This window comes from Coturnix japonica, chromosome Z, assembly GCF_001577835.2.
Source record: "Coturnix japonica isolate 7356 chromosome Z, Coturnix japonica 2.1, whole genome shotgun sequence".
Classification (NCBI taxonomy): Eukaryota; Metazoa; Chordata; class Aves; order Galliformes; family Phasianidae; genus Coturnix; species Coturnix japonica.
Window position 1 is genome coordinate 46,727,826 of NC_029547.1, and position 135,481 is coordinate 46,863,306.

The 135,481-nt window shown below is 42.3% G+C and overlaps 2 protein-coding genes and 1 long non-coding RNA gene across 5 annotated transcripts; 2 read left to right on the forward strand and 1 right to left on the reverse strand.

Moving 5' to 3' along the window:
* Positions 1-256: 256 nt before the first annotated feature.
* LOC116652556 lies at positions 257-3,859 on the reverse strand. The gene is made up of 2 exons (XR_004305708.1): positions 2,895-3,859; positions 257-2,369 (listed from the first exon to the last, which is right to left on the reverse strand). It is a non-coding gene; the product is annotated as an uncharacterized LOC116652556 (long non-coding RNA).
* Positions 3,860-30,995: 27,136 nt separating this feature from the next.
* Positions 30,996-50,639, forward strand: SLC49A3 (solute carrier family 49 member 3). Of its 2 annotated transcripts, none has more exons than XM_032441310.1 (10): positions 30,996-31,104; positions 39,238-39,396; positions 40,314-40,533; positions 43,606-43,682; positions 43,799-43,936; positions 44,473-44,589; positions 45,370-45,522; positions 46,574-46,731; positions 47,454-47,566; positions 48,603-50,639. In XM_032441310.1, exons 2-10 carry the CDS (start codon positions 39,301-39,303, stop codon positions 48,755-48,757), a joined length of 1,227 nt encoding a protein of 408 aa, XP_032297201.1. In that variant the 5' UTR covers positions 30,996-31,104; positions 39,238-39,300; the 3' UTR covers positions 48,758-50,639. The 2 variants fall into 2 exon arrangements, with proteins under 2 accessions (XP_032297201.1, XP_015705008.1); XM_015849522.2 differs by lacking the exon at positions 30,996-31,104 and adding an exon at positions 34,453-35,031.
* Positions 50,640-58,076: 7,437 nt separating this feature from the next.
* LOC107306401 (neuronal acetylcholine receptor subunit alpha-7-like) lies at positions 58,077-119,971 on the forward strand. 2 transcript variants are annotated; one of them, XM_015849523.2, is made up of 10 exons: positions 58,077-58,578; positions 73,639-73,778; positions 91,709-91,753; positions 93,133-93,242; positions 95,818-95,897; positions 98,365-98,532; positions 100,786-100,980; positions 102,172-102,258; positions 115,022-115,131; positions 118,910-119,971. In XM_015849523.2, the coding sequence occupies exons 1-10, from the start codon at positions 58,500-58,502 to the stop codon at positions 119,429-119,431; spliced, it is 1,536 nt and encodes a 511-aa protein (XP_015705009.1). In that variant the 5' UTR covers positions 58,077-58,499; the 3' UTR covers positions 119,432-119,971. The 2 variants fall into 2 exon arrangements, with proteins under 2 accessions (XP_015705009.1, XP_032297200.1); XM_032441309.1 differs by lacking the exons at positions 58,077-58,578; positions 73,639-73,778; positions 91,709-91,753; positions 95,818-95,897 and having other exon boundaries at positions 93,132-93,242.
* The last annotated feature ends 15,510 nt before the right edge of the window (positions 119,972-135,481 follow it).

Consider the following 135,481-nt stretch of genomic DNA (forward strand, 5'->3'; position numbering starts at 1 on the left):
CTTCCTCCCCCAGCTATGTGCTGACAGCAAAGGAGGACGAGGTAGGACTGTGAAAGGGCATGTGATCACCAGAGGATATGATGTACAATATCTGCACCACGTAAGCTTCATTAGGCACACAGATTTCTTTCTTTGGCATAACTTTTCCAGAGACTTGCCTCAACAGGCCTTTCTTTCTTTTCAGGACATTTCTTCACAAGACATGTAAACTCTGTCATCCAAAACCTGGAAAGAAAAACCTCTAACTTCAATGTGGTGTTAGAAAGTGGCATTCCTTTATTCCTCACAGTATGTACCAGGTGACTTGACAAGCAAGCATGCTCTCAGAGTTCAGGTTCTACATTTAAACAGTTAAGAAATACATACACAGTACGTTGGCATACATATTCACTCTTTTTCAAAGTCTCTTAGGTATGTGCTAATGTCCCTTTGGGCATGCTCAGTGGTATTTAGGGTGGTCAAGTGCCCACCTACTTCTTCCCCTTTTTTCACCATCAGCTTCATCACCGAACCCTTTGACACTTTCATTCACTTTTCCCCACTGTGGAAGATTTCAGTTGCTTATCAGGCCATAGTGGATCCACTTTTTAAAAACAGTGTATGTAGAACCTGAGGAAAATGTCCTTGCATGTTTTGAGGCAAAAGATAAAAGTATTCTATTGTGACTCCAGTACTTCTCATGAGGCAAAATCATTGAGGCAGAAGATAAAAGTATTCTATTATGTTCCCAGTGCAAAACTGTTGAGGAAAATCAAGACTGTTCACCCACTAAAGCTGAAAGTTTTAGAGCTCTCACTTAGGGATTTCTTTTCCTAAACTAGGAATTTAAAATATATCTTGGTTCCTAAACTAATATACTAATCCCTATTGCTAAGCAAAACAACCTATGTCAACACCTTGCCTTTCTTGAGGAAAGCACCTTTAACAAGATCTGCTTTCACCATATTGATGCTGTACTCTAACTGATGTACAAACCCAGAGATTCTGTTTGTTAAACAGATCCAACCTGGGACCCATGCTGTCCCAGAAACATGACAGTAAACAAGATCTACCATACGAATCTTGTGCTGGGGAGCTATAAATCAGAGGGAACTTGAAAGTTTGCTTCTCCACAAATTCAGACATTATCTGAATTATTATTTAATTAATATCTTGTTATAAATTTAATTTAAATGCAATCCATACCTGTTTGTTACTCTGTAACTGTTATGTAACCTCTTTCAGGAGTAGAGCAGTAAGATGCTTCTGTTTCTTTAAATAATCTTCTAACTTTATGGTTTTTTTTAGAGAGTTGAACCTTTTTCCCTGTTGTCGCTGCTGTAGAATTGGCAAGGCATGTTGTCACAGCCTCTAGCTGAATAGTTTTATCCCTGTTCTGATCTGCAGCATTTTTGATGATGGAAGGATACCATAAGGCACCAAGGGATTTAAACCCAAGAGACATGTATTTAACTATACTGTCAGCCATTCCAACACACCTGAGCTCTGCAGTCCTCTCCATTGTTTGGCTTTTAAATTCCTCCATCTCCAATTGCAGAACAGGTCCTGATTTTCTCTTAATTGCCAAATTCAAATAAATCAGTTTCATTAAGCCAAGTGCACTCCACTGCAGAAGACAAACTGATTCAGTATTCATTTGGAAAGGATTAAATACATGATTTAAACTAACCACTCAACAGAGTTGTAGGTTTGCAGGTATTCCCGCTGGTTAAGTGAGAGATTAAGACTAATGGCAGAGAATTTCAGCAACCATTAATAAGCAACTAGAAGCTTCTGGTAATGTATTCTTCCTCACCAAAATACCTCAGAACCTCTCAAAAGTGAGCATTAGATTGAAGAATGGAATTGAAGAAGAGATCTATTGATTTAGAATTCATGTTTGTTACCACTAACAAATTACATGCACGCAGCTCATTTCCCTTCAGAGGTTTATTTTTTAAACACAAATGATTTTGGCTATACTTTTACTGTCAAATGATGAGGTTGAAAAACTGAAAAACAAACAAATACACATCAAACACAGTTCCTAGGAGTTCTGCATTTGAACTGTTCCCTCTCAGAATGTGTAGCTTCTCCAGTAAGAGAAAGGCCATCTGCAACCGACTGCATAGTGCAGGGCATTGTAGTGACCCTCCAACTCTCACCTTTAATTATTGCATTAAAACCAGGGAGGAAGCTACCTCATGACTGGTTCAGTTCAGAAGAGGGAATTGCATTTTTAATGGTCATCAGTTATCATTTGGCCACTAACATCCTAGTTCACACATACACAGAACACTGGTAAGGTTCTTCATTGCCTTCACATGCATAAACCATAGCACCACCACATTAATTCCAGCAGTTCAGTTTCAGATGCACTCGCAGACAACCTGTACAAAATCAAAAGCAAAAAAGCAGTTGTAGAAAGAAGTAAATACTAGGAAGAGGAGCAGGCTATAAAGGAATGTGAACATTTGGGAAAAGGTCTCAAAAATCTTCAGAAGTGATCCTAACTGCATGTGCTGCTCATGAATTCGCGGGAGTGAGAGTCCCTTAAACAGAAAGTCTACAGACTATTAGAATGTAGTACGCGATGCCCTTTCCCTTGGGGATTTATTTCTTTGAATTTAAATTGAACCTCTGATATGATCTTGAGATGCAAAATTCAATGAAACTTGAAACTCTGGGATTGCACCAGGAAAGCCAATACACAGATCGAAGTGAACCTGGCAAGGCATGCAAAGAATAAAAAGAAGGGATTCTACAGGTACTTTGGTCAGAAGAGACAGGCTAAGGAGAGTGTACTCCTTCTGATAAATGAGAAGGGAGAACTGGCTACAACAGACATGGAGAAGGCTGAGGTATTCAATGCGTTTTTTTCCCTCAGTTTTCAGTGACAGTCAGGCTTTACGTACCTCTCACATCCCTGAACCTCTAGGAAGGGGCTGGTGGAGCAAAATTCCTTCTACAAAGAGCAACTTCTCTGCATGAGAATGATGTGGAGCTGTTGGAGTGGGTCCAAAGTACAGCCATAAAGATGATCACAGGCCTGGAACTCCTCTCCTTGAAGAAAGTCTGAGGGATCTGGGCTTGTTCAGCCTGGGGAAGAAAACACTGCAGGAAAACATTATTACAGCATTTCTGTACTTTAAGGGAGCTAATAAAGAAGACAGATTGACTTTGTACATGGGTAGATAGTAGCAGGACAAGTGACAATGTTTTTGAACTAAAACAGGAGACATTTAAATTAGATATTAAAAGAAAATTCTCTGCTCAGAGGGTGGTGAAAAACTATGCTGAGAAATGCTGTGAATGCCCCATTCCTGGAGGTGTTCGTGGTCAGGTTGTATGGGGTCCTGGGCAGCCTGATCTGGTGGGAGGCAGCCCTGTTGATTACAAGAAGTTGGAACTGGATGGTTTTAAAGGTCCCTTACAACCTAAGCCATTCTATGATTTTATGATTCTGTGAAACTTGACAGAATAATATCTATTCACTTTCATTGTCCAAAGCACCCTTTGCACAAGTACTTTTTGGCTCACCTCTCTTCAGGTTCCTGACTTCTTTTTCCAAGAGGTTACTTCAAGACCAATGCATAAAACTAACAGTCCTGGAAACCATGCTAAACAAGTGGATGCATCTCTGCACTGGCTGTGTATTCACCCTGCTGAAATTCATGTTTCTTTACATTGTCCCATACATAGCTTCAACCATCTACATTTGTTGTAAGTCACAGTATTGGATACAGGCCAGTGTGCAATTCATGATCAAAGTGCTACTCCAACTATTTTTCTGCATATGATCAATTTTCTCCATGGTTTCTCCAAGCCAAAATATTTTGGACATTGGCTAAAATTGCTGAGCAAAACCAACCTAACACAGAGCTCCACTGATTTCCATTTTTCATTCCATCATTATTATTATTATTATTATTATTATTTTATTTTTTTGTCATGGATAAAATCTGCTTATCAGCAGACAGATCATATTTTTAAAATTACCCAGGAAAAGAATAATGTTTATCTGTCTTCAATTCAAATATGTTTCTTGCATATATTTTTAAGATTTTTTTTTTTTTTCACTGTAGACTTATTGGGATAGATATGTGATAAAATATTCCTCTACACAAAGCATACCATGTAAATTGCATGTTTATAATAAAACTACTTAGAGTTTTATATTTAATTATTTATCTTAGTCAGGTGTAGTTATCAGTCACCTCTTATTTACTTATGACTAGCATTTCTATGGATCTTGCCTGAAATCTCAGGCATCAGTTCTAAAAGAATTGTCCACTGAGGATAGAGTGACAAGAGACACACTCGGGTATCTCTTTAGGATACTCATTTGACTCAACAGAGTATCAGGGATCTTGGAGATCAAGGAGAGTGCAAGCAGGCATGCAGTGTATTATATGTTTCAGTAGAGTTATGTACAGCATGTGCTCAAACAGCACTGCAGCTGGAATGCACTACCATTAGTGGAGGACAAAGCAGTACATAACTCCTAATATTCCAACATCTGGAAATGTCCCAAATGATTAAATACATTCCTTCTTTGGATAACAAAGATCATTCAGTTAAAGAAGACAAGAAAAAGGGAGGGGGGAGGGAGAACAAGTCTACAAAGGTCACCCATGTGGAAATGTTAATCCTGTCTATGTGAATTTCAGGCTGGAGCTGCCCTCAGTAGCCTTGATAAGCTCCTGGAGCTAGCTGTGAAGCAAACGAGTGTCTGGGCTACGTGAAGCATGAGAAACAGGTACTGAACTGTGGTGGAGCTCTGATGCAGTGGGGTTGACAGCAGGGTAATATGGGACCCAAAGACAGGACCCTCTAAAGCCTACAATTTCTGTTAAGCAACATTTTATTTTGTGGTTAGACACCGTGTTGTACTCATGCAAAAAGTAAACCTCATTTCACAGTCTGTGAGTCAGTAATACAGGTTTTCCACATCGTTGGTTCTATTGATCAAATGTCGTACTTGAAGAAAGAAATGTGAGGAAGGGCTTAGAAATATAGGAAATATGACCTAAGATAGGAGAATGGAATTACTCTGCATGAGGGAGACGTGAAAAAGTAGCTGAAAGTTTGAGGTACTTCAGTAAATATGTTTCCAGTGTCCAGCTATGAAGATGCAGAGAAGGTGTGTAGAATTGTGGATGGCCAAGAAGAGTATGTCCATAAATCCAGCTGATTAGCTGTGGAAGGCTACATGTGAAAAACAAACAAAAAAAAGCAAACAAGCCAAACAAACAAAAAAACAAACCCATGCAACAAACAAAAGAGCAGACAACCAACCAAGAGATAAATAAACAACCCAAAACCTGAAGGCTTACATGTAGTTTGACTTATTTTTACTTCTGTGAATCTACTTTCCAGCATATCCTCTAAAATAGTCCTGACTCAAAAGAGCCATCATCAAGACTTCACCTTGAGTGAACTTTGTATACTAGCCAGTTACTTCTGTGTAGATTTCAAATACAGGAACTGTTTAGCAGTTGTAGCACACACTTCTGGGATTAAAGTATTTTCAGTGAACAATGCAAACTAGTTAGCTCCCAGACATTTCGTAGTAAACCACAGAGATAATCTTTAGCAGCTCCCATTCAAGTTCTTCATCTCTTCCTGAAGATGAAGCAGCTGTGTTTGATTTTTACATTCTGATTTGTTTTTTGCAAATGTATAATTTTAGCTTTCATATTTAGTGTGATAGGTCTCACTGGAATTTCCCATGGTCTATGGTGAATCACTGCACTGAAGAGGGAACAGATTATACAGCCCCACTCTAATTCTACAGTTTTCTCTCTATCATCCGATCATCTTATTTCAGTTGTACCTCCTTACTATATTCTTGACCTGATGGATGGTACTCCATTTCTGAATTTCAAGTCAAACTGGTTTCCGATTTTTTAATAACGTCTTTTAATGCACAATTTTCAAATGAAAACATCCAGTTTTCTCTTGTTACATTGGCACCTGCAGGCATGGAAAGCTATGTCCTGAAGTGGACCAGATTAGATAGGCTGGACTGTTAATTCCCCCAGTGGCAAAAGGTATTCAAGAATACAGTGAATGAAGACCTGACTTGTGAAAGGACATGGGGGATTCAATCTAGACAATTGATCTGTCTCCCTCACAAGGATAAGTCTCAGCCTTTTTTTGGAGGGGTATCTGCACCTCTTATGTTACCTCTGAATTATCACCAAGCTCCACAGGATCATTATAAGACACTCAGTTTTGGGCAGAAGTTCCCAGAACTGGAACAGGTTCAGACATTTATAACTGAAGGAGAAACAAGATGTCTTAAGCCAGTTTTGTATTGACCTGGACTTGTCAAGACCTATATCTGCTTCTAGGATTTTCTTTTTTCCAATTTAACCTCAGGTTAACTAACATGCCCCAGTGAAAAATAACTCTACCTTCTCCCAGTGAAGACAGGGAATTACAATTTGTTGCAAGGCAATTTGTTTTTGGTTGATATTGGTGGTCACACACACTACAGAAAACTAAAGCACTCTTCCTGCCTCTGCGGTGTTTACCATGGAATAGTTTGTACTTTATTACTTCACGTAGGAAGGAGATGGAGACCAAATGAAAGAAGATATGCATAGTGGTGCGTATAAGCCACCCCTAAAGGAGCTATGTATTTGGGATAGGTCTTGAAGCAGCTATTTATGCAGGAGAGCCATCCAAGGGTAGTTTTAGACGTCTGGAACCAAGGCACATCTCTTGTAGATATTCACTTAGGGTATTTGGTCTGTACTTCTCTTTCTTACCATAGAACCTAGTCATAAGTCTTCGCCTGGTTCCTCCACCTCCCTATCATCTGCTACTTCGTGGCAGATGGAAACAGCATTTTTCACTTTTTCTTTAAGAGAAATATTAACTGAAAACACAGGGACAAGTGGGAGGTAACTAAAGACAAAATTCAGTCATCCCGTGAACATATTTGCAACATATGGTACTGCAGAATCTGAGCCTTCTCCATATATTTATTGTCTAGAGGGACTTAACAAAGAAGGCAGGGAGAAAGAGGAAACCTTCACCCCCAGCACAAGCGGGGTGTTTTGTTTTGTGTTCAGAGATGATTAACTTTTTAATATTAATATTGTCTGCTTGCTGAGTCAAGCAGAGTCCAGCTGCCATGTATGTAGCAGAAAGAGGATAGTCTCTCCTGAGGAAAGAAACAGCACATCAGCAACTGAGGAACACCCAAAGTGAAACCTCAGTGTTTCCACAAATCTCTTGTGTCACTCTGTCTATACTGCTTCCTTCTTTCCTTGGCATCCCAGACAGATTAGGAGGAGGAATTCAACTTGTCTGAGGGAACCACACTGACCTGGTCAAAGTTTTCCAAGTTTATCTGAGGTATTAGTGAACTAGCATGAGGGAAAAGGCTGTAAACCATCAGGGCACAGCAGGACATACAGTGTAAATTGGGAACTTCTCAACAAGGATGGAGATAGCAGGATCCTAGGTGCTTATGTATAATACTCAAATGAATGGAATATCTTACCTCTAGCACACCATATTTATACTAGGCCACACTTTGAAGGTGCTTCAACTTTTATGAATCAGCAGAGATTTAAAAAATGATGGCCACAGTGTCTGACGTTCCTTCAAATTTTGGAAGGTTGATGGAACAGTAAAGCAGGAGTCAGGATTTCAGCAGTGCCTTCAAGACATTGCATTGAGTAACTGTCCTCCCTAAGAGGAAGAATGGTTGGCAAGAGCATCAGAAAATACTTTCTTCTGAATCCGGACAAGAGGTAGAAATAACACCAGCTTAACATTTGACTGACCTGAAAATGGATTCCAATTTTCTCGTAAGTCACAAAATGTTTCTTCCTATGAATAACAGGAAAAAGCAGAAAACAGCTGACCACCACAGGGAAATACCGCATATTGATATTCTTATCTGTCACCTAGTCTACCAAGAAAACTAAACAACTGATGGATGAAAAGAGCATAAAATGAGTTGCTTTCAAAACTATCAAATACACTTCAGGTACTGTAGTCTGATTTTCAAGCTTGTATCATTTTAGCTCCCTTTTATACTTGCTGAACTCTACTTAGTAGTATTACTTCAGACATTTAAGAACATAATAAGAAATAACAGTTCTGTCTGTATCTAGGAGACAAGGATGGCTCAAGGTCATGCATAACCACAAAAATAAATAATTAAAATAAAATAAAATAAAATAAAATAAAATAAAACTATTGTTCTCCTAACAAAGAGCTCTAAATGTACTAAACATAGGTACCCAGTCACAACTAGTGGGAGCAGTACATATTTCCCACCCACTGAACAGCTTTCTAGTTTAGGTTACTACAGATAGAAATTGAAGGCCAGAACTAAATAGGCATCCTACTCAGCCACCCCAGCTAAGGGACAAATGACCTCTGCTGGAGCAGCATGGCATACAGCTGGAAGGCAGGGATGGCCACCATTGCACCTGCATACACCCATAGCCAGACTACCATGTGTTTGATGCCACTTGCAGAACCTTGCCCTAGGCAGAGCCATCTGCACTGTCTGCTTGTTGGTGTCAGTCCTGCAGAGATACTACTCAAGGCAACAAAAATAATTGCAGGTTTTATGTTTAAATTATTGAGCACATTTAAATTATTGAATATATTTTCTGCCTGCAGTACAGTGTAGTTCCCACCTAAGTCGTGGACATCAGGTCCACACTACCAGGCAGTGTTATAAAACAGGCAAGCATCCTGTTAAGTAATGCATGCCTTGAAAACAATGTTACACTATCCTTCCTCAAAGTTATTTCAAACATTTGTCATCTCCTTTCATCTTGGCTCTTTTTTTTCCTCATGCTTAAGTTTTGCTTTGGAGTAGGCTTGTAGTCCACTCTATATTTTCACTGATACATATACAGTGTCCTAAAACCATGGAAAGCTGGGTTTACTGAATACTTCTGTTGAAGCCAGAGCCTCTGTAAGCTGCACTTGCCACCGCACCCACATGTACTGCATCCAAAATTTATGCTTCTCAAGGACATTTCAGCCTCAGACTCAAAACACAGATGTGCAGAGTCAGCACTTGCTTGTCTTCCTGAATGCAGCATGACCTACCAACACACCAATAGTGGAAAATGCCCTGCGGGTATGGGTACAGCAGTAGAAGAGAGCCAAGTGGCAGCAAAGAGGCTCATCTGGGCTGCTGCTCTGTGGGAAGCCATCACTGACAAAGAAGAAAACATTGATGTCAAAGTCAGTCATGTAGGTGATCACATGCCCAAGAATTGCACCACTGAAGTACATCAAAATATTGAGCAGGAAGACCAGACTGCAAAAATAGAAATTGCTCAAGTAGACCTGGCCTGGGAATGTAGGGGTGAGATGTCTGTGTGTCAGTGGGGCCGCAAAACTTCAAGACATCTAGGGAGAGATACAAAATACAGACAGACTCATGATTGAGGTGCTGACCTGGTAATTCAGACCATTGTAAAGGTCACCCATGAATGCGAAATGTGCTACAAGCGAGCAAAAAATCACTACAATCAATCACTACAATAAACATACCAGGGCAAGTGCTACATACTATACTCATTATGGTGGAAGCAGCTACATGGTGGCTGGAAGCACAGCCAGTATACCATGCCACCGCTTGAAATGCCATCTTGAACCTTGAAAAGCAAGTTTTGTGGCATTGTGGCACCTCAGCAAGAGTTGCACTGACTGAATGTTTGATATTCCCTATCATCAAGAAGTCTTCGGAAATGTTTGGAGGTATAATAATCTATGTTGAGGGGCATTGGGTACTGGGTCATTGGATTGCGCCAATATCAGGAGAGACTTCTTTACAGAAAGTTGGTTAAGCACTGGAATAGGCTCCCCAGGGAGGTGGTTGAGTCACCATCCCTGGATTTGTTTAAAAACTGTTTGGATGTGGTACTCAGGGACATGATTTAGTGGAGGGTTGTTAGAGTTAGAGTAGTATGGTTAGATTGTGGTTGGACTTGATGATCTTTAAGTTCTTTTCCAACCTGAGCAATTCTATGATTCCATGATTCTAAAGCAGCCACTAGACTAGTTAACTCCAGAGCAACTACTAGACATCCTGATCATGCCCAAAGCCACAACACACTGTGGGAGGAAGGTATACAGGGAAGTGGCTGAGGAAGGCAGAGTGAGTTGCTTTTCTCTTGGGAAAAAAGCAATCCTTTTATCCTGTTAATGGCATTGTTTTTGCTTAAAGACTCTTGTGCACTTGGTGGGTGATGCAGAAGGATGGGGAGATCTGTTGAGTGTCTCAAGGAGATTTAACCTTTGGTAAAACTAATCTATAATCTAAGTTGTATGTTGTAGGAAGACACTGCAGACCAATTGTGAGTCAACTCCATAGGGAACTGGATGACTGCAGCCAATATTCAAGCTAAGCTAAGCTAGCATCCAGCAGTCCAGTGTGCTGCTTCTCCTTATCTGACCACCGCCACAAGAGGCGCCTAAGAAAGTGACAGTTTTTATGGACATTTTGGGAAATGGGTGTAGCCCATGAAACAGGCAGACAATATCTATGTATTTGTCAAGGGGAAGGGTGCAGTGGTGATGAGAATGTATAAATCTGTTACATTGGACATTATGATGATCAAAGGATATAAATATACTAAAGGAAGTGTGACACAAGTCTTTCACAGACTGAAGTAGAAAGATGGTTTGAAATTATATGGAATAAGGTGAAAATTGTACAGGGTCCAACTGGGCTGGAGCCACCCTCCTTGTGTCAGCCCATGCAACGCTGTACTTGTGCTTGAGGCGAGAGCAGTACTGTTACTGAGCAGTGCTGAGGCTACAGCCAGGCAGCATGGCACAGCATTGCCAATGGCTTCCCAGCAGTCTCCAAGGGCCAGCAGGCCAGAGTGAACAAGAGGTCAGGAGGGGACAATGACAGAAAACTTAACTGGCCAGGAAATCCCATGTCATGTGATGTTAAGCTCAATAAAAGCTGGAGGAATGAAGGAGACTATCATTATGAAGGTATCTGTCTTCCAGAGCAGTCATTACATGTATGAGGCCCTGTCTCCCAGGAGGTGGCTAGGCTTGCTGACGGGAAGAAGAAAATAATTCCTTTCTCCTTTTGCTTCTTTGTGGTGGGTTTTGAGCATTTTTGGGGGGAGGCAAGGGGGAGAGGGATGGGGGGCAAGTTTCATTCATTAAGCTGCTCCTACTTTAAGTCATCAATAATTTCCTCCATCTCACTCCCTGCCCTCCATTACCACTATACACACATATATTAAATCCAACATATATGCTCCTCAAGGCTTCTTCAGCCTCAGAAGCAGCTGTGGAAAGTCAGTACTTGCTAGTCATCTTGAATGCAAGCATGAATGTCAGCAGACATGTTATGTTTCTGGCAAGCAGTTATATAAGTTATCTGCTTTAACAAGATATGCTTTTTAAATATTCTTACTCAGAACAGAAGCTGAAGTTTTTCAGACTCATTGTCTTTCAAGGACATCTATTTCAATGCATGCAGTTCAGTTTGAAAGAACATGTCTATTTTTGTGAGGTTTTGTGCTCCAAGTCACCGCCAGATCAGGCTTTGCAGTTTTTCAGATAGATAAGAATTTGAAGAGAAAAGGCTTGCCTGTGGAAACTGTATGGTGGGCTTCCTTCAGAAATGGCTGGGGCATTAACCACAGAACAACAAGGATGAGACAAATTTGTAAGTTTTCAACTCTGAGTGAGACTTCAAACAATGCAGAAGAACACAAAACACTTCCCCAGATGAAGGGCTGAATAGAGCTATAGAACCATAGAATCATTAACGTTTGAAAACACCTCCAGGATAAATTTGTTCATCCATCCACCTACCACCAATATTTCCCCACTAAATCATGTCCCTTAGTATATCTAAATGTTTCTTGAACACCTCCAGGGACAGTGACTCAACCACCTCCCCAGGCAGCCCATTCTGGCACCTGATCACACTTTCAGAAAATAAATTTTTCCTAACATCCATCCTGAATCTTCCATGGATATTGTGTTGAGGGGAGCTATCAGTAATCAGTGAACGGTTGTACTGGATGATCTTTTAGGTCTTTTCCAACCTTGGTGATTCTATGATTCTCTGGTGCAACTTGAGGCCATTCCTTCTCATCCTATCACTAGTTACCTGGGAGAAGAGGCCGACATCCATCTTGCTATGACCTCTCTTCAGGCAATTTTAGAGGGTAGTAAGGTCTCCTCTGAGTCTCTTCCAGACTGTACAATTGCAGTTCCCTTGGCCACTCCTAGTAAGAACCGTGCTCCAGACCCCTCACCAGCTTTGTTGCTCATAGTTGCAAGGCTGACTTGCAAAAGGTGTTTTAGTTAATGCACATGTCTCCGAATCTTCAAGCTAATAAAGAAATTTAGCTCCAACCATCAAGTGCATACCCTAGGCTACTTGGACAAGCTGCCACAACCACAAGACTTCCTGCTTCATTGACTATTTATCAATGACTGTGCAAACAAGCATCGGTATTTCCACTGATAGCTGTGAGGAGCCTCACTACAGAAATAACGAATCTGTAAGATCACAGAAAAATAGACCTAACCAGAACCAATGGGGAAGTATGAAGTTGTGATATACTAAACCAAACAGAAGGTTGAGAGGGAATAGAAACCATGTCCTAAAATAAGTTCTGGTATACTGACAGGCTCAGCTGACAATACCTTATCTCAAATGACAGGTTTGAATACTGGAGATCTGAAAATTTACGTGTAAATTACTGCTTAAGAACAGACATTCAGCCTGCTTAATAAAGTGGAACATAGCCATACAGCCAACAGGTTGGTTGCAGCTCCTCCTGCAATGACCTCAGTGTCTGCAAGGCCATTTCTCTTCCATTTGTCACCCCCTATCTCCCAGCTGCTGTTCCACAGTAGTTTTAACCTTTTTTTGAATATGTAACCACAGAGGTGCCAGAAGCATTACTGGGGGGCTCAGCTTTGGCTCCCAGCGGGTCCCTTTTGGAGCCTGTGGAACTGGCAGTATCTGAAGGGGGAACACCACTGGTCTTTTCACACACTAGCAGCCCCCAGCTACCAAAACCTTGTCATGTTTACCCAGGTGAAGAACTCTACAGGTTGGATCTGAGATTCTTCTTGGGAAAATAAGCATTTGTTAACTAGAAGGAATTTAAGAGGAACAATCATGCACAAAGGAATGGGCTGTTCAGAAGTGAAGGGAGGCTGGGAGATGTGCACCTTGGGATCCATGAGACAAACTAAGTAGGCAAATGAAAAGATGAAGGCACTGGGGATAAAAAGAAGAAGAAAAAGAAAACACAAAAACAACAACAAACAAACAAAACAACCCTCCCCCACCCAAATTAATACTTATTGAGAGAAGAATACTGCAGAGAAAAATTGCTGAAGAGCTAGTGCAATCTGTTTTGAAAGTAGGAAGGGAGGGAGGGAAAAGAGGAAGGAAGAGGGAAGGTGGAGGAGACATCTTAAAAGGTTTGTATTTGTCTTTTAAGATTTACAGAAAATGTAGTACCTATACAAAAAAGCTTTTTTTTCCCCATGTATCACTTCTAGGTATCTGTATAGCAAGCATACTGCTTCCTTGTACTCATTTTGACAGTATTTATTGGGTAATAACACAGTGGTTGGTCTCTCCTCCTTTAGGCTTGATCCAAGAAGAGTACATGGCAAAGGCACAAGGCTGCTACTTTGCCTGTGGGATTTGGGTTATGTTTCCAAACCGACCCTAGTGCACTGCTTCCTCTTGTGCCTTCCATGCAGGAGCTGCACTAAGGCTCAATCAATGTTGTAAATTTACATCCAACTCTGAAAGGGCATTTTGGCAGGTAGACTTTCTTCTACAAGCCAGACACTGTAAATCCCAAGGATTTCTGGGTTGAGCAATTTCAAGATTTCTTTCCAACAGTTTTGTGTAATGAGCCTCCAGGCTGGGGCCCACAGGTAGCCTTTACCCAGATTTGTGTGAAAAGACCTCTAGTACTTTCAGGCTAATGAGTAAGATAACTTTTCAAAAGTAGTTTATATTGGAGAATCCTAAAACTTGTATGTTAATTTCCTCTTCTTATGTCTCCTTCACTCCTGTCCTGTTCAGTAACAGAGCCCCATGATGCAGGAGAAGTAAGTGAAGTGTCTTAGTGGAAAAAAAACTTACTTCCCTGGAGATGTGAAACTTGTTTCTAAAAGCAATCCTGCTGTGGCCACACGCAGGAGAGGAACCACCCTCTCAGTATTGTGCACTCTCTGGCCAGTCCTAGGAGCAAAAGAGCAGTGAAGCCCTGGCTCTCATGCCCTGGCTCCAGGTTTGCTGACTGCAGCTCCACCTCTCATGAGCGCTGCAGTAGGATGGTATCTCCTTGGCCCCAGTATGGTGGTATCTCCTTGACCAAGCCACCTGCTGCCACAGACTTTGTGATGACTGGAGGCTGAGGCCACTACTTTATTGTGGAATATTTTGGAGACTTGAGAAGCATTGAAAAGATTTTGGGAAGGGAGGGAATGAACAAGGACTGTTTACATAAGCTGTGTTTCTCAGGAAACACAGATCAAAACAAGAAGGCTACAGCTTAATGTAAGCTATACAATTTCTTTAGATCAGGCATTCCCATAAAGGAGCACATCTGAATCATGGCTTGGTGGCACATGTAGCAGTCATCCACTGATTAACAATCCCCTCCCAGGGGTTAATGAGTCAGCCAGATCACCCACGCTATGAAAACTACTGATAAAATTTAGAAGGCGTGTCATTTTCCTTGACAAAAAGGCAGTGCTGATTAGTGAATCTTAGTCTGCTGAGGTCCCCATTCGTGGGCAGGAACGTATTTATCCCTTCTGTGAACTCTGAAGATGATGTTATTCACCAGTGACTAATGGGCTAGAGTGTTTTGAAGCTGTGCAGCACAGGAAGTATTGCATGCACACTCTCTGAAAGTCAGGCATCAATCAGGCTGTGGTTTCTTAAGTCAATACCTTTAGCCTCTTTTGAAATATTTTGATCTTTAATTGATATTTATTTGTTTATTCAGTTTATTTGTAATGAGAAGCAAAACTAAGATAACAACCTCCTTTCATCTTTAAACTCCCATTTTAGTTTCCGTGAAGCTTTTTTTGGGCTTGTGTGAATGAGTACTTTGTTTTTCTGAGAATGTAGAACGCTTAGGCCATTTGAACAAAACTGGAAGTTATTCTGCAATACCAATAATTATATTCACCTGCTTAGAAAAGCTAGATTCTAAGCAGAACGTTTTTGTGCCTTCTTCAAACTTCATATGCTGGCTTATTAACACTATCTTAATCTTTCTGGGGAGCTACTCCGTACCACTTACCTTGCAAGGGGAAGAAGGGGGCTAACACCCTGGTGGTAAAGGACTTAAGGTCAGCACTTAACAAGGCTAACAGGGATGATACTGTTTCTGTAGGTAGCACTCTGCGACATCAGGTTCAGCCACCACTGTCAACCAGGTTTGCAACTCCAAAGTTTTTTATCTAGATCTATGGTAAATACATTCACGTGATATTCCCACTACAAATAAAGAGAGAGTTAAACTTTTACCTCCATGCTAACAAAGTGAGCAGTCTACTCAGTGGGGTGTTGAGGACAATGTTGGGACTGTACAAGAACTGTACTACAGATAGACAGCTGTTCTGGCCCCTTCACTTTGAAATGGTCCTCCAAGAGATCCTTTGAGGAGGACCATTCCCTTTGGCAGCACTTGGGAGAGGGCAGAACTGGTCCCAGTGAGGGGTGAGATCTGCAAATAGAATTCTGATGAGTAATGCAGGTTTGAACTGGATCCACTGCAGAAGGTAAATCTCTAACAGTTAATCTCTGTCCATTTATTTAAACACTGGTCAATTCAGATATATGTTGCATGCTATAATACACAGTTCCCATCTAAGTGCTTTCAGCATTTGCAGACTAAGCAGCCATATGAAAATTAAATTAAAAAAAAAAAAAAAGGCCTTTTTGGCCAATAATACCAGCAGCTCAATTACCACAGTATCTAAAATGCAGTTATAAAAACATTGTAATAAAAGAAAAAAGTCTGCAGCGTCTGGGAGACCTACAGCTCAGTTAAGTGGCCTCAGAAGCAATTAGCCCTAGATCTAACATCAGGTATACACTGAAAATGCTGTGTCTCTACTAAAGACAAAACAGATTCTACTTTTATTTCTGCTACAAGCAAGACAAAATCTGAGGCATATCTTGATTTGAAATTATGTATAGTCTTGGAATAGTGCAGCATGCAGGAGTCACTATACACTGAAGAGGAGATCCTTAGAAACAGCTCTGCCAGAAACAGCATGGAAGTGCAGAATTTACTTCCATCTGACCTGCTGTGATTCATTTTGGATCCCTGCACTGCCACTGGCACCTGTGCAAGCAGAAAACACATTTTGACTTCTCTTCCCAACTGTCCTTCCCTCATTAAAATTCTTCCTTCCCAGCCTCCCTAGAGGTGCTAAGAAGTCTACCGGCACTATGGGTTTCCCAAGGTACTCATCTATCCATAGTCAGAAGACACCAGCCTGGGACAGAACCCAGCCCAGATCTGGCATGTCACAGCGCTTCCCAGTGTTCTCTTCCTCCCACACACACCATGAGTCTCCAGAGAGTGGGTTTAAACACTGACAGGGCTCTTGTTCATAGCCACTCCTCCAGTATGTAATAGCCCTGACAGCATGGCTCCATCTGTGCCACGTTTCCAAAAGCACGGGGGTGGATTTGCAGCCTGCAGAATTATTTTCTAAGACTTCTGCAGACCTCTGTGGCCCTGACTGGGCAGAAGTCTGAGTGTTGATCCTCCTTTCTCCCTGCCCACCGCCTGAGTTAGCCTCAGAATCAGGGACCAAACTGCAAACATGGGACGAACCAGAATGCAGTCTCCTACGAAGCAATGACTGTGATTAATACAGTGTGATCATGCCAAGACGTGTGGGTTAGCTTGCTGCAGTTCAGATTTAAAAAGAAAATTGAGAAAAGCTTTCTTATTATGAGAAATGCATGAAAGACTCATAGTGACAGGGTATTTCTATGGTGACCAGTACAGCTCTGTATTTAGACTGCAACAATAAGAGAGGTTAATGGTGGAGTCTTGGCTCTTGAAGCAACCAGATCTACGGGACGCTGAATGCACTTTAGAAGGAACAAGATTATTTCATACAGATTAAACAAAAAAGAAGAAGTGTATATTACAGACTGAAAAACTGTTCCAGACGTGTACAAATTCAGATGTAAGAGCTCTTAGAATCTCAAGTACAACCCTGCAATGACATTGATTTTTTGGTATTTCTAGTGTAAGAGGCAGAAAACAAGAGGAAACAATAGACACACTTGTGAATCTGGATACCAGAGGAATACAAAGGCTGTATTTTCAGCTTCTCAAATAGAAAACATCACTGTTTTGTTTTTGTTTTTTTTTTTTTTCTTTCTTTCCCCCCAGCACATTGAGATCTTGTTACACTGAAGACACATATCTGGATTTAAATTGTATACTGTTTCCTACTTCCCAGGGCAACCTGTTTCAATGCTTAACCACCCTCTCCATGAAGAACTTCTTCATAATACCCAATCTAAACTTTCTCTATGACAGCTTGAGATCATTTCCTCATGTCCTATCACTTGTCACCTGGGAAAAGAGACCAATATCCCCCTTGTTGCAACACCCTTTCAGTTACTTTGAGGCCAAGGTCTCGATTTCTAGTCCTTTCACCAGCTTGCTTTCTCCACCCCCTTGCTCCCCTAACCAATATCTATGAAGCTCTGCAGATGGAAAGAAAAAATGGTATGAGTAGTTGCTGAAAAATGCAAAAGACCCATGTTAAGAAGGTCCAACTGAAAACCTGAGTCTCAGCCACTGTCATTAAAAAAATCAAAGAGCCTTAATAATTGGAGACTTTACTGAGGGCCATCTGGTGCCCATATAATATCTCTAGAGAAGTCTGCTGCCTTCTGGGACCCACATTCAGGATATCAGGAAGAAGAAACCAGGAATGATAAAGCCAGAGAACTACAACTCACTTATGGTTTTTCAAGCTGTGTCACACAAGACTGTGCCTAGTAAACTTAAAAATACCAAGAAAGACTTTACATTCCCTTGGAGTATGCTGAAAGGATCAACATGGAAGGGACATAGTGTTCTACTCAATCCTCCTGGCTGGAGACTGAGATCTGCTCAGAAGGGGGAAAACCAGCCAGCTGAATGAATGGCTGCATGGATGATGTCACACCCAGGGCTTTGGGTTCTATGATCTAGGACACACCTTTGATAAACTGGGAATGTTGACATGGGATGGGATGCAACTGACCAGAAGGGGCAAGAATATACTAGGCAGCAAGCTGGTAGGGCTCATCACCAGGGCTTTAAACTAGATTTGATGGGGGAAGAGGATGTACTGCTGAGTAACAGAGAACAGTCAAGGAATCCTGTCATTTTAAGAATCAACAGGGTAAAACATTAGAGGCAGGGCTCCTCTAAAAAGGTAATATGGCCAATAGTCCCGCTGAAGTGTCTCCACACAAATGCACACAGCGTGGGAAATAGGTAGGAGTTGGAAATTGTGGTGCAAGTGAAAAAGTGTAACCTTAATGCTACCACAAAAACATGGTGGGATGATTCACATAACTGGAATACCATGTTTGAGGGCTATGAGCTTTTTAGAAGGGACAGGCTAAGGTACGAGAGTGTCATGTCTTGCCCTTAAAGGGGAGGGGGGGGGGGGGGGGGGGCTGTCCAGGTTTGCAGATACCCCTGGTTAGATTAAGGTAAAATGGTACACTGAGTTCCGCACACAATCATTACTTTTAATGTGAGACTAAATACTACAATCATCCCCAGAATGCTGGCACAATAATACTTAGCTACCTTAAACTCACCTGGCTCAACTATACAACCTTAAGGAATCAAAATAAGTCTCACAACTACTCAACAACTTTATGACTTAACAACTAGATAAGACATAGAGCTTTTAAGAAGCCAAGATAGGCTTTGTAATTACAAGAGACTAAGAGGAAACTGAGGAATACAGAGAAACAGTGAGTCAGAAAAATGAACAGGAAGATTATCACCTGTCTACTTCAAAGGCCTGTTTTGAGTAGTTCCAGTGTCAGCCCACATAACTGGAGAAGGGATGAAGGGTTAAGTGTGCTCAGCTAGAGGTAATAGTCTCAAATGGGTAAACAGCAGTGATGACCAACAAGAAAAAGACAAAGATGATTCCAGGTTCCCTGTCAGGAAATCTTTAATGCCTGTTAGGTTTATAGTACACTGTGCTAAGGTCATAGACAAGTGAGTCTGCAAAAACAAGTTTGTCAAAAACAAATTTGTAGAAAAAATTTTCATGTGGGAAGGGTAGGCCAGTTTGACAGCAAAGCAGGACTAACCTGTTAAAGGATGGGAAATTGTACTTGCTGATATCAGCCTTCGACTGGTTGTCATGGTGATGGCCTTGCACTGCAAGTGTTTGAGACATACCAAGCACACCCCAGAAAGTGCTTTTTGTTGGTCCTCTACAGAGGGAGTAGGGGAGTAGCGCTCTATGTTAAAAAGTGAATAAACTGAAGAGGTGTTTGTGAGAAACAGTCATGAACAGGTTTAAAGCTTGTGAGTCAAAGTTAGGGAGCAATAAAGGGCACCCTGTTGTCAGGGTCTACTACAGGCTGCCTGATCAAGAAGACCCTGTTGATGAGGCCTTCATGCTTCAGCTTCAAGAGGCATTGAACTCACAGGCTCCCTAATGGGGGATTTCAATCACCCAGACTTCTGCTGGGATAACAGCACTATGAGTTGAAAGCAGTCCAAGAGACCACTGGAGTACACTGGGGATAAATTCCTGGCCCAGGTATTGGACAGACCCACCAGAGTTACTGGAACTGGTACTCACCACTGCAAAGGAAATCATTAAAGAGGTTAAGATTGCAGGCAGCCTGCACTATAGAGATCATCCCCTGGTTGAGTTCACGAACTCAAGGAATACACACCTGGTAAAGAGCAGAGTCAGGACCCTGGACTTCAGGAGAGCAAACTTCAGATGGTTTAAGGAATCGCAGGAGATCCCCTGGGAAACTGTCTTTAGGGACACAGAAATGGAACAGAGCTGGCAGCACTTTAAGGACACCTTTCTGAGAGCACAAGAGCTCTCCATCACCCAGATTAAGAAGTCAGGCAGAAGAGGCAGGAAACTGGCATGGCTCAGCAAGGACTGCCTGTCAGACTGAGGGGAAAAAACAAAAGTATAATCATTGGAAGCAGGGATGAGTGGCCTTGAAGAATATAGGGGTGCTGTCCAGATGTGCAGGGATGTGATCAAGAAAGCCAAGGTGGAATTAAACTTGGTAAGGGAGATGAAGAACAACAAGAAGGGTCTCTTTAGATATACTGGGCAGAAAAGACAGGAAAAGGAGAGTGTATTCCCTCCAATAAATTGAAAAAGAGAGCTGGTCTCCTTGGACATGGAAAAGGCTGAGGTACTTAATGAGTTCTTTGCCTTGGTCTTCATTGCCAGTCAGGCTTCCTGTGCCTCTTGTGTCCCTGAACTTCTAAGCAGGGAGTGTAAGAGCAAAATCCCTCCCAGCGTAAGAACAGAGTGAAGCTGACTGTGTACATTTTTATGGGGCCTGATGATATGCATCACAGGGTTCTGAGTGAACTGGCTTATGTGATTGCCAAGCTGCTCTCCCCTGCATTTGAAAAATTGTGGCTGTCAGGTGAAGGCAAAAAGAATAAGAAAACAATCACTTTGATTTTTAAAAAAGGCAGAAAGGAAGATCTGGGGAACTACAACCTGGTAAGCCTCACATCTATTCCCAGGAAGGTCATGGAGCAGATACTCCTGGAAGCTATGGTAAGGCAAATGTGAGAACAGGAGGTGATCCAAAATCTGCTAGCACAGCTTCACCAAGGGAAGGTCCTGCCTAACCAGTCTGAGGGCCTTCTGTGTTGAGGTGACAGCATCAGTGGACAAAGGAAGGACAACTGATGTCATCTTATTGTCTTCGGAGAACTTATCTCTACACTGCAGAGAGATCTATTTGAAGGCTTGACTATTAGATGGATAAAGAATTGATTTGCTATATGTAGCCAGAGGGTTGTTGTAAGTGGCTCAAAAAGTGGCACACAAGAACAATGAGGTTTGACAAGGCAAAGTGCAAAGGTGCTGCACTTAGGTTGAGGTGATCCCAGATATGTGTACAGATCTGGAGAAGAACTCACTGAGAGCAGCCCTGTGGAGAAGGACTGTGGAGTCCTGGTGGATGAAAAGCTGAACTTGAGCCAACAGTGCATACTTAAAGCCCAGAAGGCCAACAGTATCCTGGATTACATCAAAAGAGGAGCAGCCAGCAGGGGAAGGCAAGTGATTTTCCTCCTCTGCCCTCATGGGGCTCCATCTGGAGAACTGTGTTCAAGGCTGTGGCCCACAGTACAGGAAGGATGCAGAGCAGTTCGTGCTGGTCCAGAGAAGGGCAATGAACATGATCAAATGGCTGGAGCACCTCTCCTGTGAAGAAAGGCTAAGGGATCTGATAGTTGTCTGATAGTAATAAGGCAAGTGGGAATGGTTTTAAATCAAAAGAGGGGAAATTTAGATTAGATGTTAGTGAAAAATTCTTTACTCAGGGTGTGGTGATGTGTCAGAACAGGTCACCTGGAAAAGCTGCTGATGCCCCATCCCTGGAGGTGCCCAAGGATAGGTTGTACAGAGCCCTGTGCAGGCTGATGTGGTAAGTGGCAGTCCTGCCCATGACAGAGAGTTGGAACTAGATGATCTTTAAGATACCTTCCAACCTTATTCCAACTGGCTATTTTATAACTCTGTGATTGTATCATCACTGGTGCCTGGCCACCAACAGGATAACACATTAAATGTCTCTTCCTAACTTCTGAAATCAGGATAAATCTAATTTGAAAAAGAATGAACAATACAACTATACTTGGTAGACCTGAGGCCAGGGTGATTTTCTCAAGTGCCTTGCAATAAATAATCTTTTTCCTTTATCTCCTCCAAGATGAAGATCTTCAATGGTTCCCTTTTCCTAGGTCAAATATCCTCCCAGGAAAGAAGAGACTCTTCTGGTTTCTGGTGGGTGCCTTTGATGCTGTCGCAGTGCACCTCTGGCTCCATCCTTACTGTTTTCCCACTTCAAGAATGCTGAACTCATTTTGTATGCACAGTGTTATAGCACCTTACTCATTTCTGTCACATCTGTGACCTTCTTCCATGGAGTCAATACCTTTCCTGCTCTGGGGACCTCGAAGTGGATGTAGGACCCCATGTGTGTTTGGGCTTGGTGATGCTAATGCAAGGGAAAAAATCCCTGGCATAAGAAAGAGGTGGCACTGAAACAAATTTGGGTAACTAAGGCTATCAAACTTATTCAAAATAGTGGCTTTGGTTCTTCTGTGCATTTAACAAGGAATTTTTGGGTCAGAAATTGGGACACACATGATATGGATTTTGCCATAAGGAGACAGTAAATTAGGAATGACATAATAGTTCTTCAACACTGCACCAGCTCTGCAGGGGAGGGCAGTATTATAATTGTCCTTAAGGGATGCTGGAGTAATGTGTTCTTTTCTGCTGCCTCTTACCTAAAGGTCGATTTGATTTTCCTTGGCCCTGTAACAGGGAAAAAAGCGGCCACTGAGAATATGAGTAATGCAATTCTTTGTTAGTGTTTCTGCAGGTTTAAGCTTGTGTCATCCATTTTGTATCACAAGACCCCTGAACTAATTGCACTAATTCATTTTGTTCTTCATTACTGGCAGATGCTGCTGAGTAAAACAAGGATCCAGAGTCTTGCATAATGAAATGAATGTTGTTCTGCTGCCTGTCTGCCCAGGACAGAAGGTTTTCTTGTCTAACAGAAAAAACTGAAAGGCTGCCTAACACTGCCACCTTGGGATGCCTGCACACACCATCCAAATCCTTAAACTTTCACATTTTTGTAGGTACATTTTAGAAAGAACACGTACATGTACAATACACTGAGAGCTATTGATTTCCTTTCAAACAAATTATTTTCAGGACTATAAATGCTTTAAAACTTTAAAAAACTTCAAAACTTTTCTCTCAAAAACACGGCTTATTTTAGGCTCCCCAAATAAGCTACTTGATTTGGAGCTCGATTTCAAAGACATCAACTGAAACTGTGTTTCATCAGTTCAAGTGAGGTTTAAAATCTGAAGAACTGAAATCAACCACTTTAGCCAAGTAAATACTGTAGGTCAAACTCAGCTCTACCACAGTTACTTCAGATAGGAGATTTTTGCAAATAACCCTGGAGGAGGAGGACACAGGACCAGTCATTTGAGTGTCAAGAGCTTATTGTTCACGAGCTACAGCATCATCTTCCTTATGTCAGGGAGTTAAGAAACTGCCTACACTTGCTGTTTGCAATTGTTTAACGCTGGCCTGGGAGCCACTAAGGGCTTGTAACTGTGGGCAGTTTGCAGACTGTGGATAATGCAAGCTGTTAATTCCAGTCCACCTTCGCATCATGAGCTGCTGTCAACAGTACCCTGAGGTGAGGCAGTCTTCTTGCCAGCCAGTAGGGCACAGCAGGGCTGACAGGACTCTCCTCCATCCTCCTACCAGGCTTAATGAGATCCCAGCAGCGGAGCTTCTCCTGCCAGGCTGATGCCACTCACTAGGAGTTTGTACAAAGAAAGCTTAAGAGAAAATGAAAACGGTGAGGCACATAGTGCAGTACCAGGGGCACAGCAGAACTGCTCCACTGAAGCTAAGCCACCGTGGGTTTCATGTCTTGCTTTGGGTGGTTCAAGACTGAATGCTTAGTAGACCAGGAAACATAGGCCTCATGAGATGGGATAGAAATGGCTGTCAGGTGACAATGACTGCTTCCAAGGGAGCTAGTGCTGAAGATAAGGGTAGTTTTACACTGTCATGAAGTAAGAAAAAAATGCCTGATGCTGAAAAAGCTGTTATTGAGAAACATGCTGCCTACTGACATTGTATATAGTAGGAAACCCCCTGTACAGATGAAGCCTTCAGCTGGCATCAATAAAAAGTGGCTTCAATAAAAAATGCATGGCCTCACTATCAGTGCAGTTTTGGGAGCCACAGCACAAAAAGAACATTGAGAGAGAGCACAAAAAGAACTATTAGAGAGTGTCCAGAGGAGGGCTACAAAGACAGTGATGGGTCAGAAGGGGATGATATATGAATGGTTTTATCATCTGAATGAAAATCTGATTGGGAAGCCAGCCTATAAAGCACTCTCTTTCAGCTGGTGTCTGAGGAGAACTTTGTGTCATTCATTATGGTGACAGCTCTACAGCAGAGGAGCAAATGGACAGCCAAGAGGAAAACGTGCATATGCTTTTCTTCATGAAGGTTTAACACAGCTCCAACGAACTGCGACATAATGCAGCAGAACCAATGCTGAAGCTTGTAGAAAGCACCAAAGAATCAATCACACATATTGTACATATTCTGGATTAAACTTTCTGCTAAAATTAAGCTGGATCCAATAACCAAAGCCAAAGCCAGTGGTGCCTTTTAATGTGATGCAGCCCTGTAGAAAGCTTTTCTCCTCATTGCTAGGGACCAGAGGGCAAGATGTGTGAGGAGTGGCTGTGGTCCCTTGGTGTGCTCAAAGCAGAGCAGAGGAGCTGAGAGGACTCTCAGATATAGGGTTTGGATTTTAAGTGGTGCTGTCTGCGGCCAGGAGCTCACTCAAAATATCCTCCCATTCCCACCCACATCAAACCAACAGTGGAACTACCAGGAGGAAAAACTGGCTGCACAGTGGAGGCAGACCATTCAGCTTGTCTCAGAAGATAGTGAATCAAGTCTCAGCTCATTTTTGGAACCTTTCAGGATACTGTTCGTATGAAAAAATACATTCCTGCTCTGACGTTATTTCATGGAACAATTTTACAAACCATGTGCAGAAATAATCTGAACATGGCTGATGGTCTCTAACATTTTTGTAACAGAAACATCTTGTTGTCCTCTATTCAGATGTTGTACAAAAGGATGCTTAGAAAAATATTGGCTTAATCAGTCATTCTTGCTGCGCATAAATTGAACAAACATAATTCAGCTGCTGAGTCAGATTAAATAGAAGGAAGAGGTGAAATTCCTGAACGCTGTGATTTAGGGATGTGCATAGGGCAACAATACTCCCATCTTACCATTAAGTCAAGCTTTATGCTAAGCACAAATCTGGTTATAAAGACCCATAGGGGAAAATATTCTGGGCAGTTCAGAAACTGTGTCATGAACAGGGACTGGGATTTCCACTTCCTCCCTGCTGAAGTCCAGGTCTCTCTGTGATGAGATCTGCTTCTCATGGCACTGAATGACTGCATCTGCACATGAATGTTAATCCTTCACTAATAAGACTTCTCCAAAAAATGCAGCAGTGAATTTCCAGTCTTCTGGAAAAAGACTGATATTAACTGAGGGAATCCTAAAAGCTTGAAGGTCGGGGTGCAGTGATAAACTTCACATTTTATTTCTTTTAAACAAGCTACTAATGGGGTAACCCTGAAAAAAAACCAACAAACAAACCAAAACAAAACAAAATACAACAAAGCAGAGCAGGCATTAGCTTTTCTTGATTGGTGAATGCTTAGGGTCAGACAAATGAGCCAAAAGCTGATTCCCATTGTATTACTGTTGCCCCACTTGAAAGAGAATTTTATGTAACATGTTTTCATTCCAGATGTGCTATTGTCTGAAAATTGCTCTTTCCCCAGTTTGCCCAGGACAGAGCAGTTTCATAACAGGCATTTTTCCATTTACACTTTCTGCTTGCTGGCTTGCCAGGCCCCAAAATTACTTCACTAAAAGCTCTTTCTGAAAGGACTGGGTAGAGATAGGGTACTTTCTTGTAGAAGAGATACTGTTTTGAACTGTGCCTTGGCCTTCGGTCTTTTAATTCAAGTCAAACCTGTCAGCACGCCCTGCAGAGTGGTGGCAGCAGCAGATCTGAGGAGACTTTTTCCCTACTTCTGAAGCAGCAACCCGACAGCAGGCTGCTCTTAGACACCGTGACTTCCAGGGTCTGTACAAAGAGACAGAAAATGCTCCAAGCAGGGGGCAGGCAGCTTCTCATTAGAACCTCTAGCTCTTAGTCAAAACCAAGGCACCTATATCAGGTGTTTTTATCCTGGAGGCTGGGCAGATTCAACCAAGTATGTTCTCCAGACTTTTTTAACGTCTGGGACATAGCAGCAACATACAACAAATATGTTAAAATAGTGTTTCTTTACACACTGGCACTATTAAAAAAACACGCAAAATTGCACGCAAATGTATTTTAGACTGTTAGTTCGTCTTTAGGATGTGTGGCTTATCAGTGAAATTAGCTAAGCTGTGGTATTTTTTGGTTTAGCTTGCAGTTACGCAACATCATAATATGTACTTCCATTTGTTTTTTCATTACTGACTTCAAAATAATTACTCTGGATTAGCCACTGAATGTTATCAAGCTGTTTACTGATAACTATTCTACCTAGTTTTGTGTTTTCCTAATTAGTTAACATGCTGTCATCTAGTTTGTCAAATTAGACCTAGATTTAAAAAAACAAAACAAAACAAAAAGGGAATGAACTTTGTCCTAAATAAGTGCTTGAAAAGCTCTACAAGAACTTCACTGATTGTTTAGCTATGAAGTCTTTTATCTGTGTGAACACAGATGTGGAACTTAAAGTTAGGAAAGTAAAATGGACTTTGTACTACTGCTTTTCAGGTTACTAACTTTGCTGTATGATAGGAAGAAAACAAACAAGAAAATTAGCTAAGTCTGAACACATAAATGTCTTTGATTTTAAGAATTATATCAGCAAATCTTGTGTATGATAGCTCCCCTTTGGAAAATGAAATTATGAGAGAAAGATTGCATAGCTAAGTTGGAGAGAAAGAAATAGTGCTTTCTGCTTTTTCAAAAGTGTTTGAAATGCGGAGGGAAACCTCATTATTTGAGAGCCTTTGCTTTCACACTACCAAATGCAGATTGAAGCAGTTATAGCAGGGTTCGAGGCAGAAAAACTTACCTGTTTGTGTTAGAAAACAGGTAACAGAAGCCAAGGTCTTAATCTCAGCCCCAGAACTTACAAACTTCTCCAGTGTCAGAACTGATAAGCATAGAGCAGTGGACTACAGGGAAAGCTTATGAACACACCATGGTGATGTGCAGGGTCCAGGGAGACCATGGACCACTGGTAGATATCAGTACTTTGTACATCACGGTAGATATGATCTCTGTCCTAATTGGTGACAAGTGAAAAAGGAACTAGTTAAAGGGAAAGTACATTTTAAGATACAGCCTTCTCCCACTTGATTTTTCTGACTTCGGTGCTGAACCTAAAGCTGATCTTGAGTAACTCAATTTCTTATCTCATGTCAAGTGTTCAGTAACTCAACAGAGCAAATAGTTGTATTATGGAGCTGATACTGGCTGTCTCTGGAGAAAAAGCCCTAGAGATCAGGTTGATTTACTGTCAGCAGCCAGACACATCTTCCACAGTTGCGGCCTGGTGGCTCAGGAGGAAGCAGGAGCTTCTGTTGTGATTCATGGCACTTCAGATGTGATAAAGATAAGGGCATGGTCCTTTCCCCAGTAGTGTTACTCATTCCTGAATGTATTGGTGGAAAATAAGCAACCTAGCTCTTAAGAAATGAATGCACAAACTCATCCATTTACATTAAAAATATGGGTTTTTACTGGCAACCTTTCAGTCAGCCAGAGAGTCTACCTAAAAATACAGTTGATGGCCTGCTCTGTGTACAAATACACAGCTGGATTTTAAAGCATTCATGCAATATAATTTTACTATACAGTTTTTTGTATAGTTCTTTCTTTGTATGAGTAAAGAGTCAGCACCATATATTGCAACATCAGCCTGGATGACTGGATGCATTGGCTTTGCTATTGCAATTTGCATTTGTTTTACACGCAATCAATTCTACATGAATAATCTTTACCAGCCTGTGTCCTTTGAATGTTGTCCATGATCATTTTATGAAAAATCCCTGATGGTGTTCCATAACAGCGTAACATACCTCCTCAGCAACTGTAAAGGCAAGAATAACACTTAAATGAGTTACATTTCTGCCTTGGCAGTTTCAGGTCTATCACTTAGAAAGTTTGCAATGTGTATGCTCTATCAGGCTAAGTCAGATGATGATTCCCTTTTCCTATCCTTAAGCCACAGAATATAAAAAAGTCATAATTTATATATATGCCAATTACTCCCTATGAGTATTCAAAATTATCTGCAGCCACTCTGATTTTAAAAACATGTAGTATTAAAAATATCCATGCTAGTGTCTGTGACAGCAAGGAACAGAAAACAAGTCAACTGCTGCATGGTCTACTTCTGATGTAAGTAGCTCTACTGGATCAAGAGTAACCAGTGACTCTGCAGGGGTGTAAAAGGAATTCCACATAATAAACCCTGGAGGTCTCTATAAAATCATACTGCCTTTAGAACTATGCGTTAAAATAATTAAGCATTGAAATGAGAACTGAGTTTTTGTGCAAGGTGGGAAGCAAGTGCATAGTTCAGCAGGAGAATAGGAAAAATAAATAAATAAACAAATAAAATAAAAATAAAAATAAAAATTAAAATTAAAAAGTACTTTGTGAAATACAATCCCAGTCTAACAGATTTGAAGTAAGACCTAGACTATTCCCCACATACCTTCTGAGCAATATTGTGATCCAGTACAAGAGCCAAGAATGATTAAAACTGAAAAACGCACCAAGAAAAAAGGCATTAACCTGGAGCTTCTGGGTAGTTGCCAAAAGAGACAATACCTGAGCTCCTGCTACCTGCTCTTTGCACAGTACTGGTGGTCTGTCTTCCCAGGTGCCAAGTTTTAGAAAATTCATAGCAGAATGGAATAGAATAGTTCATTTGGAAGGGACCGACAGTGATATGAAGTCCAACTGCCTGACCACTTCAGGGCTAACCAAAAGTTGAAGCATATTAATGAGGACATTATCCAAATGCCTCTTGAACACTGACAGGCATGGAGCATCAACCACCTCTCTAGGAAGCCTATTCCAGTGTCTGACCACCCTCATGGTAAATAAATGTTTCCCAATGTGCCATTTCCATTCTGCCACCGGCTCCCAGCAGCAGAGCCTGGCTCCCTTTTCTCATTGCACTGTAGGGAGCAGTAAGGTCAGCCCTCAGCCTCCTCTTCTCCAGGGTCGAGGAGAGCAGTGCCCCCAGCATTTCTCACAGGACATCATGCCTTCAGCCCAGTCACCAGCTTTGCTACCCACCTCTGCGTGTGTTCAAGGACCTAAACACCTTTTCATATTGTTGAGCCCAGAACTCACACAATATTCAAGATGAGGCCGCATCAGTGCTAAATATAGCAGGAGAATCACCTCTTTTGACCAGCTGGCTATGCTGTGTTTGATGTACCTCAATATCCAGTTGGCCCCTTGGCTGCCCAGATACAGCACTGGCTCATGCTGAGCTGCTGTCACCAGCACTCCCAGGTGCCTTCCTGCTGAGCTGCTCTCCAGCCACTTGTCCCATCTGTGCCTGTGTCTGGCATTGCTCTGTCCCAGGTGCAGAACTCAGCATTTTCCTTTGCTGAACTTCATGCTATTGCCAGTTGCCCAATGCTCCAGTGTATCTAGATCCCTCAGCAAGGCCTTACATTATAAAGGCATCATTAAAAGACATCAGAGTAATTGGGATTTACAGCCTTCCATTCACCATGACTGAAGATGGCCAGCAGATATAAAAGTCATCAGGAAATAATGCTGGCATTTAGCACCCTAAGATCTCTGTCCCAAATGCTCTGCTTGGCCCCTTCTTTGCACAAAACTGGATCTCCTGGAGCACTCAAGCTTCTGTGAGTGGCCACTCAAGTTACTCATACAGATCACAGACCGTTCCCTTGGCAAAGAGTGGGACCTTCTAGTGCAGTACTAAGGAAACTGTTCTTTCCCAAATGCATACCAGCTCTCATTTCCAATACTGTCAGGGATATGCATAATAAGTATACTGATCCATTTCTCTACCTTCTGGTCTGGCTTAGGACCCATCTTGTTCTTTTCTGTTTAACAACAATTTCTTGTCAACAGCTATTTCACAAACTTAAGAAGAACTGAAACTACTCTTAAACAGGGCACTTATTTTTTTGAGGCTTTCAGACGCCACTTCCTGCCTGCAGTACCTAATAAAGTCTTGAATTGCACAAAATAACATTGCAAGATGACAGTAAATTAAACCTGCATGCCTGCATCTGCTGCAGGGTGTGTATGTGAACATGCTGAGTGTCCTGTTCTCTGACACAGGGGCTGAGAACCAATGTGCTGGGGATCTCAGGCCAGCAGAGTCAGAGACAAAGCAAAGAGGAAAGAAGTGTGCTACAAATCCTTCTCACTGACTGCTCTGAGATCTGCTACTGGAGCCTCAGTTGCCCTGCATATTATGTTTGGTCTCTCTATCCCTACAGTGGGATAAAGCAGAAAGAATACATCTTTGAATTTGACTACTGGAAAGGAAAAATTGTTCTAAGAACCTGTCTGCAGTCATTGACTGCATCATGCACGGTGATATCTTCTTTGGTGTTTCAAGCAGTGTTTGGGTAGGGAATTCCATCTGTCAGGGAAAGCATCCAGCTGAAAGAGTATGAAACAAAGAGTGCATCCAGTCACATGGCAAATATCACAAGGGAGAAATCGTAGTTATCACAAATAATAATAATAATAATAATTAAAAAAAAAAAAAAAAAGCCTTCAAGACCCCTGCAAAGTGCACTAAAACAGCTGAACGCATGGAAGCGAGGCACAGATCATCCAACCACTGCTAGTTTTCTCTTGCAGAAACAAGGAAAAGGGAAGAGGAAGAACAGAACTAGGAACTTCAATGCACAGTGAACACCCCCTTCTGGTTATGTGAACAATGATCTGTTGCAATGTGAATGTGTCGGCCTCCTCTGCCAGGCACGGGCGGCACATCGGTGGGGACTAGGGCACAGGGACCATCGCCAGCACTGGGGAACACGTTGTCTGCAGCCCTTCGGGAAGGGGCCCGGCTCAGAGGTGTCTCTGGAAACGTGCGTGCTCCCGAGGGGGAAACTTCTAATGGCGTTGGCAGGAAAAGCTCAGTTCCATCCACAGACTAATTTCTTGAAAAGGTAATGTGAGAAATCCTTTTAAAGACAAAGAACAAAGACAAGGCTGTATCACTAAGACTAACTCTCAAAATTGCCTTTTGCTTCAAGATGAAACACTTTGTTGGATTTTGCGCTGACTTTACTTGAAATGATTTACTTTAACTACTGTGAGAGCTAATGATTCTAAATTTGTTTCATCTACTGATGTTTGCAAAGACAAGAAATTGGTTGTTTTCCATAGGAAAAACAAAATGATAAAATACAATTTATCTCCTTGAAGCCTTCATCCTAAAAGGCACTAATAGAGCTGACAGAGCACAAACAATTTTTATGTCGTCATAACAATAATTTATTCACTTCTCTTATGTGAATGGTTCTCCTTCAGTACCTATCTGATTTGACTCTTCTGTTTTCCCAAGCCAAGCAGGCACCTAATCTGTCTGGAGGAAAGCATCTGTTTCAGCAGTCAGCAAACATACCCATGTAGTGACTCCTGCATTCCAGCTTTCTTTCCATACCTGCCAGTCATATGGAACTTGCATATATAATAGTTTCTTGCAGTCTAAAAAATCACTCTCTCTGGTTTACTACATGTGTTTGGCAAGCACCCTGGTTTTTGTTTTGCTTTGCTTGTTTTTTTGTTTGTTTTATTTTGTTTTAATATATCTGCTTATATGTGATCTACTCCTAAAGCTGGCACTGTGATGGTATTGAAATGGAGATTTCACTAGTTTCTTCAAAGGCACCTCTCCTGGCGTGCACTGTGGAAACAAGTAGAATGCCTCCAGGTATGCACAATGAGTCTTTGGAGTCTTCTCTGTCATGAATTGCACAAATACAGACTGGTGACAGAAGGATTAGCATTAAAAGGTCTCGACTGGCCAAAATCCAAAATTCCATGCTTATTTAAAATCAGGCCTGGATACAGAACTGTAATGACAAAAGCACTAGTCACTGTGTTTTTTGTGGAGCTAAATACATACGTATGTATATATGTATATATAGTCTCGCTATTTTAAATAGTAAACAAAATGTATAAAAGCTGCTGGAGCAATCCTGATCTCCTCTCCCACGCAGCATACACTTTGCTCTTAATGAGTCTGCGTGGTCTTTAATTATACTTGCAGGTACCAGTTTCATCCCTATTTCTCAGAGAGTAAGGAATGTGATTCAAGACAGAGAAGAATACATTAGCACTCTAGCACGTAAAACCTGTGGTGTCAGCAGAAATTAGATATCTGTGCAGCAAGGGGATATTACAAATACTCATTGCAAATGAGTAAGATTGCAAATTACGCATTACTATTCAAGTCAAAAATGCACCTGTAAAATATCTGCCTTAGTCCTATAGCTGAGGACATTTTATTCCCATCTCCTTCAACTCAAAGAATGGGAAGAAGCATCTTTTCACTCTACGACTTTTTAAAGCAGGGAAGAGGTCTCAAGTCTAAGACAAGGGCAAGAACAGGTCATCCCAGTACTCAGGAAAAGAAAGGAGACCACCTAGGCTAAGAATGTAATCATAGCTGAATTACTATGGAAAAACAAGACAAAACACAGGAGGTGTGAGCAGGGTTGGATGCTATAAAAGGGAAATGTAGAAATGTTGCCTGGGCATTTAGGGATGGCATCAAGAAAACCAAAGCTAGAGCATAGATTTGCACATGAAGAGTAGTAAGAAAAGTTTCTGCTGGTAAATTAGTGTTAAAATGTTGAACAGGGAGAATGCAGGGCTGTTAATGAACAGCTGGGTGATTTAGTGAAAGTGAGCACAAACAAACGAGGAAATCAGCGTCTCCTTCACACTAATCTTCAAGGTCTTTCAAGCAAAGAACAGCAGATGTCATTTACTATGAGTTTAGCAACACTTTCAATGCTGTGTCCCAGAACACTAATGTATTCAAACTAGGATGTATCCAAGACTTTGTAGTCTGAATAGAGAGTTGGATGGGTTGGACTGGGCCAGAGAGTTATGCATTAATTGGTCGTCCTGTATTGGAAGGCTGTACCATGCCATCTGTCCTAGGAAATTTCCTGTTTAGCACATTTATGAGTGACCTGGAGGATGCAAAGGAGTACTGCTTGTCAAGTTTGTAGGTGACACCAAAGTGGGGGTAACAGTCAATATATCTGTGCTACATACTTGGGCTTCTATTTCAGAGGGACATTGACCATCTGCAGAAGTAGCCAAGGAAATCTCACAAAAATGAATGCAAAGATGCAAAGCCCTGAGCAGGAAGAGCCTGTTGCAGTTTTACAGGTTAACTGGGGAGAATCTCCGCTGTAAATATATAGGATAACCTTGGTAAAGACTCCTCCTGAGATGCTTGGTAGACATAAGGCTGAAGCATGCCCTAGAAGCAGAAAAGGCCAACAGCACCTTGGGCTGTACGAACAAGAACACAGGCAGCAGGTTGAAGGAAGGGACTGTTCTGTTCTACTTAACAAGTCATGCGTAGAGTACTGTGTTCAGTTTCAGATTTCCCAACAAAAGAAACATCAATAATCTCAAGCAAGCTCAGCAGGGCCACAGAGATGGCCAGACTCTGTATCAGCTGCTTGAAGAGGAGGGGCTGAGGGAATGCGGTTTATTCAGCCTGGAGAAGACCTTGGGGTATGTAACCAGCCTTCCTGTATCCACTGGGAGAATCATTGCAATGCACTTGGTCTGCTTTCAGCTTTATGTGAAAGGAGGAAAGGGAAATGAACAAGTTGAAAAGAGAGTAGTTCAGACTACATAAAGAGAAACTTCTTCCTCTTGAGGACAGCCCAGCAGTAGAATGGGTTGCCCTAAGAGGTTGTGTTCACTCCGCCCGTGCAAGTTTTCAAGACCAGGCTGAGCCCTGAGCAACCTGGTCTGACCTCATGGCTGACTGTTTCAACAGGAGGTTGGACCAGGCACCTCCCGAGGTCTTTTCCAAGCTGAATTACCCCATAATTTGTGAGTGATCAGTACTGCAAAACTGCTTTGGATGCACAATCCTCTCCCAGTCTCTGTCATAAATCATTCCACACCCATTTTATAACCACAGTAAAGAGCTTTTAACTACTTGGTTGTTGATAAACCCTTTTCTCACATAGCAACTGTCAAAAAAGTTGGTGTTTTTTTTTTTTGTTTTGTTTTCCCTAGCAGACTGCTCAGTGCACATACTGTCCAGTATGTCCAGTGGATGTCACATACGCTCCCACATCTGAGACCAAAGAAGCTTCAGTACAAGTGTCTTAAAAATAAGAAACCGCTTAGCTGAGACATGCCTGTGACAACTGGCTCAGCCTGCCTCATCCCTGAGAACAAAAACCAGGATAGCAAAGGGGTACTGGACGTGCTGGGCTGGGGGGAAGAGAGGGTGGCACTGGGAAGACAGAGGCTGATGGAGATAGACCAGGCAGAAGCTGAGCACCAACAAGGAATAAGGAGGTGCATGACAGGTGAGGCGTACAAAAAGAGGGCCAAGCCGTGATCCCCGTGGCTACGAGACACCATTGTACCTCACACTCTGCAAGCATCCCCCCTATCCGAGTTCTTGCTCCCAGCTCAGCCCAGCAGGGAAGTTGCTGCCAGCACACACCAAAGGCGCATTGCTCGCCATACATTCGGCACTGGGCGCCGCCGCCGCTGCTTCCATCAGATCAAGGGCGAGAAGGGAACGCGCATACAACCGCACCGCCGCCCAAACGCCGCCGGTCTCTCTCCGGCGCCACGCCCGCTCCGCCGCCCGGGGAGCCGTGCCAAAGGCCCGGGAACGCCCCGGGAGGCGCGGAGCAAGGCGGGGCCGAGCCGGGCCGAGCAGAGCCCAGCAAAGCCGAGCCAAGCGTGTCCCAGCTGCGATGGAGGGGGACGAGGCGGCGGGCCTGCTGGCGGAGCACGGCCAGTGCCGGCTCAAGACGTACCGGCGGCGGTGGTTCCTGCTGGCCGTGGTGTGCCTGCTGAACTGCTCCAACGCCATGGTGAGCGGGGCTGGGCGGGACGAGCCCCCTCGGGAGCGGGGGAGGCCTTTCTGACCGGCGGGATCTGCGGCAGAACGGCGTGAGGGGGTGGAGGGCAACGCGCGTGTGAACCCGAGGAAGCACCGCGGTGAAGCCAGGCTGGGATGGAGAGCAGGTGGAAGTACTGAGGAGACTTTGGGGGCCCGCTGGGAGGCTCAGAGGGCACCGAGCCTGTGAAGGACGGCTTCAGGCTAAAGGAGTGTGCTGCTGAAACTTCCCGTGGGTACAGGAGCACGAGTTGGCTGGGCTTTCGTGCTAATCTGGGCCAGTAGGCTTATACACTCAGAAGAAGGAGCGAGTGGATCTCCTGCTGGGGTTTGTTGCAAATACAGAGTGGTAAAGAGGTGATTTTGCACTAAGGACAGCTAAGGACAGCAGAGCCATGAGGGGTCTGGAACATAAGTCTTATGGGGAGCAGATGTGGGAACTGGGATTGTTCAGTCTAGAGAAAAGGCAGCTCAGGGGAGACCCCATCTCCCTCTGCAACTGCCTGAAAGGAGGTTGTGGTGAGGTGGGGTTCAGCCTCACAGGTAACAGCAATAGGACGAAAGGGAATGGCCTCGGGTTGCGCCTGTGGAGGTTCGGGTTGGACAGGAGGAAACATTTCTCCTCAGAAATGTGGTGAGGCAATGGCATGGGCTGGGGGGGAGTCACTGTCCCTGGAGGTGTTCAGGAATCATATGGATGTGGCACTGAGGGACATGGCCAGTAGGGGTAGGCTGACAGCTGAGCCTGAAGATCCTAGAGGTCCCTTCCAACATTAAACAGAATGGCACAGGAACTTCTAAATGCCCACAGATACATAATTCTGAAAGACCTAAAGAAGGGACACTAGATCACACCTATTTGTTGAGCAGATTAAATAGTTATCAAAGTAAATATTGCAGTTTCCCCATACCAAGTTGCATGCCCAAATATTCACTCACCAATTCATTGAGGGCACTGTTGATAGTTATCAGGCAGTGTAGATTTATGTGCTTGTGGATTATTATACCATGAGCATGTGCTGTCTGGCAGCCAAGGTTTGGCACATTCAGTGATGGGAAGGAAGAGTGTGTCTTCCATGATGCAGAAGTGCTGTGGTGGAGAAATGAAAACATACGGTGAGAATCTGGTTGTATACTGAAACACCAAAAAGCTTAGGTACCCTCTTAAGACAAAATCTATGTATCCTCTAAGGAAGAGGAGGTGCAAAAATGGGTCCTGCAGAAAAGCACTGTGAAGGTCTGTTGTTTGCTTGCAGTTAGGTTAGCGCAGCACAAGAGCGTCATGTAACAGGAAAGCGCCACTGTTAGTCCAGATGCCTGGATGTCCTGGCTAGGAGTGAGAGTGACAGCATAGGGAAAGGATGCTGTACAAAGCTGCTACAGGCCCTTCTGGAAGACCTGGACTTTGCAAATGGTTAATAGTGAAACACGAGAGATACTTGAAATGGTCTTTCAGATGCACCTGCAAGTGAACCCATGTCTTGGGTCATGCTGCTGGAAGGAGGGTACTGTCTGTCTGCTCTGACTTGTGCCAGCCTCCTGATTGTCTGCAGCCTTATTTTACCACAGTAGTAACTTGGTCCAGAACTTCCCCACTTCAAAAACTGTGTACTTAATACCCTATGGTATTTACTCTGCACTTCTCTGGAATTTCCAAGTATGCTGACATAGAAAGTTGTAACCAAACGATTTCTGAGGCAGATGTTTCTCATAAATGTTGCAGGTGAAAATCACATCAAAACAGAGGGAGGGGTTGAAAGGCCATGAAATCAACTTGTTTGGTTTCTGTTTAAAAGTTCCAGATGGAAAGATTAGCTTACCAGTTCTGTGGCATGAAAACTGCCATGCAAGTTGAGTTGTGTCCATACTTCCTGCTCAGGTGCTGCGTACAGTACTTTGTGGTGGGTATTCCTGTGTTGGTGTGTCTGCAAAATGCAAATGGTGAGCACATCCAACTTCTGAGCTCTCATTTGGAGAGAACAGGTCACCTCATGGGGTGGACTGAGCTTCTGTGATGACACCCTGTGTTCTGCTCTTGCTCATGCACACACACAGCTTTCCTTTTTATTGGCCTCTGGTGTCAGTGAAAGTGACAGACAGCAGGTAGCTCTGAGAGAGGAGGATTACTGTAGCTGACACAAGGACAATGTAGGAGCAATTTGTGTACAGGAAAACATGTTCAGTCATGCCACAAGGACAGGCAGAGAAATAAATGTTTCTTTGTTCATTCTGTTTTAAAATTCTGATTGAGTGAAGCCAGGCCTGACCACGTGATGATGAAATAGAAACTACTTCTGCTCTACATCATCACGTGAAGTTCACTGTGAGAGAGGGTAGCAGGGTAGATGAGGTATAAGGAAGGCTTTTACACCAAACAGTAGTTATCTCTTCCTTGAATCTCTGTTTCTGACATGGGCTTAAGAGCCTCTGTCTTTCAATGCTCTGTGAAGTGAGCGCTGTCTTCTTGGAGGTTGATTCTCATTTCCCTAAATACTGCTGTTCTGGAAACTGCTAGCTGAAAATGTAGTGTAAGAAATCCTTGCATCACTTAAAAGAAGTCCTTCAGTAGGCATCATCTATTTCATGCAGTTTCTGCCTGAAGTCCTGGGCTGTGTGGTACTTCTGACCGCATCTGGGCTAAGCATAGGTGATTGCTCCCCAGGTGCCTCATGCCAACACTTTTGAGTAAGAGGTGACACTTTTATGCTTGTGGTTGCTTTCCATATTTGTTTTGTTAGACTGATACTGTGGTTTTGAGTGCATGGGTGTTTAATCTAAAGCTTTACTGTTTACTAATACTCAGGAAATGCTGATTGCTGAGGCTAAAACCTCCTTTCTCTTTGCTTCCTTAATGCAGAGTTCAAAGGCTGGAAAACTGCTTTGCAGAAGGAACTTCTTGCCTTCGTGCTGGGGGCAGACAAATGCACATCAGAATGAGTCTGGGAGTGCTTCCTGCCTTGTTCTGTGCTTGTCAGCTTGAGTAAGGCAGAGAAGAAAGGAGGGAGCAACAGGCAGAGCTGGCTCACACGTGGCTGGCTTGCTCCTGACTCGCTCTCCTGGAGGACTTCTACCACCACTTGGGGCACTTGGAGAGGAAGGAGAGCCACACAAGTGTGCTGCATGGCTATGGGCACGTGTTCCTCACCCATACCTGTTCCAGCAGGGCCCTTGTAGATACACATGCACATACAGCTGCTGCTTTCTAGCTCTGTCTTCTCATGGGCTGTAAGAGGCTGAAACTGATATCCAGCCTGTCAGGAGGTCTTTCCTCTGTCCTTCCTTCCTGGCTGCTGCATCAGCATGGGTGGAATCAGCTGAGGCCAGAGGCTGTTTGCTTCAAGTCTTTTGTGTCCACTTTGATGATCTGTTAGCTCAAAGAGGAGGAATCTGGTGTATGGCTTTGGAGCAGGAGTACTGTGTGTCTCAGGCAGACATGCAATGTCACTTTCACAGCACACACTGCTGTGTTCTGGTGCATGGGAAAGCATGCTGAGACTGGGGAGCTGCTGCAGGCAGTGACTGCCTGATGATTGCTGAGCTGTCTGTTGTGAAAGAGAAGGTCTCCCTTCTTGTGAGCCATCCCTGTGTTTCCTCCTTTTCAGACTGTACAGAAAAGGTGTTACAGGGGTGTTGCCACACTGTGCACAGCTATACAGTCTGCATGACAGTGAAGAACACTCCATATGGCAGCTGGTGCTAGCTGATGTTGTCATTAACATGGCAAAATGCTTGCACCTTACTTGGTTACACGTGCTTTCCACTCTGCAAATCTTTTTTAGCTTTTTACATCTGAAATCTTGATTTGTTGGTGTGTGTGGGGGTAGACATTGGCTATCGGCTTGCATTTCATGAAAACCAACATTTTTCTACTGTATCTGGCAAGGCTGTTTATGTGATGCATTAACACATTCACAGCATTCCTTGAGCTCTCGCAGTACCAGGGTTGTATTTATTTGTGCTCCTCATGCTGCTACCAGTGCAGGCAGGGAGGCAGTGGCATGCAGCCCACCAGTAATGTCCTGCAGAAGTGGGAGGGAGGACAGATCCTGGACTCCTTTGGAAAAGGTTGAAGGAAACTGAATTGTTAGCCTCTTACCAATGTAATGAGATTGCAGGGATGCTAAAAATCTATTCTGGTAATGATAGTCATGCTTACTCATTTTTGCTCTTTGTTCTGCAGCTATGGCTGACATTTGCTCCAGTGGCTGACCAGACTGCTGCCTACTTTCACATTTCCCTGGAGATGGTCAACTGGCTCTCAATATTGTACCTGCTCATCTCAATCCCCTTTGGTCTGGTGGCAACGTGGGTTCTTGACAGTGTGGGGCTCAGATGTGCTGTGAGTTATCCTGAGGGCTCTTCACCCAGAGGTGGTGGAGAACCCACTCTGTGGGTTTAGCTGCACAAAGCACCAGCATATACATTGTGAATCTTTTGCCAAGTGCAGCAGAGGATGGCTGTGTTGAAAGCTCAGTTCTAGTTCAGCAATAGCTGTCACCACCTTGGAAGGAGGGAACAGTAGGAAAAGTCATCGTGAATGTTGTACTTCTTTCCTTTTTCTGCTTGGGATTTTTTTGTTTTAACTAGCTGACAGGGACAGGCAGCATGATTCAACTATGTAAAGAACTTAGTGAGATCAGGAGTTTACAAGGGAGTTGTGTTAACACAGCTATTGTGCTTGTAGGGCCAGTTTAAGGAATGCAGGGCCAGGTGCAAGCAAGCTAGTGGGGAAAAAAAAAACAACTTCTGCCAGCTCAGTGTGCTGTGTGCAAAGCCAGCTTGGGATCTCAGCACAGTCTTCCCAAAAGCTGTGAGGTTTGAGATCAGGCACTGAAACAAGCAGTAAGGGAACAGAACACAATAAGGACTTCTGTGCCGAAAAACTCATTTCCACGGTCTTTGGGTCATTGCAGCAAGATATGTGGGTGATGGCAAAAACCTGAAAACAGAGTGAAAATAGTGAACTTTGGATTTCTACTAAATTCCACAACAGTGTCTGTTGTCTTGCCTAAGCTGCATGAAAGCTTAGGCAGAGCTGTTCCTTAAGGAGTCTGGTAAATAGGTTATCTTTGGATCAGGAACATCCTGCAGTGATCCAGAGGGGTGGGGACAGTCTGCAGGCAGCTTTCTGTGCAGCAGTTATTAACAGCCCAGTATCTCCCAGAATTCATCTGCTACTTTGTTTATGCTATGCTGTTGCATTAAGTTTTGTCCTTCAGGCTACAACGCACAACCCATGGCTGTTTCTGCTTGCAGGTGATTCTGAGTGCGTGGCTGAATATGATGGGTAGCATCATCCGGATGTTCAGCGTCCTGAAGTTCATGAGCTTGGGCTCCCAGAATTACTGGTACCTGTTTGTTGGGCAGTGCCTCTGTGCATTGGCTCAGCCTCTTGTCATCTTTTCACCAACTAAGTTGGCAGCTTTATGGTTTCCGGATCACCAGAGAGCAACAGCGAATATGATCTCATCCATGTGTAAGTGATAACTACACAATAACTTTGTTACCTTCCAGAACCTGCTGGCATCTGTACTGCTTTCAGGGACAGCCAGCTGAGGGAAGCCTTCTCTACTACAGCTGTTAGGCCTTGCAAACACGGCTCTGACCAAAGGCGTCATACCTTCAAGGCACCTCACAGGACAGGCAGGCATTCTCATGCCACCAAGCAGGAAATGGGCCTCAGACATGTCCAAGTGCAGAGTTTAAAAGCATCCTTTCCCTCTGCCATAACAAGATGACCATCTTTGCTGAGGACAGCCCTTAGCATTACTAAATTTCAAGTCTCTGCAGTGGCTTTACCTGTGCAACTTGTTGAGCGCATGCTTGTGGTCACAGTAATCAAATTCTGTAATTAGATAGAGGTGAGGCTGCAGGAGCAATTTTGTTCACCTGTTCTTCCAGTAGCAAGGCCGAGCATTTGTTCCCATTATATGTACATGCGTACACATGTAAAATATACTTGGCTGGCCATGCAAACACACTAAATATGCTAAGTGCAGCAGCACTACGCACACAGAAATTACTTCTCACTTGTAAAGTCCCTAAGCAAAAGTTTCTGAAAGCTGGGAAACTGGAAGTACCAGATCTGCTTTCTCCGACCTCATCCATTTCCTGGTTCCTTTATCTGTTGCTAGAGTTAGGATACTGCACTTAAAAGACCTGTTTCCTCCTTCTGTGTGACATTTTCCCTGGCTTCTCCCCTCCTTGAGACGTGCCCAAAAACTGGGCTGACGTGCTTGTTCCAGCTTCATTACCTGGAGGTATGAGGAAGATCCCACACTGCCACAGAGTTGTGTCAGAAGGGATAAGCCAGGGGTAAAGGCCAGTTTAGAAGGACACCTACACAGCTTTCCCAGTACTGTTGGTAAACCTAGACCATGAATATTTATTTAGAAATATGGGTATTTGTAATGTCAGAACAAGGCAGTTATTTTGCCTCACCCTCCCTAGAGTAGGGGAAACAGTGTTGAACATCTTCTTTCCCAGGACTGAGATAGATCTTTACCTTCCCTTCTGGAGGAGGAGCTCTGCTGTGTGTTGTGATACCAGTACTACCAGAGTTCGGAAGGTGCTGGTGGACACCACTGGGCACTGCAGTCCTTTGCTTTGGGGATGGAGGATCACAGCATCTAGAAATTTGATTATTTCAAGTGAGGGAGCATCCAGAGCAGCTAAATAGTATACCATTGATGTAGTGATCTCAGACCTTACAGGAATGAGTGGACTTATCTGTGGGAATTAATAAAACTGAAGAGCTAGGCATAGTAGATACTTAAGATTTGAATCTGTTCAGTCTGTGTCTTGCTGAGATATCAGTGTGAGGACTAAATGGGCTGTGATAATTATCTGTTGCGACGCCTGCATATTGCTGTCTAGCAGGCTTCCATTAGTGGTGTCTGGTTATACCCATTATTGCCTGCTGTATAAAATTGGGATTTCATTTTTAAAAACAGTTTAAATATTGCCGAGAAGGAGCATCTGCCACAGCCTGTTCATTTACTTCAGTGGTTAATTACCTCACTGGCAAATGCTTACATGTTACTACTTTACTGGTAGTACCTGTAAGCAGGATTTGCTGTTTCTGTGTGCAGGTAGAAACAGATCCTCCACACAGGATCCAGCTGAGTAACTGAGATCACTATTACACATTGGTGCTCTTCAGTATTTACCATACTCAGTCCTCTTATTAATCCCACACACTTACTCATGTAGAAGCAGTGCAGGGCTCAGAATGGATCCCTGTGAACACCATGAGAAATTCTCCTGTTCGTGTTTTACCCACATACAAAAGTTTTAATCCATCTCCTTGGGAAATGTTTTTTTAACTATTTCCATTTAAAGTTATATTTTACCTGGATGACAACAACAAATACTTTCCAAATACAGAGCAGAAATGCTGCGATTGTTGTGTCCTACAGCAATATTAATGATGCTTTGGCAGAACTGCCTTTGTTCTATACAAAATATTGGTGTAATTCAGTGGTTGAGCTCTGGGATGTCCCACACATGATTAATACTCTCCTACTGAGGACTTGTGGAAGGTGTGTGCTGGGTACATGCTGTGCGCTTACTGGACAGTCTTCACAAAATGTAATATGAGGCTGTTCTGACTGGTTCCCTAGCAGTACGGATTCTCATTATTTTAAAGGGGACATTTAGCTGATTTTTTTGTTTGTTTGTTTGTTTTTGCACGCTAAATGTTCATACATCTACAGTGCTACTAGATCCTGGCATGTTTGTTGCTTCTGAGAATGAAACTGACAAACACATCCAGTGCACATGGCAGAAGGTGGCCAGGCGGTTCTTGGTACCTGCCACTTTTTGATGTGCACAGGGTTCTTGAGGGAGAAGGGTGAGGTAAACCAGCTGTGGCTCAGCTCCTACTCGTGAACTGCAAGAGCAGTTGGATGCTGGTTTTCTACTTACTGTGAAAAACTGATGTTTTAAGGCTGGCTGGCTGTTAAAATGGCTGATTATACTGCAGGAATGTGTAGATGAATAAGGAAACTCTGGTGCCAGTGAAGCACTGGCACTGAACTTGAAAGAAGACTGAGGAAGTGATGCACAAAGGCATCACGTTGCATTCAAAAGTGTCCCAACTAATGCTAGGGTACGTTCCTTCCTAGATCCAGGCTCAGGTGGGATTCTGAGGTTGTTTACATTTCTCCTGTATTTGTTGCTGCTGCTATATGACATCAGGACAGATTACGTGTAGTGGTTTGTCTTCATGAAGTCACTTCTTATTAGCATTTACTGGAACAGCCTTGTGAGGGTGCAGACACCATAATTTGTATATGAAAATCAATTTCCAGCTTTAAGTCTTTTAGGAAAATGGATATAAGTGGATTGCCTGATGATGAGGGAACAAATGTGACAACAGCGAGACCACACAGTTAACTTCTCTCACATGTTCATCTCCCGGTTTCTCCATTGGTCTGTCTGTACTTGTTGCTTTTCTGGTCACTGCTACTCTGGTGCTCAGTGGTAGTAGAGATTAATAAATTAATATGACTGCTTTCATGAAAAACATATTTTTATTTTATTCCAGCCAATCCCTTGGGTATTCTTATAGCAAACGTTCTGTCACCTGCACTAGTTCCTGAAGGAAGGCACATCCCACTGATGGTAAATGAAAACTGGTTTTATCAGCCACTGGGGCTGGTTGGGGTCCAGCTGGCTTATGTGTTTGGAATGGTGGAGCTGGAAAGATACTTAACGTTGCTTTGCTTTGTGTTGTGTAGCTAGGTGTTTACGCTATCCCTGCCGTAACAGCCTGTCTTCTGGCCACCGTGGGGATTCGTGAGAAGGTTCCTCCAACACCTCCTTCAGCCAGTGCTACTAACTCCACTTCTCAGCCTTTCTTCACGGGACTCAAAATGGTAAGTGCTGTAGCACAGAGAGGAACCCAACAGAGAGATGATGAAATGAGGGATGCAGCTTTGCCAAGCAGGGATGTGTTGAAAAATCTGCTGAGAAAGCAGGCTCTGGATTTCGGTCCACCAAGTCTGTCATGGAAGGTTCTCTTCAACAGGGAGTGAATTCTGCTCACAGCAAAGCTGTGAGGGATGCTGTCTGACCATTCAGCTATGGGCTGTTTGCTCTTTAGCTAGTACAAACAAGAACACCGGTCTCCTCCAAGAGCACTGCACAGTCTAAGCTTTCTGAGGGGGTAGCAGATGTGGTAACAGATGGAGAAGAATCTGGGCACTGAAGAGATTCCTCCTTTTACGTGGCTTCTGTTTTTCACTTGGCTGCTGGCCGAACTCACAAGGAGTTCCATACTCCTGTGACGCTCACAGGTTTGCCCTCAGCATTTCTAACTAAGAGGTCAGAGCATCTGACCCTTAAGTCTGTTGTCACAGCCTGGCCTTTTTTCCTTCTCCATTTGTTTAAGCACGTTACCTTCTTTTTCTAGCTCCTGAGAAACAAGCCATACATCATCCTGACAGTGTGCTTTGGAGGAGGAATTGGGATGTTCACCTGCTTTTCAGCTCTGCTAGAACAAATCCTCTGTGAAAAAGGTTACTCAAATGTGAGTTTTCTCCCTTCCTCCCCACTGACCACGTCTTCTGTGATCCTAGCAATTTCCTTGTTAAGCAAATCAGAACAAAATGAAGACAACTGAATATGCTGCACTGTCTCATATCTTATTTGCATGTACTCTTTAATGTATGTTAAGCAGTATATTAATGCCCAGCACAGTCAGTCTTTCAGTGTAATGGATGATCTATGTTTTTATTACTGCCTCTGTCCAGGCTCCTCTTTGCAATTTAAAAACCTTTTTTCCCCAAACACTATTTAGGGGAAGTTGCTCTAGAACACAGATGTTCTCCATTATTCTCAGGGTGCTGGCCAGGTGCAGCTTTCACAGCTGTGCACAGGGTTTGCACAGCTGGTTCCTCCTGCTGTCTCCCTGCAATAGCAAGGGGCTGCACCAGTTCCTGTGTTTCCCCTTTGGCATACAGTACTTCAGTCCTGCTGCTTGTATCCCCGTGGAGTCCTCTTAAAACACTCTTAACTCCAGCTATTAGATGTCTACATGTTGACCTGCCTTGCTGCACATTCAGCCTTTCTTGCCAGGCATGCCAAAATTTGTCATCCGTTGAGACCTCAAGACCACCCTCACCCTGCTGTCCACACACGTGTAGCAGCACTGATTCTGGGCCCAGTTATTTACTGCCCACAACCCTGCAGTGAAAACTTGCTCTGCCTAAGAGAGTGACCCACTAGCAGTAAGCAGGTGGATCAATGACATTAAACCTCATTCTAACAAACTGTATTTTCTCTGCTACTTAATTTTTATGCCCCACAGGTATTTGCTGGCCTGGACGGTGCTCTGTTCACTGTGTGCGGCTTGTTGGGTGCCTTCCTGCTAGGGCTGTATGTCGACCGGACAAGGAATTTCATAGAGTCCACTAAAATCTGTTTCTGTCTGAGTGCCCTTGCCAGCATCGTATTTGCAGTGGTGAGTTTTCCCTTGCATTGCACCACACCTGTGGGCTTATTTCTGTTGCCATCTAGTAAATCATCAGCTTAAAACAAGGTCATTTGATGTCATAGTATTTATTAAGCTTTTATTCAGATAGGATTTTTAACAGAAAAACCCTTCCTTGGAGACTTCACTGAGTACCTTTGGAGCCTCAGACAGAGCTTCAGGACATAAATGAATTGGTGCAATTTACTTACTTACATTGGATCACTTCACCTTTATCCCATACAGATAAACTACTAGTTCAAAGCAGTAAAATAAAACCCACCCATCCAAGTCTGCTTGGTGCCCTGATGTTTTGAACTCTGATTCCAGACACAGTTTGGACTTCACAAGCTCTATCCAGGCCTCTGGAACTGCTGTGAGACACCTGCTGTTTCTCTGAGAATTTAAAGCATGAATAAGGAACGGGGTTACCAGCACTTTGGCTGCAGGGCTTTTAACTTTTCTAGTGGTGAGACAAAGGCTTTTTTTTTTTCCACCAGACCTAGGAAGGAGGCTACTTTGGCACTAAGTATCTTATCACCACTAAGCTTATCACCAAAGTTTGTGGATAATTCAGGTTTTTTCTTCATGGCTTTTTTGTTTGTTTGTTTTTGTTTTAAACATTCCAGTGTTACAAACACAAACCTAACATGATAAAGAATAGTTTTAAGCATAAACTGAGCTGTAGTACCCCAGTGAATTCTCACATGTAATTCACTGCAAATGCCAGTCCTGAAATGCTTGTCAGGATGACAGTGTGTGGTTCACTTGGTGGTGAAGATAAAGCAAGTGCACTTGGGGTTTGTGTTCAGAAAATCAAGTCCATATTCTTCACATAATTCTGCTGATCCTCTCTGTTACTTGTCTTTAAAAGCTAAATGTTCACTGAGCAGCAGTTTGTTGACTGTAGAGGGCTGAAGAGTAAAGAAATGCAGTGCTGGTGGATAGCAAATGCTTGGGACTTCATGCAGGTTATGAGCTCAAAGACTTTCTGTGCAGTAAAGCTGACAGTGAGCTTTTCGTGCTGTTTTCCTGTCTGCAGGCTTCTCGGTTCAGAAATCAGGCCATCGCTCTGGCCATCACCAGCTCAATCTTCGGTTTCTTTGGTTTTGCCATGTACCCTATTGCCATGGAGCTGGCAGTGGAGTGTTCCTATCCTGTGGGAGAAGGCACATCTACAGGACTAATTTTTGTTGCAAGGTAAGCAGGCAGGTTAAATCCAGCTGACAGTTGAACATGGGTTCCTGTGCACACACCGGTTTGTGAGTGCAGAATGAGCATCACTATCAGCCATGCTATTGCCTTTGTGCAAGGGATGAGGTGGCTGGCTGAGCTGTGGAGCTGATGAGCTTCCACTAAAGGCTTTGGCACTGTTTTGCTGCAGGAATGACTGAGCCCTAAGCAGTGTTATTCATGGCTCAGTACCACTTTTGTGTGACAGGTGGAGCTGCAGCAGCAAGAAAAACCAGTCAAAGAGGGGCAGCAAACACTTGATTTGAAAGTTCTTGTCTCCCACTGGTTGTGAACTTCATTGCTGCTACCAGCCAGCTGTGATGAGGAGGAAGCCGAAATCTTTTTCCTGTCCTCACCCCTGCAGTGAGAGGTATTTCCAAGTCTCTGGCCAGTGACTAAGCTTCAGCACCTTGACAGCTGTAGTTCAATACCTTCTCACCTTTGCAGTGATTGCACCGTGATTCTGCTGTGTTAGCCCTGTGTCTGGGGTGTTCTGAAAGGCTGATGTGGCCACCCTGTGAACCAGAGTCTGTTAGCCAAGGGCCTAGGTCAGGAACAGCTGATTTCAGCTTTCTCTGCAAAAGGGCCCTGTTCCAGAAAGGGGCATTGCTCCCTTGCACTGAGGAAGCTGGACTTGTCTTTGTTGGTGGTGAAAGAGGTAGTCACTGCATGCTGGCTTCTCTCCACAGCCAAATTGAAGGTGTGATTTTTATGATTCTGCTGCAAGCCCTCACCGTGCGTGTTTCTAAGGACCCATCTTCCACCTGTGCTCTTGATCAGGACGGAGCCCTGGACTGGACAAGTAAGTACATCTTTAAGAAACAATGCTGGATGCTCAGCTGCACACTACATGTCCCCCACTCCCACCCATGTCTCGCTGCTGAGGACCCTGCAAGACCAGTTTCTACTGCACCTATATCTGAGTTTAACCACATAGCTATGCTTAGCAAAAAGCCTATCCATGTAGCACACAAAGCCTGTGCTGCTTTGCAGTGTGGCAGGTCAAGACTACAGACACATTGACTGAAGGTTAATTCCTTTGTTTCTGCATGCACAGATGTTACAGGTTTTGTAATGTGCCTGTGCAGCTTTGCTCTGACTTATTCCACACTGCTGTTCCTAGTCAGCAGAAGACAAACTGAGATGCAGTAGAGCACAAATATGCTTGCACTGTAGGCTAAATTCTAGTTTTGATCTCTCATTTATGTAATACTAACATCAGTTCCTAGTGTCACACCATAACACGGAGACTAGCAAGCATTTTTTTTTTTAAAATAAAATCTTCAGCTGAGCAGAAATTCCCAGAATCGGCTCTATTTGCTAACAGGGAACAAGATTTCGCTGTCCCCAAAAAGCAATGTGGCTTCATCAGGGCTGTAAATCTCAGAGAAGCCTTGAGTTCCCAATCCTGGTGTTGTTCAAGGCCAGGTTGGATGGAGCCCTGGGCAGCCTGATCTAGTGGGTGGCAACCCTGCCCATAACAGAGAGTTGGAATTGGTTGTTGCAGTTTTCTTCACCAGCCCCCAACACACAGTTGTACACACACATGCACGCACAAATACTTGCAAACGTATTCCCACAAACACACTGCATGCACTGATGTAAGTCCTCCAACCTGAGAGTCCTGGCAGATTTCACTCAAGTAATCTTTCAGAGTCCTTGTTATGTGAGCTGAGATTTGGCTTTCACCCAACCAGTGTTGCCCAGTCTTGAGCTGTATGTTGTCCTCAGGCTAGCCTTAGGGAGATTGTCACCTGGCCCATGCAGTTGCTCTAAACTTTTGCAACAGTGGAGAATGAGGATTCAGTTCACTGTCTAAAAGTGTGTCTTGTTTACAGCTTCAGTCCTGTTGATGGCAGGCCTCTGCACTGCCATGGCTTGTTTCTACGTCATCTTCTTTCACACTGACTACAAGCGGCTCCATGCTGAGACAAGCAGCAGTGACATGGTCAAGGCAGAAGATACAGGATCAGATGATGTTCCTGAAGCCTAATCCAGCTGAAAAGGGCATACCAAAGGACCAGTTAGGGAAGGACTCAGGCCTGTGAGCAGGATTCAGGACTACATGTGCTCAGCTGGCAGGCAGGGATATGGGTCCTGCTGCAAAAGAAGCACTTTGGATTTCAGAAGAGCTGGGGCTACAGCAGTCACTGGGGCACATTTGCTGTGCTTCCCCCAGCCTGGTATTTATTTGTGAATGTAGTAATGGGCTGTAGTACACGTTGTGCTGCCAGAGAGACCAAGGAGGAACAGGACAACTACACAGGTAACCGGGATTTCTAGCTGACTTGTTCAAGCTGAAGAAATGTTGCAGAGGACAGGAGCATCATATTTCACCATTTTTGCATGTGTACTGGGATCAGAAGAGAAGCTTTCAGAGGAGTGGAAGCACTTCCTATCACAAACATGCCAGAAAAACTGCCTTCAGGAACTGTGGAGCTAATTGTGCCTCTTAGGGGCACAATAGTGTGGCAGGAGCTACCTCATTCTGTTGCAGTGAGGAGATATAAATGTATGATCTGCAGTATAAATCTGTTGCAAGTAATACACTTAGTCCTCTCTTAGAAAAAGGAAAACCTTGCCTGTCATGCTGACTGTTAAGAGAAAAAATGAATAAGCCACAGACATGAAGTATGGCAGTTTTCCTTGCCCTGTCTGGTCACTTGCCAGATGCTGAGACATTTTAGATAAGTTTGTTTTAAATGGGCTCCTGTTGTTTCACAATCTGTCATGCAATTCCATTGGTTCAAGCTTTGCACAAGAAGACTAGCTTGCTAGTGTGATTAGAGCTGTGTATCCCACCAAGCCAAGGCATGCTTTCCCATGGGAGATAATGCAGAAATCAGGTCACTTTTTGGTGAATGGTGCTGCAATGCTTGGTGGTGCAGAACTGGCAAGATGACCATGTAGAGAATGGATGGCACCTGCACAAGTTCTTGCAGATGGCAGGGTTTGGGTTTTTTTTGAGGAAGATCAAGTAAGAAACAACATCAAAAACCTTCATTTTCTCTCTGCAACTGACAACTGTTCTTCAGTGTTTGAACAGATTGTTAGCAACACAAAAGATCACTTTGGAGTTCAGTTACACTAACAATTGCATTGGGTACAATGGTCTTTTCACTGTACAACAACACTTGCACAGCAGTCCAGTGTCCTGCTTTGGTGTTCAGGTCTTAATGTGCAACTTGAGAACTTTCTACCTTAGGATGTTTTGGTGCTAAAAAAATTAGATGGTGGAACTTGGGGATGCTTCATACCATGCAGCTTGCAGGGGGATCTCAGAATTGTCAACCTCTGAAAACAGTGACTGTTTTTCTCCACTCCGGTTAGGGGATGATCACAAGGCAAAGGATGCACTTTCTCTAAGAAACAATGTAAAATAGAGCTCTCTTGATGACTGAATTCTCTTATCGATTAGCATGTGGTTAGCTGTAGATGTCCTGTTCATTGCCGGGAATGGATGACCTTTAAGGGTTCCTTCCAGCTCAAGTGATTCTGTGATACAGAATTCTTTCCCTTTATAAAACAAATTCCTGCATCTTTGTAGGGAATCAGCTAATTCTCATAGCTCCAGTATTGCTGTCCCTTGCAAGCACTGATATCTGTCAAGTGAGCAGGAACTATGTCTTAACTGAAGTGAAGCAAGAGTAACATGGCTATGTCAGAGGAATGAAATTAGTCATCTTTGACAATAACTGGTGGGTAATTTTTGCAGCCTTGGAACTAATAAATGGAATTAACACCAGATCTACCCATCACTTCTGAGTCCTGCTGTACTGGGAAGCAAAAAGCACTTGGTACTTTATAAATTTATATATTAACAAATGCTTATGTTTTTTAATAAAGGGTCATTTAATAAAAGATTAAGAAAAAAAATCATCTTTTCTCACTGTATTTTACAGATGCAAGGGCTCATCGCATCTGCTACACAGCAGAAAAGGTTTCTGTGCCTTGCATTTGTGCGTTAAGTTGTGTTTGAAATCATGATGTCGAGTGGTATCTCATATCTCTAAAAAGGCAGTTTGAAATCAGCTGAAGGCGATACTCTAGTTACCTTTATCATAGAATCACATGCTCAAGGACAGGTTAAGAGAGAGAAGTAACTACTAGCAAGCATCTTCAATATCTGTAGTCCTAGCCAGAATTTACCTTACAGGAGTTAAGTACTCTTTATCCAATTATATAAGGGAGATTTGAAAGGCAACATTTTTTTCTCCATAAGACATACAGGTGTGTAAAGCTCATTCTCCATTTGTGATGTACTGTGAAGTGGGCTGCTCCTTCACAAGGGTTGTTATATACTCACAAGGTACTGTGAAGGCATTATGGTGTGGCTAACAGTGGAGCTAGGTAATGTGTGCACAGCTTGCACTATCATTTTTTTTTGTACTGGTTATGCTAACTTAATGTTTAGTCTTTAGAACGAGAGAGTCAACTTTCTGCCCATGTCTAACCATGGCTAAGGTTAGCTTACTGCTCTACATCCTTCTTAAGGGTGTGTAACTCAGCTACTGCTCACAGGCCCTGGAAAGCCTATGAGGAGTGGGAAGCTGAAATCTTCTCTTGCAAGAAATATTTTTCTTGCACAGGAGCCAGACTTGAAGACCCTGCAGGAGCTCATTCCAAAGACTTTCTGCAAGGCATTGTCACCACCTGCCTCAAGAGCAACTGTTCTAGGTAGGAGATGGTTGTACACTTTCTTCAGCTGCTCAGAACAGCCAGCTCTGTGCCCTCTTGATGCAATCTCCCCTCGGGACTGCATGGGCTTGACAAATGAAGGTCAAGCTTTCAGGATCCTAGGGGTGAATGATGCTACACCCTAAAGACCAAGCAGTTCTCACTTGCACTGTCCTGTAGAGACCAGATTTAGCTGTGGGTGTGGGGAAGGCAGGAGGAGTTGTACAAGAAAAAAAAACAAAAACAAAAAACAAAACAAAAAAAAACACTCTATAGGATGTTCCTTTGAGTACATCTACATAAGGGCCCTGTGGAGAGGTCAGGTGAGCTGCCAGTCACCAGTACTGCCATGCAGCACTTCTCATGGGGCATATCAGCAAAGCGCCCACTGCCTCCACAGCTATTTGCCCACTAGCACAGGAAGCTAGCACCTACAGGACTGGGTCACCTATGATATAGACTAGGGTATAGTTAATGCACCTCTTGGTCTGTAGCACTGAAGAACTAGATATATCCTCTTTCCCCAGAGTGCTGCTCTCTGGAGAGAATAGGAATGCCAGGAGCCCTCTGGCATTCGTGATGTAGTCACTGCCTTGCAGCTGTGGTAAATCCCTACCGGGAAAACCCAAATAACAGAAAGAAAAACTCTCATGCTGCTGTCCTCAGTGCTTCCTGCTTGCTGTGTGTGAGCAGTCAAGGACAAGATCATAATTCAGCTACAGTTGCTCCAACTGAAGCCATTTTTTTTTTTTTTACCTTGGCACAGATTTTCCTTTAAGGGCACCAGTGAAGTGCTACAGGGAAACTCAAGAAGAGGAAGGAAATGATTTATCCTCTGAGGCCTCACAAAAAGAACCAGTCTGGAGGCCCTTCTGTATTTGACAGATATTGAAGTCACAGAACAGAGAACAAAAAAGGTTAGAAAAATCCCTCTCCAGGGAAATGCGGCCTGCTCTGAAGAGCCTGCTGGAAAGACACAGTGGGACAAGGAGAGGAGTCACTCAGATTTGCCTGCTTTGTGGCTGGACTTGGACTTGAATGGACAAAACTAGACTATGAGGGAGGGAGGAAAAAGAATTAGGAAGGGAATTAAGCAACTCTCAGGGGCCCTGAAGCTACACCCGCCTCCCTCACGCATGCGCAGTGCTGCTTTCTCTGCGAGCCGCTCGTTAGGCCGTGCCCGCACGGGGGCGCTGTTGCGGCGTGGAGGTGACGAGGAGGGAATGGCGGGGCCTTAGCGCAGGGGCAGAGAGGGCCCAGACAGCTGTCAGCCCAAGTGTTCTTGCTTCTCCCTTGTGGGGGAAAGACAGAGCGAAGGCTTACAGGTAGGATGCTCAGCCTATAGGGAGAAGTGCTGAACACCTGACAGGTGCGTTACTCCTCTTCCAATAGCCACAGAGTCATTTACAGGTCCAGGGGCAGATGTGCCTGGAGCACAGAGGGAAGGTGTTGCTCTAAACTTGTGAGGGTCGTAATGCTGTATTTCTCTCTTGTGATAGTGTAGGGGTATTTTGTCTGGGCTCAGGATGCTCCCAACGCTGTGCATTGCCTTTTCCTTGGACACCCAAGTTAAGGCAGAGCCTCCCTGCTCTCCCCAGCTGCAGCACAGGGGCTCTCAGGGGGCTCAGCTGGCAGCTAATGGCATGTAATTAAGAGACCAGTAAGTAGCTTTGATTCTGTTTGCAAGCCATGTGTCTTACCTTAAGCAGTCTTACCTTGAGAGAGGAGTCAGAAAGCTGCCCTGGGGAGTGGCAGCACAGCTAACATCATTTACTGGAGTGGCATTAAAGGCTGTGGTTGCCCATAGGAGAACACATGCTCTGGCTTGTAACCATGTGTGACTCTTCATGTTGTTGCTGCTATATTGCTTGACTTGGTAAAGGAGAGCCTTCAAATAATGAAGTTTGTTCCAAACACCAGGTTTGTTTCAATTTCCCACACTTCCAGTGGTAAACTCTCAAGAACCAGATCTGGTATCTTTATGCACAAGCACAGCCCCTGATTTCACAAGGGTTGACCCCAAAATATGGGTTGCCGTAGGCTGCTTCTGTCCTGGGATATGTAATCACTGAGAAAAAGGAATAGGTGAAGAAGCAAGAGATGAAAGCAAGTGAAATTAGTCAGCTGAATAACTGAGAGCATATCTGTTTGCCGACTTACTGTTCTGGCAAAATACCTGTAATAAGTGTTGAAATAAGCCACAGATTCATGCCATCATCAGGAGGCATTTGCCAGCCTCCTTGGAAGGGGATTGCTGCAAATTTACACTGTTAGCTGCATTAAGTACTTTTATGGTCAGTTATGATGTGTGAGGAAGGAAACACGGTTTTGTTTGAAGTGGTAGTAGATGCCAGTTATGCTTATGGACTCTCCACTGGATGAATGGAGAGCATGTTTCTCTTGGAGTAGCAAAAATCCATTTTTTTCCACCTTCATTAGCAGCACTGCAATTGCTCAGTGTGTCATGTTACCGAGTAGTGCCTTCCCTCCAGATGCTGATGTCTGGAAACATGGTATGATCCATCCCAACATTGGACTGAATATGTGGTTTTGCTTCCCTTCCCTTTTTCTTCCCTTTCCCTTCCTTTTCCCTTTCCCTTTCCCTTTCCCTTTCCCTTTCCCTTTCCCTTTCCCTTTCCCTTTCCCTTTCCCTTTCCCTTCCCAGCAGCCTAGTGGAAATGGATTTAGTCTCCATCTGTCTCTGGATCTGTCCCCTAAACGTAGTGATTTTCCCCTCCTGAGGAGTTGCTACTACTGTGGCATTCTTGTGTAACTGATGAGCCTGCAACATGTTGAAACTTGGTTTTAAATAGTCCTATGAAAAAAACAAAGCTACCCATCTGGTACATTAGCCCACAGGCAGAGCGAGCGTCCTCCCCTGTCCTGACTCTTGCACTTTACAGGCATTTTGTGTTTAGCTGGTGCTGCATGTACGTAATTGTGACTAAAACTAAACACAGGCTGTCAAAGCAAGTGATTTTGCCTCAAGGGAAGCAAGTAATAAGTCAAGTTTTACAGTTTTTTAGTTATGACTTCTGAAAATGACTATGTGGAAGGCTGCCTTTCTGCAGCACCATCAGCCTTTCCTTTGGCCTTTTCATTTGCCTTCCACCTTGCAGCCTGCAGATTATCCATACTGGCAGAACTTCTTAGAACCAAGAGATGGGACACTTGAAAACATCTCACAGAGTAATGGGAAATTGTCAGGAAGTCCCTGCATTAGGCTCAGCACAAGGAAGGATGGAAGTTTCTGAAGTTTCTGATCATGAAGTGGTTTACAACAAACAGCAATCTAATTAGGCCTGTGTTTACTTTAAAAATTATTGGAGGAAGACCAACGTGAAACTACAGCGGGTAAAATAATTGAGGCTGAGCTAATAGGAAGCAATTAGTTACCCCTAGTTTTACTGACATGACTTTCTGGGTTTGCTTTACAATGAGGGTCAGCAGTGACTTTCATGTCTGTGAGTGTTGTCTACAGCCTTTTGTTTGTGTTTGCCTGACAACTTTCTGCATAGCTTACCAATACGGTAATACTGTAATTGCCTACTATATAAAACTAGATACTCACAGACATCTTTGACAGGGACATTGACGCATTCAGATGTAAGGATACCCAGCACCAGGATCCCAGTGTCTCTGGGCTAAGTGAAACTAACTTGTATGTGGATTAAGGAAACACAGGACCTGTGAAGAAATCTTAAATTTCTTTAGAGAGGGCAGAAGTCTGTGGCTGAATAGAGATGAGGACAGGAGCAGTGGAGCAACATGATGGATTGGAGCAGCTGGAGCTGAAGTGTCCACCCAACTACTCTGCTTTCTATTCCTGCCTACCTGCTGCACAACAGGAATCTGAATTCGTTTGCAAGTGTGTAAACAAATGCAGCCAGAGAGAAAATGGCAATGAGATAGATAGATAACCAATCCAGATAGATAACCTGTGAATCACAGAGAGGATTGAGGTCCACTCTGACTAGGCATTCCTGTATTTAAAAATAAATTAAACACTTCTGCATATACTGTTGTCTTGATTTCAGGGCCTGCATTTATGTTTTACTCTTTTCCAAATACACTTGTCCTCTGCCATGCATTCAAAGACGTCTTCACTATTACCCTGAAAGACTGCAGAGTGTGCTTTATTAACCTTTGTCTCAGCATCATTTCCACCATTAGCATCCCCTTGCTAGCTGTGCTGTAACATGCAGCTGCACATGCATGGCACCACAGTGGCACCATTTCTGTCCTCTTTCTCCTAGACTAAAGATGTTCAATTACAGACAGTGAGCCATTCCTCTATGCGCATAGAGCAGATGTAGATGCTTCAGCTTCATGTGCACCCATGCTGCTCCCTGTAATCTATGCCTGCCCAACCCAGTGGGATAAACACCTGGGCTGGTTCTACGTGTCACATCCCATGTGGCAGCCCTCAATCTTCAGGACAGGCTGCTTATGGCACTGTTGGGGAGGCTGCTTCATCATAGCATAGGGTGCAGTGCTAGAGGCTTCACTTCTGGCACTGTCAAATGATACAGCTGCTTCTCTCTTTGCTGCTCTCTTATCACAAATTTTCATGCTGCTTTTCTGCTTATTTTCAGGTCAACTCCTTGTGTCAGAAGTCTTGTCTGTGATTCATTCGTTACCAATTAATGCAGCTAATGGTCATCTTCCTCTTTAACATTATCACTTTGTGGTTTCTCAGAACCTGGGACTTCACAGCGCAGTTTAGTGAGTTCCATTCACATACACTCAAATTATACCCCTTTCTAATCAGAAGTTACTATCCATGCCATTTCACAAAGGGATAAGTGTGTGCATCCTCACAGCTCTCTGTTACTGTTGCATGTTATCTGATCCTTAATCGCATATTCTGCAGTACTGACATGTTGCTCCTCCCCCACAGTCTTTGAAGTCCATACTATTACCTTCCCCATGAGTGGCACTAACAAGCCTTCAAGACTCACTTAATGCTGCTTCTTCACCTGTTGTAAGAGCAATTTTTTTGCAGACTGCATCTCTTTACTTGTCATGATGTGGTTGAGGATTGCTTCTCCATACCATTGCAAAAGTTTATTTATCCTACTGTAAATCTCTCATTGGAGTTAACCTGTTTAATCATTTCCTTCAAACAATGCACTCCCTCATTCCCCCTTTGCTGCACTGAGGCCAGTGTTTGGTTCTCTGTATTTATTTTTTTATATACAATAGTGAACAGTCTGTCTTCTCTTTCTAGACAAAGTGTACCCTAGGAATGTGTTTTGATTCATTTCAGAAGAACTTCTGAGCAAATCCTGAAGATTATTGTTGGGAACATATCAGAGTATTTTGTGTAATCTACTATGTCTGCTTTTCAGAGCATACTTTATTATCTTTGAACTATCTGGTTTTGTCCAGATAGTTTTTGAGGTGGCCCTCACAAAATGTGACGGTTTCAATTTTTGTATGTCTCAGCATCAAATACCCTTGTGCAAGAGTACTGTCCTATAGCACCAGATGGCATTACAGAATTAACACCTCATCCATCCCCACATATTACTTTTGTCCTCAACTTCATGTGCAGCATGACAGAAGTGACTGCAGTGAACAAAAAGCAGCTACTCTGATTCCTGAGGAGATATCCAGGCTTGGCAGGAGTTGTCTCACGAAATTCCAGCTTTAACCTGGCTCCTGCCAGGTCATAAATGGTACAATTTGCATTACGGTGTTGGGTGCTGGTCTCCATATCCCTGTCAGATCCTACTCAAAGACAGAGCCATATTGCTAGATACTTCCTGTCTGGAGTTTCTCTATGAGCTCTGCTTAGTGGAAGAAAAGAGGGCAGAGTGCTAACAGACAGCTAAATGTGAGGGTGCTACAATTCTTTTCACCCAGCCAGCACTAAGTACAGAAGATGTAGCCCCTTTCCCCTCTGCCTGTGTCCCAGTGGTACACAACTCAAAGCTGGGCAAGCACAGAGACTGAGTGTGTGCCTGGGAGGGACTCATTGCGCCTGGGGACTGAGGTTGTGTTTTGAAGGGAAACGTGGCAAGAACCCAAGCTGAAAAGTCCATTGGCTAAAACTGGCAGAAAAAATTCAGGACATCCCTCCTGTCCCTGGACAGAGACGATGCCTGTTGAAATCCAGCACAGACTACAGGCTGGCAAAATTGCCCAAATCCTACATGATGTTTCTGTGTTCAGACATTGTTTTCAGTGAAAGACAAGTAGGTGACTGTGCAGAAGATGTAAAAACAATGAAAAAAACATTTCAATGTCATTAATTGTATTCACACGTTTTTCTTGCCTTGCCTCTGCCTGTCTGGTGAATTGAGTGGAGTGGGGAGGCAGAGCGACTGAGATGGGGAGCCCAAGGTGTTTGCAGAATTTCCAGCTGCAAAGCAATCAGCAGTGGATGGTGAAGGGGGAACGAGGACAACTACCTGCCTTTTGTGTAAGTGCTTACAGGAAGGGGTACACGGAGGAGGGCATGAGACTGACCAGGGTGATGTTCCCAGCTTGTGTGTCTGGGCTACCTCTCCTGGGAGAGGGCAGAGGAATTGCAGGGAGATGATGCTACAGGTGTGTACTTCAAGGTACACAGGCAGTTGAGAGAAAACAGAGGGGAACACAAACTCATTTTTCTAGGAAGCAGCTCTAGAGGCACTCGAGCGCAAGCACTGGAAGCACTGCAGACGTGCTGTCTCGAGTTAGGTACAATCTGTGGAGATGTGGAAAGCATCTCCCTGGCAGCAGTGCCCCCCCTCTGTGCAGCACACACACAGCTGTGTACGAGGATCGCAGGCATTTGCTTCTGATCAAGGAAAGGCTTAGAGTGCCTGGGACTCACAGTCCCAGGTTAAGTAGCTAGCCCCTTTGTGTTTGGATTTACTGAGCCAGCATTGAGCTGATTTGGCTTCTGGGGACTGGAGAAGCACACAAGAAAATGCACTTCTCTCTCCTGGTGGGGAGCTGGTTTGGTGCCTTATTACTGTAATTGCCAAATCCATCAGTCACTGCAGATTCTCCCTTGGACTTCATCTTCTACCCTCTGCTCAGGAAAGAATAGGCAGCCAGTTTGGACAATGCTTACTGAAAAGTGCTTGGGATTTTTCTATTCTGGACTGTGTCTCTGGGCATCCTTGTTCCTGTCTTTCTTTAAAGGTAAGGTAAGCTCGTATGTGGTTGTCCATCTTTATTATTTTCCCCCTAGACACCAGTCACACCCACCCCAACTCTGTTTACAGGTCTCTTATCTGTGTGTAGTTTAAACTTCATCAGAACCCAATACTGAAGTTGAGGGGAGTTTTGTAATCAGTTTGCCTAAGTCTGTGGATCTGAGAACCTTCTCTCAAGAAAGGAAGAGTTGTAATTTTCTTAATGAGAGCCGAGCTGTTTTCACACTCTGCGAGATAAATTGAAATGATTGCATTTGAGGACAGAAGTGTTCTTTCTTTTTTAAATTCTTATTATTTATTTATTTATTTATTTATTTATTTTGGTGGAGAATGAGAAACTGAGGCTGTAGAGGATGGCTGTGAGAACCCTGTAGGTATGCTGCTGAAGGAATGTTTTTCTACAAAGAAAATAACTGTCAGGAGAAAAAATTCAACTGTTACTTTGTGTGCATGATTTGGTAAGACTTGCTGCTGCGTAAGCACATGAATTTACTATTCGTAATTTAATGTTTTTCTCTTCTACCTTTTAGTTTGTTTCAGTAAGAATCTTTCCAGACAGTAATGGGTGTAAGCTGGGAATATCTAATAAAAATAGTAATGGGCTCCTGCAGGCTGAGGTGTCACCTGTGACCAACCTGTCTGCTGAAGTTTCAGCATGTTACAAGTAATACCTGTGTTCCAAAACACGAAGGATTGCAAATGATAGAGATTTTTGAAGTAGGAAAGGGAAGCTGAATCCATAGTTTTTAAAGATGCTCAGGTCTCTACACAAAATATGCTTTTTTCAGTCTCCCCTGTCGCTTTTTATATGAAACATGCATGCCTGGAACAAATGTGGATTTTAAAACTGAGTGTTGCAGTGTGTCAGACCGTGTCATGCTGTCCATGGCTTCTGCATAGAGAAAGGGAGATTGTCTTTTTAAAGCAGAGAATGTAGTTCCTGTGCTTCAGAAGTGCAGTAGCACAGGAGAATTACCTGTATGTGATGTTGTGCTACAGATAATTCCTCACTGAGTCTGCAAAACAACTGAATTTCACTGTTACAGCTCCACATTTCAGCTGCCTGATGCGGCAGTGGCATTTCAGAAAATGTCCCTCCACCTTGCTAAGTTAAGGGACTTGCTGCCTTTTTAAGACATTTCTGTGCTACTTCAGAGCTGAGCTAAAACCCAAATGATGGCTGCTAGTTATTGATTACAGGCACTCAAAATATGTCCTTTCAAATAGTAAGTGATCACTAATTCACCAAGGAGGATGTTCAGTTTCTGTTGAGTAGCACTTGAAGACTCAAGATGCTTTTATAAATAATTGAGAGGATTTTTTATTAGGTGCTTTTACCGTAAGTTTACAAGTATGTACTTTTACAGATAACTGCTAATACAGCATAAAATGAACCTCTAATGAAGATGGGCCATTTTTACTCTCTGCACTATGGATGTGTCTGTTTTCTTCAATAAAAAGAAAAACCACAGCAATTGGGCAGTTGGGGCAGAAGAAAAAAGAGAATTGAGATGATCTTAGCATATCAGTAGTAAAGCCTTTTAAGTAGTGAACTTCAGATGAACTCCCACAGGACTGCTCAATGCGTGGAAGTTGCAGCAAGCCTGTCATAATTAACATCACTCTCAGGTACTGTTGGGTTGTTTCAACAGGGTTCAGAGTAGTAGTAGTTTCTCATGACTGAAAGCTTCTGGAGAGCCAGCTGATAGGCAGGTTGCAAAAATGACTAGGAAAAATAATGGCAAGATGCAGCAATTACAGAAGCAACAAAAATCACTAGAACTCGGTCTTTTTTTGTTTTGTTTTGTTTTCACAGTCCTTTCCATGACTTTCTGCTTCAGCAGCTTCATCCCGCTGCTGGGAGCCCTGACAGATGTGCCCTTCTTGTTAGGTCATTGCACCCCTTCTTCCCAAAATGCCTGCAGCTAGTGATGCTTTTTTTGGGCTAGATGACCTAGTGAAGATAGACAAACTGGTTATCAGCTTCCTTAGATCACAAATTACTTTTCTCGTAGCCAGATGTCCCTTCCAGGCCCTATGCAGAGTCTGAAAGAACATCTGGAGGATGGAAGTACTCTGTGAATCCAGTGGATACATAGCAGTCTCAAAAGGAATGTCTGGAAAACACTGCTCCAGGGAAGGATGGTAAGGAAGGGATGAGAACCATACCTACTGCTTGCCTTGTGCATGATGCCGTCTGAAAGCTGGGATACAGAAGACTTGCAATGGAGTTCTCCCAGGATATATGTTCCATTGACCACACTGAGACCTAGTCTCCCCAGGGAGTGTTACCTTCAGCTCAGTATGCAGTCCTCTGCTGGGTTTAGACATCCAAGTTAAACACACACTTTGCTGAATATCAAGCTGAAAATCTTCAGCTCACCCATCTATTCTAATTACTCTAATTACTATTTTATGCACATCCTTTTGTTGTTGTTGTTCTAAAGGAAGGCCACTTACTGCCACGTGCCACACACACAGCAGAGTCAGACCTCCTAATTTCTGTGCTCTGTGCAGGCTGACATCAGGGCCTTAGTCTGACCATGTGATTTTGTAAAATCCAGCCAAGGTAAAGTCAAGGTAAGGACAGAGCTCCTCCTTGCAGTCCTGAGGGAATAGAAGGGCTAAGCAATATGTGACACATCCTGTGGCAGGGAATGCTGCAAACAAGCTCAACACGTGAAGGACAGAAATGATTAAATAATCCATCGTGACTTGTTTTGCACCAGTTGAGTAAAACAGCTTTTGTTTGGCTCACTTACTATAGAATTGAATTCCTATGTTACATTCATTTCATGCTTTCTCACAGTTTTACAGTCTTAGAAGAGCTGTGCTGATCACATCAGAGCGCAGCTGGTGATCTGTGGAAGTGAATCCTCACTAGGACACTGGTTTTGGTTCACTTCCATGCAAGCAGGTGCTGTTTCTGCAGCAGCAAAATCATTGTCAAGACAGTCCCAAAAGGCCAGGTTCTGCTGCCAGACTACAGTTTCTTTACTGCAAGCTAGCTAGTGACAGGAGTTTAGAGATTTCTGTAGCAGAAAGAATCAAGGCTGGTATTTGAGTACTTATCTGTGCAGTCTAAACTTTGGGGCACCTTAATTGCATAGGACTGTTGGAACTGCAGTGAGCTGTGGAGATCAGATTGGTTTGGTCCAAAGAGACTGTTAAGTAGATGCTAGAAGTCCTATGTCTTCACAGAATACCTTTTCATGGCAATTTGGGTGATCAGTGGAATGGCTTCAACTTCTGATCTCATAAATGTTTGCAGATCGGAACCAGATATTCAAGTCAGATAATCTGTAGTCTTTGACAATCTTCATTTGAAGGTTAAATGTCATGTTTAGCCCAGTTCTTCCAAGCTGATCCTCTCTGAGCTGTGTCACTCCACTGGTAGATATATTATACAAAAGTCAATAATGCAATTGGCAGTTAAAATAGGAATTAAATGATTCTGATCACTCTGAATGCTGAGTGTGCAAAGAGATGACACACACATGGGTTCAGACAAGACTGAATGTACTGCTTGTGGCACAACTCCATCGGTTAGGTGTTGCTCTTCTCTGTGATGAGGAATGCTGAAGAAGAGGTACAGATCAACACATTTACAGTAGATAAGCAGAGCTTTAGGCAAATCTGTGAGTTATGGTCTGCAACAGTTGCAGATGGGGTGGTGCCTCTGGAGCCTTCAACCATGATGCGGCATCGGGAGACATCCAGTGGTCTCAGAACTGAATTCTGTGCCCAACATTCAGGTTCTAAAGGTGACTCTGTTTTTTTTTTTTGTTTGTTTCTCTCTGTTTTGTTCTCTTAACAGAGGTATAGAAGAGGATGATTTAGCAATGGCAGTAAAAGACTGGATAGTTTTGTCAGGAATTTGTCCAAGCACAGGAAGATAGAGGTACTTAATGTCTGTGTAGTGGGTACAGTAAGCAGCATCATCCCTTTTCACACTGCAGGAAGATAACTCTTCCAAGAGTCTAAGAAAGGAGTTACATTAGTCACAAGGCAGGATATTTAAACATGATGGCTGTGATTTTCAAGGGAACAGAAGTACTGAAATGCCATCTGATTTCACTGTGATCTGAACGAAGGTTTAATGCAGTATTTTAGCTATATGTTGTAATTGAGAGAGAGAGAAAATTTTCCTAGTTCTAGAGTGTGATTAAAGTAGATCAGAACCTTTGCTTCACTCATGGTATGGTTGTTCAGAGACAGCTAATGTCTGCATAATATAATTAAGGAAGGAGTAAAGCTACCTTAGATTTGTAGGGCTAGCAATGGTGATCAGCAGCACCCAAGAGAGTGAATGAGGTAGACAGGAGTTTATTGCTGGTGTGGGACACACTCTTGAGCAAATATAGCTCAAAGAAAGAGTGTTGTTTATCAAATACTTGTACTGTCATCCAGGACAAGAGAGACTCTGGTCCCTTTCTTTGTCAAAAATGTATTTGTGGCTGCTGGAGTAAGTGAGGATTTGGTCTCTGGAGTGGTAGACTTCTGGATCATAAACTTATAGAATAATTCAGCTGAAAGGGATCTGTAGAGTTTGCTCTGTCCAGTACCTCTTCTCAGAGCAGGAACAGCACAGTGGGATTAATTCTGGTGTGATCAGACTGGGAAGATCTCCAAAAAGTCATGGTCTCTCTTATGTTGAGCATCTTTCAGAGGAAAAAGACTGCGCTGATCTCTTGGAAATGAAATGGATGTGATTTCTGCCTAGTTGGTGATGTACCTGAGCACCTTGTAGGAGAGTCTGGCTCCTTATCACAGAACCATAGAATCACAGAATTGCAGGGTTTGGAAGGGGCCTCAAAGGATTGAATCCAATTCCCCTGCTAAAGCAGGTACCCTACAACAGGTTGCACAGGAAGGTATGCAGATGGGTCTTGAATATCTCCATAGAAGGAGGCTCCAATCCCAGGTATGTGTACAGAATCAGAAAACACGTTGAGAGCAGCCCTGTGGAGAAGGACATGAGTGTTCTGGTGGACAAAAAAATGGACATGAGCTAGCAGTGTGTGCTTGCAGCCCAGAAGTTCAGTAGTATCCTGGGATGCATCAACAGAGGAGTGGTTGACAGGGTGAGAGAGGGATTATCACCCTCTGCACTGCCGTTGTGAGACTCCATCTGTAGTACTACATCCACATCTGGGGCCCCCAACATAGAAGAGATGTAGGACTCCTGGAACATGTACCAAGGAGGGCCACAAAAATGATCAAATGGCTGGAGCACCCAGCTCTGAGGAAAGGTTGAGGGAGCTGGACTTGCTCAGCCTGGAGAAGGTTCAGAGGAGATGGAACTGCAGCCTTCCAGTACTTGAAGGGAGCTTATAAGAGAGACTGGGAGAATGGTCTGATAGTAGTAGGAAAAGCGGAAATGGCTTTAAACTAAAAGAAGGGAAATTTAGATTAGATATTAGGAAAAAAGTCTTTACTCAGATGGTGATGAGGCACTGGCACCAGCTGCCAAAGCTGTGGGTATCCCATTCCTGAAGCTGTTCAAGGCCAGGTTGGATGGGGCCTTGGGCAGCCTCATATGGTGGATGGCACCCTTGCCCATGGAGTGCAGTCGGAATTAGATGATCTTTAAGATCCCTTCCAATCTAAGCCATTCTATTATTCTTTGACTCCACAATTCTGTGATATCCATAAAATTTTAATTAGCCTACCCCAGCCCTAAAAGAAGTGTTAGCCATGCTCGTAAGCTACAAGATCCTTACAAACATCTTGTGAATTGTATTATTTCCCTCCTCAGTCCAGGTTACCTTCCTAGACTTCTCACAGATTTGGTATTAGTGCTTGTGGTCATCATTGCGTATTCATTTCTCCTCTCATCTCTTGTCCATTTTAGTTTGTAACACTTTCCCACCCAGTATCTGCTCAAAGTCTACTAAAAGACAGAGGTCTGACATCCACTGAGACCTTCTAGTTGATATTACAATACAAAGCTCATGTTCCTCACATGCTAATTAGAGACAACTCCAGTCTAAAGAACTTTGTTATGTGTACAAAACTACTTGAAGTCTTTGTGCAAATGGGACGTACATGTAGATTATTCCAGCAGACTTCCCAGATTCAGTGTTTATTTTTCTGTATGGAATGAGGCTTTCTCCCCTCCTACCCTTAAACTCTGCATGCTGATTGACCATTTCAAGAGCAGGAAGCAAAAGACATGCTTTTCTAATGTAGCTTAACTGCTACACTGTAGTATACTCTGCAGGAACATTTTGTTCAGGGTCCAGGGCTTCTTCTAAGGTATTCTTCAAAGTTACAGGGTCCCCAGCTTCCACTAATTCAATCATTCCATCTGTTAGATTAACATCTGTCTGCATGTTGCCAAAAATGCCAGTGGGAGGTCAGAAGGATTAAGAAAAGACAGAAGAACTGGGAAAACGTGTGAGGAAAAGTGCCATTCAACCCCAGAGGACATCCTCCAAGCTGGGCAAATCATTTTGCCTTTGGGTTTAAATGCTCTAGCAGACTCAGGAAGTCTGAACACAAGGCAACATGGGGCAACTTTCTGCTTTTCAGGCTAGGTTTGGTCTCTCGGAGACCCAAGCGACACAAGATCTGAAGGTGTCTGCTATCTTATCACAAGACGATGGCCACGCACCACACGGACATACACATTTTTTCTCATTTGCACGGACATAATTCATAGAATCATATTAGGGTTTGGATTGGCAATGACCCCAAGGATCATCAAATTCTAACCCTCCTGCCACAGGAGCTTTAGACTGAAGTTACCCAGGCTGCTGATTGAACAGAGTAAAATCATGCCAAAACCAGGCTCCCCAGGTCATCATTGCCTAGGAGTACCTCATTTTTGTGTAAAAATCTTTATTCCTCTTAATTGGGATCTGAGTCTGTCAGCCAATGCAGTTTTGACTGCCAGACAACAGCAGTGAAAGCCATGTATTTCATATTCCCACTGATTCCAACAAAACCAGGACATGAGAAAAACAAACAAACAAACAAAATGCATTTACCATCCTGAAAACAGAAATCAATGTTAACAAGCACATATGTCACTGAGACCTGGTGACATTCAGAATATGGAGAACAGCTGCATGCTTCATGATACAGACTGAGTTCTGCCACTTGGTATGCCCCAAATCAAATCTGTCTGAATCAGCCAAACTAAACAACTTTTAATGATTTTGTATGTCCTAGGTCAGATCTCTACAGATCTTTGTTTTGTTCATCACAAGCCTAATTTGTTAGGAGTTAACCATTTCCCTGGTCAAGAGTCTTCAACAGGAATAAATTCAGACTCCCTGTTGGGAATTTTTGTGCCTGTATTTACAGCTCCCTTTGTGTTTGAAGACCTGGATCACCAAAGCTTGGAAAGATGCATTTTCCTATTTCCCAGTTAAAGTATGGAGCACAGACAAGGATGAAAAATGATCTGCTGTTCAAGATGCTGTCAAAATTCTCAGCAGCAAAACCCAAATCCCTTTTGCAGGGCTCTGCCAACAGGTTTCTTGTCATCTATCATTTGTGTTTCTGACACAAGAAAGAGAAGCTTGCAATTTTCTTTAGATTTCCAGGTCTTACGGTGGTGCATCAGTGCCCTCCCTGTTCCTCTCAAACATTGCAGCCCACTTGCTCACAGGCCACAGACAAGGACTGAACAACATAGGAAGAGGATACAGCAGTTATTATGCCCTTGCCTTTTGCATCCTCAGTCTCTCTGGTGCTTTGTTTTATTTGCAAGTACAGTTTGCTGATTGACAGGGCAGAAGTTCAACATTAATTTCCTAAATCTGAGAAAACCTAGTTGAACAGAGGTGTAATAATGATTGCAGGTATCAAAGCAGATAAACAAGTCTGGTAAAGGCTCAGAAGATGACAGTTAAGAAGACAGATTATTTTTTCCTAAACTCAATGCAGATATGTGCAGAGGTGAAAGGTTGTGACAAGCTGCCCTGTAAACCAGTGTTGGGCGAGGAATTCCCACTCCAGTCTGCTGGTGACCGTGTCCCCTGTGCCTCACTTTTGCCATATGATTTTATATCTTTCCATGGGCCTCTGTCACTGCTTCTCCCCACAGATCCTGGGATGGGTGACAGGAGTCATCCCACACAACCACAACTCCTCTAATGTGTTTTACGGGGGAGGGTGGAGGGTGGATTCCCACCCCCGACCTTTGCCTCCATGTTATTGCATGGAGATGGTGTAAACTAGCATCTCTGTAAAAATTCTGTGTTTCTATTTCTTTTTCTTTTTTTTCTTTTTCTTTTTTTTTTTTTTTTTTTTCTGTGTGCCTGCATCCAGTTACGTTTCTAATCTGGAGCAATGAGATAGTTCTGATAACTAGCAAACATTTGAGAGGTATTCCACTGTTAATATCTTAATGCATGTCTCTTCGTCTTACACGCATATCTCAGCCTTTAAAACATCTGCACCAAGCCATCAGGACCTCTGAAAAAATAATCCTGTCCTTTCATTATATAATGGCCTATATACTCTTTTTAGCTTGTTGTCATGTGCCTGAAGTCTTTGAGTTGAAACCTTTCCTCACATACCCTTTAATACCCTTCTCTTCTGCGAGCTCTTTATCTGGTAGAAAGGAACAGAAATGACCAGTGTCAGGAAGAACAGGTCTTTTTTGCCTCAGAAAACATGGCATTTCTCACATTCCTCTGGGCATCTAATGAATTTTGAATGGATAAGAGACAAAGATTACCCAGAAGGGATGCAGATTAAAAAGTTTTAAATGAAGGATGTATTCAAATACACAGTGCTCACACACACACATGGGGCTGAGGCAGCTGATACCATTCCATTGTCTTGTGTGCAAGTACTCTTCCCTGAAGGTGTGATGGTGTGCATTTTAAATCAAAGGGCATTGAAAGAAATAATGCTTTTGCAGCCACAGATGAAAGCTAAAATGCTGCACATAAGAACAAAAGCGGATGGGACAAATCTGTGTCTCTGGGGATTAAGTGACATATGGTAACAACATGCTTTACATTCTCAGAAATTGGGAAAATATACAAAATAAGGCGAGTGCTTTTTAATAGTTACCAAAGCAGTGTAACCATACTACATTTAAGTGTTGTTGCCATTCCAATTATTAATGCCAGTGAAGTCACCTGTGAAATAACTTGCTTTTAATCCGCTCCTATTACTTCCCTCATAATTCATTGTTGTATGTACTTTGTATCATCCTGTGATAATTCTATTTGCTTTCCTGCAGGAATAGCTAAAATCCCTGAAAGCACACAGCGATAAACTCAAAAGAAAATAAAAACTGAAATGCTCTGGAAGAATCTGCAGTTTGTTAGGAAAATACTTGAAAATTCCAGGAGCTAACTCTGCTGTTCAAGGGTTTTCCTAATGGCTTTTGCTGTGTAAATGTTCCAGTCACACTCATATATTAGGTGCAATAATACAATTAAATAGAAAAATACCTACCAGTATAACAACACTGGTTGTCATAAAGTCCAGAACTCCATCAGTTTTATTTTGTAAAACAGTAAAAACCAAAGCTAACAGAAACACTCCTCCCTTCCCCCAAGAAAAAAGGGAATGTGGCAAAAAACATTACACAAAGAGGAAAATACTAAAAAATAAATAAATAAAAATAAAAAAGTGAAATACCTGCAGAAAATATAAGAAGAGTAAATAAATACCACAAGCACAGTATTTCTGCAGGTTGGGACCTTTTCTGAAGCAGTAGTTTTTGAACACGTAATCAGCCAGGAATATGCTGTTGATTTTAGCAGCTGTGCTTATGCAAATGCTTCTTTGAATGGTTTTTCAAAAAGATAAGAAAAAGGCATGCTTTGTAACTCAGAAACGCATCGGCATGCAGATGCGTCAATAAAAATGGCATAGGAAGAATAGGATGTTTGAACTGAAAATGCTTTAGGTACAAATAGCTCCCATAGTCCCACATGAATAAAGCAGTAGCTCAGGACTGTGCCAAGAGAAATGAGCAACAGTCAGAAAGAGTTCAGCTAGAAGCTGGCTCAATGCAGACAAAAATATATATATAATCAAGAGATTATCAAAATAAATCCGGGGAACAACATTAACAAGAGTAGGAGTGATCAATAAATAGGATGGCTCAGAACAGCTTGGAAATCCCTGTACTTCTGTCTACCGTCCTATTAATATTTCATTATTTAGTTGCTCTGCACAACAAGACATTCTGCACACCCGGAATGCTAGATCAAGGAGTTGACCCCTTTTGGAGCAAACATGGGGAACTGGCAAAGCTGAGCTGCCTTGGAGCTCAGGGAGCCCTGCATGCCAAGCAGAGCAGTAGGATCTAGCAGCCAAGATATGACAGCATTGCTCCTAGGAAAGGAGGGAGTATCTGACCTTCCTGGGGACAGCCTAGGTGCAATCTATACAGAGACAGTTGTGATTGTGTCAGCCTTTCTTACCAGACAACACTGAGCAGTCTCCAGACCAGGCAGACCCTTTTTCCAGCTCTGAAGCCAAACCCTTGGAAGGTGCAAGGAGTGTTATGCTGGTGCAGTAGGAAGTCAGGATACCACTCCAGCACAGTAGAAGAAAGCCAAGCCCACAGGAACCAGGCAGACGGACAGGGTAGAAGAGATCTGTGGTCATAGCCACTTGTCAGGAGCCTTGTGTTTCCTCAGTAGGACAAGAGAACTGTTAGTGGAGGAAGCCAGCGCAGCCCATCAAACCACACACAGCACACAGGGTAGGGGTAGTGGCTTCACTAGTTTTGATCAGGCTAATGTATTTTTTTCCTACCAAGAGGTTGGTGGTCATTTAAACATTTAATTTTAGTTTTGTGGAAAGCACAGATTCTTAAATCACGCTCAGGTCAGCACATGTCACCACAAAGCACGCATGCCAACTGAGGCAGCTCTCCTTGCTGTCACCATCAGCAAGACATTTTGTGCTCAAGTGTAGGTATGCCCAGTTGCTGACTTGGAGCTGACATCAGCCAACACCAGCTTGATCTTATCTCAGTATCTTAGAGAATTCAAAACCCTTTATAGGTGCCATGGTGGCTCATAGTCAGTATGAGACACCATCTGTGCAAATCTCATCAGAGATGCCTCTCTGCCTCTCTCCTTATAGCTGTTAAGCCACACTTATCCAGATTCCTGGATGCAGTTATTAACTTGTTCCTAGACTTGCTCTGAGAAGATCTCTGGAGCTTAGCTACTAAAGCTTTGCAGATGTTTCTTTGATAACCAGATATTTCATGTTTCCTTCCTACTGACTCTGCCTAACCTGTCTGGGGCATTGCAACTCCTGTATTTAACAATGCTGAAATCCTATGTGCAAACTGTGTGTGTGCGCAGAGAAGGATAGAGCCCAGGCTGTGAGCTGGTAGCAAGGTGCCTTTTTTTAAATTTCTACCAGAAATAACTTAAGGCAAGCATGCTGTAGGTGAATGGAGGAGAAGGACAGCTGTTCCAGTGCATTTCAGAAATAAACCCACAGAGAAGCCACCATTTCGTTATTTTGATTTACATCGTAGGACTCCCTGATCCAACATGAAGGCCACCACACTGCTCCCCATGGGGGATATCCCTGATCTTGCAGTAATGCATTTGGAGGGATGCATTTTTAATTGCATTTCTTGCTAGAGAAGATAGCAACGTACTGCAATAGAGAAATAGTTCTTGGGCACGTTACCTTGCAGAGTGGTTCTCAGCAACTCCATCCTAAAAAGAAAGGTGGTATTTCATTATAATGAAATGTATATTCCCAGAAAAATTCTGTGGCTGCTTACGGGTCACAGTTATCCACTGGTGAACATTACAGTGTGGGTGTGTTGCAGACTTTGCACGGACTGCTGTAGGAGAGGAGATTCAGAGAGCTAACAGAATACGTTAACACTGTCCATGAATACACCTACTCTACATTAAGCTCTTCACAAAACCATAAGGGGACTTTATCCCCGCCATGGGTTAATTGTCTTGTGCCTGCCAAATGTCTGCAAATTGCAGGAGCAGCTTAGGGAACCAATTTAGGTTACACAGAGTGTAAAGCTGAGTCACAACCTACTCCAAAATTCTGCCTACCTTTAGCAATTGCATTTCACTTAATAACTCCAGACCAGCAGCTTTTTGTTTAAAGCATATTTTCAAGAGAGAAATCCAGCAGCCCTGATGAGGACACGGACATGAAATAGCTTCTGTTCTAGAAGCTTACAACATTTCTTGCTGGAAATCATGTTCTGTTCCCAGATTTTATTTTGCTTGTTTGTTTTCAATTTCTGGTCCCGTATATATCCAGCTTTGGTCTTTGGTGCCCTTTCCACAGCATAGAGCCCTTCAATATCTAGTGCATAGATAGTCCCCAGTACTTGTTATTCCCTCCACCAGAAAGAGAACTTGGAAATCAAATTTGATCATTATAAAAAAAAAAAAAAAAAAAAAAAAAAAAAAAAAGCTTTTTTTTTTAAAAAAAAGAAAAGTAATTTTTCTGTTTCAGTTCGTTACCATTGCTACTTGTATGTTTGTTGAGAATTATTTCCTACTGTTTCCTGTATAATTCAGCAACACAGGGGATACTGACTGAGGCAGGGGACCTTTTTTACTCAAAGCGGGCAGCTTTTTTAATCAAAGATCCTACATCTATAAAACATAATTCTTAATGTCCATGCCAGTTAGTTGTATTTCTCCTGTAACACACACAGCCAAGCAAGTCTGCTTTGGAGCAGACTTTGGAAGACAGACCTGGTAGCGTTAAGTTTTGACACCCAACTTCCAGCCTAATTGTAAAGATGAAACCATGTATTAGGGACCAGAGAGCTCACAGCCACACTGCTTTTGATCAGGTTTCTGCGTCTGAGGGGTAGGCAATGGTAAAGCTTATTCTACCACTATTCCTGGGAGATCCAGACTTCCCCATCTCCAGCAAACACTCCACTTAGCACACAGAGATGTAGTGTCACAATGCATTAGCACAAGCATTAGAAGGGGGAAAAAAGCAGCAGTCTCTCTGGAATAGGAGAAGTATTTGAAAATTACAATTTAAAGAAAACGTCCATGGAAAACACAGGTCTGACTTGCCACCCACCTCATTTCCTACTCCAAAGCAAATGCAGCAGAGAAATGGTATACTGATTGTACTTACCAGGTCTTTGTAATGCCAGCAACTGCCATATCTATATCCCAGGAAACCCCAAGATATCCACTGCTTTTCAGTCTCTGTAATTTTGCACACTGAACTGGGAGCACACAAACATGTGGCTATTAGTGCCAGTTCAAACAGGCTATGTATAGATCAGCTAAAGGTACCTTAACAATTTTGGGTACAAGATGTAGGAAAGTAACAGGATCCCTATGCAGAGGGCAGAGTTGAGGATGGGGTGGCAAAGCGGGTATAAGTAGAGCAGTACTATGCAGTAAAGTGCTGTTAGCTGTGCTCACAGTGTGAAGACACTTTCCTGGAATACTCAAGGTGATGCTCATGTATCTCTCAGTCAGACCTCTCTGAACGAGCTCTTTTAATGCATAACAGCAGTGATGGTATCAGGGCTCTCAGCAGCCGAGCTGACTACCAGAGGATAGTAAAGGCACTTCTCCGTTGCAAAAGCTGAGGTAGACAGTTTAAAAGGAATGTTGGAGGCAACCATTACATAAGCACTCAGGATGAGGGCAGAAGTGCAGACAATTATTGCTTTCCTAAAGCACAGGAACATGAAAAAGAAAGCTAGGGGAGCATGCTGGGTAAGTGAAAGGACAACAAATCTGCTCAAATTATAGAGCCTCTATCCATTGGATGTTGTGTTGTTGTCCTCCTTACAGAGGGGTGTTACAAATGAACAATAGGGAAAACAACAACACAACATCCAATGGATAGAGGACCTAAATTAATGCCTTACAGGAACGCTTGCTTAGGCTGGTGAAGCAGAGAAACTGTGTCCAGAACTGCTTACTGCAGATGGTAAAACATGGCATCCAAAATAATAACAATTCAGAGTGTAGGTTCCTTCTCAAGAGTTGGTTTTCCACAGATCAGGAAATGCATACTCATGTTGACAGGAGTGATTTGTCCTCAGGGAGCTGCAGCCCATGACACTCACTCTGTCTGATGCATCTCTTGTTAATACTCAGGCTGACATCGGCCAGAGCACCAACACCTGCACTACGTGGGGGACCTGATCACCTGAGTAGGGTGTCCCAGCAAACTGCTGGCCTTCCTAGGGATGAGATCTGATCCAGATTCCTGATCTGATTCCTGGCTGCTACATCCAGCCAGGAAGCACAGAAACAACACATACATGAACTCTCTCTGCACCCAGTTCAAAGCTGGGGAGCCAATACACAGCAGAACTACACAATTTAAGCAAATATTGAAGTTCTGCTGGTCATTAACAAGTTAATGTGTCTCCATGGCATCTTCTGTTGATTATTCCCACAAGAAGAGAAGTTAAGCATCTAACACCCTCAGTTCAATATAACCATTATACATACCTATCAAATATTCTAGCCTTCATTATTACCACCTTATTTGGAAGAAAGGCAGGGGAAGTAACCCAAAGCTGGAGAGTCTGCCACATAAACCGAAGACAGTACGAAGTAGGCTTTTTACTACTTCCTGAGCACACACACAGAAAAGCCTGATACATCTGCTCTGAATAATAAGTTTACCTGTTGCTAATGATGGATAAACAGAATATGTCCAAGTAATACCAGTGGTGGTACACTGCAGTCCATTGCTAGGAAATAAGAACAAGTAAATAGGAAAAAAGCTCTCTTATTGCCTTCCAGCAAACTGTCTGGTAGTTCTGGAGCCACTGACCTTTGTCAGGAGGGGAGCCCAAATGTGGGGGACTTTTACTCTGAGCCCAAAAGACTGTTCAGCAGTTCCTGAGTGTTGTTAAATTGCTAGGGCATTAATAGTTATTGTCTTTAGAACTTGATCAGTCACATATGCAGAAAAGATGTGTCTGTCACACCTATACGAGAGTTCTGGGAACTTTTGGGAAATGCTTTCAAATTGCTGACACATTAAGAAGTATTTGTTGCTGAACAGACAAATGATGGGGACAGTGTGACCAGCCTGAGTGACAGTGACCTTCTTTCTTTTCTCCCAGTCTCTCAGCAGGGTGAAAGCCAGAGACGCCTGTACAGAGATCTGCTGAGAAACTACAATCGTCTGGAGCGCCCAGTCATGAATGACTCCCAGCCCATTGTAGTTGAGCTTCAGCTTTCTTTGCTGCAGATCATTGATGTGGTAAGTTGCTGGCTGTTCTGTTCTGTGGCACCCATTTAGCCTAACCAATCTGACCTCTCATGTAGGTACCAAACATTTCCTCTTAATCAGGCTGTAAAGGTGGGAGCAGGCTGGCTTTGGCTGAGCATTCTCCCTGAGTGCTGGAGTATGTTTTGACACTTTGAAAGAGCTAATATCCTCCTAGAAGCTCAATGATCTCTGATACAACAGGAGCCACAAGAAGATTATGCAGTTTTTCATTTCTTTTAAAGAGAAAAAAGGAATGCAGTAGTTTAGCAGCCATGTGTCATTGCAAATTATTAATATGTTCTTCTCAGAGCCACGCAGAATGCAGTCACTAAAGACCATGTGCAATGTTAAAAGCCAGCATCACTGCAGTTACACTTTTTCTTTAGACATTATAATGGCATTGACCTCTTCTCCCATTATGTCTTTATCATGCACTACATTTGAAAGATGCTGCCTTGAGACAAGGTTAGAAATGTATAAAAGCAAAAGCTGGAGGCATGGCCCTCTAATTGTCTTTACTGATCTCTCTGCAACATACATTTCAAATCTGGATATCTGAGCAATGGAAAATTTAAACATGATAAAATGAATTTAAATCCCTTTGTCACCCTGAAGAGGATTCTGTATCACGAAATATGCTGATAGAATTTATTCCACATGCATGGAAAACAAAACAGTCAAGAGGGCAGTTTTGACCACTTTCAGCTTGTTAAAGTAACAAACAACCGAAGAAATTAGTACTCCTCCCTTCTTCCTGTTATTTCCATTGCCATATTGAATGGTTTCTAGTGCACCGTCACTCCTGGTGAGAGTAAAACTTCAAAATATTGTGCATTTGCAGACTAATTTGTGAGAGGTCTCAAACATACAAACTTTTTAAAGTATCCACAACCTTTTTGAAGATGTGCAGCTCACCAGGCACTCCCTCTGGAGGGGCAAGCAGGCCCCCCCAGCATCATGCAGCACCAATGCCAGGACCAACCAGTTGTGGTCCTCCTGCAGCAGGCAGCAGCCACTCAGGCAGTTTAAGCTTCTTTCTCTTTTGACACATGAACAAATGCACTGAGCTGGAAGAGAGAGATCAGTACCCTTAGCTGAAGTCACTCATTCATGGCAAGAGCTCACAAACCTCTTCATGAACGAAAGAGCAGATAAATCCTCCAGCTACTTTCAAGTAAATTTCAGTGAGCGGTTCCAGGTCTAGTAGAGGCATCTTAGCTCCAAAGCTCTTGCTTAGAACATTCTTTTTCCAACAGTGTTTTCATGCGGTAATTTGAAGGTTAGGGATAGCAGGGGGGACTTTTCAGCCTTCAGGCTGTGACTGTACATTTTCAAAGTCAGTCAGTCAGTCAGAGGGAAGAGTTACATAAAACCTTTTTTCAGCTGGGTTTCACATGCACATGTGAAATACATCCTTCAGCAAGCTACATTTCTTTAAGTACTCTATCTGTGTTATGTCAATGCCCATTGCAACCAATTTAATCCCTCTATTGTTTTTGCATTGTCTACAATAGGAAAGGGGTCATCTAGATGGTCATGCATACATAGAAACACAGCTTTGCTTTCCTCTGTCTCTGCACACAATACAGATGCTGTAAGTTCTTTAGCTGAGAGCATTAGTGACTTGTCCCAGGCTCATGATCTTGCAACCTGTAATCTCAGGAGCAACCTGAAATTTGTCTCCTACACAATGTGAAAAAGGTGTCTGTCTCCTCCAATCCTTTGAGTATGGACAAAAATATCCTCATTCACACCACACAGTAGCAGAAGAATCCACATCACAGACAATATGAGTTGAGCATAAGTTGCTTATCAGCACAGAAGTTGCATGGGAACACCTGCATGGGAACAGATGGGCCCTGGACTACCCGCTGGTTGGGTGTAGGAAGTGTTTTAATTTGGGGCTAAGGGAGAAATATTCCTCCCTTCTTCACACAAAGCATTTTAGGTGATATTTCTTCTCTTGGCTATCCTGAGAGCAGCACCATGTGCTACCTCCAGCAGTGGAAACATCGTCCAGGATGTCAGTGACAATGTGGCTGGCACTCAAGTTTCTGCAATAGAAAGGTAGAAGGGCCAGTGTGACATCAACCAGTGGCTGAACCGGTCAGCTTAAAAATACATAAAGCACCTTGGTGTCCAATGCCTAATATGGGAAGTAGTACATGAATATACCTATCAGGAAGCAAGTTCTCAGTGTGAACACTGCTGCCCAGCCTCCACTGCTGGCAGAACAGATTGCAGCATCTGGATGCTCCAGCTGCTGAAAGAAACGTTTAAGAAGTGGGTTGTGATGTAAAGAGCAGCAGGCAAGGTATAAAGGATCAGTAACCCCTTTTAGCTGCATGCATCAGAAGGCCAACCAAGGGATGTCTCACTCAGACAAGAGGCCAAAGCCAGCTGCTGTTCTTAAACTTTTGGAGAACATGTTCTCTGCAAGTGAAAGACATCCGTCTCTTCACAAGGCCGGGGTTGCCATGTCCAGGGATCACTCGTGCTTGGGGCTTCCACATTCCCTAGGGTGTCAGGCCTTTTCCTGGCACCAATGGTGGATTTGGCTGGTGAACCCTCCCAGAGAGCACTGCTAGGCCCTGCTGGGCCCTGGCAGCCCAAGCAAGGGCAGAGCACATCCAGGAGTACCTGGAACAAGACTCTTCTTCTAGCTTTGTCTAAAAGTCCAGCCCAATCATCAGGCTGGACAAGTCAAGAGATGAGATATTTTTTACAGAGAAGAAATTGCACACTTTTTCATTGGGGCCTGCTAGGTAGGAAATATTTGTCATCATGAACGGTGGTTTTGATTGCTCCTGCTGGAACCTGCAGGGAACCTGTTCTGAGGGGATCTACATCCTTTACATCAGAGCATGGTGAAACTTCTTAAAAAAAAACCAAACAAAAAACAACTTTTTTTTTTTTTTTTTTAAACCTTTCTTTCTTCTTATGATACTGTTTACCGTTATCTTCATCTCAGTACATCAATGCTACCACAGCAGTTTCTTCACTGCCCTTTGTTATCCAGAGCAAAAGCTTGTTTGATTAGCTTTCTAGGACACATTTCCTCACAGTGCAAGTTTAAAAGTACCGTGAAAAAAAAAGGAACCCACCAGGCAACTAACAGAAATGTATGATGAATAAAACTGAAGCAAGTATCACAGAATATAAATAAATAAATAAATTCAAAATAAAGAGCCTAATTTTAGAAAGAGTGCTTCAAAGTGGCTGCACACTGCTACAGAGATAATAAATGCCCCGAAAGCCCTTTCTAAAATCAAACACACCTCCTAATTTTTTGTAACAGTGTTAATGCCTTTCAGAGGCAATACGCAGCTAAGCACACTCTTTGGCCTCATGTGAGAAAGAGGGAGCGCACAGCTTCCACTTTCACACGGTTATCTTCTGCAGAGCCACCTTATCGTGCATCTCCTCCAATGTGGTGGAGTGCTCTGCTGTCTTTCTGCTGCATGTTCACTCTTCCACTTGCCACTGATTCAGAAAAACTCCCCAGCATTTGCCAGGCTGCCCAAGTATGTAGTGCCACATGGTTCTTAATGCTTTTGTTGCAACTTTATCCTCGTTCTGAGAGACTGGCAGTAAGAAGAAGGGTGTGCAGTCACCAGTGGGAAGGAATGGAAGTACTGAGAAAAAATCCCACCAGACACTGAAGAGTCAGTTGGCACTTCCAGAAGCAAAAAAAATCCATAGCTTTATTTGTAGCTACTAATTCTAAACGAACACTATGTATGGAAAATTTACTGTGTACTGTTTTGATTTGACTGAACCGCATGTAGAAAGAAAGCATGTTCTACAGACTGCAGGATCATCCCAGACCTGATCACAGGCTTGCAAACAATCCTATGTAAACTGCAGATTTTGATTCTGCTTTGAAGGTCCTGATTGATCTGGAAAGCAGCAAGACAAAATGAAAGAATAATTTAGTCAAGCAGTAAAGAGCAAATATTCAGATTGTCTCCTGAAAAACAGAACTGTGCATATTGTGCATTTCCTGAGGAGGGAAATTATAGGAAAAGTCTGCTCATACCTTCTCTGAGAACACAGGTGCAATTATTACTACTATAAGCAGTGGTTTTAAACTAGCTTAGCAGCCCAATAGTTTTAACCTTCTCTACCAGAAGTGTGTTAAACTGTCAGATCCAAGCTTTAGTTCCCTCTGTTTTCTTGGTTTGTTGTTGTTATTGTTATTTATTGGTGTTGTTGTTTGGATGGCTTAGTTGGTTAGGTTGTTTTAAGAGACTGGTATAACACGATTCTCCTTTGCAAGCAGCTCTTCATGTCAGAGGTGCCCTAATCTGCCAGCTCAGTTTCAAGGCAATCTGCACCTCACGTAGTAAGACCTTTGAATTCAGCCCCCAAAGGGCTGGCGGGTGTAGAATGCGATCTTTGCTGGAGCTTGCTCCCTTTGCATGAAAACTGCTGAAGTGAAAGGCTGCCTGTCAGCAGACTTTACCACCAGGTAAAGGTAAAAGGAGATAATAAGGGAGATAATAAGGCCAGGTATAACATCAGTAATAACATCGGCTGATTATGAGCCAGCAGTGTGGCCAGGTGGCCAAAAAAGGTCAGTGGCATCCTGGCTTGTATCAGGAATGGTGTGGTGAGCAGGAGGAGTGAAGTCATCCTGCCCCTGTACTTGGTATTGGTGAGGCATTGGCCTCACCTCAAGTACTGTGTTCAGTTTTGGGCACCTCAGTAACGGAAAAGACACTGAGGTGCTGGAGCAGGTCCAGTGAAGGGCAACAAGGCTTGTGAAGGGCTTGGAGAATATGCCCTGCAAGGAGAGACTGAAGGAATTTGGGCTGTTTAGTCTGGGAAAAAGGAGGCTGATGGGAGACCTTATTTTTTTCCCCCAGTATCTGAAAAGTGCTTATAGAGAGAGCAAGGTTGGTCTCTTCTCACTGGTGACAGGTGACAGGATGAGGGGAAATGGCCTCAAGTTGCACCAGGGTAAGTTCAGGTTTGATATCAGGAAACACTTCTTTAAAGAAAGGGTTGTTAAACACTGCAATGGGCTCCTGAGGGAGGTGGTTGAATCACCATCCCTGGATGTGTTTAAAAACCATTTGGATGCGGTGCTCAGGACATGATTTAGTAGAGGGTTGTTAGGGTTAGGGCAGTATGGTTAAGTTGTGGTTGGACTCAGTGATCTTTAAGGTCTTTTCCAACCTGAGTGATTCTATGATTCTATGATTCTGTGGCACCTACTGTCTGTCACAGATCTCCCAGTTCAAAATCTATGCCACTTCTGGATATTTTAGAGGTTCATCTCCTTGCTTTTAAGTTCTTGTGTTCTATAGGATGTAAGATAGAGAAGGACACTGTAAATACAGGTGGCTGATGAAAGAAACACTACTTTGTAACGTGAATATGTGCTTATTCCTTCCGGAAAACATTAACACAGTGCAGGCACAGTTTTTCCTTTTTGAGAGGCTGGCAGAGGTCAAGAAGTGCCGAGTGGCTGTGGGTACTTGTGGAACTGGTGGTAGTAATCCTGCCCACGGAGCTGAGGAAGATGGCAGCCAGCTGTGCTGGTTATGTAGGTGAACTGAACAACTAGAGACTTGAAGGGTTACGTTTCAATCTCTAGTTCTCCTCTCCATTCCTAAATTGTATTTACAGCAACTAGATCATCCCTTTTCACTGCACATTCTGGTGCAGTCATGTGGTCAAAAATCTGCACAGGAAACCCAGGTCAACTCACAAGTGATTCAACGAAATAAATATAAATACGCCAGTACACATAAGCAGCCATTGACATATTATTCCCAATATAGCATCAGCATTCACTGGATTAAACTATAATCCTGATAGTACATCCTGTACAAATCTTTTCAGGATAGATAACTTCAACAGTGTAAGCGTGACCTCTCAAGACTGAAACAAAGAACACGTAACAGACAGAGATGTAATCAGAGATGTAATAAGAAAAGGATTATTAAATAGATATTCTGTATTTTGTTTATTTACAAAGCATCAGTAAACAGTAGGGAGAAAAACTCTTTCAGCCCTTCCGGATCTTTCTATTTTTTCTTTCTTTCTTTCTATTTTTTTTCTTTCTTTCTTTTTTTGTCCTATTAATGCCTTTCCATTTATCTGTGGGCTTCCTGCATAGCCCTTCTGAGCTGTATTTATCGTTTATCCTTGTGCAGACCTACATTGCAAAATGTCTTTTTCCATGAAGATTTTTCTCCACCAGAAGTTAAGTTCTCATTTTGCAGGAGTAAATTTTATAAGCTGCTAAATTCTCCCTGCCACTGCAGGGAGACTGAGGCAATTGGTGTTACTGAGAAAGAGATTTGGACGTCATTATAAAAGCTGAAAATCTGTAATTAGCGTCATGAAAAATAGTCATTAAAATTCCAAGCAGGAAAATTACAGAAACACTGATAGACCAATAGATTCATTAAAGTTAAATCCCAGTCTCTCGTTTCTGGTCATACAGCTCACTTACTGTGGCTAATTTTGAACTCTGAAAAGAAAAATTAAGTAAATCGTGCTATTCATTAACATGGATGAAGTCTCAACAGTGGGAATGCCAGGGCTAATTGAGTCAAGAATGAGTACTTTGGCTGCCTTCTAAGTGCCAGGCATTCTCAAAATGCTTGTCTTACTAAGCCAATTATACATTTGAATTTGCTAGCATAGTGAAGTTTGGCACCATGGGAATTATGGCTTCCTGTCTGATAGGTCTTTGCCTGCACGCTTGCTTTAAGTATTATCATGAAGGCTTAATAGCCTGCCTTTTAACTTAGTGCTTTTTTCATTGCCTTCTGCCTAGCTCAGTGCAAAACCAGTGGATGGAGCTCATCTTGTAAGCAGCAATTCCACTGCACAATTGCTCTGTTTTTCAGCATGGGTGTACAAGCTCTGCTTGGTGTAACAAGATATTGACAGATTTCCTTGTGGGTTTTTCTGTGATGTTGATCCAACTGTTTCACAATAACTAACCAGTCTTCTGCCCGTGTGGTGAAAAAACCTGTGCTATTCTGTTTGAAGAGGTGGGAATTTCTGTATTTAGTCATTGGGTACTCTCTAATCTTCTGTAAATAATTTGAGCCAACAAGGATTTTAAAGTGTCGCTAGCATTTGAGACTGTGAGTCTAAAGCTGCTAAGGATCAACATTTATTTGACTTGAAATTTGCCTGATTATTACTGAGATTGATAGCAGTCACAGAGAAATAAACTCATCCTCTGTAGAAGCAACTAGCTGCTTGAAATTTATGGCACTTTCACATCTCCCTTCTGTAAGGACAGCAGGGTCCACAGAAATCAGACTTCTCCTGGCTATGCTTCACCATGGGCTGTGGAAACTGTCACACGATGGGGGCACTGCAAATAGTCACCTTTCCAAAGACACAGGTTACAATAAGGCATTCTAACCAAGGCTGTCATCTTATCCATGGACTCAGTGTTTCTTAGTGTTCCTGTGTTTGATAGGCTTGTAACTTAACACTGTATTTTCTAACTCCAGAGAGACTGTCACTGATGCTATGTAAAAACCTTTTCTCCCCATTTCCCTTTCCTGACCAAAGGCTTTAAGTGACTACTTATATTTCAGAACAGGCTTATGTCTGTCATAGCAGCATGTAAGTAGAGGAAGAAAATGTAAAGGCAACCTTACATGCAGCCTGGGAGTGAGACCTTGATGAGTATTCAGGGCTGGCCTACTGGGGACCTTTCTCTGCCCTTCTCTTGCTGCTTTCCCTATGACTTCAAATGATGAAAAAGGCAATGAATAATGAATAGCTTGGAATAACAATTCCTGTCTAGTCTTGTTTATTGGAACATATGCCAACAGAGCGCAAAATACATGGAAGGCTATTTCAGAATGAGAAACCCACCCTGGAGAATACGCAAAACACCTACATGCTGTATGTGAATGGCTTGGGATTTCAGTAGAGGAGTGGCTGCTTTTAGGCTGTGACATAACACCCCCAGGAGCTGGACATACACGTCAGTTTGTCCAAGCTGTCAATTAGAGAGCAATCCTGTTCTGGAAAGACACATGAAAGCTGTCGTCCTCTTGGGACTTTTGGGGCTTCTGAGGGAGATAAAATCATGGAATTGTTTGATTTGGAAAGGTCCCTTAAAAGTCATTTAGTCCAACTGCTTTGCAATGAACAGGGACATCCACAGTTCAATGTGGTACTCAGAGCTCCATCCAGCCTGAGCTTGAATGTCTCCAGAGATGGAGACATTTGGGTAACCTGTTCCAATGCCTCACTACCCTTACTGTAAAAAACTTCTTCCTTATGGCCAAACTAAATCTCATCTCTTTTAGTTTGAAACCATTTCCACTTGACCTGTCATAACAGACCCTGCAAAAGAGTCTGTCCTCTTCCTTCTTATAGCCCCCTTCAAATACTGAAAAGCTGCTATTGGTTCTTCCTGAAGACTTCTCTTGTCCTGGCTAAACAGCCCCAGCTCTCTCAGCTTGTCCTTATTGGAGAGGCATCCATTCATTGGATCATTTTTGTGGCCCTCCTCTGGATGTGTTCCAACAAGTCCCCATCTCTCCTATACTGAAGACTCCACATCTGGACGCAATATGGTAGGTGAACCCTCACCAGCGCAGAGCAGTTAGGGGCAGGATCACCTCCCTTAAACTGCTGTCCATGCCATTTTTGATGCAGCCCAGGATATAGTTGGCACATGGTTGGCTCATGTCCAGCTGCCATCCATCAGTACCCTCAGGTCCTTTTCAACAAGGCTGTGCTCCATCCTTACATTCCCCAGCTTGTACTGACAGTGTGGTTTGCTACAGTTCAGGTACAGACCTTGCATTTGGGTTTGCTGAATCTCATAAAGTTCTTCTGAATTCACTACTCAAGCTTTGTTTGGATTTCTCTGGTTGGCATCCCATCCCTAAGGTACATTGACTGCACCACACAGCTTTGTATCATCCACAAACTTGCTGAGGGTGTACTTGCTCCCACTGTCAATATCAGTGATGAAGGTGTTAAAGATCATTGATCCCAGTACAGACCCCTGTGGGAACATCTGTGAAACAGTGAAACAGAGCTCCTCCTAGCATGGGGATGTGATCCCTGGAATGTGCAGGTCTCTGCTGAAGGGCTTGAGGCCAAACACAGTCAAAAGCAATGTTGGAGACTATTGCATGGCACTCTTCCCAGTTGTTCTGGTCTTCGAGCACTGCTGAGTGGCTGCAATAAAGAAAAATGTTTCCCAAGGAATGCACCTACAGCCACAGTCTGTAGCTGAAGGTCATGCTGCGTGTGTGATGCAAGCACGCTTGTATTGTGTAGCATTTCTTCACCACAGCAGCAGTATGAATTTGTAACAATGGGAAAATGCATGAGTCTGTGGGATTCAGTCACCAGCAGTGTGAGCCACAACTCCTCAGTGTTTCCTCCCTACTGAGAGGAGTATCATGCACCTCTTCTTCAGGGTGAAAAAAATCAGCAGAAGCATGGTTAGAGGCCACAAGACTGTACAGCCCCACACTGCCACCCAGTACAAAGGCCAAAGGCAGTCTGGGCTAGTTGCTCCAGGGGAAGGACATATTCCTTGCTAAGGCAGTAGAAGGGACCAGGAAAGCTGTTGCCTCAAGGAGAAACCAGTGGAGAGAGGCAGAAATCTGTCTCAGCCTTTGGTGAAATATACTTACAAGAAATAACATCTGATCTTTCATAGAAGTAAAAGCCCACAGCAATAAAATGAGGAAAGAAGGAGGGAGGGAGTGTTCAAATATGAGCTCTTAAATACAAGGGCTGCTCCAAAAGTAATGCCTCCTATTTTATTATGTTGGCCCGTTACATCAGAGGTGGATACTGGTGGTATATCAGTACAAGTTGAACCCTCTTGTAACCTGCAGATATTCAGTTACGTTTTGTTGTTGTCTGACAAAATGATGCCTGACATGGGAGTGCAGATGAAGCAAAGGTGTGACACTGAATTCCTTATGTGGAAAAAAAAAGGCAACCATTGACATTTGCTGACACTGGCTGAATGTTTATGGAGATCAGACAGTGGATGTGAGCACAGTGAGGCAGTGGGTGGTGTGTTTCAGCAGTGGTGACAACAGTGGGTCACCTCTGCTGGTGCAGGTTGTTATGAGTGCAGCATGCAGGCTCTTGTTCATCACTGGTGAAAATGCAGAGCTAATGATGGTGACTGTGCTAAAAAGGAGTGTTTTGAGGGGAATGTGCATTTTCCTCAAGCTGGCAGATTTTGAGTTGTTTTCATTCATTTAATGCATTGAAGTTGTTTTAATTAATCATCTCAAGGTTTTGGGCATTTGAGTATTTCAGCAATCTAAACGGCTGCCAGCTGCAGGTAAAGGCAGAGCCTACAAGCTTTTGAAAGCCATACCATTTCCTTTTGATTATCTTGATCAAAATCCGGGGTAGAGAGTAATACCTCTGCTAAAAAAAACTTACCGACTCCCCAAGTCAGTGGAATTCTTTCTTGGCCAGATCCCTCCTACAAATTCAGGAACATAAACAGTATTTAAAAAATAAAGACTTCTGTCACCTCTAAGAATTATCTGTTCGATCTGGGATTTTTCTGTTCAATATCTTGCAAGAAATCAATGGTAGAATCAATGAGCTCTGTGAGAGGGCAAGGATTAATGATGTCAGTCACCTTCTAACAAAGGCCTTGTTACAGAGATGACACATCACTGTATGATGTGGCTACTGAACCAGGAAGGCCTTTGGATTCTTTTGTCCATGTGTTATGACCTAGATAATTGTATGGCTGAAGGCAGTCATATTTTGTCTGGATGCTGGTCTGAGGGAGAGTCTACTGACAGGCACTGGTGCAAAAGAAAAGAAAACTTACGCATACTCTAGGCTTTGAGTTGATAGCAGTGAAAACAAAACCAAACTAAATCATTCACATGTCCTGGCACGTGTTCCAAAACAAACCTCTGAGGCTGAAGGAATAATCAAATGTCCAGAACAGAGGACCAACTGGGCTGTAGCTGAAGATAGGAAATATGACCCAGATAAAGAAAGGAGGGATTTACAGGACAATGCTGTACTGACCAGTGACCACAGAGCTTGTTTTTCAAGTATTTTTAAATACCAGGAGCAAACTTATTTGCCTGAAATGAGCATTTGCAGCCCAGGAGAATACCCAGAGGAGTGCTGGAAGGCATCTCTGGAGGCTTGTCATCCCCTGCCTCACCTGGGATCTTGGCAGGGCTGCTTTCATTTCTTTGCTGTAGGGAGAGTCGAGTGCTGGGAGACTGTCAGAAACAGAAGGTCATCTCCAGGTCTGACAGTGCCAAGTGAGGCATGGACCACGCACAGAAAAAGGCAAACTGTTGGGTTATTCAAGTTTTCTCCTAGGAGAAAAGGCACTTTCATGACTTACCTTAAATTCCTTTGCACAAATACACAACACATATGAATGAGCTGTTTACAGTGCTTCCCAAGTTGGAGAATTAGCTTTTATCTAGGCCAGACAGTAACTAACAGTGACCACCTGAGGCAACATAAGGAATATGAACTTTCATGATTATGTGGAAGTATCTTTGTAGCAGAAAAACATAGTCCCTCCCTTGCTTAAGTCTCTCAGATGTGTACACAGTCCACAGCTCCTGATTCCTCCAGGGCTCTGGAAAGGCCAGGTAACCATCCCAGAAAGCACAATAAACACCTCCTCCCTAAGAGCCCTTGTGCTAAGGTATGGACACAGAGTTCCACAGCTCTCACCTCTTGGGCAGCCTGAGGGTGTACTCTTTGCATAGCCTGGCTCCTCAGAGTCCTTTCCTAGAAGGGTCTTAGCAGGAGGGCTATGTCTGGACAAGAGGGAAACTGAATTTCAACATACTCCTGCCCAGTGTAAAATGATGCCCTTATGCTCCTTTGAAACAGGCTTCTGCATTTTTTAAATCTTTAATTTTTATTTGTTTATTTACTTATTTTTGCAAACTTGGATGCTTGTTTAGAAACCTTTTTGTTCTGTCCTGTGATAAGAAGGACCTGTCAGGTTGCATCTTTTGCTGAACACACATACAGCATTTTCTGGGGTTTGCTTTCCATAAAGCCTTTGAAAATGTGGAAGCCTGAAGGCAAGGATGAGAGCAGATTCTGAATGGCCATGGAAACAGCCTGAAGTGACACTTTTCTCCCCCAAGGCTGAAAGATACATAAGTAATCCAAAACTCTTCCTAACTGTGATTATCGAAAAGCAAGAAAAGAAGACCATGCAGGACACAGTTATATTCTAGATAAACATGCACAAACTCTAATAGGCAAGTTCCTTTTTGACTATAAAATAAACCTGACAAGTAGGACAAACACAATTGTCACAGTAGCCTTATGAGAAGTAGGCAAAATGTACCCAAGATAATGCGTTTAAGGCTAACCGAAATACCAATATGATGTGCAGTGGATAATGAGCTGCTTGAAGTCAAAGCTACTTACAAAGTCATCAACATCTGAATAAGAACCTCATGAAAATGTGGCAGGTGAGCAAGTAGGGCAACAAACAGTTCTGTAAAATACAGAAGTCAACCCTAGATGATTTTCTTCGGTGTCTATTAAGTAAAAACTTGCAATATCAGGTAAAAGAGAGTTTCCTTGTGAATCGAAGTCAGAAGTTAAAGGCTTCTTAACAGAGATGTCTCCACAGGGATGAAATTTGCAAGCCTTCCAGATCCACTACATATTACTGCGTCCCCTGTGGCTTTCAGGCAGCCAATACAAAGGGCAAAATCCACTCCTCCCCCTCCCCTTGCTGTGCTGTAACATACACGGGGAATCTTTCATATGACACAGGTTAGGGAAAAGAGCCTCCTGGTTGCAACAGCCTATCATTTGGATCACTTTGCTCAGCTTTCTCTTAGAAGTACACAGAAAGACTTTTCAAGGTGGATGTATGCAGTATAGAGCTTAAAAACAAAGAATCATAGAACAACTTGGAGTGGAAGGGACTTTAAAGCTCATCCAGTTCCAGCTCCCCCCCACCATGGGCAGGGTTGCCGCCCACTAGATCCAACCTCCAGTACCACCCCAGCACTTTGATATGCTGGGTGACCCAGGTTTGTTTTCATTGCTCTAGATGGGGCCTCATGAGAACACAGCAGAGGGAGACAGCTCCCTAATTCTCCTTGCTGGCCATCTGCCTTATAATGGAGCCCAAGATGCAGCTGGTCTTTCAGGCTTCAAGTGTACACTGTTGGCCAGCTTTTCATCCATGAGGACTCCCAAGTCCTTCTCTACTGCTCACATGGAGCTCTTCTTCAAGTCTGTACACATATCAGGGGTTGCTCCAACCCCAGTTTAGAGTTAGTTAAGGATATCCAAAGTCCTGCAGAAGTCCAGCTAGATGATAACTGTTGCCCTTCCTTTGTACATCGGTGCATTGACTCCCTTGTGAAAGGCAACCAGGTTGGTCAGGCACATGTTGCCTTGCTTAAATTGGTCAGGCTGTCACGGATCATCTCATTGTCTCACATGTGCCTTAGCATATCTTCCAGCAGGATCTGCTCCATGATCTTCCCAGCCGCAGGCACAAGGATCACTAGCCTGCAGTCCCTCAGGTCTCTCTTTCTTAAGAATGGGAGCAGTTTCCCTTTTTGCACTCTCTGGTTTGCCTGACAGCCATGGCTTTTTGGATATGATGGAGAACGGCTTGGCAACTATGTCAGCCTGTTCCTTCAGGACCCTGGGATGCATGTCATTGGATCACACAGACTTGTACACATTCAGCTTTATCATATGACCTTGAACTTACTCTTCACTTCTGGTGGGAGGGCTCATCCAGCCCCTGCTTAGAGGTTCAGGGACATGAGAGACGTGGGAAGCCTGACTGAGAGTGAAGACTGAGGCAAAGGACCTGCTGAGTACCTCAGCTTCCTCCATGTCTGTTGTTGCCAGTTCTCCTTTCTCAGTTTTCAAAGGGTACACATACTCCTTGACCTTTTTTTTTTTTTCTGGAAAATATCCATTTTCCTTGTTTTTCCACATTCTTTCCCAGGTTCAGTTGCATCTGGACAGCATACTTGAACTCTTTCCAGTCCACGTGTGCCTGCTTCTACAGCCTATAGATTTCCTTTTTATCCCTTAGCTTGAATCCTCCAGCAGATTTCCACTCAGTCATTCCTGCCTCCCCTGGTTGATTTCATGCACTGGGAGCTGGAATTATAAAGCAATTATTGATTCATTAGCCACACAAAATATAGCTAGGTTTTAATAAGCAACTCAGACAATCATTATATTCACCATGCCCAGAAGACACAGGAATGTCTAGGTGGGTATCAGTCAAGAAAAATGATCCTCTGAGGATCTTTGGACATGTCCTCAGTGTTCTTGAGTTGCTGTTGTTTCCAGCGTCTGTCAAAACAAATAGCTCTGCTGAATCAATTTATTACCAGTATAACAGGATATAAAACCTAAGCTGATTTTTGTGTGATATCTTTCAGCAGCAGAAGCAGGTTAGAGTTATCTCAAGGGGAAGCAAGGGGATTGGCAGTGGAGGTGATGTGATGTACAGTTGTGCATAGATGATTATGGCAAAGGCCTGTGTCATGCTTGAAGTTTCCTTTTCCTGGGACATCTGGTAGAAGATATCTCTGTTCACAGTGCCAAAGCAACCTTGGACGTCCTACAGATCAATTATTTCATCCTCTCTAGGATGGGATGCTTCTGCAGTTCCAACAGGACAAGTAAGAGGAGAGGGAAACATGATACAAACAAGTTTATGCTAGGGATTCAGCAGTGCCAGTAATCCACTATCTTTTGCACCAGAGAGAAACAGAAAAAGGCTTCTCCATATGCCCTTAATTCATGCATTAGCTTGCAAGCCTGCAGCCACAAAATGGCTTATGTGTGGGACACACAGGAGGTAAACTCAGAGGTGTCACTGAAGAAAACACATCTATAGATGCAGCTTAATGTGACACGGTCTGCTTCTGAGTAGCTTGCATCTTTCACTAGTTTCTTTTCATCTCTGGAGCAGGAGTGGCAAAGAAGGACAGAATGAAAGTAGCTTGATGTTAGCAGACTGGTATTTTTTTCTAAAGTGAATAAGGTGGTTTCACTTCATTAACCACTAAGTATTGCTAAAATAGTATAATTAGGTATCAGCATGATACAAAAAGCTCAGGCTACTTAAGGACTGTGGTTTACCTTGTGATTATGGAGACCAGACATTTTTGGACCCAATTAAATGAAAACAAATAGATTTTCTTTAGAAGTTGACTAGGCCACCACATTATCTTGCATCTTGGTGAGGTTCTCTGTCTGTCTGTTCTTACTGAACCATGGTCATCAGTGTTTGTTATTGGATCCCACTGGTGACTTCTGCAATGAACCCTGAGATCTGATCACTATAGCTCAGTCTCAGTATTTCTTGCAGTTTCACAGCAGCTTTGCTAATGCTGGAACATCTCTCTTTCCATTAGAGATTTCCCTATCTTCCTTGTAATGCAGCTGATTTCTCTGGTCTCTGTGTAAGTCCTGTGTTTGATATTTCATCTTGGCTTTGGAAGAGCAGGAGAAACAGAAACAAACAGAAAATTGCCTACAAATAAATTATAGAATCATAGAATTGCCAAGGTTGGAAAAGACATGTAAGATCATCTAGTTGAACCATTCACGTACGACTAGTATTTCCCCACTAAACCCTCAGTACCACATCTAAATGTTTCTTGAGCACCTCCAGGGATGGTGACTCAACCACCTCTGTGGGCAGCTCATTCCAGTGCCTGACAACTCTTCCACAGAAGATATCTTTCCTAATATCCAAACTGAACCTGCCTGGGCACAACTTGAAGAGTAGTGTCTCAGGAACCCAAAGCATATTTCACATTTACAGCATCTGGTTTAATGAACTTAATCTCCTTTTATGACAAGGTTACTCACCTAGCTGACCAAGGAAAGCCAGTTGATGTAATCTTTTCAGATTTCAGCAAAGCTTTTGATACTATTTCTTACACTATCCTTCTGAGAAAAATGCCCGAAGTAAAGGTAGGCAAAAAGGAGTGGGTGAATGATTGGCTCAAAGAATTGTAGTAAATGCAATTACATCAAGCTGGCTACCAGTCACTAGTGGGGTTCAACAGGACTCAATTTTAGGGCCATTTCTCTTTAATCCAATGACTTGGGTATGGGACTGTAAGGTATAGTAAGGAAGTTTAGAGATGACATTAACTCTTTTGAGGATAGAGAGGCCTTGCAGAGAGATTTTGACAAATTAGAGGGCTGGGCAATAAACAACTGTATAAATGTTAAGTAGAGCAAGTGCCAGATTGTGCACCCTGTGGTGCAGCAGACCCAGTGCTACCACCGGATAAGAGGAAGGGCTGCCCCCTCTGCTCTGCACTGTGTGGCCTCACCTCCAGCACTGCGTACCATGGTAGAAAAAAGATCTAAACTTGTAAGAGAGTGTACAAAGGAGGACTACAAAGGTGATGAAGGGTCTAGAGGGCAGGATATATGACGAGCAGCTTCGGTCCCTGGATGGGCTCAGCACAGAGCAGAGGAGCTGAGGGGAGCCCTCATGGCAGCTGCAGCTCCTCACAGAGAGCGGAGGGCAGCGCTGAGCTCTGCTCTGTGTGACAGCGACAGGGCCCGAGGGAACGGCATGGAGCTGTGCCAGGGGAGGGGTGGATGGGGGTGAGGGAAAGGGGCTGCACCAGAGGGAGGTGGGAATGAAATAGGATGCCCAAGGCAATGGGCACAGCTCTGAGCTAAGGGAGTTCAAGGAGCATTTAGACACTTCTCTCGGACATAGGGTTTGGATTTTGGGTGGTCCTGTGTGGAGTCAGTGGGGTTGGACTCTGTGATCCTTGCAGTTTCCTTCCAACTCAGCATAATCTATGATTATTAACTGTAGAAAGGGAAATAAGTTAGTGCACTGTAGGGTGTGACAGACTGGGAGAGCACATGTTGAAAGCATTGGAGTCACCTGAGCCAGGCCATAGCTGTTGGCCTTCCAATGCTTGCCCAAGAGAGCTGAGTTGAAGCAGAGGGGGAAAACACTGCTTTCTAGCATGCCTTTTGGCCAGGAATGTGGTTTCCTTAGAAAATGGCTGCATCAGTCAAGCTTATACTGAAGCTACAGCATCAAACCTATGCTTGAGGGAGGATCCAGCTGAGTCCAAGCTGGAAATAACTGGGCATACTGTGGACCAACAATACTGAGTATCTCATTCTCAGGTAAGTGCAGGGCACCTGTGGTGGTATCTGGAGCTGAGCAAAGTAGAGGTGTGGATCTGAATTTCTACACTACAGGAACTTGGCAGCCCTGCTTCTCCATATCTGCTGTGGTGATGACACCATAGGATTCTATAGCTGCAGGCTGGCTGGAGCAATGTGGGCAACATGTAGATCCGTAAGGAGGCTACTTCATTTCTGACATGAGTCAGAGCTGCTTCCCTGTAGCCTCTACATGCTGGTGTCTGAACATACGGATCCCATGCTCTGTGTGGACACCTCATGAGTTCCCTTTCAGATGTCTGTGGCTTGCTCTCATGTGCTAGCATTTCCACAAGCCAGACCTTCCAGTTCAGCCTGAGCTAAGCAATAGACTGCCAGGACTCCAAAGAAAGAGCACTTAGACTGTTTTGCAGAGGCAGTAAATGTGATACGAACTCCCTCAAGTTGCCACATGTTGTACCTACTAGACAAAAGGAAAATTGTATATATTTAGTAAACAGTTCAATTGTCTCCAGCTAAATAACAGCCACTGCCTAATTTTTTTACTTCTGATGTTGATCAGTTATGGTAAATTCAGGAGGTCTGTAGTTTCTAAAGGTAGAAAAGAGCTGTTATTGTCTCAATCATGTTATGCAGTTGAATAATTTTGCACTGAGCTCACAAGCTACTTGAAAAAGTTTTTTGTTTATTTAACCCAATATGGATTTTCAAAGGAAATCTTCCACATGTAATCCATGAGTCTCATTTCTTTTTCTCTCTTTTCCTTCTCTAAGGATGAGAAGAATCAGGTGTTGATTACAAATGCTTGGCTGCAGATGGTGAGTAACCTGTATGAATACAGAATATAAAAACCTTCCTAATAGCAAACTACCAAATGTGATTTCTTAGCTGGAAAGCAAGATTACTGCCTTTTAACTTGTCTGAATGAGTTCTCTGACATTTTTCTAGTGCTCCTTTTAGTAGTGAAAACAACAGGAGACTGCATTCACACTCTGGGCAGACACTGGGAAGTAATACTAACCGCACTGTTAGGCCAATGGGCATAATGATCTTGTAACAGAGAGCCCAAAGCAAGGCTCCCACCCTAGCTGAAGACTCTTCAAGAGGCTCAGGGCCCTTCCAACAGTAGAGCTGGGCACTTGCAGTGAAGGAGCCAGGCACCTCCATTATACCTGGCTGTCCCGCTCTCATGGCTTCTGGAGAAATCTTCATGTCTGTCTATAATTGGGAACTACGGTATCCCTTGAAAGTGCAGGACACTCTGGCATGCACCCCAAATGCAGAGAACTACATTCAGCTGTTGATTGGCTTGCCATCTGCAGTGCCCAAACTCATTGGTGGGACAGCTTCCTGGGAACACTGCCTTCCCTTCTACTTTAAAAATCTAATGCATGAACATACCTCCTCCCTCTCCTACAAATTGCTCCTACTGAAGATTGACCTGAACTAGTCATGCAGGATATGTAAAACTGATCTTCACTTAGGGCTTTGGTGCAGGGAACTTCCTACCACATCTTCTGCTGGCTGTGTGTGGTGATAGATATGATCTATTTTTATGGAGCATAAACTGATCTTGTTAATGGCTTATGCTCAGCAAAGATGCGCTCTGCAGGGAAAAACCTGTGGGAGACTTGAATGATTGAGCTAATTCTGCTTTGACTTGAGCAGCTAAATACTATGTCAAGTTAATGGGTGCAACTGAATAGGTTGTTTATTCCACAGATGATATCTGCTGGGATTTGAATGAGTTTTTTCTATTGCAATAACTAAACCAAACCAAAATATGGGATTATGTTATCATCACAGCAGAGCCTGCATGTATCTTGTTCTTAGCAGCAAGTGTCTTCAGCTATAGCACCAATAACTCTCTTGCAGCCCTACCATAGGGTTTTTCTGTAAGTCACTTTCAGCATAAAAGTTGTGCCTGAGCCCAAATTGTTTGAGATGTCTGGCTTCATGTCTCAGAGTGGAGTGGCTAGGCACTAAATTAAATACAGCAGCTAGCAACAATGAGTCATCAACCTGCAAATTCCTCTCTCTATATGCCAACCTTTCTTAATAATTGAAGCCTAGCATTAAACTATTATCATTCCACTGCTATCACTACTAATAATATCCATTCTGCACCCATAATATTCCAAATAACTCAGAAGACTTTTACCAGCTTGTATAATCTGATGTATGTATTTTCCAACAGTACTGGGTTGATATTTACTTGTCTTGGGATCAGTATGAATACCCGGGTGTGCAGAACTTGAGATTTCCATCCGACCAGATTTGGGTGCCCGATATTCTTCTCTATAACAGGTAAGCAAGATGCACAATAGGCAGTGGGAGCCTGGAACTAGAGCACTAGATGCTGTTGAACAAGAATGCTGCACTGATATTCCAGGGTTTTGTCTACTACTCTTGAAAATAAAAATAAAAATAAAAATAAAAATAAAAATAAAAATAAAAATAAAAATAAAAATAAAAATAAAAATAAAAGCAAACAAATGCAAGATAATATATTTTCTAGTAGTCACTCTAAGTCATGCTTTCTGTAATTTTATAGATGTCTTCCTTCTCTTTTCCCAGTGAATGTGAAAACAATCCATACTCTCCATGAAATTACCATACCTCTGCTGGAAAATTGCTTGTGCCATTATATTCCTGCTTGAAGTAAATAATCCATTTCTTTGCATATTCTCCATTACCCACATTTTATAAATACCCTTTCATCATTCCTTAGCTCCTCTAAACCCCATAGAATCCTTTTTTTCTTTTCCATTATGGATTCTAGCACTCCAGTCAGCACTTCTGCACTGTTGGATTGAGTGGAAGTTCTCTATAGAGACCTTTCTTTATTGCCTTCTAGGAGGAAGGGGTTCTACTTTTGCTTTAATTCTTATTTTTTCACTGACCTGTCCTTCTCTGTCGGTTTTAAACATAATCCTTTCTAGTTATCTGGTTTGGATTTCCATCTGGTTTTCAATATTTTCCCTTCCAAGCACCTACTGTAAGACATCTGAAGGAGGTTTGAAGTGACCTGAAAATTGCTATTCTTTACTACAGCTTTACTACTTACAGTCTCTTTATTAATTTCCAGTCTCCAAAAAATGATTCATATTATCTGGTCCATAGTTTGTTTATAAGAATATGTCTCAGGAAGGGCTTTCTGAAGTTCAGATATATCTTCTACTTTTATTCAGTAAGAAAATCAGATTGATTTGATGCAGTTGGCCCTTGACAAATCCATGCCAGCTTTTTTTACCTCATTATCTTTGAAGTTAGGATGATGTGTCTATAATTTCACCTTTTTTAATAAAAAAAAAAGAAAAAATAAATCAGATTTCTCTTTGAACTTCTCTAATTCACTGAGCTCTTTCCTGCAATCTCCAGACTCTCACAAATAATTGTTAATGCTTCAGAGAGCATTTCGGCCACCTTCAGTACTCAAGAGTAAATTTCATCAGTGCTGCCAACTGGAGCCTGACTTTTCTACTTTAACGCTTTTCTTTCCTCTCCTGCCTTGGACTCTGACCACTGTGGGAAAGTTGGTTCCCACAATCCCTGAAGAGTGAAGCACAGAAGGTACAGGGTACTGCAGCTCCCTGTACCTTGTTGTTTCCTTTCCTTTCACAGCAAGCAGTGAGACTATCTCACCCGCTGTCTTTTCCTTGTTTTCTTCTATTAATGAACGTCTTACTTGTGGCCTTTTGTGTTCTCACTCATTTTGCACACTAGTCTTTTCACTTTTACCCCCATTGATTTCTGCTGGTTTTTATGTTCTTCCTGAGTCAGCCATTCCTGCTCCCGTGTTTCCAGAGTTCAGTCCTTGATTTTCAAGCCCTGATGATGCAGAAGATCCTGATGCAGAGGACATTGTTCTTCACGCTTTGACATGAGAGCAGGCTGCAGAAATGTTAGGCTTGTGGTACTCTTCAGTATTTGTTTTCCTTCTTTTTTTAGGAAAACCCATGCCAGAAAATTACTTTCAGCTTTCTGGCACTGTGTCCATCTTTCTCAGACATGAACAAGGAGAAGGCTAAAGGAGGAACGGAGACTGAAATTTTCCATGTTTGGTGGCTAGACAGGGAGTGTGAGACATGGACCTGCAAGTAGCCATGATAAGCAAGGGTCCAACATGGGAATTCTTCTGTATTTAAACTGGAACAGTCCCCCATACCTGCTTCTTTGAACAATATTCTTGCTCAGGTCATTATTCCCTTCTTTTTCTCAGAATCACTGGAATCCTAAATAAATTCTCCTTTCTTGGTCTGTTTCACTGGGTTTCTGCTCTTAAAGTCTCTATCAATACCCTCCTACGTGCCCCAAATCTGAAACAGATTCTCTCCAACACCTTCTTCCATTGCCCAAAGCAAACTTTTGGCCCCTATGCATCCAAAGAGACAGAAGAAATATTGCCTCAGGGCATCCTTGCTTTTACAACAGATATTTAGGTAAAAAACTACTTGAGTTACACTGTGTGCTGCCTGGTTTTGACAGCAGCCCTAGAAAAGCCTCATCCTGCCAACAACTCAAACTTTAAAACTGCCTTAGAACTTCAAAAACTGCAATACTTCTGCTCCTTTCCTTTCTGCCTTTGCCCCAAAACATCTAACAGCCCTGCCTCTTGCTTCTCTGAGGACATTACAGCAAGCCATCAGCATGTCTGGGTGCAGGCCAGGTGTGTCTATTAGAAAACAAGGTACTGAGCTCTTTGCCCAGGAATAAGCCAAACTTTGATTCAGATATTCTGTGCACTTAATTCTCACTAAAGATTTTTTTTTTAAATTTAATTTAATTTTTTTTTTTTTTTTTTTTTTTCTGTTGGAAGTTGCAACATCTTAAACATCAGCTTGCTTTTTCTTTCCTTTCCTTTGTTTGTGCTGTGCTGTAGTGCGGATGAAAGATTCGATGCAACATTTCACACAAATGTGCTGGTGAATTACTCTGGATCCTGTCAATATATTCCTCCAGGTAGGATGCAGACTGTGTTTGTTTGCTCACTGTACAGCTTTGAGTAATTACAAGCAGTTTTCACTCATAAATGAAATCAAGGCATTTAGATGCAGTCCACCGCAATTTTACAAAATATATAACTTAATTACGAGACAGATCCACTAAGTAATTTAGCTCCATGACTGCTATCATATTTCCACTGCATAAATCTGCTGAGTAGTTTGATCATTCAGAAGCCAATCTGGGGTATTATCTAAAGCAAGGTGTCAGGTACCTCACATCGTATATTCACAGAGGAAAGTTTCTTATGCAAACCAATTAGTTCTTTCTTGAGACTGAAGAGAAATGTGACCATAGGAGGTAACCAAGACCAGCAATATCTCTGCAATGCATTTCACCATGTGAGGCTGAACCTCCATCTCCAGGTGAAAAGACGAACTGAGACCATCCCTGCTAAGCCAAAACCAAAACACATTCTGTTTTCCATCTCTATTGCTCATTCAGTGTCCATAGGGCCATTTGTACTGCTGATTCAGTATCCAAGCAGCCAGGACTTATAGCAAGCACACAAGCTATCCCCTTTGTTGCAGCCTCTGATGGACAAGAAATGTCCAGTCTTTGTGCCATAGTGCTGGAATACTGATGCCAAGCACATCCGTAGGAGCCACCAGAAAACAAGTGGGTATTCCCTGATGGCTGATCCTTGGTTGATCCCTGCCTTTGAGACTTTTTAAAGCATTTTTGTTGTTTTTTTATTTTTTTTCATGGACAGACCCATGGGCATGTTTGCTCTCCAGAGAGCAACAGTTGACAGGAATAATATCAGCCATGCACCAGAACAGAGCTTTCCCTGTCCCTTCTGGTTTGGTACAGGTAGGCAATGGAGAATGTGCATTTATAGGCAGATCTGATGCTCTGCTAGTTTATTTTCAACTAAGAGAGCAGAAGATATACCACACTTGCAGAGTACATCTGCAGTGAGCTACTACACAAGGTGAAGAATATGAAATAGAAAAGAGAGAGTAAGAAGTAGAGGAAAAGTCTCATGCAAATCATAGAAAATAATTTCTTACATGAGTTTAACTGCTGTTGAACTGCTTTGCCCAATCCGTTTTAGAAGGCAAATGTTGATAATCAGCCTGCTTAATGCAACAAGTACTCACAGAAGCAGCTAGATTAATCAGGACATTGGAAAACACAGAAGAGGCAAAAAGATGGTGTTTCCAAGGCTTCATTAAAGTTTTATTTCCCATGACTCTGCAAGCAGGCTGTGCTCACTGATTCTCTCCATTAGAGAAACAAGCTCTGCTACACATGGCTCAGTGGAGGAACAGAGAGAGAGGACAAGGAGGGGACAGTTGTCTGTTGTGAAGGAAGCTAGCAGAGCCAAGATTCAGGAGAATATGGGAGAAAAAAAACCAATGTAACCCATACAAAAATGGTCATGACAGTGGGAGGCAGATCTACCAGAAGGTAACAGAGCAAATGGAGGGAATCCAGCTGCTACAGAGCATCAGTTTTTGTGCAGGGAAACACACCACACCATTAATCCACAATGCCCCCAGCTTTTACAGCAACGGAAAGAAACTAACATGTGATCTCAGTTTGGGGGATTTTTCTTCAAAAGGTGCAACCTGAGCACTTACAGAAAATAACAAATTGATTAGGTGACTCAGAGCTAGGATTCACATTAGCTGGTATTTTATGGAGCCTGCAGAAACAATATCTGCCAGCAGGTTGTCTCAGTGTAGCACGGGGTGTAAGTAACTTTCTATCAAATCAGAAGCTGCTTCTCCATCACACAATGCCATTGATCCGACCTGCTCAGGGAAGCTGGAGACCTTAAGTGAAAGCTGCATAGCCTCAGGCCCGCAGAAGTGAAGGTTTGTAGGGATGACCTCTGCTTTGCCACCAGCTGCTTGTGATATGGGCTGTGTAGATAGATCATCTTCCCCTTGCTCTAGGCTCTCTTTTCTCCTGAGCAGCTGGGAAAATCCTGCAACTGCATCTTGGGGAATCAATAATAAAGTCTGGAGCATTCCCTAGTTTAATCTCTTCTCTCAGCTGAATAAGTAGATAAATAAAGTGAAATTAAACAGTTTTACAGTATGCAACAGTATGCAACAAATCCTAACATCTTCCATTACTTAATATGAAATAAAGACAGTGGATTAGACACATGCTGTGTACAGTCCAGATGTGTTCCTTGGGCCAACCAGATAAAGAGACAAGGAAAGTAGCTCTCATGGCCACAGTGTTCTGGACAACCTACCTCAAGGATGCAGTGAATAAGGGAGGGAGTGATCTTCACCAGTGTCCCAGGAAGGCACTTAGGCTAGCATCTTCCACCTGTGCTTGCTGTTTTCTGACACCATGACTATGTCATACAAGGTTTTGGAGAAGAAAGTTGCTCACAGTCATTTTAAAAGTTAAGGGTGTAGGAGAACCCTGCACACATTTGATTCTTGTTGATTTTTATCCACAGGCATTTTGAAGAGCACATGTTACATTGATGTCCGCTGGTTCCCTTTTGATGTGCAGAAGTGTGATTTGAAGTTTGGCTCTTGGACTCACAGTGGTTGGCTGATTGACCTGCAGATGCTTGAGGCTGATATTTCCAACTACATCTCAAATGGAGAGTGGGATTTAGTGGGTAAATTCACTTGCCTAATTTTTTTTCAGTACTTGAATTTTCAAAAGCAGAACCCAAATACATAGAAATTACTAATTCTATCATGATGTTTGAAATACAGATATGAAAAGTTTTCACATAGAAGGCAGCATGAAAGAAAGAAGAAAAAAATCACAGATGAAAAACAACTTTTCATACACGTTCTTTGAAATGTGTCTGAAAACACTGTGTTCTGAATCAATTGCCTAAATCTAAGTGCATAAATGAAATGTAGTGGTGCTGATGCATCTGAGCAGTTTGTCAGAACTGTACTTAGATGTGTCTTATGTAGACATACTGAACACTACTGTCACATCTACTCAAACACATCAGTCAAGAATTGATTGGTGTAAAAAACAGAATTTCAGCAAAACCAGAATCAGCTTTTACTGAGATTATCCTGTTCACCCTGAAAACCACTGAAGTGTCTAACAGTTTGTAATATCTGGAAATAGCTGCAGCTTAGTATGTCTCCTATTCTGTGTTTCAAGTTGTATTTTTAAAAGAGAAACTTGTGTCCAGAATTAGTTACTTGTAGCTAGCTCCTAATGAGTTATTTTGAACTCGTTTAAGTAGGTGAAAATCAGAATCCATGCTATGGAAATGGACAGAGTTTAGACTGCTTTAATGGTAGCTTACAGCCATTTTGTTTTCTAATCCAGATATTTGATCAAGGAAATAACTAACCCAGGACAGCCGAATATGCCATTCAGTGTATTTGAGAATAAAATAAGAAACATAATCAGTATTCAGGAGTGCTGAGGGACTCCATAGGAAAGTCTTCCTGAAGTCAGTTCATTCCAGAGCATTTCTAACCTTCCAGTGCTTTGATACACTGGTCATTTCTGTTCAGTAAATTTTCATATCTGACGAAGTGACTGGTCTCTTTTACTTGCCGTTGGACAGAACTGGTCCTTAATCAGCTCATTTGGTGAAAGTGTTAGGTAATACCCAGCCAACCCACAGTCATACCCTTTATGAAGACTTGCTATTCTTCTGTCAACATTTACATATCACTGTACCTTCTGTCATGTGTACTGTAACACAGAGAAAGAGGTAAGCAGTGATGGCATGAAACATACAAGGTGCTAAACTCTTCCAGCTGGCCATGACATGTGTCCTGCTGCAGTTCCTGCCATACAGCCTCTTGGACAGTTTACTGCAAGTAGGTCACCATTGCCAACCCTATGGTATAGCTATGTTGTACAATGATGTATCTTAACCTTCATACATGGTAGAATATGATCTTGATTTGACTGCTTTTGAAAGCTGATGACATTTGTCCTATCTGATGTATGGGCTAGAGTGCATGGCATCAAAAGTTAGCAGTCACTCCCTAGGTGCAGGAAGTCCAAAGTTAGTTTTATCTGTGCTAGATTCTGACCTCTGTTTGCAGATTTTCCTGTTTTGAGGCTGGGTTGCTGAGACTGGTTTTGAACTGAATCAGATGAGCTTCTTTGTCTGAACCAGGTTGTAATGATCCAGAAAGTATGAGCGTAAATACTAGAAAACACAGAAGGTGGATCAGGAACAGCAAACAACTTGTACTGTCAATTCAGATGTTCCTGAAGACGATGAGATCTTAAGAGTCAGCCTTTGCTGATTTAACCCTGTAATGATGCATTTCAGCTTTCAAACAACACTGAGCTGAGTCATATTGTCCCTGGTCTCATTAAATCTATTCAGTCAAATGTGCCATATTGGCCACACATTTTAGAAAATGACTTTCACCTTGCAGCTGATTTAGGTATCTTTTTTTTTCTCCCTTCTCAGTTGCCACAGGATGCATGGAACAGTAAGGGACCCCATGGAGAGGTGGGGGAATGCTTTCTCCTTCCTGCTGACAGCTTTAGGAGCCAGACAAATTCCTGGCTGGATTAGAGCCTTGGTTGTCTGGACGTGGAGCCAGCTGGCCTTTACCCCTCACTAGCTCCCATTTGAGGAAAGAAGCAGTTTGTACCCAGAATAGGAGATATCTTGTTTCTTTTTCCTCATCCCATCACTTGTCTAAAAGCCCAAGGGAGAAAACACAGAAGCAACAGGGTGGTAGCATGGACTGGATCTGCTTGTGGCAGAGCGGGACGCTAGAGTATCTCTTGAGGTCCTTTCAGTGCTAATGAGAGCTTATCTTGGCAAAAATGCCAGTGCTTTTAAACCGTCGGGACTTGGCCCCTTCCAAGTGAATGTTGGTCAGTCCTGTGCCACTGTCTACTATTCTTATCTCCCTCCCTGCAGGTGTCCCAGGAAAGAGGAATGAGTTGTACTATGAATGTTGTAAAGAACCATACCCAGATGTAACATACACCATCACCATGCGCCGACGTACTCTCTACTATGGCTTGAACCTACTGATTCCTTGTGTTCTTATATCTGGCTTGGCACTGCTTGTTTTCCTTTTGCCTGCTGATTCAGGAGAGAAGATTTCTTTAGGTAAGTGCTAGAGAATTCACTTATTCCTTGTGTACTTCCCATAAAATGGCAGATAATACCTCATGGTTTTTGATGAATAGGGATCTCCCTGGAGAAGCAACAGAACCACTTGTTTAGTGTTTGTGTATAGCATTCACACAGTGAATGGGATGAAGCAGAACTTACCACTGGCAGAAGAAGCAGTAGTGTCATGCTGTTCCTCAGCACATCTCAGTGCATTTCACAGCTGATTAACTCCGTTCTTCAGATAGGACATAGTAACAAACACCGAGTGAAGGGTCAAGAGGAATGGCTGGGGGTTGAATTTCACCTTTCAAGTATAGCTCTCAGACCTCCAAGCTACGAGTTCCCCATGAATGGAAAGTAATGGCAGCCAAGGAAGAGATAAATGAGGTTTACTGTCATGAGTATTAATATAGGCAGGAGGGGTGCTTCCAGGAGAAAGTTGGAAGTATATGAAATTGACCTTTGGAATCATCAGTTGTGCACAAATCTGATCACAACAAAGACACTGAAGTAGTACTGGAAGAACATGGTTTGTAGAAACATCAGAACACTGAACAGGCAGAATTTCAAGAGACAAAACATGGGCTATGGGGGATGTGACTGCTGACTGTGAAAAACAGGGTGCAGGCAAGGAGAAGAATTATTTGAGTTAAAGCACAAAAAGAGAGTGTAACATTCATGCATTAAGCACATGAAATAGAAGGCAGTTTCTCAGCACAGGGCAGTTAGCTTTTGCAAGCAGGCCTTCCAGAGAGAACAAGATAACACAGAGTTACTTTTGTAACAGGCTGCAGCTCTATGGAGAACGTTATATAACATTTAATAGTCAAAACAAGTCTCTCTTCATCTTGAACGGTTGTCTGGGTTTTGTGTAAGCTCTGTTTGGCAAGAACAGTATATTTTATCCATTCTGCAAGTTCCATTTCACTGAGCAGTAAACAGTGTCCCTTACTTGGAGAGAAACAAAGGTTTGGGTGCAATTGAGAAGTGGAAAGAGAAAAGATAAAGATATATCCAAAGATGCTCTCACTTTGTAAAAGTTCTCACCTGCCCTGTCAAGCATGAATTCGTGGATTTGGCTTAGCTTGAGAGGAGGACAAAGTTATATTTAACAGCAAAGATATCAAAAGAGGGGCTGTAGCAATCGTGTTCCTCATCTTTCCTCTCCATGTTCACTCCCTGCAGGTATCACTGTTCTGCTTTCCCTGACTGTATTCATGCTGCTTGTGGCTGAGATCATGCCTGCAACTTCTGATTCAGTCCCACTAATAGGTAGGTTGATTTTCTCTGCTCTGTGCAAAAAGTACAATGTTTCTCAAGAGCTGTTCAAAGCCTGTTGGAGCTTTGACTCTTTTTCTTACTATAGTTTTGGGTTTCAGCAGTGTTAGGAATAAACCTCCATTTGGGCTTTACTATTTGTGTGGATGCAGAAAGAAAATCAAACAACAACAACAACAAACCCAAATCCTGGCAGAAGGGATACAGAGTGACTCTGGAAATATCAGATAGGCTGGTAGTTGTAATAATTAAAGAGACACCAAATCAATGTAGCTTGGAGGTTTGGGTAGGCAAATCACAAGGACAGCACAACCGGTGCATGGGAACAGGTGAGATGCTGGAATAGTACTCAGCCTTGGCTCTGGGTTCATTGAATCAGTGTTCACTGAGTTAATCTGACAGCTCTCTAGATGAAGCTATGCCCACAGAAAGCTTTGGAAGATGTCTTTGCAGATGGCTGAAGTTTTTCCTCTTCCATAACACCTGCCACCTCCCCTCCCTTCCCCCCCCCCCAGTCTGTTATGCATTGCTGTGGAAATTTTATTGTATGACTTCAGGCAAATTAAATACATGTTTGTACTTAGATATAGAAAGTCTTATTGAACAATGCATTGGGGAGTCCTGCTACTGTATCTGAATCCACAGGGAGTTGGAAAAGATGCTTCTTTAGCCTTTAAACCACACTGAAGTTTCAGTTTCTGCTTGTGGTCATCCTCACCAAGCTATACAAAGAACTCCCATTGGTACAACTGCAGACTGTTCTTTCAAAATGACCAGTGTGTTAAAACACTATTCTGTCACAGTGGAGTTTGTCCCTATCAAGTGATAAAGATGAGAGCAGAGTGGTGAGGCTTGCACAAATCACTCAAGAAATTCCCATCACTGTCAAAACAGCAAGATTCAACCTACAACTATAGAAGTTAATTCAATGATGAAACTTATGGGAGCCTATACTTTGGGTGAAGTGCTTTTAGGAATGCACAGCCAACACTGTGAACTAAACAGTTGTTATGACTGGCTTAAAATCTCTAAAGCTAGAAATAACCTTGTAAAATCCAAACCAGGAATCTTCTAGTCAATTATCTTTCTGGCCAGTGTTAAATAACTCTGAAGACACTATAAAAAATCCAGAGGAGTTAAGAAACTATGAAGGATTAAATGATTTTCACAGGGTTGTGCAAGAATGCCAGGGGCATTTAATCATTTTTTTTTTCCCCATTAATTTCTTCTTTCTGAATTGTCAAATAACAAGGCAGGTGAGGGATCCACTGTTGTTTGATAAGGTGAACTGATATGAAAGGAGAGACTGCTTGTTTGTTATGGGACTGTCCTGTCAGTGAGCTGGCACAGAGAGATACTGCCTGGATATTATGAACTTTACCATAAGAAGTGAGAATGTTGGTCTTGACAGTGTGTTATTTCTGAGGTTGATTGTGACAGAAATAACAGGAAGGGAAAGTCACCTCTGTGTCCTGCACATTTCTCCAACAGCTGCTTGGTCACCAGCAGCATCAAAGGGGTAGTGGGAGCTCAGTCTATATTCTAGTGGGCTGTGCATGCCAAGGACTGCAGCCTCTGCTAGGTGAACCCCTTAAACTGCTTTCTGAGAAGCAGAGGAAGAAGGGAAGGCACTGAGGCTGGTCATCCTACCAGCAGATTCAGGTGCCTCCATCTCTGTTGGCTTGAGGATGCAGAGACCCAGCAGAGCTGTGAAAGCTCAGTCAGATGGGAGAGGCAGAAGACTGGGTAGCAGACTGTGATCAGTAAAGGCACAGGTCTGTATGTTGCCTTTCTGTTGCATCCACATGCATTCATGAGAAGGGTCTCAGGTAATACTGGCAACTGCTAAAAGGGAGAAAAGGAGGCTAGGATTCAGCTTTTCTGCAACCTATGTAATAAGACATGCCACATGGCCATTTGAGTCATTTCTATCATGAAATCAGTTTGGGTAGACCATACGGTCATCTTTATTTTTGTTTTCATAGGATGATCCTCTGTCTCGAGCACATGAAGCTTCAGTTTCCCCAGTGGAAAGTGGGTAAAATATCATTTCCTGATCTCAACAGGGTAGGGAAAACAAACCTTTTCTGGTTTGTAAAACAAAGAAGTGTGAACAGCACAGGAAAACTCAGAAACTATTAAAATGTCATCTCTTGAGCTAAGGTCAATATATTCATGCAAATCATGACTAAAGTGCACATTCCAGGCAACTGAAATAAATGAAATGTCCAACAATATATCTAGGTGCTGACAGAAGATGCATTTCTGGAGGCTGGTGGCCTTGCCTGTGGCAGGAGGGTTGGACCTTGATGATCTTTTTGGGTCCCTTCCAACCCAAGCCATTCTATGACTTTCTGATTGTAAAATTAAAGCCTAGCACAAGTTGTATCATAAAAAGGGCAAAAGAATATTTTCTCAGACATCTTAATATTTAACTTCATAGAGGAAAAAAACAGACTTACATGTGGGGAAGGAAGGCGACAAAGAGAGAGTAAGGGTAATAATACCCACAGGAAAGAGTTGCTGAAAGCTTCCAAATAACTTGAGCATCTTACTGAGATGCCACTGAATCACACAGGAGCTTCCAAAAAAATCTAACAAAACCCTTGTCTGTATGTATACCCAGGACGCCACAAAGGTGGATAGAAGACACTGAGAGATAGTGAAGGGATGCAGCTGTATATGCTCTGTGCACTAGTTTTACATCAGTTTCTAATGTTACAATTCCCTACAAGAGAAAATAAGGTATATGTGAAAAAAAGCTATAGAAATTTATGTATTACTATGGATATAGGTGCTAGAATAGTAGGCTAATTACTACTTAATCCAGCATAGACATAAGAAACATCACATAATGATAGGAGGTGAGGAGTAATGGTAGTGGTGGTGGGGATAACCATTCGGTCAAGCCCCTTGCTCCATGTGAATGTTTAACTCATGTGTTAGGATCACTCACCTTTTTATCCCTGTTAGAGCACAGAGTCTAGGAGACGATAAAGAAGTCTCTTCTCACAATTAGTATACGAAATAAGCCTTGTTGGTAGCTTGTATTACTGTAAGTTTTTAAAAAAATACCTAAATAATTAGAGCATATCAAATGTATTGGAAATGCACCTCTTAAATTTGTCATATAGGTCAAGCACAGTCTGTTTCTTTCATCTGTTCATTGGACAAATTTTGTTCTGTGGAACACAGTAAAAGAATAATCCTAGTACATAAATGTTTCGTAACATCCTGGAGAGTGACTTCAGGTATCCAGGTAAGGGACTCGTAAAACAATCTCATGTCTACAGTTGTCTGATGCTTCCTTGTTATAGCCCAAAAGAAAACTAACGTTGTCATACTGGAGTTCACTCAAGCATGATGATCTCAAAGACTGCCATTCCTATGCAACAGAAGCTTATTTCATAGGGTGACAGAACAATCCAGATTGAAAAGGACTATGTGACGTTGCTAGCCCAGGCCTTGCTTGGAGCATGTTCAAGTCTGGGGTTAGATGAGGCTGTGCAGGTTTTTCTAGTTATGTTTTGGAGCCTCCATGGACAGAGATGACACCACAGCCTTTCTGGGCAACCTATTCCACATGCAGATGCACTCAGGAGGGAGAAGTCTGAGCATATTGTTTCAGTTTATGCCCGCTCTCACCATCTTGCTCGACACTTCTGTGAAGAACCTGTCCCTGCCATCCCTTTCCTGAAAGCAACATGGTGTTATCAGGTACCTCAAAGCTCCAGCCTGAAACAGCTGTAGCAACGCAAGTCCTCTTTAGAGGGCTTCATTGAGCCCAGTGCTTTGTTGACATAGTCCAGTTTTTTACTGCTTGTGTAATGGTAGAAAGTCTTCCTGATGCTCTTGACTCCCTTGTCAGCCTCAGCTGCTTACTTTAGCTTTCTTGACACCAGCTGTGAATGCCCAAACATTGATTCCAGATCTTGCCTTTGCAGCCTGTCCCTGCTCCTTGCCCTGCAAGGTATGTTGACCTTTTGCACTGGAGCACCGTCATAAGTTCCATGCTGGTCTTCTGATGCATTTCCTTATTTCTCTGAGTAATCACAGGAGCCTTTATTACACTTGAAGGCTGCGTTCCTGTAACCCCTTGCTGTTTTCTAGTATTGTTTTATCCTTCTGAGCTTTCTCTTATCTATTCCCCTTCATGCATTTGTACATCTATTGTGGAGGTGAGACTTTCCAAGCTGTTTCACCATGTTTCCATTTTTCATCTTACATATTCTGGCCACTCTGCACCATTTTCCTCCTATGACTTCTCAAACGAAGCGTGAGTTCCTCTGTTCCATAGTATTCCACCTGTACAGGCTGGGAGGAGTTGTCCTTGAGAGCAGCTCGGCAGAAAAAGACCTAGGGGTCCTGATAGATGAGAAACTTAACATGAGCCAGCAGTGCGCTCTGGCAGCCCGGAAGGCAAATGGGATCCTGGGCTCCATCAGGAGAGGGGTGGTCAGCAGGGATAGGGAGGTGATTGTCCCTCTCTACTCTGCTCTTGTGAGGCCCCATCTGGAGTACTGTGTCCAGGTGTGGAGCCCTCAGTACAAAAAAGACATGGAGATTTTGGAAAGGGTCCAGAGGAGGGCCACGAAGATGATCAGGGGGCTGGAGCACCTCCCCTATGAGGACAGGCTGAGGGAGTTGGGTTTGTTCAGCCTGGAGAAGAGAAGGTTGCGGGGTGACCTCATTGCAGCCTTTCAATACCTGAAGGGAACTTACTCCCAGGAGGGCAGTAAACTCTTCGAAAGGGCTGATAATAGCAGGACTAGGGGAAATGGTTTTAAGTTGAAAGAGGGAAGATTTAGGTTGGATGTTAGGGGAAAATTCTTTACTAGAAGAGTGGTTAGGTCCTGGAACAGGCTGCCCAGTGAGGTTGTGGATGCCCCGTCCTTGGAGGTGTTCAAGACCAGGTTGGACGGGGCCCTGGGCAACCTGATCTAGTAAAGGCGTATGTTTGGTGGCCCTGCCAGGCAGGGGGGTTGGAACTACATGATCCTTGAGGTCCCTTCCAATCCGGGTAATTCTGTGATTCTGTGATTCTGTGATTCCAGGTTTAAAGCCCCGCTTTTAACTCTTAGCTCCACTCCAAACAAACAAGGAAAGACTGTTCACCCTTCTGACCTCTGTACCCAAATATCCTTTATGCAGCAAGTACTGGGATGAGTCAAATAGCACAATCCTGAGATCTGAAAATCCTATCCCCACTCCAACAATGCATAACCTCTCCACAGTGGTTTTGTAGTAGATAACAATTGGGACATTTAGTTGCTAAATTGTATTTACCACCTAACCTTCATGTTTCTTCACTGCTGTCTTTGGTTTGGCTATAAGCCCTCTTGGGATAAATGTGAGGGAAAGGTGTATGCTTGAACAATTTGGTCAGTTCCTGTAGAATCAGCATAGTTAGTATCAAGTTGCAGATACAGAACTCAGAGAATGCTTGAAAAGGATGCAAATAATTTGATTGTGAAGAAGAAAAATCCATTCCTTGTCTACAGTAAAGTCACTGTTGCTGGCCTTCATGCATGTAGGAGGAGACACTGAAAAGATGACCCCACACACCTGGAAAAAAATAATCTGCATTGTATTCTTACATTTTGTTTTTGTATAAACCTTGCTTCTACTGCTGCCTGTACATGGCTGAATGCTTCTGACTTTCACTACTGTAAAAACACTTGACCAAAAAAATGCTTTCCATCTTATTTTTCTCTGTTGTTTGACCTCAGCTTTAACTAGCTAACTAATGATAGGTAGTAATGTACGAAATTCTTGTAGATGCTGTTTGGAGTGCCTCTGTTGAGGAAAAGAAATGCTGCTCTAATTTGACACCTAGAAAATAATTCACTTCTAGGGTCTGGTATATTTGCAAGGAAATGTGGAAATTATGTAATGATTCTTTTTAGCTGAGGCCATATTACCTTGTCCTCAGCTTACACTTAGGATAAACAAAGCACTACTCAGCCTAAATAATCACAAGGGCAAGATATTTGCTTTTTTCTGCCTCTCTGCCAAGCGTCTCTCTGCTTCCTTGGTGTGCCCTTTTGCATTCCCTGTCAGTTTGTAAAGCTGCCCAGAGGCTCACTTAATCCATCATTTGCAGCTTCCCCTCACAATGGCCTCACATATCTAAACAGCTAATTAATACTGTGTTAAACGCACATTAAAAATAAGCTGACTTATTTTCTGCCAAGTGCAGGTGACAACATCTGAGCTAGGAATCAACAGCAGGCTGCTTAGAACCCTCCAAAATCTGGACCCTGATGCTCCACTGCACTGCAGAGTGAGGTATGCTGGAGCTTTCTTTTCCACAAGACAGACCCTTTCTCTGACAGAGGTGTTCCAGCTAAGTAGATGGCTGATGACATTTGGACTCTGCTCTTTCCCAGCTGTCTCTGGGGTTTGCATGCACAACTGCTTTCATCCTTTTCCAAAATAGCCTACATGTTTAGGGGCAAAGGCTATTTCCAAAACCCAGTTTTCAGCAGCATGTATATATGCCAAGTAAGGTACCAAGATAATTCAGAGCTCACACACTGCCCTTCTCCAAATTCATCTGTGATGCCAACTTTCGGAACAAGAGCTAGAATGCCTCTGTTTCTTTAAAAAATAAAAAAATAAAAAAAAAAAATGCTACCCATAGCAACAGAAACCCGCTCAGCCTTTTGGATTAAAAGCAACAAAGTCCCATGGCATTTACTAACACAATGGTTTGGCCAGAGTCCAACACAAGCCGATTGTATGCACAAGGCTTGTTTCAATTCGGTACCCTGGAGCTCCCTCCTGGCACTGCAAGCTCTGGGGTACATCTCCTTAAAAGACTTGCAGACCATGACTATACAGCAGTAGCTGTGTCCTAAACTTACCCTCCCCGGTATAGGTTCACCATGCCTCATGGGCAGTGTGTCTGGCTGCACACATGCTTTGACTTGCTTTAATTCCCCTCAAAATATTTTATAAAGATTCTAAATATGTAGAGAGCTGGATTTCATTACTTGGGGAAGGATTATATAAATAAATGTAGAGAGCTCCAGATATGATGCACACTTGTAATTATTGCCCCAAATGTACTGGTCACTGGCTAAAATCTTGAAGCCTGTGGGGTACAGCTCAGGTATGACAATAGCTCTTTCTGCTACTAAAAACCTATGCATTTGTGTACAGATGTGTCTCACTTGATAAAAGCCAGTCATCTCAAGGGAATTTCACACATCTTCCAGCCTTTGCCACTGAAGACCATGGCATCTAGCCTAATGCATTATATAAGCAGGGATGGATGTGCATTGCACTGTGCTTATTTTCCAGTTCAGTGACCAAGTTGAAATTAAGCAGATACTTTTATTTCAATTAAAACTTCCATACAAAGTCAGGACCTGTCCTCTGAAACTCAAGGATTAGGTAATTTCCTCAAGAACTACATTTGAGGCTTTCGGATGTAAACTTTCTATGATGTTTCTCTGTTTGTTTGTCTTAAAAGTCTATAAAGACAATGATATGCCAGTTAATAGGGCTGGACAATCGAGTCCATTTTTGATAATGTTTTATGACCATATCTGAGGATAGGATCAATTTCTTCCTCAGGCAGTACAAACATGCCTGAATTCTCTTTTTTAAATAGGAGTACAACTCCCTACTTACAGTCTCCATATCTCTCGCTTGCTTCATTAAGATGTATTTCCCACTAGAAAGCAACCCTTTGTGACACTGGCTTCTTCCATCATCACATAAATTGCCTACTTCAGGAAGTATCTCCTTCACCTGTCTACACCCACTTGGCACCCACCTGTTTTACTGTGCTGGTGTCCCTCTTATTGCTCATCTGGCTGCTTACCCTCCTGTCAGCACAAAGCTCACAGAAAACCACCAGACTCTGAGGTCAGACCCCAGGTGGCAGAGTACAGTCATGCAGAGAAACAGCTAGGGGGTGGCTTCAGCTTGAAACCAAAGCTGCAGTGAGTTGTGAGCTGGCTGCCCTCTTCCAGCCCAGCCAGCAGTCTGCAGAACTCAGATCAGACATTGCCCAAAAGCCAAATTCTCAAATGAAGTGTTCAGACTTCTGAAACAGGTCAAGTGGTTTATTTTTCCCATTAAGACTTTTCATCTCTGGGAATTTGTGGCATCCTCTTAAACAGAGGTTCTCAGTAATTTCAGATTTTTTTCCCCCTCAATATCTCCAAAACTCCACAAACCTCAGAGGAGTGTTAGGAAGCATTTCTTCTCAGAAAGAGTGGTGCTGCCCAGGTTGGTGGTGAAGTCACTGTCCCTGGAGGTGTTCAAGAGCTGTGTGGATGTGGCACTGGGGGATGTGGTCAGTGGGCATGGTGGGGGTGTGCAGATGGTCAGATTAGATGATCCTAGTGCTTTCTTTCCAGCCTTAATGATTCTGTGATTTTATGATTATTTCTTTCCAGCTCTTTCTGGAATAGGAGTCATGTGACAGAAAGTGCGTTTGTGCTGTTTGTTTAGAGAGGGTGCTTGAAAGTGGACAGTGTGTGTGAAGGGGGTGGATGTAAGGAATGGTCATTTCCTGTGGTCATGATGCATGACACATTGCCTGGATTTATCAAATGCTACACAAAAAAAGAAACCTCCAGTTAGCTTCAGTCTAGGTAACGTTACTGCATTTTCCTCTGTCTCCTTCATCTGGTTGCTTATTCTAAATCCACAAAACTTAATTTGCTGCTCAGGGCTCTACTACACTGATTTGTTTTCAGTCTTCTCCCCTCCTTGCTGTTCATTATGTTATTACAATACAAATGAAGGTCATACACTGTATGTTCACAGCAGATGCTTGGGGTGATTTCTTGAAGTTAGTCATATAGCAAACGAGATGGTAAATTGCTAAGACAAGGAAGCAATGTGGTGCTTTTGCCACCTCCAGGAGTTACAGATTGTTTTAAGCTATGAGCATAAGACATCAGTGTTTCTTACTAAAAAGAGAAAATAAGATTAATTTATCACATTTTCTGTCACCTGCTTGTATGTCCTCTGTTGCTGCCATTTTATTTTTCTATGTCTTTGTTTTTTGGGTTGTTTTTTTTTTGAGTGTTTTTCTCCCCTCCCTTTCGTGATCCTGATGGGAGTTTTGCTGATGGTGTTTTTTCTCTCAGAATCTTCCATCCAACAGAAAGCAGCCAGTTCTTTGCAGTGTTCAATGGTGCTTTTCCTAAAGTTAAGTATCTTGATGCACTTTATTTAAAACAGAAAAAAAATATTTCTCAAATGCCTGGTTCTATACTTCAATAGCGTTTGGGTTGAGAACTGATTAAAAATACTGCTCCATGCCCCTGCAGTTGCCATAACTGAGAAGGAAACACAAGATCTAACCCTCAGTTCTCTGTCTTTAAGTACATTTTGTATCTGTGAAAGACCAGCTGGACTCTGGCAGTGTTCTTTTGTTTTCTTCTGTTGGTGAGACTTAATGGAATGCACAGTGTATTCCAGTTACAGATTACTTATCTTCCTTGTCTCTTTGCTATCTGTGTACAACAGTAGGGCACTAAGGGAGTCTGTACTCAACCTCCTGTTCTCCCCCCTGCTCTTAGAGAAACTCTGCCTATGAGCAACTATTACCTGCTTCAGAGTGTGATGGTGTCTGCCCAGCACGAGACCTGCTTCCTGCCATAGGAAAAAAGGATAGTTGGAATTCCTTGTGCTGGGATATGAGGTTTTCTGCACCCTCCACAGATTCAGTTCATGAACCTGGAGCATTTTCAGAGGGAACAACAGTGTATAACTCATACTGAAAATACACTGGGTCATTTCTGTCATTTCATGAACGTTCACCAGAAGCCCTCAGAACAAAATGATTGAATGGACTTGATTTAGAGCAGCTCTGACACAGTCCGGAATGTCAGATGCAAAAAGTGATGCTTCCAGAAAAGAAGGAATAGCAGTGGAAAGTACCCAGACTTACAATTATAAATACTTGATCATGGCACTCACCGTCATTCACCTATACCACAGAATCAGCAACACTGTAGTTGGTCACAATGGAAAAGCTCTGCTTTTCCTATGACTAGCTGTGTGTAAATAAATCTGGATAATATACTGCTTTCTCAGTCAGTGTTCAGTGATAAAATCAACAAAGCAAAGCATCCATCTGGAATCATATTGCCCCTCAGGGTTTCAGTTTTATTTACCCTGTTCCTAATCAGCCCTTAAAGTTTATCCGGTTCCAATCAAGCAGCTGATCTTACAAATCATTTCCAAAATAAACCATGTTGCTTCTCTGACATAGGATAATGTCACAAAAGGTCCATAAATGGTGCTGGAGGCTCCTCTATTTCTGAACTGCAAGTCACTGCCATTATTTTGATCTAGGCAATGTCAGAGTATGTCTGCAGGAACAAGTAGTTGTCACTGATGTGTGTTTTTTTTTAAGAGCTTCTGGGTCCCTATGCTGTATGAGATCTGTATTTGCTATGACAGCAGCACCTGATCTACTTCTGACAGTGACAAGACAGAGGTTGACAACTCCAGATGTTAAAACAGCTGTCCAGGTAGCATGTTACATCATGTCACCTTCGGCAAAAGGAAGAAAGTCAGCTGTAGAAGAGCACATTTTTCATGTTTGTGCGGGGTCAATTGAGAATCTGGAACAACTCTTCACACTGAGTGGCTGAAGAGAACAGCTTTGAAATTGTACAAAGAGCATCTAGTGGTGTCCAGAGCAGACCTCGGTATTCCTGTGGAATGTCACTTTGTACATCAGGTACACCATGGGACTGAAAACACAAGTCTGCTCACATCTCCTGGCCTGTGGCAGCTGTACAGGGCAGAGAGAGTAAATAAAAAAGCCAGCTACCTTTTGTACTGGGTCGGAAGCTTCCCAGGTGTGCTCAGAGCAGCTGGCATGCAGCGCCAGATCCCATACTCTTTCAGACACACACAATGGTCTGGGATTGTTTTTTCTTAATCTGAGAGCTGACACTGCACACAGTGAAGTGATTTGTTAAAGCTTCCAGGGTGGCCTCTTCATGTGAGGGAAGACCTCAGCAACCAGGAACTCCTAAGTAGAATTCAAAAAGATGCTCAGTGAGAGATGCTGAACATTTCCCTTCTGCTGTATAAATGAAAGGGGATGAGGTTTTGTTGTGTTTTTTTTTTTGGTGTGTGTGCGTGTGTGTGTGTGCATGTGTGAAATCAGACTCACATTTATCTCCAACAGACACACTTGGAAACAGGACTTTCTGAGACCAGTGGCTTCAAAGCCCTATGTATGTAACTGCTGTATGCTTGTGGATGGATCCTAAAATACTGGGAGAAAAAAGTCTAGTGTCTGGTCTGTGGCTCACTTGTCATGACACTGCTTTTTTCCTGCACCACATGTCATAGGTGGGCATCTCCTATTTTCTGTGGCAGTACTCAGTTCAGTGAAAATGTAGAATAGAGTTCACTGATTCCTGCTTGTGTGGGACTAGGATAGGGTGAGAGAAGGCTGCTGTCTACAGGGAATGCTGCAGATCCCAGTCTGTTCCTGAAAGAACTGCTCCCCCTGCTTTCTAGAAGATATCTACAGAATTTTCTGACCTCAGTTCCCAAGTTTACGGCACTCAGAGTTTAAATTGTGAGTTCCCATTGCCTGGAATCTTAGGAGTGTGAGGTCATACAAAGCTCTTTTCAGATTCAACAAGTACGTAATACTTCAAGAAAGTATGTAACGCATACAACAAAGTATGTAAGGTTCTATAAAAAATACAAACCAAAGCTTTCTAAATTGAACATGTCAGGCCTGAAAGTCTAATTGAAGGCACTAATGTGCATGGAATTTACTGCAGCATTTATTGATTTATAGCAGTAATTAGACCAGTGGTATCAGCACTTCTAGGTTTCTCTTGCATGGAGCATGCTGGAGTCAGATAAGCCAGCATCTCTCAAGCCTGACTTCATGGTTTGCAGTGCTTCCACCTGGATATTGGCTGTGTTCTCTCATAACAGGTGCAACAGCAACCCCTCAATTCACATTACCCACAGGAGCATCCTGCTAATTCAGCTGTTAAATGCACTGTATCATGGAGAGCCAAGTCTTTCTCTTGAAGCAATTGTAGTGTTGGTTTTGGGGAAGAACCTCATTATTATGTAGAAGATGATTAATAAGATTTTTGCTGCTGAGGCAAAGAGAAACAGTATTAAGAAATGAAAATGGACAAAAACAAAATTTGCCTTGAAGTCTTTATTAGATTACTGACATTTTCTGTGAGCCAGGCTGAGATGGTGGTGGAGGCTGCAGTTCACACTGGTTTCCTACACCTCTTTCTAACAGCTAGACATAATAGTCCTTGGTATTTTGCTTTAGCTGTCTTCAGCAACTGCCTTCAAAATGCCATTAGCCCTATGGATAATTGTTCTGCACGCCCTGGTGCACCAACCCCATCTCTGACATGAGAGAATGCATGCAGGGGATGAAATGCATCGAGAAGATACAGTTTCAAATCTCAGCTCTGGGGTTTAAGATCTTGATTTCTTGATTTTGCACCCCAGCAAGGGTGTTGTCATAGAAACCAAGAGGTGTAGCCTTAAGGACTGAGGAGGGTGCTGAGTAGTGCACCCTTCTGGGCAGCAACAAGATGAGGGAGCAGAAGGCGGTGATGCCATAACCACACTTTCTGTGGGTCCACTGACACTAGGTGTGGAATATCAGAGAAGAGAATGTTTGGATGAGATTCATCACTTCTTAAATGTAGCTCCAGGGCAAGGAATGTTATTTGCCTTTTGTTTTTCTCCTCTCCTGACCAAATCCTCCTTCTTCTTGCAGCTCAGTATTTTGCTAGCATCATGGTCATTGTTGGTCTGTCTGTGGTCGTAACGGTGCTGGTTCTGCAGTTTCACCATCATGACCCACAAGCAGGAAAGATGCCCAGATGGGTGAGTAGATTTGTTAGTAAATATTCAACAGCATTTGAAGAAAACATGTGACAGTGTTGCAAACCAACAAGGGACAGAAGTTATTCCCCATTATCCTCAAGTGTCGGCAATGCACTTGTATGTTTTAGGCTGCTATGTTTGATATTAGAGAGAGAGAACAAACATACTAAATGGGGGTTTCTCTTAGAAACAGCACCTGTTATTTGGGTTTTCTATTCGAACCTTAAGCAGAGGTAGATCGATTCATTGCAGAGTAATTATCCTCTGCACCTGCTTTGCAAGGTCTGGCCCTGTGGGCAACACCTTTGATTTCTTATCCAGCAGACACCTCACAAACATTCACTAGACTGCTGGGCAGTTTGTCTGCAGAGAAGGGAGCAGCATTATCTTTTATATTTAATGGCAGAGCCATGATCTCCTAGAAAAAAATGAAAGAGGGGAAACAGATTTGTTTATCCTGTCTTACAAGTGTACCAGTTATGAGCCGGCTCCCAGAGTCTCTGGAAAACCAGGAACTTCAGTACCTCTGTGCTGAATACTGAACCTGGCTACGCTTCTCACAGCTTGGAGCTGGTTCCTATTGCACCATCAGCAGAAAGGCAATACGGTTGAGCTCAGTCTGACTGCACTGACATCACTGACTCAGAAGCTGCCATCTGCTGAGGCTGCATCCAATGGTCTGGGAGGAAAATCAATTTTGTCTACTTCTATCTGATTACTTCTCGGTGCAGTTAACATGTGGACACTCTTTTCTCCACAGCAGAAGACCCTGTTACCCCAGTGAGGTCTGGCACCTCTCACAGATGTATTTCAGGGAGATCTACTTACTTTATATTTTCAAGTTAAAACAATGCTTTTTTCTCTCTCCATTTACAAAGAATGGTTTAGAATAAGCAGGATATGCTTTGCTCTTAAAAAAAAAAAAAAAAAAAAGAAAGAAAGAAAAAAAGGGAAAAAAAAAGAAAAAAGAAAGCAATGAAAGTATAAGCAGATACATATAGTCATCTGCATATCCTGGTTTCACAGGCATCTGTTTCTGCAGCGTCCTGTAGTATCTCATTTGCCACAGTTGTCACGCAAGACAATTACCCTGACATGATGTTAAACGTCACATGATTACCAGCGTCAGCCTGAGAACAGAAATGCTATCTAATTTAGCTTCTCTAAAAATAAACTGCAGCATCAGAGCAAAATTAAAAATAAAAAAAATAAAATAAAAAAGAAGACCAATACCTATTAAGCTTACTAAAAATTACTTCTTAATTTCAAGACTAGAGCACGTGAACACATGGACAAATATGCAGCAGTGTAGTAGCTCCCACAAGCAATTCTACCATTTCTTCTGCTTCCTGAGGAGCCTAGACTCAATGGCTCACACTAAATACAATCATAGATCCAGCAAGCCATCTCTCACTCTGTCACAGTAGAGCAGAAGATCCCCTCAGGCCAAGAGGGTGAGTAGGAACACCCATGACAGGAAATTGGTGGCATTATGTAAAGGCAAGTGGGGGCAGAGGGGAATGGCTTGAGGAAAGGGGTGGGTGGTTTTAGACCTATGCATTGAAGTATATTGTCTAGGACACGTTTACCCACTGCTGCTAAGTTTTGGGACTACCGTTTGGTCTGTGCTTGTTGACATCAGGATCTAAAATTGCGAAGATAAAAACTGCAGAGAAAGAAGATCTGGATGTGTACTCTGGATTCTTGCCACAGAGCTGATGAGGCCCACTGTCTGTTGGATGAAAAGACTGAGTACAATGAGTTCTCACTCCTGAGGAGCCTGACTCAGTGCCCTGACTCCTGAACTGGCATACATTAAAAAAAGCACAAAAAAACCCCACAAAGAGAACAAACAAACAAACAAAAACCACCACCACGACTGTGAAGTAAAAATTCTAGAAGGGGCTATGGGGAAGGTCAGATGGTAGACTATAGAAGCTGTTGGCCAGGAAAGCTGACAGGGCTGTGGGATCTCAAGAGGAAAGAAGTGAATGCCGAATTTGTAGAGATGAGTTTGACGCCACAAAAGCGTGTGTTATTCCTCCACCAATAAAAGGCCGTGGCTCAGACATAAAGATTCACAGCACATTTTCCACTTTTATTTTTTCCTGTGCACCCATTTCAGGCAGATTACATTTTTATTATAGATACATCCTTACAGACCTTTTTGCTCAATAACATACAGGATTTTAAGATAACCATCTGCAGAATCTAGGAAATAGCTCACCTGATTTTTTTTCTCTGCAGTCCCAGTCTCAGCAAGTATCCTTATCATCCAATTATTCTCCACAGACTCTATGTTGTTACAGGATTATTTTTACTTCCTGTTCAAATGCAAGTAGCTGCTGGGGAAAGTTCTGGGAGAAGTCACCAGGTTTGTGTGGGAGCAACCCCAAAAGTAGAGTTTAACTGACTGCATTGCCTGCACACCTGATTTATAAACTTTTCTCAATTGAGCAGTTTTGTTTCCTTGCTTGTCTCTCATCTCTCAAGAACCCTATGTTTGGCTTTTGGACCAGAAAAGGCAGGAGACAGGAATGTTAGCATTTCTGTTAGGTATTTCTTTAGTTACTTGGTTGAGAAGTGGGAGCTGCTGTCTCTGTGTTACTCCACTCACTGTGGAACAGCACACTAATGAGAGTCCAGCTCATTGGCAATTTGAGAGTAGATAATAACATGCATCAATTACTGCTCCATCAATATACCCCTGCTAACAACCAAAGATACTGCACTGTATGTGAGAAATTCAGGAAGATCAAGCACAGAGCAGAAAGGGGACTGTGGGGAAAGGCAAGAGTTCTCCAGCTCTTTGCTGCACTTAAATCCAGTTCACTGAGTTTCAGGTTTTACTTGGATATACTTACATCTGGATCAGCTGATGCCATTGAACTTCTTGTTCACCAGGACCCCCAAGTCCTTCTCTTCAGGGCTGCTCTCAAGGAGATCTTCCCCCAGTCTGTATAAACACCTGGGATTGCCCCAGCCCAAGTTGGGCTGCACTTGGCCTTGTTGAACCTCATTATGTTCTCATGTGCCCACTTCTGCAGTTTGTATATCTTGAAAGGAAAAGTATGTTCCTTTGGAATAAAGATTTTTCACCTAGCACCTCCATCCAGAGCTAACAGACACATTGACATTTTTGAGTCAGAAAGTTTGCCTAGCCCAGTATTTTAACATGGTTAAAATATTGTTACCAGTTAACACCTTGTTTTGTTATGTGATGTTTCACCTCCGGTCCGTAGTATATTAGATGAAGCTGTAGTTAAGTAAGTTTAATTAACACCAGTATGGATTTTGTTAAGCTGCTGCACTGCAGTTATCTGTTTCACTGTTTGGTGACTGTTCAGGAAATAATGAAAGATTAAAGCCCTCAAGAAAAGCAGAATAATTGGAAACAGGAAGTAGCCCTTCAGGATGAAGAATAAATGATTCATTAGGAGGAGAGATGCAGAAAGGCTCGTAGAAAATGGCATGTCTGCAAACCAGAAGAACTCTCACTGTAAACATCTTTCACTGGCCATTGCTTTGGCTCTGTTATTTTACATCCCTTATGCTTCGCACCTTAAGTGGACTTTGAACATCTGTTTGTTCACCATAAAGGGTTTGTCTCAGGGAGAAGACAGACACAAACCCACTACATTTGAAAGCAGATAGCTCGTGAAGCAGGCTGTTGTTCCAGCAGAACATACATATTGACTGTAACAGTGAATAAACGTTTCAAAAACTGCTAAAAAGGACGAAACTTCCCTTTCCTTATGCAGTTTTTCCTTTCTTTCAGGTCCGTGTCATTCTGCTGAACTGGTGTGCTTGGTTTTTACGTATGAAAAAACCCGGGGAAAATATAAAGCCCCTTTCTTGTAAATACAGCTATTCCAAGCACCATCCGAGCCTGAAAAACACAGAGATGAATGTCCTACCTGGGCACCAGCCCAGCAACGGCAACATGATTTATAGCTACCACACAATGGAAAATCCATGCTGCCCCCAGAACAACGATCTGGGAAGCAAGAGTGGAAAGATTACATGCCCCTTGCCAGAAGATAACGAGCACGTTCAAAAAAAAGCTTTAATGGATACCATCCCGGTGATTGTGAAGATACTGGAGGAAGTTCAGTTCATTGCAATGCGCTTCAGGAAGCAAGATGAAGGTGAAGAGATCTGCAGTGAGTGGAAGTTTGCAGCTGCTGTGATAGACAGATTATGCCTGGTTGCATTTACCCTTTTTGCCATCATTTGCACATTTACTATACTCATGTCTGCTCCCAACTTTATAGAAGCTGTTTCAAAGGACTTTACGTAAGGATTTCAGATATGAACACAATGAGCTGAAAGGTAACTTAAAAGTGAATATCATCAGTACTATTGCTAGGTAATTTAACTCAAAACAGAGAAAAGTGTACTTTTATGTGCTGACATACACAGAAGGGGATAAAATTAACTTCAGGAGATAATTATTTCTGATGTTAGTAATAGTAGTTACTAAATAGTATAAATAATGACCTCTTACTTATTTCCTAGACAACTTCCACACATAATTATGTTGTCATCTGCTATGAAAAATAGAAAAGAATCCAAATCCACAATGTATTCATTAGAAGTTAACACCAACGTAAGTGTGTTATTGTATCTTTGTGAACTTTTAAATATTGTAATAATTTAAATGATAGGTTAATGACTAGAAGCAGCATTTTGTCGTTTTCGGTATCTTTATGTTTTATCATATTTGTTTAATGTGGCTGTGATGTTTACTTCTCACATTTGACAGGCATCTCTCTGCAGTTTTATGATGCTGCATAACTGCATATAAGAAAATAAACCATGATGATGTTTGCTCCTAATAGTGCAGTGTCTCATATTACTTCTTTTGTTAGTTCGCTTCTAATGTAGGAAATGTTGGCTGTTGAGGATGGAAAGAAAATTCATTCTCCACGATGACAATCATGTATATCTTTAGTGGCACCCTCCACCCCACTCACCTCTGCTCCTTAACACCTGAATTTGAAATATTTCTGATCTCCTCGGTCACAGTTGACAACATGTAATTTGTGCCAAATCTTAGCTTTGTATCATCTGTAGAAAATTTCCTTCTGATGCCCATGGGGTCAGATTCCACATTAATTCCCCATCATCTACACTGCCCTTAACATTTTTTTACAAATTCTTTTTCTACTGTCCCTTTTCAAAGGATCGTGTAAAAGATTTATTTTTTATTATTATTATTTTTGCTAAGTTTCCTTATAGCAATGTTTAGTATCAGCTATCATCATTATTATTTAAAGTGCTAGTATGTCACTTGCCTGGAAGATAACTGCAATAAAGCGCTCCTCTTAACACTTCCATTCACTACTCTGAGTGGCAGCTGTACCTTTCTTGGTGTGATTTTGATTCATCATCTGGTCCCCACAAACCTGCAGAAGGACACCATCTGATGGACACACCTTCTTCCTCTGGGATAACAGCACTTTTCTGAGATTTCATTGAAGTAAAAAGCAACTTACTGTTGTTTTGTGCTGATTTTCATCTTCCTTCCGAGTGTTGGTTCTCCAAAATTAACATCTCCTGTGCCTGTGTAAAGAGTCCTTCCCATCACCCACACTGAAGAAAAAGAAGCAAATATTTCCATTTAAAAGGTGGTGGTAAAGTTGGCCTGGTTTCCATTTTACATAGCTTTTGTGCCCTTGCAGTTTCTTTCATACAGGATGCAGCTCAGAGGGGTAACAATGACTTACAGTAAAAGCCTCTTTAAAAGTTTTTTCTGTATTTCTCAGATCTTGTTCTCCTTCACAGGATAACTTTATTTCTCTAAGCAGCTCTTCCTGGGCCGGCAGGACAAAACAGCCATGGAAGTCCATCTTACAGCTTGTACTAATGAAAGTGGCCTTGCAGAGTGGAATTAGAGAAATTTGCCTAACAGAAATAACTGAACTGCAGTATTGGTCTGGGGTTTTGAGTTAGTCTTATATCAGGCTCTGCTCCTGTACTGCAGCTGAAGTGCTCAAAGTAAGTCACTGCTTTACTCACAGGGACAATGGATAAATAAAGAGCCTAAATATTCATTTACTTCTGCAGCTGATGATGCAGAATCCTAAATGACCTTTGGAACACTTGCTCAAGGACCACTGATATTTTTTCTTGAAAATCTCCATTTTTGAAAGTAATCTCCTCTGACAGGAGAAAAAGATAAAAGCTAATGTTAAAGCACACAGTCAGAATAGCTTAGTGTTCTAAAGCAAAGCAAGTTCTTTACATGAAACACAGTTTTGTTGGATAAGTCTACTTCTAACTAAATGTGTGTATCTTAGAATTAGAAAGAGGTCAGAAGCTGTCTGAAAACAGCAGTGGAAAACTAATTTTAATCACTTTTATTTGATAAACTCCAGTGCAAATAAAAATCTCGGTTTATAGAGTACTATCTAACATATGGCCAGCCTACATTAAAAATACCCCAAAATTCAATTTCTGTCTGCTGTATGATGTTTATCAATCCTTATACTGAACAGGTACTTCTTTTTGCTAACTCATTCAGATGAGAAAGGAAGGAAGATCTTTTTGACGTCCAGCAGCCAATTTACCTTCTGGGGGCCATCAGTACAGAATTTGTAATATTACCTAGTTTGAAATGGTGCAACAAATAATTGCTGTGCATGCAGAGCAATGGGGTTTCAGTGTGTTTAAGATTTTCCTGAAGACTGAAGTGCAGTTGGAGAAGGTGATGCATCGTCTGTTTATACAGATCTACAGCCCTTCATGGCATCGCTAGGTAGTGCTACAGTGTACCTGACAAAGTATTACATAATTCTAACAGGAGGAAAAATTGGATAAGTAGCGAAAAGAAACTACCCTTAGTACTTCTGACAAGGTCCAGGCACTTACACAAATGAAACATAAAAGATGATGATCATCTCAGAACTCCACAGGAAACAGGGGGACAGGACCCTGCTCAAAGTTCTTCTGCAGTTTCTCTCACAGAAGGTGTGGAAGGTTTCTGGTGTGAAGGTATTCAGCATAAGAAGATGAGAATCTGCCCTGATCTATTCATGAAGCACAGAAAATAATAGATATCATCAACACATGATTTTCACTTCAACCCATGAACCACGAGGTTTCCTCAAATGTCTTAGCTGTCTTATCGCCAGTGTGTATATATATATATATATATATATATATATATATATATATATATATGAAAAAAATAAATTAATGTGGTTTTCTACCTAAGAATATTGGTAATAACCCCGAAAAGTCTTCTATTTTATACCATAAAATATCATAAGAAATAAGGCTGTACAGCTTCAGTTTGTGAATATGAGGAATTTGATATTCACTCTTTCTCAAATGCACAGGTCTCCCCTGTACTGCAGGCCCTAGAACTGAAGGCAGTACCCCAGATGTGCCTTCAGCAATGATGAGGAGAGGGTAGGATCACCTCACCTGATCTTTTGAGTAATGCATCTGTATCAAGCATAATAAGACAAGAAAGTACTCAAAACAGATCTCTCAGGCTGTGTCTCCCAACCACACAAAAAGTAATGAGATTATACTTATTTATGTCAGCAGAGGATCTCTCTACTCTTAGAATGCACTTCTTTCTTCACAGTTTATACCGTAGTTATAGACCTCACATAAGTAGTTGGTTTGGGGGTGTTTTTTGTTTGTTGGTTCATTTGTTTTTTGTCTCAAAATAAAAAATAACTGCATGAGAATTCTGTTTCCTAAAGGTGTTCTAAAATCAACATTCTTCTTTTTTTTTTTCATGTTCTAAATAGAAAACATTGAATAACATAGGTCAAGTAAAATTACAGTATTTCAGACCTATCACAAAACAGAAACGAACGGCTTCAAAATTAAAGCGAGGCCAGTAATAGTCCATAGGCAAAGAAGGGCAGGTGTTTATGAGGAAAACGTGGTGTAAGATGCACTGTATCCGACTTGTTTGCATATCAGCTGCTCAGAAGTGTCTGCCTGGGAAAAGAAGGTAGCATTTCTAAAAGGATTTGGAAGACTTAGGCGATTAGGAAGATCATCTACTTAAACAGATTTCTGTGATGAGGCATCATAGCAAAAATACGTATCTTCTCTTCCACTAGGGAAAATAGCACCCTTCTCCTACAAAACAGCTTTTATTCCTTATTCCCTTAGCTCTTATTTTCATGTATTTGCTAGAAGGAAATGTTAACACTTCCATCACCTGGTATTTGTGAATATCATAGCAGTTTATACACTTAGCAAGCAGTTAAAACTGCACTGGTGAAACTGCACTGCATTGAATCAGCTTTGATTTCCACTGCTGTAACTGAAGAGGTGTGGTACTCATCACTGAATTAATCTGACTGAATTCAGTGGGAAGTGTTTCACTGTCTTGCCCGAACGCAGCACTGGGGCTTTTACTGCTGCACCACAGAATGCCCCATGCTCTCTCTGACACTACAGGTACGCTCCTGCTTCTCTCCTCCCTTGGAATCATAGCAATCGCCAAGGTTAGAAAAGGCTGCTGAGGTCATCCAGTCCAACTGTAGGTCTCCAGGCAGAACATTCCCAGGTCCCCCGGCTTTTCCTCACACAGGAGATGCTCCAGGCCCCTGGCCATCTTTGTGGCCCTACGCTGGGCTCTCTCCAGTAGTTCCATCTTCTTAAACTGGGGAGCCCAGAAACTGACATAGTACCACAGATGTGGTTTCCAATGGCTTATCAGAGGCCTTACTTCTTGAAGCTTTTGTATTGTTACACCCAAACTTTTCTGCTGTCTTGCATTTGTTCATACTTAGTAGATGTCATAGATAAAAAATCTGTTATGATTACTTTAAAGCATTTTATATTCACTAGTCAAAACACCTTTTTGAAGATATTGAAAGCACAAATGAGAATTTTCTGCTAAGCAATGATTTATGCAACAGCTTCTATGCACTAACCATGAGTTATGATCAGGTGTTTTCCCTCTCTTTAACAAAGTGCAGCAATTGTTTCTTGTGCATATAAGAAACTTTGGCTTTTTATATATCAATATTTACTATTTCTTTACGTTAAACTGCCATCACCCCAAGTATATTCCTGTCCTAAGTGAGTTGATTAAAGAGTGACTTAATCATCACTTTTTTATCAGTGAGCCTTCATGATACAGAATGGCAGAAAGATACGTGATGCTGCCATACCAGAGAGTCCTGACAACATGCTGATACTGAACAGCAACTTCATCACTGCTTGTTTGCACTGCTATGTTGTTGGCTATGGCTGTAACTCGGAGATTATTATAACTGAAGTATTCAATTCTTTACAGTGAGAAAGGGGGAGAAAACAGAGAAACTGGAATCCTTCAGAGCATTTTCCCCCCAAAGAATCTGCTTTTCTATTCTTTTCTTTCTTTTCCTTCCCCTCCCGCTCATAGGAAATATTTCTCTGCAGTATTTGGGTTGTTGGTCCCTTATTTAAATGGCTCACTTCAAAATTTACTTCTGCTGTTCTACACCAGATTTCTACTTTTCTCAACTATTTGTCAAAAGAACAACTGCACACACATACACACACACACACACAAATCATTGCAAGGTATTATTGTAGAAGACTTTTTTTTTTTACTTCTGCACATCATCTGTTCCTCTGCACTGAATTGTAGGCCAGGAATGCCACTAAAATGCAAATTAAACACTCAAAGTTGGATTAGAGTGTTTATGAATATTTTATGTTGACCATTCTAAGCATGATTTTCGCTGTATCTTCCATAAAGAAGTTTATTCTCCTCAGTATGTTCCTAATTTTGCCATTAGCATTCATAGGTGAGTCTTTAAATATAAGGAAACTCGTTAAAATTTTAATACTTTGACTTAATTATCTTAGTACTGTTATTAAGTTTTAGTTTCAAGGCTGGAGAAACAACGTGTCTTAAATATCACCTCCTTTATCTTCCTTGTTTTCTCGGAGGTGCACCCGCCTATATTATGCTAGGACTCCAGTTTATTGCCATTAAAGACTATTCTTATAATTAACAACAATAATAACAATAGCAATAGACACAACTAATTACAAAATAGACACAAATAATAACGCTCATTGCAATAACGGTAGACCGAAAAATGAAGCTTTTTCCCCTGACAGTGCTGTAATGTAAGTAAATACAATTAGTTCAAAAGATGAAGTTGGCACCAACTTCACAAGAGGGCTGGTGCACGCTCTGATGGATTTTGGATAGAGAAGCAAGGCACTGGATCTGTAGAAAGTGGCAACTAAGTGGTCACAGAGGGATCTGCAGATCAGGATGTTTGGAAAAATAGAGGAAGCATTCATGTGTCTTTCTAACTCTGTGGGTTGTCATTATCTGTGTATTCAGAAGCATTCGGATAAAACAACCAAAATTAGTTTCCCATGTGCTTGGTTTTGTACGGTCAATCTGAAGTGCCTTCAGATTAGATAAACAAGACATAGGAAGACAAACAGGAAGCATTTCATTACTGTTCTGCTGACAAGAAATGAAGATTTCAAGACATCAAATGACTTACCCAGCTTACCCCGGGAATCTGTGGCAAAACCCCAAACCCTCAAACAGAAACTACAACATTTTTTGCCTTCTTGTTTATTCATCCTTTAGCTTGTACTGGAAGTGTTAAACTCCCTTTTCAGAGTGTTTGTAAACATTATCACATTATCAGCTGTTCTAAATGTCCCATCTAAGCAGATTTTAGAGGATTAATAGAGCTGCTTTGGGGGGGAAAAAAATAAAAATGAAAAGATTTAACTAATTTGATATTGAGAACTCAGTATGAACAACTTCTGAGTATTGCTTTGGAATGATTCTTTGTGAAATCAGTAAACAAAAAACCACTAGCCCATGAGAATGGATTTATTTTTGCAAAGCCATGGAAAATATATATATGTTAGTACACAACATGTAATTTATGAATAATAGGAGGTCATTCATTACATGATTTGATAGGAGATGGGTTGAAGAAAGCATCCAAGAATGGTCTGTTTCATACCTATATAGAAGAAGCCAAATCTAATGAGTGGTGCAGCCACTCCTTGTTATTTCTGCTTAACAAACTGTGATTGTTAAATCCAATTTGCCCTTTAAGCTACAAAGCATAATTCATTTAGCTTAATTAGCTTAGGAATGTTTTAAAGAAAAACCTACAAACTTGAACAACTAAGTAGGCAATTTTCATGCATTCTGAAGGTTTCTGAATCATCAGACAGTGGAATGTTTTCAGTGTATTCTAAAAACACTGGAAAACGTCATCCAAGTAGAAAAACTTGCTACAAATATATACATATACATATGAAATACGTATTGAAATGTTTTCTTGTGGATTACCAGCTTTAAATATTACATATTACTGATGAGAAACAAGGATTGTCCTTAAAGGATCTGAAGGTGTACAGAATTTGACAGAAGGAAATATCCACAGGAAGGTGTTTGCAGCTGCACATAGCGGAATTCTTGGGAATCGCAGGCCTTGGAGTCTGACCTCAGTAGAGAGGGAGGTTACAGAGCAGATCACCCCCAGTGCCATGTGTTTTTGCAAAGCAGGTTCAAAGTAATTAAACTGATCTCCTCCTGCAATAAGACAATCAGCTTAGCAGATGAGAGAAAGGCTTCAGATGTTGACTCCCTGGATTTTAGTAAAGCTTTTGACACCAGTTTCCCACAGAATCCTCCTGAAGACACTTTCTGCTCACGGCTTAAGCAGGTGCACGGTTCACTGGATAAAATGACTCTATGGCTGGACTCAGAGCCATAGTGATGAATGCAGTTCAATAGAGTTGATGGACAGTGACTATCAGCATGCTGGAGGGCTTGAGAATAGGGACCACTTTTCCGTAACGTTTTTATCAGTTATCTGTACAGGGGGATTCGGTATAATACTGTGCCGAGCCCTGCAACCTACGGAGCCAGGACGGAGCATGGACTGACAGGGGATGAGCGGAGGGGACAGCACACACCGGTACAGTGCTTCAGGGAATGGGGTACAAAGGGGTGGGGAGGACAAAGGTGGTTTTAGTTTTTGATGTTCTCATCTGTTATTAATTGGCAATAAAGTACATTAATCTCTCTATACTGAGTCTTTTTTTTGCCTCTGGCGGTTACTGGTGAATGATTTCCCTGTCCTTATCTCAACCCATGAGCCCTTTTCCATTGCATTTTCTCTCCCTGTTCTGTTGAGGAGGGGAAGTGATAGAGTGACATGATGAAGCTAAACTACTTACTGATATGAAACCACCACAGTTGGGTGGGATTGATTATTTGCTTAGGGTAGGAAGGCTTTGCAGAGGGATCTAGATAGGCTAGATCAATGAGCCATGTCCAGTCTTATGACATTCTACAAGGCTAAGCACTGAGCACTGCAGTTGGGTCACAACAACCCTATGCAGCAGTACAGTGGCTGGAAAGCTGCCTGGCAACAAAAACCTGGTTGTGCTACTTGATGGCTGGCTGAACATGAGCTAGCAATGTGCTCAGGTAACCAAGAAGCTTTACTTTGTAAAACTGTTAATGAAGTATTATACCTGCCCCATACCCTTCAGAACTAGCTGGAGCAGTATTCCTCATACCATCATTCTGGAAGACTTGGCCATGAGTATGGAACACGACACATCTACTAAATATTCTGCAGTCAGAACACCTACCATTAAGGAATTAGAAATCTCATGATCTGCTTCAAGTTGTACCACTAAAAATGAAATCCCACAATGCAAATGAGTCAAATTAATCATCTGCCATCAGTGAAAGGAAGGAGCCTTATTTATTCCTCTTCTACTCTCTGACACGAAGAAAGGATTAAGTAATATAATTAGGTCTGTTTAGCTGTTTGCAGACAATGCTTTATGAAGTAATCCTCAAATGAGCTACAAGCAAGATGTACAATGAGAGATTACTAAAGAAAACAGAGTTTGAATCAAGTGCCTCCCTGCAACTCTGCCAACTGATCAGAAGGCTTTGAATGCAGGGATGAAATGATACTGCCTATATTGCTCACCATAGAAAACAACATTTTCTACACAACAATTTATGAAGACTTAATTTTAGTGTGTTGGTTAAATTCATAGAATGAGCTCAACCCCAATGAAAGGTTGCAGTGTTTTTGCACATCATGCAAAGTCAATATGAAATTATTCGAATTCATGAAAGAGAAATACAGTACCAGATTTTGAAAGCTTGCTTCTATGTTCACCCAACTGAAACACCTTCATCCTTCCCTTGGCATATCCTTAGATAACTCTGTGCCTAGTTTGTAGTCATCTTTCAATGTGCCAGCAATAAATAAACAAATAAAATCACTGGAAGACTGCAGCCACAAAGACTATCAGTAACTTGCCCTCCACAGGTAATTTCAGCTACAGTATTGACAGGTTCCTACTAAACATTAAAGAAATAGTATTTCACATTTCCAACTCTCCTGTTTCCAAGAATATAGGAACCACTGAATGTTTTTGTTTGGGCAGAATCGGTAGTGCTGGAATATCATAATTAGTTGCTGTAATAAAAAAAAAAAAAAAAGAAAAAGAGAAAAAACATAAAATAGTAATACCAGAAAACATCTCAGGCTGTAAAAATGATGACAATATTGAAGCTTCAAGATCAAACACAGACTCCACAATAGACCTTGCTGCAGCTGCAGAGTTGTGCTCCATATCCTTTCTCTGCATAATTATCCATCTGAATGGGCCACTAATTTCACCCATCTATACACACAAGTGTTCAGTTTGCTATGTAAACAGACCACTGCAGAAGCAGGACAAGCAATCGTCCTCATACTTTTCTCCTGTGACCTCAAACATCTTCAGTGTTGTCACTAAAACTGTGTGACTAATTTTGTCATAGTTTCAGATACTAATTAAAAAAGGATTTGAAATTACATGCATAGAAACCAGTTTCTTACTGAGAGATAAATTGAAAGTAGACATAAAAAGATTTTAAAACCAGTTTTACATCTGTCACTGTAAGTGCAAAACAATCCATCAAAGAAATCAAAAGTGCATTTTTTGTTTGGCTTGACAAATTAAGGGAGATGAAGGAAGAAAGAAAGAAAAAGACAAGTATTATTCTGTGCTCTTACTTTACTTCAAAGTGCAAATATTTCTGACGTTAACAAAAAGGAACAGTTAATAAAGAAGCAATTATAAAAAGGTTAAAGAAATGTTACGTCCCCTAAATTTGATGAAATTAATTAGTTTTCATTCTGTTGGATGTTGAATGAAAAACAAGGTTTTATGTGGCTTGCAGTGAATGAATATGCAGATGCTTTGCAGAGTTTGTCTCCAAGGTCTTCTTAAGAGATAATTCTGTAGCTTTGCTTATGAGTTCTCTTTACCAGAGAAGCATTGCTTTTTCAGATATTAGCAGCTTTTAGTTTTTGAAGGTCTGGCATTTGCCATAAAAGCAAATTGACAGAATTTGTGTACTCATGGAAGGAGAACGTCTCTGAAATCCTTGTGCAATGCTTAAGAGAACAAATGTTCTCCTTTTTCTTTCTCTTTCTAGAATTTCCTAGGAAATTCTAGGAGGTGGGTCTGCAGAACACCAAAGCAGCAAGACTGGTAGTCATATTTGAAAGGAGAGAGACAGAGTAAAAGGAAGAGGAAACAAACAAGCTAGATTTTAATACTTGAATTTAAGGTGCAACTCATTCTGCACAGAAAATACAATTAGAAGAATCAAATATTTGTGCACGTGCTCTCTCTAGCATTGTGGAGAAGACTGTCAAAGGAACTGTAATGTTACTGTCAAAATAAAATCAACTGTAAGCAAGATTTTACTGCATGCAAAACATTAAGTATTTTGCTTAGAAGGAATGCATGTGTTTTCATTTTAGCAAATGTACAGGAGTTTTAATCTTCAGCTTGACAAAGCAGCCCTGGACAACGTTAGTTTCTTAATCTGAATTGCACAATTATTTCTCAGTGCATAGGGAACAGAAGTAATATAATAAATACAAGAATGAGCAGAAATAGAACCTTAAGTACTGTATTTGATCAGGTATCTTTTAAAATATTTGCTTTATGGAAAAAAGCAATTTCAATAAAATGGAGTATTATGGACAAGTTACTGAGCTTCAATAAGTAAAAGATTATTTTAAAAGGGAAAAAGCACAACAAAGTGGATTTGGTGACTACAATTTGATTTTTTTTTTTTTAAATTTCAACATAAATCCAGTGGATATGTTTGAATTAGAATATCCACCTCATCAAGTAAATGTTCAGCGCCCTACATCAGTGCAGCCGGTTCTGTTTGCTGCAGTAAATTCCTTCATGCCACTCTCCTTTTGCTGTCACAAGCTCCCACATTTGTTTCCTATGTGTATAACAAAAGAAAGCAAAACCTATTAGTTACAGCTAATAGAGGTAGTAAAATGGTTTCTTTTTACAATTACAAATGAATAAGTACAAATTATAATTAAAGACGTAACACATCTAAAATCTAGAAAAATTCAGGGGGCTAAACATAACTCTGATACTTGAGTTTCATGCTGCAAAGACTGTGAGACTGGAATAGACAGGGTAAATTCAGAACTGTATGAGTTACTATGAACTTCCCATAACTAGAAAGAATATCACTGCAGAGTTCATTTGATGCTATATTTGGTATTTTGTATGTTAACAAACAGTAGTGATTTGAAAGCTTTTATTTCAGTATACAAACCTTTATCTCAGTATACAACAAAATATACAGTTATGTCAAAAGAAATGGGATGGTTGCTGCAATTAATTTTATACGTCACAAAGGAAGGAAAGATGCTCTTACACATACCAAGGTTACATAATGAGTAAAAAATAAAAGTAAAATCATTATTTCTGAAAAACTCAGACTGTACCATTCTGAAGAGAGGAACAATTTCTTCCTGCAGAAAGAAGGATGCACAGGAACACTCAAGAAAATTAAAAAAGGAGAACAGCTCTTGGTCACGTGCAGTGTCAGAAGATGCACAGAAGACTGGGGAAGAAAAACTCTCAGATATCTTACAAATTTTACATTTCTCAGGTGGGAAATATGAGGAACAAGTGGCATGGAGGACTTGCAATGTATATTTTAAACATATTTCAAGTATCAAAATTAATTGTAATTCAAGGGAAGGAATCAGACTATCCAGAAATCGCTAAAAATATCCTCAGTGGAACTGCTGCATTTTGAAATGAATAACTAATCTGAACCTGGATAATCAACACCTTACATGATCCATTCACTCCTGGTAAACAAAAAAACAAAAAAAAAAACTCACAAAAAGGTTGCAATTGGAGGAGAGACTGTTAAAAGATCTGAACTTAGAAAGCAATGGAATTGTAAATCTACCTTAGCTAGCTGTAAGAAAAGAAATAAGGATGGCCTTATCAAAAGTGAATTAGACTGGAGTTAAACACAGAGTAAATGATGGCAATAAGTGAAGTCAAAACGGAACTCTTTTAAAAATGGTATAACATGAAGTAAGAGACAAAACTGTTACCTTGGACTGTGTGGTTCACTTATCACTGTTACTACTTGTGTAAGCCATGACTACAGTGAAATTTTGGAAAGTACTAATGCAGGGATGACCAGCATGAATTTGGCATGAATGTTGGCAGGTACAAAAGCTCTGACATCTGAGGTGAGCACTGCCCGCCAGTTCTAAAGCAGAACATAGGCAATGAGGTTAGAGGCATGCAGAACTACAGTAATACTGCAGAAATTACTGCTGTACTGGAATGCCATTCTGCAGTAACTTATGATACTCAATCACCATGTGGGTACAGAAGTATAACATAGATTATGCCTCCAGAGTGGAAAACTGATTAAATAAATTGTGCACATCTGTGTGTTGATTTATTCAGTATGTGGAACAGATGCTTGGTCAGCTGTGAGGGGAAAAAAAAACTTCAGGTGCATAAGTAAGTGGATAGCATTTCATTGCCAGCAAGTGCAATGAAGGCATCAAGTCAATTAACTGTGGGCTGCTCTTGTTGCAGAGGGTGGGAGCAGATAATAGCTGCTCTGCAAAAATATTAAGGTTCTGCTGTACAGTGGTCCTTTCTGTGACAGAAAAGAGAGATAATTAACTGGAGATGGCTAACACGGTCCATGGACAAGATAATAGTGAATCTCAAAGAGGACTGCAGCTTGGACTGCAACTGAAAGCTGTGGCCGATGAAAGTTAATGGGTTGTGAAAGCTACTTACTATAAGAAAGGATTTGGCATTTTGTGCTTGACTGCAGAAATTTACTTTTGATCTTGGAAAAAAGGTGGATATTGTACAATCTGAAGGAATACTATCTATGAATGTGTGAAATTAATCGCTTTTTGTATATATGTATTTTTGATGGGAGACTTCAAGGAGAGTACCTATGAGTAGGCAGACAGCCAACAGAACAACAAAAAGCAACAACAAGAAGCAAAAAACCCTTGAGTGATACTAAGAATATATACAAACCACACAGTCTTTGCTCATTAATTTATGATTCCAAAGTCAATTTTGATCAAAGCTATTATTGTTCACCATTTCTCCAGATGCATCACCTTTAGAGAATAGGTGGGATTTCATCGTGCAAAGTGCCTCCTATTAATCTGTTACTCTGATTCCTCTCCAGTCAAGGGCATCGGAAGAGCACCTCACTAAGATCATCATCTGGTAATAACTGTAGGATTATAGGATCATTGAATCGGAATAGTTTAGATTGGAAGGGGCCTCAAAGACCACCTGGTTCCAAACCTCCTGCTATGGTAAGTACTACAACTACAGTATGACACTCATACTACCCTGCTCTGTAAATGAGAGTACTGCATGACATCTTGCCTCCTCCTAGTAACAGTTTCCATTAAGTGACGCTTCCTCTCTACAGCTATAACTGAATTCACACCTCATGTTTGGAATATCTCTGTGATTGGAGTGACCTCTCCTCCTTTAATATTTGGTATAAAAATAATAAGTTGCCCTGTGGATTTTTTTTCATGTACTTCTAAAAAAAAAATAAAAAAATAAAAAAATAAAAAAACACAATGATGGGAGACTAGATCATGCCTTTCTCCTCGAATGGTATGTCTGATGATCTCTTTCTATGCATCAGCTGACAGCACTATTGCTCAAAACAATTACACCAAGTTGCAGAGAAAGCTGAAGCTAGCATACAGTGACAATAATGAAAAGATGGTAGTATATATCCAAAAGGTGTTTTACAGGAAAAACCTCACCCATATGGAAGCCTTCAGTCTGCTGGGAAACACCAAAGCAATCTCCACCAAAAAGCAATCACCAAGAGATGCTGCCTTAGTGGTGGTCAGCCCTTAAATGTAGTCCAGAGGAGGTGGAGTCAAGCTCCACCCTTTCTGGTAGCACAGCTAAATTACTCTCACCTGTGCTCCCACAGCTGACCCAACACTTGCCTCAGCTGATTAATCAGAGGTTCAGGCTGTGATTACCAATTTCCCATACAAGCTAGCAAGCCAGCATTAGCAAAACTGCTTTATAAAAGAGGCTATGACCTCTGGAATTCTCAAATCTCTACCTGCCTGTGGGTCACTTGGATTGAATTCTGAGATAATTATTTAGCATTCTTAATTATGTGTTTTTCCTCACAGTTTCTAACCATCCTTACAGGAAATTTTCTTTAAGTCTATAAAATACTTCTTTTTCTCCTCCAAACTGGGCTCCCAAAAGCACCTGTCCTAGATGGAGTAAAAGAAAGTGACTGTGCAAACATGAATGGTCTGACATCAGTAGCTTTCCGAATAAAATACAAGAAAAATTCAGAAGGAAAACAACTTGTTTTTTGCTTCTGGCTTCAAAAACCTCTGGCGCACAGTGAGATAAGCAACAGGAGATGTTTTGAATGAAGGATTTAAGCTGAAACAAAGATTATTCTTAGTATTCATTTTCCATTTTAAAACATATGTTGTAGTGCAGCATGCTTTCATTATTTTCACAAGAAATATTAATTTCATAGTGATGAGAATTAGTAAGAGAGAATTTCCTGCCAATATGGAATGAATCTTAATAAAATTATACCTGTAAGGTAAACATTTGCTGGCTTTAGTGTAAATTACCATTAGTTGTGAATTACTGCAAAATCAGTAAAGCAACATAAGCAATATTCTTATTTCAACAGCAATTTCAGCAGTCAGGATGAAAACAGATTACCTACAGAAACAGACAGAACAATGATGTAAGCAGTGACAATCTGTAAGTTTAAACTTGAATTTTGCAGATATTCAGTGAACTGCTTTGGAAACATGGGGGTGACTATTTTTGCCTTCATGGTTGATCACTTTGTACTGTGAATTTAAGTTAGCTATAATCTGAAAAATATTTTGCATGGGCCTCTCTGCTGAATCATATTTAATGCAGTTGATGAGATGCTTCACAGTAGCCCTGCAAAAACGAATTGTCATAGTGACTGTGAAATATCTATTAAACATATATGTTAAACATGCAAGGCTGATAGAACAACTGCTTGTTAAAAGTCTTCCTACTTGCCTCAGGGACCTAAGAAATACCTGGATAACAGCACGAATAAATAAATAAATATATATATAAAAGGACAAAATAATTTTTTTCCATGTTATTTTCAGGGATATTTTCTTAAAAAAATTGAAGCTGTCATTTAGAATCATAGAATCACAAAGTTGGATAGGACCAACACGATCATCTAGTCCAACCATGCACCCATTACCGTTGCTACCACAAGCCACTATGCCATATGTCATAGCTCCTCATCCAGACGCCTCTTGAACACTGCCAGGGATGGCGACTCCACCACCTCTCTGGGCAGCCATTCCAGTGCCTGACCACTCTCTAAGACAAAAAGTTCCTTCACATGTCCAGTCTAAACCTCATCTGATACAACTTGTGGCTGTTTCCTCGCTTCCTGTTTGTTACCTGAGAGAAGAAGCCAAACCTCTCCTCACCATAACCTCCCTTCAGGAAGTTGGAGAGTGCAGTGAGGTCTTTCCTGAGCCTCTTCCAGACTAAAGAATTCCAGCTCCCTCGGCCACTCCTCATAAGATTAGTGCTCCAGACCCCTCACCAGTTTTGTTGCCCTTCTTTGGACATGTTCCCAAGCCTCAATGTCTTTCTTGTACAGAGGAGCCCAAAACTGAACACAGTACATGAGGTGCAGCCTCACCAGTGCTGAGTCCAGGGGGTGATTACTCCCCTGCTCCTGTTGGCCACACAATTTCTAATGCAGGCCAAGGTGCCATTGGCCCTCTTGGCCACCTGGACACACTGTTGATTCATGTTCAGCTGAGCATCAACAAACACCCCCAGGTCCTTTTCCTCTTCACAGTCATCCAGCCACTGAGCCCCAAGCCTATAGCGCTGCGTGGGGTTATTGTGGCCAAAGTGCAGGACCAAGCACTTGGCCGTGTTGAAACCGTCATCCCAATCACCGTCAAAA

Coding starts and splice junctions, on each gene's coding strand:
- SLC49A3 (XM_015849522.2), top strand. CDS start 34,912: ATGGAGGGGGACGAGGCGGCGGGCCTGCTGGCGGAGCACGGCCAGTGC. Junction 35,032..39,237: donor TGAACTGCTCCAACGCCATG/GTGAGCGGGGCT, acceptor TTTGTTCTGCAG/CTATGGCTGACATTTGCTCC. Junction 43,937..44,472: donor TCTTCACGGGACTCAAAATG/GTAAGTGCTGTA, acceptor TTCTTTTTCTAG/CTCCTGAGAAACAAGCCATA.
- LOC107306401 (XM_015849523.2), top strand. CDS start 58,500: ATGCTTACTGAAAAGTGCTTGGGATTTTTCTATTCTGGACTGTGTCTC. Junction 91,754..93,132: donor CAAATGCTTGGCTGCAGATG/GTGAGTAACCTG, acceptor ATTTTCCAACAG/TACTGGGTTGATATTTACTT. Junction 95,898..98,364: donor CTGTCAATATATTCCTCCAG/GTAGGATGCAGA, acceptor TTTTATCCACAG/GCATTTTGAAGAGCACATGT.